The sequence below is a fragment of the Salmo salar genome, chromosome 13 (genome assembly GCF_965601325.2).
Source record: "Salmo salar chromosome 13, fSalSal1, whole genome shotgun sequence".
Taxonomy (NCBI): Eukaryota; Metazoa; Chordata; class Actinopteri; order Salmoniformes; family Salmonidae; genus Salmo; species Salmo salar.
The window spans coordinates 93,189,743-93,332,709 of record NC_138303.1 but is presented as its reverse complement, the minus strand read 5'-3'; the positions used below and the strand labels follow the sequence as shown (position 1 = coordinate 93,332,709).

General features: G+C 44.0%; 8 protein-coding genes, 1 long non-coding RNA gene and 2 pseudogenes across 15 annotated transcripts in view; 8 read left to right on the top strand and 3 right to left on the bottom strand.

The window, feature by feature from the left end:
* Window positions 1–4,256, top strand: part of LOC106568214 (BTB/POZ domain-containing adapter for CUL3-mediated RhoA degradation protein 3-like) — a 12,093-nt pseudogene extending 7,837 nt beyond the window's left edge. The window contains exons 4-7 of the transcript XR_014380185.1: window positions 123–209; window positions 326–378; window positions 1,132–1,327; window positions 1,458–4,256. The product of XR_014380185.1 is annotated as a BTB/POZ domain-containing adapter for CUL3-mediated RhoA degradation protein 3-like (transcript). The remainder of the gene's footprint in view (window positions 1–122; window positions 210–325; window positions 379–1,131; window positions 1,328–1,457) is intronic.
* Window positions 4,257–8,447: 4,191 nt separating this feature from the next.
* On the bottom strand, window positions 8,448–9,923 carry LOC106568220 (uncharacterized). The gene is made up of 3 exons (XR_001320246.3): window positions 9,734–9,923; window positions 9,334–9,448; window positions 8,448–9,192 (listed from the first exon to the last, which is right to left on the bottom strand). It is a non-coding gene; the product is annotated as an uncharacterized LOC106568220 (long non-coding RNA).
* An 18,981-nt stretch (window positions 9,924–28,904) lies between these two features.
* On the top strand, window positions 28,905–35,468 carry LOC106568207 (forkhead box protein N4). Its single transcript, XM_014138351.3, has 8 exons — window positions 28,905–29,286; window positions 31,836–32,121; window positions 32,218–32,331; window positions 32,487–32,638; window positions 32,790–32,886; window positions 33,005–33,218; window positions 33,905–34,252; window positions 34,427–35,468. Exons 1-8 carry the CDS (start codon window positions 29,270–29,272, stop codon window positions 34,651–34,653), a joined length of 1,455 nt encoding a protein of 484 aa, XP_013993826.3. The 5' UTR covers window positions 28,905–29,269; the 3' UTR covers window positions 34,654–35,468.
* A 65-nt stretch (window positions 35,469–35,533) lies between these two features.
* LOC145860013 (synaptic vesicle 2-related protein-like) lies at window positions 35,534–39,380 on the top strand (annotated as a pseudogene). Its single transcript, XR_014379949.1, has 9 exons — window positions 35,534–35,565; window positions 36,961–37,031; window positions 37,122–37,236; window positions 37,405–37,525; window positions 37,676–37,749; window positions 37,907–37,983; window positions 38,164–38,266; window positions 38,455–38,949; window positions 39,091–39,380. The product of XR_014379949.1 is annotated as a synaptic vesicle 2-related protein-like (transcript).
* Window positions 39,381–39,532: 152 nt separating this feature from the next.
* Window positions 39,533–65,909, top strand: LOC106568203 (protein phosphatase Slingshot homolog 1). The gene is made up of 15 exons (XM_082960460.1): window positions 39,533–40,169; window positions 41,748–41,785; window positions 49,694–49,794; window positions 51,866–51,930; window positions 52,023–52,144; window positions 52,239–52,307; window positions 53,225–53,290; window positions 53,752–53,946; window positions 54,149–54,242; window positions 54,355–54,483; window positions 54,683–54,729; window positions 56,526–56,672; window positions 56,915–57,115; window positions 59,228–59,858; window positions 60,159–65,909. Exons 1-15 carry the CDS (start codon window positions 40,098–40,100, stop codon window positions 61,251–61,253), a joined length of 3,072 nt encoding a protein of 1,023 aa, XP_082816586.1. The 5' UTR covers window positions 39,533–40,097; the 3' UTR covers window positions 61,254–65,909.
* Window positions 65,910–71,316: 5,407 nt separating this feature from the next.
* On the top strand, window positions 71,317–106,231 carry LOC106568201 (coronin-1C-A). 2 transcript variants are annotated; one of them, XM_014138329.3, is made up of 11 exons: window positions 71,317–74,080; window positions 80,014–80,213; window positions 97,262–97,384; window positions 98,180–98,309; window positions 98,510–98,691; window positions 102,987–103,106; window positions 103,858–103,962; window positions 104,121–104,266; window positions 104,420–104,477; window positions 104,653–104,898; window positions 105,177–106,231. In XM_014138329.3, the coding sequence occupies exons 1-11, from the start codon at window positions 71,422–71,424 to the stop codon at window positions 105,294–105,296; spliced, it is 4,089 nt and encodes a 1,362-aa protein (XP_013993804.2). In that variant the 5' UTR covers window positions 71,317–71,421; the 3' UTR covers window positions 105,297–106,231. The 2 variants fall into 2 exon arrangements, with proteins under 2 accessions (XP_013993804.2, XP_013993806.1); XM_014138331.3 differs by lacking the exon at window positions 71,317–74,080 and adding an exon at window positions 75,591–75,762.
* Window positions 106,232–108,682: 2,451 nt separating this feature from the next.
* LOC106568211 (uncharacterized) lies at window positions 108,683–112,375 on the top strand. The gene is made up of 2 exons (XM_014138357.3): window positions 108,683–108,837; window positions 109,636–112,375. Exon 2 carries the CDS (start codon window positions 109,646–109,648, stop codon window positions 110,888–110,890), a length of 1,245 nt encoding a protein of 414 aa, XP_013993832.2. The 5' UTR covers window positions 108,683–108,837; window positions 109,636–109,645; the 3' UTR covers window positions 110,891–112,375.
* A 1,680-nt stretch (window positions 112,376–114,055) lies between these two features.
* Window positions 114,056–120,875, top strand: LOC106568215 (transmembrane protein 119). Its single transcript, XM_014138361.3, has 2 exons — window positions 114,056–114,397; window positions 117,687–120,875. The coding sequence occupies exon 2, from the start codon at window positions 117,699–117,701 to the stop codon at window positions 118,608–118,610; it is 912 nt and encodes a 303-aa protein (XP_013993836.1). The 5' UTR covers window positions 114,056–114,397; window positions 117,687–117,698; the 3' UTR covers window positions 118,611–120,875.
* Window positions 120,876–121,098: 223 nt separating this feature from the next.
* LOC106568219 (iron-sulfur cluster assembly scaffold protein IscU) lies at window positions 121,099–124,059 on the bottom strand. The gene is made up of 5 exons (XM_014138368.3): window positions 123,908–124,059; window positions 122,547–122,660; window positions 122,183–122,293; window positions 121,915–121,993; window positions 121,099–121,792 (listed from the first exon to the last, which is right to left on the bottom strand). Exons 1-5 carry the CDS (start codon window positions 124,004–124,006, stop codon window positions 121,701–121,703), a joined length of 495 nt encoding a protein of 164 aa, XP_013993843.1. The 5' UTR covers window positions 124,007–124,059; the 3' UTR covers window positions 121,099–121,700.
* A 4,864-nt stretch (window positions 124,060–128,923) lies between these two features.
* LOC106568218 (E3 ubiquitin-protein ligase RNF185) lies at window positions 128,924–132,511 on the top strand. Of its 4 annotated transcripts, none has more exons than XM_014138364.3 (7): window positions 128,924–129,078; window positions 129,951–130,160; window positions 130,319–130,337; window positions 130,468–130,580; window positions 130,699–130,750; window positions 131,187–131,304; window positions 131,420–132,511. In XM_014138364.3, the coding sequence occupies exons 2-7, from the start codon at window positions 130,006–130,008 to the stop codon at window positions 131,515–131,517; spliced, it is 555 nt and encodes a 184-aa protein (XP_013993839.2). In that variant the 5' UTR covers window positions 128,924–129,078; window positions 129,951–130,005; the 3' UTR covers window positions 131,518–132,511. The 4 variants fall into 4 exon arrangements, with proteins under 4 accessions (XP_013993839.2, XP_013993841.2, XP_013993838.2 ...); XM_014138366.3 differs by having other exon boundaries at window positions 128,926–129,078; window positions 129,968–130,160; XM_014138363.3 differs by lacking the exon at window positions 128,924–129,078 and adding an exon at window positions 129,491–129,664.
* Window positions 132,299–135,062, bottom strand: LOC106568213 (uncharacterized). The gene is made up of 2 exons (XM_014138359.3): window positions 134,786–135,062; window positions 132,299–133,741 (listed from the first exon to the last, which is right to left on the bottom strand). The coding sequence occupies exons 1-2, from the start codon at window positions 134,913–134,915 to the stop codon at window positions 132,918–132,920; spliced, it is 954 nt and encodes a 317-aa protein (XP_013993834.1). The 5' UTR covers window positions 134,916–135,062; the 3' UTR covers window positions 132,299–132,917.
* Between the last annotated feature and the right edge of the window lie 7,905 nt (window positions 135,063–142,967).

Below are 142,967 nucleotides of genomic sequence, written 5' to 3'. Positions count from 1 at the left end.
CATACTGTAAACAATTACCTGTAATTCATCTCTATCTTGGTGTCTCTCCTTCTTTGTGTGCTTGTGTGGCCCATCATGCCGTCATTGAATTATTTGTGTCCTGTTTTCCTCCATGCGTTCAGAACAAAGATATGTATGAGCCCTTCTGTAAAGTGCCCTTGGTCACTTCATCAAAGGAAGAATAGAGACTCATATCTACCTCCAACAAGGTACAAAAAAAACATTTCACAATTTACATGTATGATTAGACAGACATGTCACAATATTGTATTCTGTTTGTTTCTCAACACTGACTTCCTCTGTGCCTTTTAATGTTGTATTACAGCCCACAGTCAAGCTGTTATACAACAGGAGCAACAACAAGTACTCTTACACCAGGTAAGCTAAACATTGCATATGATTGTGGGAAAATACTTATAATGAGCACATCACTGTGTTTCTTAAATGTATGTGTGAAGGGGATTGTATCAATTATCATTTATTTAACTTGTATAGCACTTTTCATTACAGAAAATAATATCAAAGTGCATAAAAAGTGAAACAAACAAATTTAAATTGATGAAGATTAAATGTCTATTTGGTTTTGGCTGAAAGGCTGGGAGTTGAGGCACTTTGGATTGGAAAGGCAGTGTAGCTTCAGCGGAGGGGGCATCGGTGTTTCTCACTGGCTGTACCAAAGACAGTCTGACAAACGGGCCCGGAGCTCTTCATCAGTGCACCACATTTGCTTCTCCGACGGTCAGATCCTCCATAGGACCCGGTCCTCCATTGAGGAACATGTAGCACCCACCTGGGTAATGCCACAGCTGCTGAAAAGAGCACGAAAAGCCACCACATCTTGGCAGTGGTTAAGAACAGTCCCTGAGTCTCTTCTGCCATCTCTAGACACAGCATGCGGTACTTGTTGTAATTCTTCCCGACAGATGAAACAATTAAGCCGGGGCCGCATTATATGAATCCAAACAGCTAATGTTAGCTAGCTATGATCCAAGATAAACTTTTCATCCCAATTCTGAAAATCAGAGTCAAGACCACGAGATGTAAGTGATCAACCCCCAGAGCAGTTGTGTATAGCGATTTAAACCGATTGACAACCATACATTAACATCTGGTGTCATTACCTTTTCACAGCAACTCTGATGACAACATGCTGAAAAACATCGAGCTGTTTGACAAGCTCTCTCTGCGCTTCAACGGCCGTGTGCTCTTCATCAAGGACGTGATCGGGGATGAGATCTGCTGCTGGTCATTCTATGGGCAGGGCCGTAAGATCGCTGAGGTGTGCTGTACCTCCATAGTCTACGCCACAGAGAAGAAGCAAACCAAGGTAATTGGTTTCCCACAGCAAGAGCACAGAAAATGTATGATATGAATGTTGCTTGCTTGCTCTGGCTCCTGTCAGTGAGTAGCCTTGTATTTGTACCTAGAGTGGTCTAAGCAGTATAGTCTTTCCTCAGGTGGAGTTCCCAGAGGCTCGTATCTATGAGGAGACACTCAACATCCTGCTGTATGAGTCTCAGGACGGGCGTGGTCCAGACAACGCTCTACTGGAGGCTACAGGGGGCGCTGCAGGCCGATCCCACCACCTGGATGAGGACGAGGAACGGGAACTCATCGAGAGGGTGCGACGCATTCACATCAAACGCCCTGATGACCGCACCCACCACCACCAGTAACTATACCAGCCAACCAACATTATCACCACCAGTAACTATACCAGCCAACCAACATTATCACCACCAGTAACTATACCAGCCAACCAACATTATCACCACCAGTAACTATACCAGCCAACCAACATTGTCACCACCAGTAACTATACCAGCCAACCAACATTATCACCACCAGTAACTATACCAGCCAACCAACATTATCACCACCAGTAACTATACCAGCCAACCAACATTATCACCACCAGTAACTATACCAGCCAACCAACATTATCACCACCAGTAACTATATCAGCCAACCAACATTATCACCACCAGTAACTATATCAGCCAACCAACATTATCACCACCAGTAACTATACCAGCCAACCAACATTATCACCACCAGTAACTATACCAGCCAACCAACATTATCACCACCAGTAACTATACCAGCCAACCAACATTATCACCACCAGTTACTATATCAGCCAACCAACATTATCACCACCAGTTACTATACCAGCCAACCAACATTATCACCACCAGTAACTATACCAGCCAACCAACATTATCACCACCAGTAACTATACCAGCCAACCAACATTATCACCACCAGTAACTATACCAGCCAACCAACATTATCACCACCAGTAACTATACCAGCCAACCAACATTATCACCACCAGTAACTATACCAGCCAACCAACATTATCACCACCAGTAACTATACCAGCCAACCAACATTATCACCACCAGTAACTATACCAGCCAACCAACATTATCACCACCAGTAACTATACCAGCCAACCAACATTATCACCACCAGTAACTATATCAGCCAACCAACATTATCACCACCAGTTACTATATCAGCCAACCAACATTATCACCACCAGTAACTATACCAGCCAACCAACATTATCACCACCAGTAACTATACCAGCCAACCAACATTATCACCACCAGTAACTATACCAGCCAACCAACATTGTCAGTATCCGCAGTGACTATTACCCATCACTGACAGAGAACAAGTGCGATCACACAATACCCACAGGTAATCTCACATCCTTGACATTGACCGCAAGTGACCTCTGTGCTTCTGCATCACAGCCACTAATGAATTTTGCCAGTTTCTAATCATGATTATAAACTGGGTGGTTCGAGCCCTGAATGCTGATTGGCTGACAGCCGTGGTATATCAGACCGTATACCACGGGTATGACAAAACATTTATTTTTACTACTCTAATTACGTTGGCAACCAGTTTTATAATAGCAATAAGGCACCTCAGGGGTTTGTGGTATATGGCCATATACCACACCCCCTCATGCCTTATTGCTTAAGTAGAGCATGGTTTGTGTGTTGTCCCAAATGGCCGTATCAGTGTTTTCTAAACCCTCCATAAGAGCTGTTCTTTTTATCAGTGGTCAAAGAAGACTTATTTGACCCCCTGTATTTCCATATGTTTTGTATGTCTCATCTTTGTATGAATGTTGACATGTTACGTGTCCAGTAGGAGATCTGGTGCCTTAAGTCTGTGGTCTTGTGCCTTAAATCTGTGGGTGTAAGTGCAGCTTACAATCTGATTTACTTTATCGTGTCACTACAACATTGCATGGAAGTTCATGTATTGTCACAGAGTAGCTAGTTCAGGTCAATTGTATTTCAGTGATTATAGTAATACACTGTAACAATACCTTTTCCGACCACTTCCATTTTTAGAGATGTTTTATGAGAGAAAAAAGAAACCTGCACGCTGCTCTTGCTAGTGTGACTGGTCTTTATTAAGCTTTATGTATTGTCCTCAAGGCCCTTTGTCAGAGCTTTTGTGAGTGTTTTTTCATTTGCACCTTTATGTAGACATTGCTCCACCCACAGCCGATCGATGCATCGAATGGGGTTCGAGTCAAGGACAGATATATTCATTAGCTTGAATTGGTGATATATGCAAACTGTATCTAGAGCGAAAGAAACTCACCTATTTAGACGAGGTGCTGGCTAGAACATTGTCCATCCAAACGTTGGATATTAGGTTATTAAAATATTGCATCTGAGCTCCTAGTGTGCGGCTCTCCTTTAATTTTGCTTCTATTTTCTGTTTGTACTCATTTCATCCAGCAGAGGGTGTTGTGTACAAAGACACTGAACGTGTGCTAAGTTGTTGAAGTTACCCCTAGACGCTGATCTTGGTTCAGTTTTGTATTTCCCCCACTAATGGATAAGGGTTGGGAAGCTGACCCTAGATATTTGCCTAGGGGAACTTTTTCCCAGAGCAATATGTTACAATCCACCCCTGAATTGTAAGTGGTATGAATACATCCACCTTTTATATTGTAGTCATGGATTAATGATTTTTTTGGCATCCTAGAGAACCTTTGAGATGCTGGATGTGTAATTAAATGGATGTTATTGCTTCCTGTTACAAGAATTCCTTGAGGGCGACGTTACAAGACAACTTGTTTGGAAGACCGATGGCAAGAAATGAAACCAAGCACATCCAGACAGCAAATAATGTCACAATTTTACACAGTAATTTCCCTGGTAAAAGTGTCTTTTGCACTGTATTTAACACATTTCCTACAATAAAGATTTTTATGAATACATTAGTTGGTTTTAATGTAAATATGGTACAGCATCTTTGTAAGAAAGTATACAAATGATGACACAGCCTATTGCTTCAAAATAAATGTTTGACTATTTTAACCATATTGCTGATATCTAGTGAAAATATCCCCAGAAAATGAACCATATTTTACAAATGAGCCCTAATATAGTAATCACAACTGAGATCATGTATGTGATGTGTAGCTTAATAACAGGTGAAGTTTTTGTCAGAGTGGAACATCTGTAATTTCTTTGGGATTTTCTCCACAGTATGAACCATTTGTCAAGATATCAGTTAATATGAAGGGATTGTGAAATGCTCTTGAGTTTTGGTAATATGTCCAACCCTTCTAGAGAGGATGCAGGTTCTCATTTATGATATAAGTCCCAAGATGCCTCAAACCTTGTAGAATCAGATTATTGGCCCAGTCCATTACTTTGATAAGTGCAAGGGATCCAGTTCAATTTTGAATCATTGGACAGAACTTTGAGTTGATTCCTGAGTAAAAATAAGAAGTGTTCATGTCGTAGCCTACTGTTTATCAATAGTTTACAAAACGTATTTGTTCATTTGAGAATTGAATGGCCACTCAGTCTTTCAGTTTCATACTCGCCACCATCAGATGGCCATTGTTTGCTCTGTAAATCATTGGTCTCCTGGCCACTCTCCAAGTCAACAATCCCCTCTCTGCCAGGCTGGATATCAAACTTAACACTGCAAACGACCACAACATTAAATAACACTACATACAATTTTGGCAACAAGTAGCATTTTCTTTAGACTACAGTAGTATTGAGTTGAACACTGGTCTTACCTGCCCTGGACTACTTTAATACAGTGCTGCTTGTTGGCCAGCAGACAACTTGGTCAGGGCCTCAAACAGGTAGTCACACTGCAGCACCAGGTCCCCCTGAGCAAATAGACAATGCAACAATAGAAATGCAAATGTTCTACTATTCTATTCTGAAAATAATATGTGCAAAAGCTTAATAAAAAAAAAATACATTTGTGCACATCAATGATGAGCGTTTTGCGCAGCCAACCTTTTGCTTGATATCCTCACATTGGATATGGAGGATCAGGAAGTTGTCACTCAGGTTGCTGACTGACACACCTGGAAGAACACACAACCCAGATACTTAGAACAGTGGTTGAATGAACACAGTGCATTACACTGTGAGAACAGAACTTGATACATGCACACACGCCTAGGCAGCTTTATTCCTCTCAGTGGTGCTAACCTTTGGGGTTGTTGAACTCCACTCGCTGTTTGATCTTGGCCTCCTCCACCAGGTAGGCTGCAGTTCCAGTGTAGATGAGCTGTCTGAAGCGAGGCCTGAAGCCATTCCTGTCGTACTTCACCACAGGAACACTACTGGGTATGGCGCTTACTTTAATTAGACCTTAAGGTACATTTTTTTTTACTTTAACATAGCTCACTTAACTCCATTTGTTTACCTTGATGCGCTCTTGCCGAATCATCTGATAGGCTTTTATGTGGATGTCTTCCTCACCTGACCAGATAAGTCAACTGGTCAAAAATGCTGGTCATTATCACTGTGGCTCTCTGTAAGAGGCACACAATTGGGCACATAATTCATCAGCACAAGGTCTCAGCCTCACTTATCCTGATGTCCACAAATGGTCTGCACACATTGTGAGGGTAGTTCTCTTTTCTTCCTTTGAATAGGGAACTGGTCAATCCCTTGATTTGTAACTGGAAATGGGGTAAGCAAACACAACTGAAATGTATAGTGTGATCATTGAGGTGAGCCCTATGGTCAAGTAGGGTACAAATCTGCATTAAATGGCTTGTAGAGTAGGCCTACCTGTGATTCCTTGTACGTACTTCCGTAAAATGTGCTGGCTGTAGAGTTTCCTCGACATCTGTGAGGCCTACAAGTATAAATGTATGTAATGGGTGTACAGTATACTCATTACAGAGGAGGCTGGTGGGAGAAACTAGGAGGACGGGCTCATTGTAATGGGTGTACAGTATACTCATTACAGAGGAGGCTGGTGGGAGAAACTATAGGAGGACGGGCTCATTGTAATGGGTGTACAGTATACTCATTACAGAGGAGGCTGGTGGGAGAAACTAGGAGGACGGGCTCATTGTAATGGGTGTACAGTATACTCATTACAGAGGAGGCTGGTGGGAGAAACTATAGGAGGACGGGCTCATTGTAATGGGTGTACAGTATACTCATTACAGAGGAGGCTGTTGGGAGAAACTATAGGAGGACGGGCTCATTGTAATGGGTGTACAGTATACTCATTACAGAGGAGGCTGGTGGGAGAAACTAGGAGGACGGGCTCATTGTAATGGGTGTACAGTATACTCATTACAGAGGAGGCTGGTGGGAGAAACTATAGGAGGACGGGCTCATTGTAATGGGTGTACAGTATACTCATTACAGAGGAGGCTGGTGGGAGAAACTAGGAGGACGGGCTCATTGTAATGGGTGTACAGTATACTCATTACAGAGGAGGCTGGTGGGAGAAACTATAGGAGGACGGGCTCATTGTAATGGGTGTACAGTATACTCATTACAGAGGAGGCTGTTGGGAGAAACTATAGGAGGACGGGCTCATTGTAATGGGTGTACAGTATACTCATTACAGAGGAGGCTGGTGGGAGAAACTAGGAGGACGGGCTCATTGTAATGGGTGAACAGTATGCTCATTACAGAGGAGGCTGGTGGGAGAAACTAGGAGGACGGGCTCATTGTAATGGGTGTACAGTATGCTCATTACAGAGGAGGCTGGTGGGAGAAACTATAGGAGGACGGGCTCATTGTAATGGGTGTACAGTATACTCATTACAGAGGAGGCTGGTGGGAGAAACTAGGAGGACGGGCTCATTGTAATGGGTGTACAGTATACTCATTACAGAGGAGGCTGGTGGGAGAAACTAGGAGGACGGGCTCATTGTAATGGGTGTACAGTATACTCATTACAGAGGAGGCTGGTGGGAGAAACTAGGAGGACGGGCTCATTGTAATGGGTGTACAGTATACTCATTACAGAGGAGGCTGGTGGGAGAAACTAGGAGGACGGGCTCATTGTAATGGGTGTACAGTATACTCATTACAGAGGAGGCTGGTGGGAGAAACTAGGAGGACGGGCTCATTGTAATGGGTGTACAGTATACTCATTACAGAGGAGGCTGGTGGGAGAAACTAGGAGGACGGGCTCATTGTAATGGGTGTACAGTATACTCATTACAGAGGAGGCTGGTGGGAGAAACTAGGAGGACGGGCTCATTGTAATGGGTGTACAGTATACTCATTACCGTGGAGGAGGCTGGTGGGAGAAACTATAGGAGGACGGGCTCATTGTAATGGGTGTACAGTATACTCATTACAGAGGAGGCTGGTGGGAGAAACTAGGAGGACGGGCTCATTGTAATGGGTGTACAGTATACTCATTACAGAGGAGGCTGGTGGGAGAAACTATAGGAGGACGGGCTCATTGTAATGGGTGTACAGTATACTCATTACAGAGGAGGCTGGTGGGAGAAACTAGGAGGACGGGCTCATTGTAATGGGTGTACAGTATGCTCATTACAGAGGAGGCTGGTGGGAGAAACTAGGAGGACGGGCTCATTGTAATGGGTGTACAGTATGCTCATTACAGAGGAGGCTGGTGGGAGAAACTAGGAGGACGGGCTCATTGTAATGGGTGTACAGTATACTCATTACAGAGGAGGCTGGTGGGAGAAACTAGGAGGACGGGCTCATTGTAATGGGTGTACAGTATACTCATTACAGAGGAGGCTGGTGGGAGAAACTAGGAGGACGGGCTTATTGTAATGGGTGTACAGTATACTCATTACAGAGGAGGCTGGTGGGAGAAACTAGGAGGACGGGCTCATTGTAATGGGTGTACAGTATACTCATTACAGAGGAGGCTGGTGGGAGAAACTAGGAGGACGGGCTCATTGTAATGGGTGTACAGTATACTCATTACAGAGGAGGCTGGTGGGAGAAACTAGGAGGACGGGCTCATTGTAATGGGTGTACAGTATACTCATTACAGAGGAGGCTGGTGGGAGAAACTAGGAGGACGGGCTCATTGTAATGGCTGGAATGAAATAAATGGAACGGATGTGTTTGATATCATTCCATTTATTACATTACAATGAGCCTATCCTCCTATAGCTCCTCCCACCATCCTCCTCTGACTCATACCATGACACACAGGTGTGTAAAATAAGTTTAGAGAATGTATTAAAGCGCAGTCAATTCCCTATTGAGACTCACTTCCTGCATAATGGGGGGAGGGGTTAGCCAAGTGTTCTTGTCCAGAACTGTTTTGGGTAGATTCTCCTTGAGCCGTGTGAGGTAGATTTGCCTGACTAACGCCAAGTACTCTGTGTTGTCAACACAGGCTGGCTGATTTCTGGTCATGAAGCCCTTGATGAACCTACAAAATATGATCACAAAGTACAACCGATTTTGAGGAGTATTTGTGGTAGATGTTGACCTTTTGTCTTTGGAGATATCTTCTGATCTTTGTCTCTTACTTAATGACCTTGACAGCCCAGGCTCTCTTCTCCCTCACTCCTGGCCTTCATGCCTCTCCAGCATGTCTCAATCTTAATGGAAGGTTTATTTGAACAGTGAGAGACAGAATAACAACAAAAAAATCCAGAACAACGCATGTCAAAAATGTTATAAAATGATTTGCATTTTAATGAGGGAAATAAGTATTTGACCCCTCTGCAAAACATGACTTAGTACTTGGTGGCAAAACCCTTGTTGGCAATCACAGAGGTCAGACGTTTCTTGTAGTTGGCCACCAGGTTTGCACACATCTCAGGAGGGATTTTGTCCCACTCCTCTTTGCAGATCTTCTCCAAGTCATTAAGGTTTCAAGGCTGACATTTGGCAACTCGAACCTCCACAGACATTGTCTGCCAGGGCGTAGCTGAAAGGGAGGGCAATGAAGTAGAGGTTCAATAACACTGCTGATGAATATACTGTAGATAGATAGGCAGCACTGTATAGCATATCTTGTGGCGCACACATACAAGCAAACACATGTTATACATGTACACATGCAACTTACATATGGGGTGGAAGCACAAAAAAGTACACTCCCATGTAAATGTCCATCTGCTTCTTGGTGTAGATTCCCAGATCTTTGTAGGGATTGACTGACACTAGGACGTACCAGCGTAGGTCTGTGGGAAATGTATTAGAATGAACATTATGAGAGATGGATGCCTGTCTGCATGGGTGCAACAACAATGTAGTGTGCTTGTTATCTACATGACCTTACAGAAAGTAAGGTAGCTCACCCTGTAGGTACAGCACATTAGCTGCTGTTTCAGCAGAGCAAAGTGCCAGTTCAATTAGGGGAGAAACACTATTTTCCCTGGCGCGTTGTGGTCTTGAGGTAGGGTGGCTTTTTGGCCGAGAGGAAGGCAATGGGATATCTCCGGACTGCGTGTAGAGGATAGACTCACGTAAATTAGGTTATTGTGGAAGCGTTTCCTCAAGTTGTCCAGGAAGGCACTCTCACTGGTGTAGGCATTCAGAAAAACGAAATCCTGGATGCCCACGCGATCCCGGGCCGTAAGGGAGCCCTCCACGTCCCGAAGGATCCGGTTACAGTGCTCCTCCAGGCTCTGACCAATCAGAGACAGGGTCCAGAACAGTTGCGTTGATATCTTATATGCAAATGCCTCCAAAGCACAACATAACAATACTGTCACAAATCTCATCAGGACATGACAGCTGTAAACTTAGTAACGACAACTAGATTACAAATCATTTATCTGCTGTATTCTTTTCAGACAAAACAATACACTGTTTTTCATATTAGTGACATGTTTTCACAGCAATAACTCAAGGAACCTTTCACTGCCAAAGGACTCATGTCCTGTCCCTCTGTGTTCTGTTTTCCTTGGAGTTATCTGCATCTGTCAGGTCTGACGCTGTGCCACGCAATGCTCATTGACACACACACACACAGATACAGGCAATCTTGTCCTAAGACAGTTCATTTCCTCTCAACGTGTCCTCATCTCTTAGCCTCGCAAAGACGTCTGATCCCGCAAGCTTACATTAAACGCTACGCGGATGTCCGCACAGCGTTTAATTTAATATTGCGGGATCAGGCGGCTTCGCGAAGCTACTCATCTCTGGCATGTGTGGGGACCTTGACCACATCCCCAGCACATGACAGATGGGAGTTCAGTTCAGGCATTCCTATCTAATCTGCTTTCATGTTCCTCAAGGAGCAATCAGTCTCTTGTCACTGTTTACAGAGGATACACACGTCCCCCTCCCCACACAAATATATTGCAAACTCCACCCATTTACCCCAAAAGCAGGGTCAAAACACAGACCAACTCCAAAGCTGTTGCACTGAAATCAACTCTTAGAAATGCTAATAATGTTATCCCTACGACGGCATTAATAATGTGTAATTTACAATACTTTTGTGCTTCCATAATTTATATTCTGAACAAAAGCCAAACTTTACTGTTATGAAAATCCAATTGTTGCTGAAGTTTCGTACCCCAAACAAATGAGCTCTTGGACCACAATACGCATCGTCACATTATCAGTCAGATCTGTTCTCCCTAATTACAGTGCTATTCATATATTTTTTTTACAAAGATGTTCAAAGTAATGCATATCAAAGTCCCTACCGTGAGTGGAAATCCTTGGTCTCAGACTGCTGTGAGCTCCAATCCCCTTTTATACTGAACATCTGGGTTTATTTAAGGGAAAGGACCGTATGGAAGGAAACATTGACATATTGCCCCCTCCATTTCCACCAATAGGAAGCCAACAATAATACAAAAAGTGAGCGAGAAAGGAAGCAGAAATGGTCTGTGTGTGTAGGTGTGGAGTCATGTATTTATTAATAACTAAGTCTTACTTATGACATCAGCTTACTTATGACATAAAGGTGAGAAACTGCTACATGTAACGTTACAGTAAAGACAATGATTACACTGTTCTATGGCTACTCTCCCTCCAAATACCTTTACACCAAATGACCCCCTTCTTGTCCTGCTCAGCAAAGCACTGTATGGCAATCCCCCTCTTAGGGGAAACAGGGCTATTTTCAGCCCCTCTTACAGGAAAGAAACACTACCAGTCCCAGTTACCAGGTGGAAGATGGCCCAAGTGCACCAACACACAAGGCAAATCATCACTTTAGTTATTTACATTGTGCCTTCCTGATGCCATTTCCCTAGGGAAAGAATGAAGGACATGCTTCCCGCTGGGCACACACGGGTTGAATCAACGTTGTTGCAACGTCATTTGTCAACCTATTGTGATGTGGAATCTACCTGGAAAAAACATTTGGATTTGAAAAAAGTAATCAACCAGTTTTCATCTCATTTCAACCAGCATTGTAAACATTGAAATTAGGGTTAAACTTAAATACAATGACTTAATCTGACTAACAGGTTCTTATATCAATCTAATTTCAACATAATACTTTTTATTTTATTTATATAACCTTTATTTAACTAGGCAATCATCAGAACTATGTAGAAGGCCAGCATCCCGGAGTCGCCTCTTCACTGTTGACATTGAGTCTGGTGTTTTGTGTGTAAAATTTAATGAAGCTGTCAGTTAAGGACTTGTGAAGCGTCTGTTTCTCAAACTAGACACTCTAATGTACTTGTCCTCTACTTAACCTGATAAAATATGTACTCTCTCAGAGCTAAACTCAGCAAAAAAAGAAACGTCCTCTCACTGTCAACTGTGTTTATTTTCAGCAAACTTAACATGTGTAAATATTTGTATGAACATAACAAGATTCAACAACTGAGACATAAACTGAACAAGTTACACAGACATTTGTCTCACAGGAATTGAATAATGTGTCCCTGAACAAAGGGGGGTCAAAATCAAAAGTAACAGTCAGTATCTGGTGTGGCCACCAGCTGCATTAAGTACTGCAGTGCATCTCCTCCTCATGGACTACACCAGATTTGCCAGTTCTTGCTGTGAGATGTTACCCCACTCTTCCACCAAGGCACCTGCAAGTTCCCGGACATTTCTGGGGGAAATGGGCCTAGCCCTCACCCTCTGATCCAACAGGTCCCAGACATACTCAATGAGATTGAGATCCGGGCTCTTCGCTGACCATGGCAGAACACTGACATTCCTGTCTTGCAGGAAATCACACACAGAACGAGCAGTATGACTGGTGGCATTGTCATGCTGGAGGGTCATGTCAGGATGAGCCTGCAGGAAGGGTACCACATGAGGGAGGAGGATGTCTTCCCTGTAACGCACAGCATTGAGATTGCCTGCAATGACAGCAAGCTCAGTCCGATGATGCTGTGACACACCGCCCCAGAACATGACGGACCCTCCACCTCCAAATCGATCCCACTCCAGAGTACAGGCCTCAGTGTAACCCTCATTCCTTCGACGATAAACGCAAATCTGACCATCACCCCTGGTGAGATAAAACCGCGACTCGTCAGCGAAGAGCACTTTTTGCCAGTCCTGTCTGGTCCAGCGGCGGTGGGTTTGTGCCCATAGGCGACGTTGTTGCCGGGGATGTCTGGTGAGGACCTGCCTTACAACAGGCCTACAAGCCCTTAGTCCAGCCTCTCTCAGCCTGTTGCGGACAGTCTGAGCACTGAGGGAGGGATTGTGCGTTCCTGGTGTAACTCGGGCAGTTGTTGTTGCCATCCTGTACTTGTCCCGCAGGAGTGATGTTCGGATGTACCGATCCTGTGCAGGTGCTGTTACACGTGGTCTGCCACTGCGAGGACGATCGGATGTCCGTCCTGTCTCCTTGTAGCGCTGTCTTAGGCGTCTCACAGTACAGACATTGCAATTAATTGCCCTAGCCACTTCTGCAGTCCTCATGCCTCCTTGCAACATGCCTAAGGCACGTTCACGCAGATGAGCAGGGACCCTGGGCATCTTTCTTTTGGTGTTTTTCAGAGTCAGTAGAAAGGCCTCTTCAGTGTCCTAAGTTTTCAGAACTGTGACGTTAAGACACTAACAGTTTACAGACGGTAGGCAATTAACGACCGTTCCACAGGTACATGTTCATCAATTGTTTATGGTTCATTGAATAAGCATTGGAAACAGTGTTTAAACCCTTTACAGTGAAGATCTATGAAGTTATTTGGATTTTTACAAATTATCTTTCAAAGACAGGGTCCTGAACGTTTCTTTTTTTGCTGAGTTTATATGTGTATCTTCTAAGCTACAGTGAATAGTTTACTATAGGAGCTGTGTGGTAAACGTAGGGGCATGATTTGAAAGCTCATGGTCCCAAGGCTCACACCCAGACCTCCACCATGCTACCAGAAGACATAGAAGTCTAAAGCTGCCTAAAACACGAGCCCTCCAGGATGTATTTCTGAGAACACAGGGGGGCAGAGAAGTGCAAAAAACCTTTTCAATCAACCACTCTAAGAAAAAAAGAAAAAAATCCTCTTCCAACCCCCATTCTCCCACCCTCTACCTGGCACAGCAACCCGTCACATCTTACATGGTTGCCAGCTCTGCAACACTGAAAACCTCTTCTATTCAGTTCTATAGTACTTTTCCCCCTGAACTGCAAGAAAGGCTTTTTCAATTTTCTGTAATGTTAAGAAAACATCCATTAAAAGATGCCCCTCCAATCCATCTTGTATGTGAAAAGCATTTTTGGTCATGTGAATAAGAAGGTGGAAACCTTTTTAAAGAGCAGTACACAATCCAGTCCACACATTCAGCCAGTATGTCTATTCAGTAATTATTCATTAGAAAACATTCAACGTCACAGTCAATTTCACACTCAACAGTCAAAACACAAAAGAGTTTTGGCCTATTTACTGCAAGCAGGGTAATGCTGAGGGGAACGACAGAGCAAGAGAAAGCACAACAGGGGGTGTGGGTGACAGTTGGGTGATGGGGCGGTGTATTCTTCTAATATGTGAACCCCAAAAGCAAGTATTTATATGTCAAGGAACAGACTATAAGGAGAAGTAATGGTCTCAGACTTGCTGAGCTATGACACCTATAGTTATCATGAGGAACAAAACAATAGAACATATTTTTTTGTCTTCTGATTTCATTACTACTGAATTGTTATTCCGATCCTCAAGGAATGTGGGTAACTGGGTTAGGGATGTGGAAGAGGTGGGGGGTTGATTTCTCCCACCTTTGAGCTACTATTTATGTTGCACTCTCCTCCCCTCCAGAATCCCTCCCTCCGATCTCCTCCCAGCCCAGCATCATGTTAAACCAATGAGACAGGTGAACAACATCACTGAAGGCGCCCCATTTGAGATGTCAGAATCAATCTGACAAAACAGAAGGAGGTCGATGGGGATCAAACCTCCCTTTCTCCCTTCCTTAGCATAAACAAGGGAACTGGGCCCTTCTTATCCACATTGAAAGTGAAAATGTCTTGAAATTCCATTATCTCGCTCTGTGCGCGAGTACACGCATACATGCTTGTGTGAGATAAAGTTTCTCTTTGCACTTGTGTTTGACACACTCTTCATTGCTGAAAACGGAAGGACCATTAAATTATACACATTAATGGTACCGGCAAACAGAAGAGAGTGCCATCTTTTCAAAAAGTCTGAAACAGGTGATAACTCACACAAAGAATGGAGAGAGAGATGTAGAGAGAGAGGGATGTGGAGAGGGAGGGAGAGAGACAGGGATGTGGAGAGAGAGATGTAGAGAGACAGGGATGTGGAGAGGGATGTAGAGGGACAGGGATGTGGAGAGGGATGTAGAGGGACAGGGATGTGGAGAGGGAGGGAGAGGGAGGGAGAGAGAGAGATGTAGAGAGACAGGGATGTGGAGAGGGAGGGAGAGGGATGTAGAGAGAGGGATGTAGAGAGAGAGATGTAGAGAGACAGGGATGTGGAGAGAGAGATGTAGAGAGACAGGGATGTGGAGAGGGAGGGAGAGGGATGTAGAGGGACAGGGATGTGGAGAGGGAGGGAGAGGGATGTAGAGAGAGAGATGTAGAGAGACAGGGATGTGGAGAGGGAGGGAGAGGGATGTAGAGAGACAGGGATGTGGAGAGGGAGGGAGAGAGATGTAGAGAGACAGGGATGTGGAGAGGGAGGGAGAGGGATGTAGAGAGAGGGATGTAGAGGGACAGGGATGTGGAGAGGGAGGGAGAGGGATGTAGAGAGAGGGATGTAGAGAGACAGGGATGTGGAGAGGGAGGGAGAGGGATGTAGAGAGAGGGATGTAGAGAGACAGGGATGTGGAGAGGGAGGGAGAGGGATGTAGAGAGAGAGATGTAGAGAGACAGGGATGTGGAGAGGGAGGGAGAGGGATGTAGAGAGAGGGATGTAGAGAGACAGGGATGTGGAGAGGGAGGGAGAGGGATGTAGAGAGAGGGATGTAGAGGGAGAGATGTAGAGAGACAGGGATGTGGAGAGGGAGGGAGAGGGATGTAGAGAGACAGGGATGTAGAGGGACAGGGATGTGGAGAGGGAGATAGAGAGATGTAGAGAGACAGGGATGTGGAGAGGGAGGGAGAGGGATGTAGAGAGAGGGATGTAGAGAGACAGGGATGTGGAGAGGGAGGGAGAGGGATGTAGAGAGAGGGATGTAGAGAGAGAGATGTAGAGAGACAGGGATGTGGAGAGGGAGGGAGAGGGATGTAGAGAGAGGGATGTAGAGAGACAGGGATGTGGAGAGGGAGGGAGAGGGATGTAGAGAGAGGGATGTAGAGGGACAGGGATGTGGAGAGGGAGGGAGAGGGATGTAGAGAGAGGGATGTAGAGAGAGGGATGTAGAGGGACATGGATGTGGAGAGGGAGATAGAGAGAGAGATGTAGAGAGACAGGGATGTGGAGAGGGAGGGAGAGGGATGTAGAGAGAGGGATGTAGAGGGACAGGGATGTGGAGAGGGAGGGAGAGGGATGTAGAGAGAGGGATGTAGAGGGACAGGGATGTGGAGAGGGAGATAGAGAGAGGGATGTAGAGAGACAGGGATGTGGAGAGGGAGGGAGAGGGATGTAGAGAGAGGGATGTAGAGGGACAGGGATGTGGAGAGGGAGGGAGAGGGATGTAGAGAGAGAGATGTAGAGAGACAGGGATGTGGAGAGGGAGGGAGAGGGATGTAGAGAGAGGGATGTAGAGGGACAGGGATGTGGAGAGGGAGATAGAGAGAGAGATGTAGAGAGACAGGGGTGTGGAGAGGGAGGGAGAGGGATGTAGAGAGAGGGATGTAGAGGGACAGGGATGTGGAGAGGGAGATAGAGAGAGAGATGTAGAGAGACAGGGATGTGGAGAGGGAGGGAGAGGGATGTAGAGAGAGGGATGTAGAGGGACAGGGATGTGGAGAGGGAGATAGAGAGAGGGATGTAGAGAGACAGGGATGTGGAGAGGGAGGGAGAGGGATGTAGAGAGAGGGATGTAGAGGGACAGGGATGTGGAGAGGGAGATAGAGAGAGGGATGTAGAGGGACAGGGATGTGGAGAGGGAGAGGGATGTGGAGAGGGAGATAGAGAGAGGGATGTGGAGAAGTATATAGAGAGAGAGGGATTTGGAGTGAGAGGGTGGAGAGAGGGATGGAGAGAAGGATGTGGAGATAGAGAGATAGAGAGAGCGATTTGGAGAGAGGGATGTGGAGAGAAATAGATGTGGATAGAGAAGGATGACACTAGCAAAGGTGGAAAATGAACAACAACACACCTACATTTAATGGCAGGCTAAAGTGGAACAGGAAAGCCTATCTGACCGAGCGGCCATCACCCTAGAGGCCAGCCCATTGTCCCAGGCTCTCCACTTTGGGACAGGATCCTGTTACTCTGTCACAAAGTGGCCGTTAGGCTCCTGAAAGAGAGCACTCCTCATGGGCCACAGACTGACACCACACATCACCCAGGGCAACACACACATGTTTAGGGGGCTCCAGGTGTCCGGAGAAACCTGAGAGTCACGGTTCTGTATCTCATCCTACAATGGTTCCTTTTTATAGCTTCAATTGTAGAGATCAAATACAGCATACTATAATGTGGTAGAAAACAGTACTATAAACTGTATGTATTTTACCACTGTATTAGATATTTTTCCAAAGTCTGGAAAAGGTTGAAGCTTAAGGTGGTGGTCTTCATAAGTGGCGAGCAAGGCACTTAACGCTAATTGCTCCTGTAAGTCGCTCTGAGGGTCTGCTAAATGACAACAAAAAAATTCAATAACATTGGGGAACAGTCATTTTTGCCTTTGCAACTTTATCAATATGCCGTTCTATCAAACAGAGGGAAAGCACACAGACACACTAAAAAACACACAGCAGTATTACCTCACTCATCTCCAAAGCCATGTGAGTCATGGTTGAATCTGTCTTGTAATGGATCAAACAACTTAGAACTATCGTCCCCGATTTCACAGTAAAGGGGGACTCTCATCCTGGAGCTGTTCTAGCAACCAAGCAACACTCTCATTCTAGAGCTACTTTTAGCCTCTGGCGACTCAGACGCAAGTATGTCCCTTTGACCCTATCACCTCACTGTCACACTGCTTTCCTCTGTCCCTCTGACTTCCATGCTCTCTGACAGAACTGGGGAGTTTCTCCATGTGGACTTGTACTTCCTGCTGGAGTGTGGCTCCGGTCCTGTCCATGCTGAGACCATACATGCTGAGACCATACATGCTGAGACCATGCATGCTGAGACCATGCACGCTGAGACCACGCTGAGACCATGCACGCTGAGACCATGCACGCTGAGACCATGCACGCTGAGACCACGCACGCTGAGACCACGCACGCTGAGACCACGCTGAGACCATGCACGCTGAGACCATGCACGCTGAGACCACGCTGAGACCATGCTGAGACTATGCACGCTGAGACCACGCTGAGACCATGCACGCTGAGACTATGCACGCTGAGACCACGCTGAGACCATGCACGCTGAGACCACGCTGAGACCATGCACGCTGAGACCATGCACGCTGAGACCATGCTGAGACCACGCTGAGACCATGCACGCTGAGACCATGCTGAGACCACGCTGAGACCATGCACGCTGAGACCATGCACGCTGAGACCATGCACGCTGAGACCATGCACGCTGAGACCATGCATGCTGAGACCACACTGAGACCATGCACGCTGAGACCATGCATGCTGAGACCACGCTGAGACCATGCACGCTGAGACCATGCACGCTGAGACCATGCACGCTGAGACCATGCACGCTGAGACCATGCACGCTGAGACCATGCACGCTGAGACCATGCACGCTGAGACCATGCATGCTGAGACCACGCTGAGACCATGCACGCTGAGACCACGCACGCTGAGACCACGCACGCTGAGACCACGCACGCTGAGACCACGCACGCTGAGACCACGCACGCTGAGACCATGCACGCTGAGACCACGCTGAGACCATGCACGCTGAGACCATGCACGCTGAGACCATGCACGCTGAGACCACGCACGCTGAGACCACGCTGAGACCATGCACGCTGAGACCATGCACGCTGAGACCATGCACGCTGAGACCATGCACGCTGAGACCATGCACGCTGAGACCATGCACGCTGAGACCATGCACGCTGAGACCACGCTGAGACCATGCACGCTGAGACCATGCACGCTGAGACCATGCACGCTGAGACCATGCACGCTGAGACCACGCTGAGCTAGTTGGCTCTGGAAGCTCTAAGATAGTTCATCATTCATGAAGCCTAGGCAGGAAGGTCTTATTCAGTGCTGCACATGAGTGTCCCTTGACACACACTGTGTGTTTGTGTGTGTGTGCATGTGTGTGTGCGTCAGTGTGTGTATGCATGCGTGTAAAACACAAGGATTCAGAAACTATCTGCTCCAAGCCCCCCTCCTCGTGCTCGTCCTCCTCCTCACATAAAATGACAGTGCAGGTTTTGTGTTACTGATCTTTGATTAGGCAGATACATTTCTGACTAATTATAAACCACTCATAAATACCAAGGTGAAGCTACAGTAACAGGCCTGTTGGGATGAAACTATTGTCCTCTCAGTGCATCTTAAAACTGCTGTCAGGGGGACATATAGACCACACTGAGACCACGCTGAGCTGGCTGGCTTTCCCTGTCATCTTAAAAAATATATATCAAGTTTGTTCTCATTTTCATTCAAACAGATCATACGTGATTTAACTAACCATAAATAAGTTATTGATCGACATTGTTATCCAGAACGATTATTTAAGATGAAGAAAAAACTAAGTATAGATGATCACCTTCCCTGTCTTGTGGATTAGTACTAAGTAATGTGGTGGGTTGTGACAGGATTGACGGAAGCGTAACATTGCCCTCTCATTCCGACTGTTTAAAATGTAAAGTTGAGCATCCTGTAAACATTAACAAAGGCATCTTGCATTACAGCCACACTGATTAAACAGAGAGGAGACATTCAAAACAAAAAACATACATTTTAGACACTACTGAAAATCAAAACAGAAGGGATAACTTGACTCCCACCATATCAACTTAAGTTATATACTTTCCAAACAATGTTACATAGAGGCTTACATTCCCAGAGACTACTGTAACTTTTAAGGTAATTTATGGGAAACACTTAACCATTTTGAGCAGTTCATTTTCTGTCTGGTTGCAGCCCCCTACCAAATACCCACCCATATAGTCACAATCACACCACACGTCCTGTGCTCCCTGCCCCTCCAGCCTGTGGTTAGGCTTGTCTAGCCTTAACAAGCTTTGTGCTACCTACCCACAGCTCTCTGATTTAACATGAGTCCCTGTAAAATCCAATTACATCAGAGTTAGGGGGTTGATTTTCCAATTACAGATTTCATGCTGAGTTTGAGGGCTACGATTTGATAACCCCACACACATCAGCCCTCTTTCCCCTCTCTTACACAAACTCTAATTTTCTCCTCTTCCTGACACTTTATGTCTCTGTAATGGGGGAACAAGCCGTATACCCTAGTCATCAAAGTCCACTCCAGTCAAGCGGTAAGGTCATCATCCTCAACCAACCTCTGTCCTACCTTACACTCATTCTATCGTTCAATGAAATGGGATATCAGATCCCGTACACAGCAATGGTTTTTCATTGTTCTACCTTATCATCAATAGGGGGCAGCAGTAGCCTTGAAGTTAGAGAAGCTGGCCTTTAACCAAAGGGTTGCCGGTTCAAATCCCAGGGCGTTGTGCCCTCGTACAAGGCACTTAACCACTAATTTATGCCACATAATACACACACCTCTTCCTGCAGCAGGGCACCAATGTACCAAAGACCCCCCGCACACCATAAAAACACAGGTAGATACACATACACTACACACACACACACACACACACACACACACACACAAAACCAGCTACACCAGCATATCAGATAACCCCTTAACCTCTCAGAAAATCATGGGTTAACATACTGACCAATTACAGCACAACTCTGTTGAAAAATAGTTCAACATGCATTGAAAGTCAAATGACAAATATCGTTGTACCTTTGAGTACATCTACAGTTGAAGTCGGAAGCTTACATACATTTAGGTTGGAGTCATTAAAACTCGTTTTTCAACCACTCCACACATTTCTTGTTAACAAACTATAGTTTTGACAAGTCGGCTAGGACATCTACTTTGTTCATGACACAAGTAATTTTTCCAACAATTGTTTACAGACAGATTATTTCACTTAAAATTCACTGTATCACAATTCTAGTGGGTCAGAAGTTTACATACACTAAATTGACTCTGCCTTCAAACAGCTTGGAAAATTCCAGAAAATGATGTCATGGCTTTAGAAGCTTCTGATAGGCTAATTGACATCATTTGAGTCAATTGGAGGTGTACCTGTGGATGTATTTCAAGGACTATCTTCAAACTCAGTGCCTCTTTGCTTGACATCATGGTTAAATCAAAAGAAATCAGCCAAGACCTCAGAAAGAAAATTGTAGACCTCCACAAGTCTGGTTCATCCTTGGGAGCAATTTCCAAATGCCTGAAGGTACCACGTTCATCTGTACAAACAATAGTACGCAAGTATAAACACCGTGGGACCACGCAGCCGCCATACCTGTCAGGTTGGTGGGTGTAGCTGGTGTATAAAGTCAGGCTCAGGAGAGCAGAGATGCAGAGATGAGTGAAACAACGTACTTTACTCGACAGCACAAAGTAAACAATTTACAAAGTGCAAAAGGAACGGTTGCCAGAAAGCATGGGTGATAAACACCAGCCGGAACATACCGACCTGAACAAATAACAATCACACACAAAGACATGGGGGAAAGAGGGTTAAATACATGATCAGTAATTGGGAAATGAAAACCAGGTGTGTGGGAAAACGAGACAAAACAAATGGAAAATGACAAATGGATCGGCGATGGCAGGAAGACCACCCGAACAAGGAGAGGCATCAACTTCAGCCGAAGTCGTGACAGTACCCCCCCCCCCCACCCTTGACGAGCCGCGCGTCGACACCGGCCTTGGGGACGACCCGGAGGGTGAGGCGCAGGGCGATCCGGATGGAGGCGGTGAAACTCTCGCAGCATTGAAGGATCCAACACGTTCTCCACCGGAACCCAGCATCTCTCCCCCGGACCATACCCCTCCCAGTCCATGAGGTACTGAAGGCCCCTCGCCCGATGTCTCGAATCCAGTATGGAACGAACGGAGTACCTCCCGCACCTCAGACTCCTGGAGCGGGCCAGCCACCACCGGCCTGAGACACATGGAACGAGGGGTTAATGCGGTAATCGGGGGGAAACTGTAACCTGTAACAAACCTTGTTCACTCTCCTCAGGACTTTAAATGGCCCCACAAACCGCGGACCGAGCTTCTGACAGGGCAGGCGGAGGGGCAGGTTTCGGGTCGAGAGCCAGACCTGCACCGGGGCCTCACTGCGGTGACGGTCTGCGCTAATTGTCTGGCACAGCACGGCGCGCTGAAGGTGAACATGGGCAGCGTGTTTCCTCCGCGCGCTGGAACCAGTCGTCCACCGCAGGAGCCTCGGTCTGACTCTGATGCCAAGGAGCCAGAACCGGCTGATATCCCAATACACACTGGAAAGGGGAGAGGTTAGTGGAGAAGTGGTGGAGCGAGTTCTGGGCCATCTCTGCCCAGGGCACGAAAGCTGCCCAATCCCCCAGCCGGTCCTGGCAGTAGGACCTCAGAAACCTACCCACATCCTGGTTAACTCTCTCCACCTGCCCGTTACTCTCGGGGTGAAAACCTGAGGTAAGGCTAACTGAGACCCCCAGACGTTCCATGAACGCCCTCCAAACCCTTGACATGAGCTGGGGACCTCGATCAGATACTATGTCCACAGGCACCCCGTAGTCGTAGTACTGGAAGACGTGTGTAAACAGGGCCTCCGCAGTCTGTAGGGCCGTAGGGAGACCAGGCAAAGGGAGGAGATGACAGGACCATGGGCATTGTGGAACGGGTAAGGATTGTAATTTACTTCTGGGCAGGTGCCTAGGAACCTTGCACTGGGCGCACACCGAGCAGGAGGAAACATAAACCCTCACATCCTTAGCAAAAGTAAAGCCACCAGTACTTCCCACTAAGACAGCGCACCGTCCGACCGATACCAGGATGACCAGAGGAGGGTGACGTATGGGCCCAATAGATCAGCCGGTCGCAGACAGCAGACGGAACGCACAGACGCCCAGCTGAACATTGGAGGGGAGTGGGCTCTGTACGTAACGCCCGCTCGATGTCCGCGTCCAGCTCCCACACTACCGGTGCCACCAGGCAAGAGGCCGGGAGTATGGGAGTGTAATCCATGGGCCGCTCCTCTGTGTCATACATCCGGGACAGTGCGGCTGCCTTCGCGTTCTGGGAACCTGGTCTGTAGGATAGGGTGAAAACAAAACGGGTAAAAAACATGGCCCACCTTGCCTGGCGAGGATTTAGTCTCCTCGCCACCCGGATGTACTCCAGATTGCGGTGGTCAGTCCAGATGAAAAAAGGGTGTTTAGCCCCCTCAAGCCAATGTCTCCACGCCTTCAAGGCCTTGACGACAGCCAACAACTCCCGGTCCCCCAATTCATAGTTTCGCTCCGCCGGGCTGAGCTTCTTCGAAAAGAAGGCACAGGGGCGGAGCTTTGGTGGCGTACCCGAGCGCTGAGAGAGCACGGCTCCTATCCCAGCCTCGGACGCGTCCACCTCCACTATGAACGCCAAAGAGGGATCCGGATGAGCCAGCACGGGAGCCGAGGTAAACAGAGCCCTCAGCTGACCAAAAGCCCAGCTCGGTGCGTGTAGCGGAGTATATCAGAATGTCGTTGATATACACCACTACACCCTGCTCGTGCAGGTCCCGGAAAGTCTCGTCTACAAAGGCCTGGAAGACTGATGGAGCATTCATCAACCCGTACGGCATGACGAGGTACTCATAGTGCCCTGAGGTGATCCTAAATGCCGTCTTCCACTCGTCCCCCTCCCAGATACGCACCAGGTTGTAAGCGCTCCTGAGATCCAATTTTGTGAAGAAGCGCGCCCCATGCATTGACTCGATCGCACTGGCTATGAGAGGTAGCGGGTAACTGTACCTCACAGTGATTTGGTTGATGCCTCGATAGTCAATACACGGGTGCAGATCTCCATCCTTCTTCTTCACAAAACAGAAACTCAAGGAGGCAGGTGAAGTGGAGGGCCGAATGTACCCCTGCCCCAGAGATTCGGAGACATATGTTTCCATAGCCGCCGTCTCCTCTTGCGACAGGGGATACACGTGACTCCTGGGAAGTGCGGCGTCTACCAGGAGATTTATCGCACAATCCCCCCGTCGATGGGGTGGTAATTGAGTCGCCTTCTTTTTACAGAAGGCGAGAGCCAAATCAGCATATTCAGAGGGGATGCACACGGTGGAGACCTGGTCTGGACTTTCCACCGTAGTAGCACCGACGGAAACCCCTAAACACCTCCCCGAGCACTTTCGTGACGACCCCGTGAGAGCCCTCTGTTGCCACGAAATAGTGGGGTCATGACAGGCCAACCAGGGTAGGTCCAGCACCACGGGAAACGCAGGAGAATCAATAAGGAAGAGAGACCCTAATGCGTCACCATGCCCAGTAGAGTGGTGGCCTCCCTAATTAGCCCTGACCCTAATGCTCGACTATCTAGGGCATGCACAGGGAAGGGCATATCCACAGGAACAATGGGGAACCCTAAACTATGGGCAAATGATCTGTCAATAAAATTCCCAGCTGCGCCTGAATCTACGAGTGCCTTATGCTGGGAATGCGGGGGAAAATCTGGTAAATTAATAAACAAATATATGTGAGCAACAGGGGGCTCTGGGTGAGCCTGGTGCCGACTCACCTGGGGTGACACGAGAGTGCCCTGCCTGCTTCCTCGACTCCCAGAGGAACCTCACCAGCACCGACTGGCAGTGTGCCCTCTGCGGCCACAGGTGGTGCATGGACCGGCCCCTCCTCCGGTCGCCGTAATAGCAGCACCTCCCAGCTCCATGGGCGTAGGAGCAGTGGTGCTGGGGGATGGAATCGACAGACCCCGATCTGGACGTCCGCGGGTAGCCAGCAGGTTATCCAACCGGATGGACAGGTCCACCAGCTGGTCAAAGGTGAGAGTGGTGTCCATGCAGGCCAACTCCCAACGAACGTCCTCACGTAAACTACAACGGTAGTGATCGATCAGGGCCCTGTCGTTCCATCCCGCACCGGCGGCCAGGGTCCAAAAGTCCAAGGCGAACTCCTGTGCGCTCCTCATCCCCTGCCTAAGGTGGACGAGACATTCGAAAACTGCCCAGAAGCGGCGGGTGAAATCCTCAAATTGGTCCAACACCGCGTCTCCTTCCTCCCATACGGTGTTGGCCCAATCCAGGGCTTTCCCTGAGAGACAGGAAACGAGGGCGGACAGGAACTCACGGCCCGAATGAGCCGGGTGGACGGTTGCCAGGTAGAGCTCCAGCTGGAGTAGGAACCCCTGACATCCCACAGTCTTCCCATCATACTCCCTCTGAAGAGCGAGCTGAATCCCACTGGGACCGGGTGAAGGAGGGGGGAGTAGTGGTGCCCTTGGTGGTGCTGGTGGAGGCGCTGGAGGAACTCCTCTTCTCTCCCAACAATCCATATTCTGCAGGACGCGATCCATGGCGGTGCCGAGATGTTGTAGTATGGCTGCATGCTGCTGGACACGCTCCTCGACCCCTAATAGGGGGGTGTCTGCTCCTGCTGACTCCATATGGTTTGGTGTGTGATTCTGTCAGGTTGGTGTAGCTGGTGTATAAAGCTGGGGTGTAGCTGGTGTATAAAGTCAGGCGCAGGAGAGCAGAGATGGAGAGCAGAGATGAGTGAAACAACGTACTTTACTCGACAGCACAAAGTAAACAATTTACAAAGTGCAAAAAGAACGGTTGCCAGAAAGCAAATGGTTACCACTCAGGAAGGAGACGCGTTCTGTCTCCTAGAGATTAACGTACTTTGGTGCGAAAATTGCAAATCAATCCCAGAACAACAGCAAAGGACCTTGTGAAGATGCTGGAGGAAACAGGTACAAAAGTATCTATATCCACAGTAAAACGAGTCCTATATCGACATAACCTGAAAGGCCGCTCAGCAAGGAAGAAGCCATAGCTCCAAAACCGCCATAAAAAAGCCAGACTACGGTTTGCAACTACACATGGGGACAAAGATCATACTTTTTGGAGAAATGTCCTCTGGTCTGATGAAACAAAAATAGAACTGTTTGGCCATAATGACCATCATTATTTTTGGAGGAAAAAGGGGGAGACTTGCAAGCCGAAGAACACCATCCCAACCGTGAAGCATGGGGGTGGCAGCATCATGTTGTGGGGGTGCTTTGCTGCAGGAGGGACTGGTGCACTTCAAAAAATAGATGGCATCATGAGGAGGGGAATTATGTGGATATATTGAAGCAACATCTCAAGACATCAGTCAGGAAGTTAAAGCTTGGTCGCAAATGGGTCTTCCAAATGGACAATGACCCCAAGCATACTTCCAAAGTCGTGGCAAAATGGCTTAAGAACAACAAAGTCAAGGTATTGGAGTGGCCATCACAAAGTCCTGACCGCAATCCTATAGAAAATCTGTGGGCAGAACTGAAAAAGCGTGTGCGACCAAGGAGGCCTACAAACCTGACTCAGTTACACCAGCTCTGTCAGGAGGAATGGGCTAAAATTCACCCAACTTTTTCTGGAACTTGTGGAAGGCTACCCGAAACGTTTGACCCAAGTTAAACAATTTAAAGGCAATGCTACCAAATACTAATTGAGTGTATGTAAACTTCTGACCCACTGGGAATGTGATGAAAGAAATAAAAGCTGAAATAAGTAATTCTTTCTACTATTATTCTGACATTTCACATTCTTAAAATAAAGTGGTGATCCTAACTGATCTAAAACAGGGAATTTTTACTAGGATTAAATGTCAGGAATTGTGAAAAAGTTTAAATGTATTTGGCTAAGGTGTATGTACATTTCCGACTTCAACTGTACATGGTTTTATATAATGTGAGCGTTCTTCTGGTCAGGTTGTTCTGACCAGTCCAGGTTGATAGAAGCTGAATCAGATCTGGATAGGACAGAGAAGGAGAAGGGCAGCTCAGCTGTGTGTTAAGGGATGCTTGCTGAGAAGTGGGATCCTGATACAAGGGTGAGAGCAGCTCCATAAATGTTACATTAGGACACACATCCTTACCAATAGCGCCTGGATTTATGGACATCCCATAATGCAACAGCCCTTGCAAACTGGCTGTCATGGTGTCCTAATTTTCTTCTTCTGTTTTTTTCCCCCTGTAATGTTCTGCAGAGAGGACTAGACAGAATGCCTAGCAGACAGACAAATCCCCAATTTGATCAAATATTATTGCAATATACATAGGATCATACTCTGGGTAGTAAAAAGGCATACACTGTCATTCTAACACTTCTCTCTGGCTGGAACTATTGAAAGTAAGCTTAAGGTTACCATATAGGCTACATCAGACTGATAATGATCCACACAATATACAGTTGCCTAATCATGTTCTGCTGGCTGCTGTTGATAACATGTCATCTCTGTTCCAAAAGTAGGCCTATGTCAGGTGGAGGGGAGGGGCTAGTTGCACAACTCAGAATGTGTTGGAATTATTAACTTATGGGAAATGGTTGTTCTGATGTACTTGTAGGAGTTGTTTGGAAGGGGAGGAATGCGCATTCCATTAATTGACAATGCACAAAGTATTCAAATACAGGGATTCGAGAGGAGGGCCTAGGCCAGGGTTCCCCAACTGAATTTGGCTAGCGGGTGGTTTTATTTGGCCCCCCAAGTTTTCTCAGCAAAAAAATTAAACACCAGGAAATCAGCTCCAAGTGAAATCTGTTCCCAAGTATTCCCAATCACATCCATAACAGAGAGACACGTGATCGTATACGAACGGAAGCAGTGTTTGAAATTATTATGTTTTAGTCCAACATGATATCTGTTTGGGCTTCTTGCGGTCAATTTGCAGTCTACAAACTGTTTAATGCCCTTCCCTTAAAATTACCATCATTCCCGCAGTCTACAAACGGTTTAATCCCTTTCCCTTAAAATGACCATCATTCCCACATGTCTATGTTGTTGTCTGCTTTCACTGGTGTTTATTCCACTGCTATCGTTGAGCCTGAGAACTGACGTTACTGCCTCTCCTCTCCGCGCCTCCTCACCACCTTCCCGCTGCAGCTCATCAAACCGCGCGGGCAAGCGCGCCGGATCAAAATTGGAACCACACAGTGGTGCTGATGAACAGCTCCTTGCCAGAGTGCAGTGGACACACTGGACAGGCAGTCGGTGACAGAAGAGAGAGTTTAAAAACGGTTTGGAAGGTTAATGAATGGACTCAAACTCAGCGTTGATTCGTTCAGAACAGGTTAGCAAGGGGTTGTTTACATAGTTGTTTTTACATTTCATATAACGTGTCGGATGTCTAGCTAGCTAAGTTAGCTGTCAAAGTAAATACATTTCTCATACTAGCATTTGGAGCTCGGTTGAAACGAGCTACTGTAGCTAGCTGGTTAGACAGTCAGGTATGGGTCTGGTAACTAACGTTAGTTGAAACGGCTACGTAGCTACTTGTGTAAATGTAAAGCTAGCATTGTCACTGTGGTTAGCTACCTAGCTGTTGGCTGGCAGTGTGCCAGGTTTGTCAACTAAGGTTAGCTAACCGACTATTTATTTTGTAGGAGATGATACCATCGCGCCAGATGATACCACCGCGCCAGCATGACAGCGATTTTCATAAATTCAGAAAGTAACGTTAACGTTAATCATTCATCACACCTCATCACAGGATGTCATGTAAAGCTAGATAATGATACTTCACCAGGCTGTCACGGGTCTGAATTAACTCTGAAAAGCTTGGCAGGCAAACCTTCAAGTTATGGTTTGCAAGGAGTCTCTCTCTCTGAGTCTCTCTCTCTCTCTCTCTCTCTCTCTCTCTCTCTCTCTCTCTCTCTCTATCTGTATATATATATATATATAACGTTATATCTTTAACTTTCACACTCTCTCTCACTCCCCTGCTTCTCTCTCTCTCAGTGTGTGTGTGTGTCCGAAAATATGCACACAAAAAAAACATTACAATTAATCATTTTAGGTCTGAATAGATATGTCAGAGCCCATCAGCTCTGTTTTCTGTCCCACTGTTGGGGCAAGGGGGGGGGGGGGATCTATCCCTGGGTGTCTGGTGCTGGGGACTTGGGAGGGGTGGCCTCAAAATAGATAACAAGGGGACACTGCTTGTAGAAACCCTTGGGGGAGGACTTGCTTGACTGCCTGTCTAATTTGTACTGGTAAGCAAAGGTGGTGGACACATCGTTCACACGTCGAACACTTCTTCCTACAGCGGAGAGAGTAAAGAGAGTAAAGAACAACTTTTCTCCTCGTCAATCAGAGCTTAGCTACCTCAGTGACATAATTGCTCAGTGCACTGAACCTGCTTGTCTATAGCCTTCTCATTGTGTTTATTTGGAGTTCCCCTAGCGACATTGTTGACAGTGAAGAAGGGATTTTTACTTCAGAAGGAATCATTATTTTGTGCTAATCTGAATTGAGGGGTATTCTTTGTGGCACTGTTACATGGATGTTTTCCTCAAAAAGGTTTGTGTTTTTTCTGATTTTATGTGAAGTTACTTTTGAAGCAACCAAGTTTGGAGATTTCTTTCAGCCAAATTGTAATTTAATAAACTACAGTCATTTTTTTCATGCTGGATATTCTGTTCCCACAGTAATGTAACTTTATTGTAATGTTCTCACTGTAGGCTAATTTCTTATGTTTCTTAACTAGTTTCTTAACTTATAGCCTATGGCTCATTGATTGAAAACCAGATCAGCTCTTCAGTCTTTAGCCTACTTACAATGGAGTTAAGTCAAGACATTGACCAAAACCTGACTGTCAAATGAACCACAATCAAACTTGTAATTGTATTGCCTACTACAGTTTATAGACTGGGTTTTTACATTATAGAACTAATAGTTAACCATTCCCTTTCTTGTTTGTGGGCATGACATTGACCACACAGGGTCTCCAAGCAACACTTTGTTTTTATCATCTGACGAAACATAAGAATGGGCCAGTTCATTTTTGCATTGCCAAGTTCACCAGGTGGGTGGAGATTTCATTTAAGGACCAATGGAATGGTCTAAAATGTGTAAACTCCACCCACCCGGGGCACCAAGCCATGCAAAATGAACTCACCCAATCTGCCTACTGATAACAATGTGTGGGTGGAGCTCAAATGTTAAGTTTGTAACTGTGAAAAAGAAAATTCCCAGTAAAATACTAACTATTGTGAACAAAGCTAACCAAATGTAAGGCCAGACTGATGTCATTTTATACAACAAAAAAATGCTTTAGAAGGAGCATGCATGTTATTTTACTGTCTGTTTAGAAGAGTCAACAGCATTAAGCCTGCTTTCCAGGCTCTCCTGCACTAGAGTGGTTGGCTGTAGTGCAGAGGGTCTGGTGTTGACAGAGAGGCAGATGGTTCTCGTTTAACTCCCTTGTCAATTAGCTGTTACTCAATCAGATTAATGCAGGCTCTGGTCATCTTGGGGGTGGAGTGTAGGGAACAGCCCTCTAGAAACAATAGAGCCACGTGCCACAGGGCTGGGGACTGTCGTTTGAATAACTAATCATTATTCAGTGGCCAGACCAACTGTTGCAGACAATGTGCACAGTGTACCCGACCCTACTCCACACTTTGAATATTGTGGGGGTGCCCCTGTGTATTTGTGATTCAGCCCAGTCCACCTGGTCATGCTGCTGCTCGTTACTGCCTCTCCTCTCCGCGCCTCCTCGACCCCCTTCCCACTGCAGCTCATCAAACCGCACGGGCAAGCACGCCGGTCATGCTGCTGCTGCAGCTATGGAACCCTGACCTGTTCACCAGCCCTGCTGTTTTTGACTCTCTCTCTCTACCACACCTGCTGTCTCTAACTCTGAATGATCGGCTATGAAAATCCAACTGACATTTACTCCTGAGGTGCTGACCTGTTGCACCCTCTACAACCACTGTGATTATTATTATCTGACCCTGCTGGTCATCTATGATCGTTTGAACATCTTGGCACTGTTATAATCTCCACTCGGCACAGCCAGAAGAGGACTGGCCACCCCTCAGAGCCTGGTTCCTCTCTAGGTTTCTTCTTAGGTTCCTGCCTTTCTAGGGAGTTTTTCCTAGCCACTGTGTTTCAACATCTGTATTGCTTGCTGTTTGGGGTTTTGGGCTGGGTTTCTGTATAGCTCTTTGTGACATCAGCTGATGTAAGAAGGGCTTTATAAATACATTTAATTGATTAAATGGAGCAGTGGGCACCGGATGTAACATGACATTATATTTGAGTGTCTGGAACTGGAAAGGAGAATCGTCATTGAAATAAAAGGGTAATTTGTGGAAATAAAGTTTGTAAAACTCTGTCCGAAAAGAAACTCAAATCAGATTAAACATGCTATTCATGGGTTGCACCTTTGTCACTTGGTCGTATCGTTGCCGTTGTTATCAACATTCTACCGATGCCGCAGCATATTGATGTCCAACTGAAGGTTAATGCTCAGTCTTTCTGAACGGGGGGCTAGTGAATGTTTCGTCTAAATTACACTATAGTGGACTGGCAATGCAATGACATTGCTAAAGTAGACACATAATTAGTAGAAAACAACTTTGCCATCATTATGTTGTCATGAAGTTTACTTTAGAGAGATGGTAATGTTGCTGGCCATGAGCTAGCAAGGTTTGACAGAAATAGCTAGCAATGCTAACATTAGCTAGCTCAAATGTCGGTGCTCTCCCCTCAATCTTAGAAAGCAAATTAAAGTTATACTGCATCTAAAGTCAATCTGGCGACGTAGCAAAGATGACAAAGCTTGTCCTACTAACAAATCTTGACTCCTTTTCTAATGTCACCGTGCTTCCAAGACATGGTAATGCACTTTACACAAAGTCTTCATCAACACCTATTGTCACTGCATTGAGTAGAATGCTCAGCTGGGCATCAGTCCTAAAATGAACATTCAAAACAATATTGTGACGAAACATGGAATCCATGAATGAAGTTTCAGTCTGTGACTTTTCTATAAACTGAGGGCTGCAGGGGTAACTCAGCTCCCTTACAGTAGATGTTAAGCAGCTCCTTTGTCTGTCGATCAGGCTGCTGACCACTGAGCTGTCCCAGCAGAGTGAGGAGCTGCCAGGAGACCTGCAGTCTCTATCCTGGCTCACCACTGTGGACATACACAGGCTGCAGCATATGGCCACAGGCAGACTGGCCTTCAACAACACAGAACCCCAGAGCAGCCCACTGGAGCTTTACCCAGGTTCAGACCAGCACAGAAACATGAATACAGCACTAGGACATGACACCATTGTCCCTCCCCAAAGCAACATGCAGAACAGTTATATTGGAATGAACTACCTCAACAATCAAAATGGAAATGTAAGTACTCCAAAACCTTTAGTTTTTGTTTTGTATTTGTCTTTGTTATTTTTAATCATCCATGTTCTTCCTGTCATATGTGTCTTTATCTTTCAGAAGACAGGAGGGTACCCAGGAAGTGGTATACCTGGCTCAGAATACCAGTCCTCCCTAGCCGACTACTACCACTCCCCCCAGCAGGCCTACAGCCCAGCTCAGGCTGTCCAACAGGTAACATCCACAGAAATGTTAAGAAATGTTTCTGAACTCTTATGAACATAAGAGTTTATGACAGAGTGATGTATATAGTATTTCTCTGTATCTCTCTATAACTCGTAATTAATGCAGGGAGGGCCTAATAAGTTTATTTTTTTCATTTTTCCCAGCATTCCCCCAGCAGCCTGTATAACACCCCCTCCTACCATAGCCAAAACCTGTATGAGCAGCAAGCAGCAGGCATGAGCATCAGCAATCCCCACAGCAACCAGGATCTCCTACAACAACCTAATTCCTTCCCCAAACCTATCTACTCCTACAGGTAGGACACACTAACACATTAACTTGGTCAGTTTACACTGACATTTAATCGGTACAGTTTTAACACAGTTCGTAAAGGGACTATCAAAAAAGAAGACACAATTGGAACTGAGCAAAAATGAAAATGGATGATATTTGACTGTTTTCACCAGCTGCCTGATTGCTATGGCTCTGAAGAACAGCCGGACAGGCAGCCTCCCTGTCAGTGAGATCTACGGCTTCATGAAGGAGCACTTCCCTTACTTCAAGGTGAGGAGCAGGGAGATGCCTCTTTACACACATGAGATTATCTGGGCTCATGGAGTTTGGGAACATCGGCAACAATGTATATTATCAGTATGTGTTTAACTGATGGTCTACCTTACAGACGGCGCCTGACGGCTGGAAGAACTCTGTGAGACACAACCTGTCTCTGAACAAGTGCTTTCAAAAGGAAGAGAACAAGCAGGGAGGCTCCTCCTCCACTCGTAAGGGCTGTCTGTGGGCCCTCAACCCAGCCAAGATCAACAAGATGGAGGAAGAGATGCAGAAGTGGAAACGCAAGGACCTGACTGCCATCCGCCGCAGTATGGCCAACCCAGGTGAGGATGGTAGAGCAGACGAGAAAAGACTAGCCATATTGTGGCAATTAGCCATTCTAATGAACAAACAGCACATATTGCTTATGTACACTGAGTGTACAAAACATTAATGACACCTTCCTAATATTGAGTTGCACCCCCTTTTGCCCTAAGAGCAGCCTCAATTCGATGGGGCATGGACTCTACATGGTGTCAAAAGAAACCCACAGGGATGCTGGCCCATGTTGACTCCAGTGCTTCCCACAGTTCTGTCAAGTTGGCTGGATGTCCTTTGGGTGGTGGACCATTCTTGATACACACGGGAAACTGCTGAGCGTGTAAAACCCAGCTGCGTTGCAGTTTTTGACACACACACATGTGCGCCTGGCACCTACTACCATGCCCCATTCAAAGGCACTCAAATCTTTTGTTTAGCCCATTCACCCTCTGAATGGCACACATACACAATATCTCAATTGTCTCAAGGCTTAAAAATCCTTCTTTAACCCGTCTCCTCGCCTTCATCTACACTGATTGAAGTGGATTTAACAAGTGACAACAATAAGGGATCATATCTTTCACCTGGATTCAGCTGGTCAGTCTATGTCATGTAAAGTGTAAAATGTCAATGTAAAGAGCAGGTGTTCCTAATGTTTTGTACACTCAGTGTAAACTCATTGTTTACTGCTAATGTTCATGTCTCTCAGATGAGCTGGACAGGCTGATCACAGACCGACCGGACGGCTGTCGGAGGAACCCTTGTGATCCCAGGATGACGTGTCTCCCCTCTAGCCCCTGTGGTTCCCCTCTGTCTGGGCTTCTGCAGGCATCCCTCCCCTTCTACCTCCAGGCCCAGAATCCCACTCTGCTAGTAGACCCCAGTTCCCCTGTTCCCGCCCGGACCCCTCCCCTCCACGCTGTCCCAGACTACTCCCACACCCCCTTCATCCAGCAGCAGCCCTGCAGACAAGCCAACAGCCACAGTCTGTACAGCCTCCACCCTGACGTCACAGCAGATGTGGACGCTCTGGACCCTAGTATCATGGAGTTTGCCGGTGGGTTATTATGAATATCGGAGGGATGTTACTGTATGTTTCAAATGAAAATGGCATATTTGTTGAACACCTTTATCAAATCAGATAGTCTTGAACATAACTGTTTTAATCCAAGGATGATTTGGTTAATGATCTGTTTTAATGGGTTATAATGTGTTTGTTTCTGTTTCTCAGGGAGCCTATGGGAGGGGGTGAGAGAGGAGGGCTTCAGCCTTGAGAGTATGTTTAACCACTCTCCTCTGTGCCTGTCTGACTGTGAGCTGCCTGGCCCCACCACTGGACAGCCCCTGGTGGACCTACAGGTTTCAGGGCTGTACACCACCCTGGACCCGGCACCTGCTGTCCCCTTCCAGTACATCACCACCACAGAGCCCGGGGGCCAAGCCGTCGCCCTGCTCTGACTTTGACTGTGAAACACTGATATACACCAAGACTGACCACTACTGTTGAACCTGCATGTCCCCACACCTACTGTATGAGAATCCTGAACATTCCCCCACCTGACAGGATGTCTTGCCTCTTTCATGTCAATCAGATACATTTTTTAAAACTGATTCCTGTTTCTCCACCAAAGCACTTAAGAAGCACCCAAATCAGCTAGCATAGACGTGTTTGATTGGGCCTGTCAGATTTTTAGAGTGGTGAGGATACAGTGTTTTTGTGTGTGTGATGGTTTAGAGGTAAAATGCAATGCTACTTTATATTTACAAGAGCTGGAGTCAATGTTGTGAAGGTTGTCTTCTGTGAAGATATGTAAAAGGTTGTCGGGGAAACTCATCTGTCATCTATTTCTTGTGGAGTTAAAGTCTTTACTAGCTTGTGCAAACAATCATTTTTTTGTTACCAGATTTGACTCTGGTATTGTAGCTCGATAGTTTATTTGTAGTACTAAAGTCCTGCTAGGAAGGCGTTATCTCACCGTTTCCTGTTTTGTTCATTTGTATTTATTTACTTTTCTCCGTGTAAACTGTCTAACATGACTCTTAAAGCCATGCCTTACAACAATAATTGTATATTGTAATATAGAGGGCTTTAACATGTTAATGTATTTTAGAAATACTAAACATTTTTAACTTAAGATTATTTATGTAAAGGTATTACAGACATGTTAAAAGCCTTAGCAGATTCACCTGTTTTAAACTGACAATAGACTCCTGTGCCTACAAGGTGTTTCTCTAACTGTAAACATTTTCAGAATAAATATTTTCAGATTCCAGATTTATTGCAGCTTTTTCAGTGTTGTACTTATTCACACAATGCACACCGTGCTGATGAACTAGAATGAAACGTGTGACGCAAGAGCACCGTCTACTGTCAGTCTAGGATATTACAACAAAGTGTTTATTTTCCAGTGGTGACTGGTGGCACTTTAAATCAGAGGATGGGATCATAGTAATAGTCCGGAATGGATCGGAATAATTGGGACAGTATCAAACACACCAAGCACATTTCCATGTTTGATACCATTCAATATCATTGACTCCATTCCAGCCATTATTATGAGCCGTCCTCCCCTCACCAGCCTCCTCTGTACTGTACATATTCTAAGTACCAGTTGTAAAAGGTGTTGTATAATCTGTATGTAAACATAATGCATAATAATGACAATGGTACAATTAGGCAGTATGAGGCCAATGGTTTTAAGTTAATTGTCTTTTACATTCTTGTTCCTCCATCTCCCAAAAAGTTGTTTACAATAGATGTAACTACTCCCTCACCTTCCCGGCAGGCTTTATTCCTATTGGATGACTGTAATTTGAGATACAAGATGCCCCAGCAGATTTAACCAACTCAACAACACGTTTTATGATCACAGGAGGTTGTTGGCACCTCAGTGCTAGAAGTGTCGCTACAGACCCCCTGGTTCGAATCCAGGCTGTTTCACAACCGGCCGTGATTGGGAGTCCCATAGGGCGGCGCACAATTGGCCCGGCGTCGTCCAAGTTTGGCCGGTGTAGGTCGTCACTGTAAATAAGAATTTGTTCTTAACTGACTTGTCTAGTTAAATAAAGGTTCAATAAAAAAAATGAAAAGCAGCCTCCGTTGGTTATGATAATGATGATTTGTTTCCGTTTCTACCATTGTGGTTAGATGGGGTAGGCTTACAACAGCTCTATCTAGTGGTCGCGCCGGGGACAACAGTTGTTGACAAACTGTAGCGTTGTAGCTAAACCTAACCCTAACCCTTTTCCTAACATTAACCTAATTCTCCTAACCTGCTACATGAATTCACCTGCGTTAGTTCTGCTGCCTTGAACCCAGAGCTTTCCTGGGTTGAACCCCAAGCTTTCCTATGTGGTTATGTGCAGTGGAGCTGATCAGGCTGAATTAACAGAACACAATGTTATTGTAGCACATCCACATTCTCTCTTGGGACAGTTAGATCTGTGATGATAGCAGAGCAACAATAACGCTCCAACCAGGAACAAAACAAGTGTATTTATAGTCCCGTGTCAGTTATAGAACTGGTTCCAGACTCAATTATTCTGAACCAGAAAATATACGGCCTTTTGTTATTGAAATGCTGACTGTTAAAGTAGGACATTTTGTTTGAATGTAACTGATTCTTTTTCACTAATACCAGGCCGCCCATTGCCAGTATAACAGCTAATGTTCTATGCAGTGCTTATTTGTATTCCCTACAGTTGTGCTCTGCATCAGGGTTAAAAGTCATATTTATATATTCATTAATGGACTTTTTCTTTCAGAGTGACGTTGTACTCTGAGTTCCTCCTGATGAAGTCAAGGACCACCTGCATTATGCTGATTGAGGTACTTTCTGCCCACTGGCCTTTATCATATTTGTACGATTGCGATTGTTTTATCTCATAATAAGACAATCAACAATTTCCTTGATTCAGATATTCCGGGGCCTTGGCGCTGTTCGAGGTCCTTCTGGCCATCTGGATCATGCCTACCATTGGCTGGCCTGGCTGCTTGGCCTGTCTACAGCACCCCTGCTGAGCTTTGTTACCTTCTGTTTTGTAAGTATTGCTACACTGAGACCTGCTGTATCTGTGGTTCTGAAACAAAATGGTTGAAATGCATCACTGAGGTGCATGTTACTGAACACATAGGTAGTGGATGAAGGGTGTTTCAGTATATGCATGTGTAAATGTCTGTGTTCATGTGTGTGTCTGTGTGTGATACTGTGGCTGCCCAAGAGTGCCTGCTTCCATGTGCTTTCGGGAAATTGCTATGAACTCGTTAAGACGCATCGCTGCTGACAACAGGAAAACCATGCCCCATGGTGAACTTATTGCCAATAAACAGGTGAGACTGTATAATTGGTGTGGTGTGTGTGTGTGTGTGTGCATTCATGTTGGAAGTGTTAATCTGAGATCATCTTGCTTAGTTTATAACTGCATTTGTGTATTCACAACACTTGCTTGGGTGTGTGCATTTTCCATATTTGTGAGGCAGGAGGATCGTGGTAGGATCCAAGATCTCTTAACTCCTCATTATCGCAGAAGCACTATTCTCCTGTGGTTTATATGGTAAGTCCATTTTGCTCTCATTATTCTGGTATCTCATTAGCTCACCATCTCGATTCAACCAGTACATCCTCTCCTCACAGTTCTGAAATTGAAAACCATTGAAACTTAGAGTTGGGCCCTTCGTATGACCTCTGTGTTTGTATGGTTTCTGCCTCAGGTTTGCCAATGCCTTCTCCTACCATGGCCTGGTCCTCCTGACCACTGAGCTATTCCAGGCAGGAGATGCATGTAGTGGTGAGTGATAGATGGTCTGCATGCTACTCTTTAAAATGTTGAAACTTCCTTTTGATAGTCATAAGCAGAAACTTCTGCACCGCCCTAACAATCAAACATATAAAACAGTCCTGCAAAAGCCTGCTCTTCTAGTTGTTCTTCTAGAGCCTTTGACTTCATGTAAATGTTTTGTACATCCAGTCATCACACAAGCTGCCAAGATTGAGCCAAAGTGCAACCTGGAATGCAACTACTTGACGTTCGACGACGACAAAAACCTACTGTGAACCACCTCATAAAAGTAATTAAATGGAATGGAAGCTTGTGTTTTGCTGATATGTTGTGTGTGTCTCAATTAGTAGAGCATGGTGCTTGCAACGCCAGGGTTGTTTGATTCCCACGGGGGACCAATTCGAAAAAGTACCTAAATGTACAAAAGGAGTGGGACATTCTGTATCTGTATGGCCATATCTGTTCATTTTTTATTCTGTCTGCAGGAGTTTTTGTGACGTTGTTTGTGATCAATCGGATTGGCAGGAAGAAAAGCATGGCGATGTGCATTCTGCCCCTGTACTCTTGTATTGGGAGGTAAGTGCTCTCTTCACCTTGGCCAGGTCTGAGATTTGAGAACTGTGGTAATCAAGGGCCTTAACTCTTAACTGACTCAGTTAACCCCTGATTGGCTGTAGAGACTACTCCCTTCTTCATTCCTGTTCTGCTGGCATTTCTCATACTCTCTCTCGCTACAGGGTTGCTCTCACAGTCTTCATCGCCAGAGCCTTCATCACTGGGGGATTCCAAGTTGCTTTTATCTGCACACCTGAATTAAGCATATTTACATTTTTCCATCAGTAGATACTTGACATCTAAAATCTCAGCTACTGCTGTTGAGGACATGAGGACATTTTGAATAAACTATTCTTTCTTTAGGTATATCCCACAGCCACCACAGGTATGGGGATCAGGACCTGCAGTAGGATGGCCAAGGTGGGTGCCCTCCTAACTCCCTTTACGGCACATTTAATAACGACCCGGTTTTAGATGTACTTAATTCAAATCTAAGACATCCTGCCCCCTCACCGAGGGCTCCCCAACAATGATAACCTCCAGCTGTTTTGGTCCATACAGGTGCCACTCACGAAGTCTGTGTATCTGACACTGTCCGTGTACCGCATCTGTTGCCTGCTGGACACAGGAGCGTCCGTGCTGTTGCCCATTGAGACAACAGGCCTGGGCCTGCAGGAGACTAGTCAAATCACAGCCGGTCAGGAGAAGACCACGAGCCAGACGTCAACACATGCCAGCTATGGATCAACCTAGAACAGCTGATGAGGACTATAGGGTGGGCTAAGGTGTTGAGAGAAATGGATGGAACTTGATTATTCCCACCTCAGTCTTTTCATATCATGTCCCACGGATTCCACACAAAAGGACATTAAAGATATTTTTCTATTATTATTTAGATAATAATAATTTAAGAGAATGTAGATGGCAATAATGAATTCCTCCACATAATTTTCATTATAGCAATACAATGGTTGCATATCTGTGAAGGTGCAATATGAGTTCTAAGATTTGTGTACTAATGTGCCTTGCTTAAATCTGTTTGCAAATAATATTCACATGAAAACATTTCATGATAAATAGCCTTTGGTTTCCGTTGAGTGTAGTAGTCTCTAGTCTGGCCAGAGTCACCTTGACGACATTGGCCCAATGATAGCACCTTGACCACATTGGCCCAATGATAGCGCGCACGCAAACCAAAGCAGCCAATCATAGCATCCGGCAAAGTGTCAGAACAGAAGCGCTTGTCATTTATGCTCTGCATGCAACCTGGCTGCGATGTGTTTTGTTTGTCTGCACGATAAATGGTATATGACACAGATGGACAAAATTGCATACTTGCCTTTACAACTATTTACAAATGACTGTTCTAAAACGAACTGTGAAGGATGGGCGAGGCAGCAGCCGGTGATGGGTTTATCAGGATGGTGAAATCAGAGGCAGATTTAATGCGATCCTGAGCGTTTTCTCCTGTGCTGCACAGGGTCAATCTAGGCGCATCTTGGCCCAGAGCAACGCGCCTTCCTTCCCCCCATTCAAAGGTCTCCTCTCCTCCGTAGCAGTAGCCAGCCATGGCCCTGGTAACCCTACAGCGCTCTCCCACCCCGAGCGCAGCATCCACCGCCAGCACCAACGCGGGGGAGGTAAGTGGAACTGCGGGAGTTGTTCGCTACGTAGGCAGCGCCGTGGAGGAAACGCCGGGGATGCGCCCGATGCTCACGTCCCTCATCCACTAGGCCCAGCATTGCAGAGGACGCTTTCAGTTGTCAATATAATGTTTTGCAATTTAGTGACATATTTTATGTAACACGGCAAGACTGTTTTGTATGGACATCATTTAATAGACTTTATGGAATCCATCCGTTTAGAATGGTGAAGTAGTCCAGCCCCGCGCTATTAGCTTCTAAACAAAATCTGAGCCGGTGATTAGTTACCAGAACAATGCATTAATTGCATGTGGCAGCATTTTATTTCTGCCTTCAGTCTTTGTGGTTTAAAGACAAATATGCGTTTATACAGCAAGGCAATATAATGAAAGCATTATCTCATGATTTTGCTTAGATTTTTAAGTCATGACATTTGTTTAAATTCCTTGCTTCAGCTTGCACATGGAACAGACTATAGAGTGAGATTCATCAGTATTGTGCAGCTACTTGCCTAGTTATGTACGCCATTACATCACTACTGAGTCAGGGATGTTGCTGTTGGTACCCGCTCGTTTCAATCACTGTCAAAATACTACTGTGGCAGGTGTGAGCTTATATTTCAAAACATATGAGATCATAGATAGTGACATGGTATGGCCAGTAGAGAGCGCTGATACACTGTATTCAATATGAAATGCAAGTGTATTAACACGTTTTAAAACCTAACGTAAAGCATTTCCTTCATGTCCCATAAGTTCAGTTTAAACACTGGTACATCACTCATCACTCATCACTCTGATTTTACTAATAAAGCACATGATGAATTTCAAAAGCGAATTAATCCATCATGGCTTGAATTGCATAGAGGCAGGCGCGCGCACACACACACACACACACACACACAGCTGTGTGCTGCAGAAATGATGTCATACTAATTACATCATTAAAGATACTGCTGCAGAAATGATTTCATACCGAGTTGGTTACCTACGGTATATAAGTCTGTATACCTCTCTTTTATATCTGAAAGTATCTAAATTACAATTGTTACTGGTGACTGAGTTAGTTTGAGCTGTGGTATTAAATAGCCTCTTTGACATCAGATCCACAGATCAAGCGCAGTCTAGGCCTATGTGCTCTTTTCGACACTGTAACCTGTCATGAAACGCAGAGAGAGAGCTTTATGCAGATCTACTAATGCAACAAACAACCTCAACCACTCTGTCCTCAGGGAGTTACAGCATTGCTACTGGTACAGAAGGCCCAATGTCTAGCCTATATTTAGTTACTTGTCCACGTAGATCAAGAGCATCACTTAGTGATGATCTATATACCCATAACTCTAAAGGAAAGGAATCTCTCTGTCTCCACCAGTCAATGGGAATCTTCTGAGTCATTGTACTGTGACATTGTGATTAGGTATGGTAGCTAGGGGAGCATGGAAGGACATAGCAGGGCATACGGGTCATGTGCTGCTGTTGCGCAATGCATCCTACTGTACTGTCTGCACAGCCTTGATGGAAGGGTTTCTAGTGGACCTACAGTGTATGTAACATTTCTGTTTTTCTCTTGCAGGAATTAGGGCGTGATGATGACCGGAGAGCAAATCAGAGGTAAGCCTCTCCCTAAAAAAACAAACATATATTTGAATCTAGAAAAAGTAGTTTGTTTGTTTTCAAAGAACTCTTGCATTATGGTGACGTGATCTATATGGAAAACATTGTTGCCCTCCCTAGGTGCATGGCTAAATTACTACAGGCCTCTATGTCCAGCTACATATTGGGGGTCGAAGGTCAGCTATTATACACTACATGGCCAAAAGTATGTGGATACCCCTTCAAATTTGTGGATTTGGCTATTTCAGCCACACCCGTTGCTGACAGGTGTATAAAATCGAGCACGCAACCATGCAATCTCCATAGACAAATATTAGCAGTACAATGGCCTTACTGAAGAGCTCAGTTACTTTCAATGTGGCACCGTCATAGAACACCAGCTTTCCAACAAGTCAGATTGTCAAATTTCTACCCTGTTAGAGCTGCCCCTGTCAACTGTAAGTGCTGTTATTGTGACGTGGAAAAGTCTAGGAGCAACTACAGCTCAGCCGTGAAATGGTAGGCCACACAAGCTCACAGAACGGGAATGCTGAAGTGCTTAGCACGTAAAAATAGTCTGTCCTCGATTGGAACACTCACTACCGAGTTCCAAACTACCGTTTGGAAGAAACATCAGCGCAAGAACTGTTCGTTGGAGAGCTTAATGAAATGGGTTTCCATAGCCGAGCTGCCGCACACAAGCCTAAGATCGCCAATTCGCAATGCCAAGCGTCTGCTGGAGTGGTGTAAAACTCGCCGCCATTGGACTCTGGAGCAGTGGAAATGTGTTCTCTGTAGTGATGAATCACGCTTCACCATCAGGCAGTCCGACGGACAAATCTAGGTTTGGCTGATGCCAAGAGAACGCTACCTGCCCCAATGCATAGTGCCAACTGTAAAGTTTGGTGGATGAATAATGGTCTGGGGCTGTTTTTCATGGTTCGGGGTAGGCCCCTTAGTTCCAGTGAAGGGAAATGTTAACGCTGCAGCATACAATTACATTCTATACAATTCTGTGCTTCCAACTTTGTAGCAACAGTTTGGGGAAGGCCCTTTCCTGTTTCAGCATGACAATGCCCCCTTGCCCAAAGCGAGGTCCATACAGAAATGGTTTGTCGAGATTGGTGTGGAAGAACTTGACTGCCCTGCACAGAGCCCTGACCTCAACCCCATCAAACACCTTTGGGATGAATTGGAACGCCAACTACGAGCCAGGCCTAATCACCCAACATCAGTGCCCGACATGACTAATGCTCTTATGTCTGAATGGAAGCAAGACCTCACAGCAATGTTCCAACATCTAGTGGAATGTCTTCCCAGAAGAGTTGAAGCTGTTATATCAGCAAATGGGGGACCAACTCCATATTAATGCCCATGATTTTGGAATGAGATGTTTGACGAGCATGTGTCCATGTATTTCTCTGAGAAGCCGTGCATGCACATGCATTAGGTGATACAGTAATGTATAATAACAATCTGTTGTGCTCCATCTGGGGGAGGGATTGGTATACATTTCTTTGACCAGGAAATCTGAGTTTCCCAAGGTCTATGGATATTGACCCCTGACCCTGGTCCTGGTGTCAGTGGGAATTCCAGGACTGGGTTACAGTAGGAAGCACCCAGGAATGTCCTGAAGGAATAACATGGACACTGGTGCCGAATTACACACATTGTAGATAAATATGAATAATGTAATACTAGTATTCAATTAATAGGCGCACACCTTAATGAGCGCTTGCAAAAGAGATGGAACATCTCACACCATTGCAGTCCATTACAGTTCACAAAGAATGTCTCTCTCTGGGGACCCTTAAACACTGAGATGTAGGCCTAGTTGTATCAAGGGTAATAACAGTGATAATGGTCCAACCCTCAGAGTTACCATTCCCATTAACCACCATTATACATTCCATCAAATCAGAAACACTATCCAGCTGTATTGCAGAGCTGGGAGTGAATAGCATAGGTGGAATCCTCTACTCAGCTACAGAAGGATGTGATGTCATGGTGGTGTTGTGCTGGGGCTAGTTTTGTTCTGGAGTTTCTTGGTAAGAGTTGATAAGACCTTTTTGGCCTTGTAGTAGTAGGCCTAGTGTTGGCTGGACACTCAGTTCTCTAGTCCAGTGGTTCCCAAACTTTTTATAGTCCCGGTCCCCTTCAAACATTCAACCTCCAGCTGCGTACCCCCTCTAGCACCAGGGTCAGTGCACTCTCAAATGTTTTTTGCCATTATTGTAAGCCTGCCACACACACTATACAATCCATTAATTAAACATAAGAATGAGTGTGAGTTTTTGTCACAACCCAGCTCATGGGAAGTAACAGCTCTTATAGGACCAGGGCACAAATAATAATAATAATAATAATAATAATAATAATACATAATTTTGCTCTTTATTTAACCATCTTACATATAAAGCTATATTTGTTCATCGCAAATTGTGAATAACTCACCACAGTTTAATGAGAAGGGTGTGCTTGAAAGGAGGCACATAACTCTGTAATGTTGTATTGGAAAGAGTCTCAGTCTTAAATCATTCATGCTAGTGAGGGCCAAGAATCCACTCTCACATAGGTGCATGGTTGCAAAGGGCATCAGTATCTTAACAGCGCGATTTGCCAAGGCAGGATACTTTGAGCGCAGCCCAATCCAGAAATCTGCCAGTGGCTTCTGATTAAATTCAATTTTCACAGAACCGCTTGTTGCAATTTCGATGAGGTTCTCGTTCAGATATCGGTAAGTGGACTAGAGGCAGGGCATGAAAGGATAACGAATCCAGTTGTTTGTCATCGGTTTCGGGAAAGTAATTGCGCACCCAACTCACTCAGGTGCTTCGCTATATCACATTTGATATTGTCCGTAAGCTTGAGTTAATTTGCACACAAAAAATCATACAATGATGTAAAGACCTGTGTTGTCCTTGTTAATGCAGACAGAGAAGAGCTCCAACTTCTTAATCATAGCCTCAATTTTGTCCCGCACATTGAATATAGTTGAGGAGAGTCCCTGTAATCCTAAATTCAGACCATTGAGCGAGAAAATACATCACCCAGATAGGCCAGTCGTGTGAGAACTCGTCATCATGCACGCGGTCAGACACGTGAAAATGATGGTCAGTAAAAACTTTAAGCTCGTCTCTCAATTCAAAAAATCGTGTCAATACTTTGCCCCTTGATAACCAGCGCACTTCTGTATGTTGTAAAAGCGTTACATGGTCGCTGCCCCATCATTGAATAATGCAGAAAATACATGAGCGTTCAGGGGCCTTGCTTTAACAAAGATAACGTCTTTCAAGCTGTCAGGCATTCCCTTGGTAGCAAGAGCCTCTCGGTGGATTCTGCAGTGTACCCAAGTGGCGTCGGGAGCAACTGCTTGCACGGGCGTTACCACTCCACTATGTGTCCCTGTCATGGCTTTTGCACCATCAGTACAGATACCAACATCAGCAGCAGCTACGTTTGGCTACATACGAAGCGTTAGTGGAATTCCCGCGAGAGAGTAACAGTTAATGTGATTGGATGTTAATTATTTGACTAGGCTACCTGTATCTGACATTGTGTTGTTATTTCTCTGAACACCAGATGGTTTCATTTTATTTTTGGCAGTGAAACGAGGCTACTCAGGTGAGGGGGAAAAAAACCTCACCCAAATGTATAGCCCTGTTGGAAAATATAAATGGACTGTTAGAATATATAAAAAAAAAAAAATGTGAATCACATTTTTATTTGGCGTACCCCTGACAAGCATTGCGCTTACCCCAGTTTGGGAGTACCTGCTCTAGTCCAACCTGGCTGGGCCAGGGGTGTTCAGCCTTACACAACCGTTTCCCCCATCTGCTAGACATGACACACACAGGGTGGGTTGAGATTATAACATTGATAAGGTAGATTACTTTCTTGGTGGTACAAGGCAGATAGAGGAATGTTTGAAAGGTGGTATAGGGAGCAATTTTGATTATGTAAAATCTTGCTTCAGAGTTGCTTCTGCCAGCAGAAAATGTAGGATGAGGGAAGGTAAAAACACACAGAAAAATAAAAAGAATGATTGATATTAGTGGTTTTGTGTCATTAAATGTTTTGTTGTTAAAAGGCTAAAGCAAAGACATTTAACTTGATAGTGATAGATGGTCACCAGAGAAATGCTACAGGGCGGAGCAGTCACACCATTGATTATTGGAAGTGGCCCAGTCCACATTAGCTCTGCTCATCTTGTCCTCTCTCAGACCCTAGGACCCAGTGATGTCAGCAAGTCTACCTCTCTGAGGGCCATACTGTATCAGTCAGGCAGAAACCTGATGCACATTTACCCCCCAGCAGCCCTTGGGTGTCACAGTACCCTGGCTGCCTCAGCCAGAAAGCCCAAGCACCAGACAGGGTTATGCAACAGCCAAGGAGAGAGGTGTGTGCAGACTTCAAAAGGGAAGATGTCCTTGGTGTGTGTCTAACTAGCAGCTTGTGTAAATTGCTTCACACTGGCATTGGATATGTGTTCTGTGATGGAGTTATAGTTCATACAAAGTTGAATATGCCTCTCAATGAGTAGTATGTTTCCTTTGGCAGAGATCCTCTGGGATCTTACATGTCAAATAGCATCCACTCACTCTACAGATGTGTGCTTTGTAGACTGAAGCTGAGGCAAGCTAGATTCCCTGCCACCCAACCCAGCTAACGTGAAACATGCTTGAAAGGTGCTTTTGTGTCGGGAGTTGCGGAGGGAGTTCTGATTGCTCAAGCGCGTGCTGTGAGGAGGAGATGAGCTGCTGCTGATGGTCGGGAGTTGAGGCAGGAGGCAGAGCTGAACAGACGCAGCAGAAGTCTGAAGACTGATCCTCACAGCCCAGACGGACAGGAGGGAGAGACGGACGCACCAGACCAAGACAGGATACGTCATCGGACTATTGAACCCAATCTGTACCTTTTTACAGGGGGGAAAAAAACACAGGGCTATATCAGTTATTATACTTTGGAAACCAAATTCGTTTTTTTGAGGCACAAAATGCTTGTGAATGTATTTTTTGCACATGTATGTTCTAAGAAGCTGTAAGGGTGGAGGAGATTTTGTGAGGAAGCCAGTAGACACCAGAGAGCTACTGAGGGAGAGATCCAGAATCAGGATGCATCTTGTGGTGGAGCCTTCACAGGATGCCATGCTTACCATGTTGCCTCACTTTGTGAAGAACGCAGTCCTGAGTCGGAGAGAGATCTGGCGAATGTAAGTCCTCCACTCGCACTCAGGATTGCCTCTCCTTGAGTATCTCTCACTGGCATTTCTACCGTGATAAGAGGTAGCACATTGGCGACAATGGTTTGAATGGTTGTAACTTGTAAGTGTGCACCCTGCATTTTCTGTATTAGTCATTGGTATTAAAGTGTAACATTTTATTTGGATAGCTCTGTGGGTTTTTTCCAGGGTTGGCAACTTATTTTTTCTTATACATAAATACATATTGTACTTTAATTTGACATTTGGTCGTACTGTTAGAATTGCTTACTTGTTTTAATGGCTGTCTATTTCTTCTTGAGTGTTCTTTTTAGAAGTTTACTGTTCACAGCTGTCTTAAGGTGCGTTTCCACAGGCAGCCTAATTGGCCTTTTAACCAATCAGATCAGCTGTTTTGGCAATAATTGAAAAAATGAACAGAATTGGACTGTCTGTGTAAACTCAGCCTTAGAAAGATGGGGACATGCTCTGATTGTTTTCAGTAATGGTGTAATGGACGGATCAACAGTAGCTGGAGCCTTTTCCATAAAGCTTTCTCTTTAGGTCTATACATCCATCTGTGATTACTGCTATTCAGTTCATCCCATTTACAGTACATCAGACATCTGAAGATGAGCTGTTATGGTACCCTACCCAACTCTGACCTCTTGACCGAGGCCACCCTCATCTTTTTCAGGACATTCTGAAAAGGAACAATGCTACGTAACAGCGGGGCAGAAACAAAAGGTCTTGTGATGGACCCACTGTCATACCATGCTTTGTTTGTGGTGGCAGAGCGAGAGGGTAGCCTGTCTGTTAACAAAGCCCAGCTCTGTTCCTCCTGGTCAATGTTGTGGCCAGCAAACACCCAACTCTTTTCTTCCTGGACATTCTTCCTGGACATTCTTCCAAGTCTAAGGAAAAACTATCTTTTATCCGGGGGTAGTCAGTGCCTCGAGCACAGGGGTTAGGGAAGTCAAGAGAGCCCATCCCTGGCCAGAGAAGGGAGGGATGGATGGTGCTGGCTGAAGAAAGGCAGAGGAAATATTTCAGTGGTGGGCTCAATGATCTGCCCCAACGATAGGTCAGGGGACCTAACCACGTTCTGTCAGTTCATTATCTGCCCCAACGATAGGTCAGGGGACCTAACCACGTTCTGTCAGTTCATTATCTGCCCCAACGATAGGTCAGGGGACCTAACCACGTTCTGTCAGTTCATTATCTGCCCCAACGATAGGTCAGGGGACCTAACCACGTTCTGTCAGTTCATTATCTGCCCCAACGATAGGTCAGGGGACCTAACCACGTTCTGTCAGTTCATTATCTGCCCCAACGATAGGTCAGGGGACCTAACCACGTTCTGTCAGTTCATTATCTGCCCCAACGTTAGGTCAGGGGACCTAACCACGTTCTGTCAGTTCATTATCTGCCCCAACGTTAGGTCAGGGGACCTAACCACGTTCTGTCAGTTCATTATCTGCCCCAACGATAGGTCAGGGGACCTAACCACGTTCTGTCAGTTCATTATCTGCCCCAACGATAGGTCAGGGGACCTAACCACGTTCTGTCAGTTCATTATCTGCCCCAACGATAGGTCAGGGGACCTAACCACGTTCTGTCAGTTCATTATCTGCCCCAACGATAGGTCAGGGGACCTAACCACGTTCTGTCAGTTCATTATCTGCCCCAACGATAGGTCAGGGGACCTAACCACGTTCTGTCAGTTCATTATCTGCCCCAACGATAGGTCAGGGGACCTAACCACGTTCTGTCAGTTCATTATCTGCCCCAACGTTAGGTCAGGGGACCTAACCACGTTCTGTCAGTTCATTATCTGCCCCAACGTTAGGTCAGGGGACCTAACCACGTTCTGTCAGTTCATTATCTGCCCCAACGATAGGTCAGGGGACCTAACCACGTTCTGTCAGTTCATTATCTGCCCCAACGATAGGTCAGGGGACCTAACCACGTTCTGTCAGTTCATTATCTGGGAAATATTTCATAAAGGAAAGGTCTGCTCACATTTACTTCCTGATGAATTTGGGAACATCCTTTCCTGCTAGTCACTAAACTTTGGAAAAGCAATTAACAGCCATCCCACCCTGCCTCTTCTTCCCACTGTAGCTCTGCTCTCTGATTATGCAATTCTACATCTCCAGGTAATTTGTCTCCATTCCTGGAGAAAAACAGCCTCACTCATTGACAAGTGAGAAGAATACTGTGGGTTGGACAGTTCATTGAATCACATCAGCCTTAGGAGAGTCTGCAGCAGGGCATCCACATTCCACATGATAATTTTCAATGAATGTTTTGCCTCCCTGAAGTGAACGCGCTGGTGATTGCATAGTCTGTCAAATACATCATGGAAAGGAAAGTAGGCTATGGCTGGGTAGTTTTGTGATCTACTTAAATGGAGCACAACAAAACAGGGAAGAGACACCAAGCAGGTGTAGAAGGAGTGACTATTTCAAATGTCCTCTCTGTTCTAGAGTAGAACGCCATGCTACTTACTCTAGGTACTGTGGAGTGCAGTGTGCCACAGACGGTGCTTAAGCTGTTGAAGCAGTACAATGATTTGTCCAACACGCTATTCAGATATGCTGATGATCTGTTGCCTACTTCCAGTACAGTCTGTACTCTTTCTTTCACTTCTCTAATGAATGCTTCCCCTGTGTGTTACAACATCAAACCACTAGAAACCCTATTTCCCTGTCTGTCTGTTTCAGCCTCAGTGAGAGCTTCTTCATGGTCAAAGGAGCTGCCCTCTTCCTGCAACAGGGCACCAATGCACAGGGACCCAAGACCCCTACACACCACAAACATGCAGGTAAACACACTGGCACACCACAAACACGCAGGTAAATACACACTCTTGACACACACTGGGCCCATTGTTCATTGGCCCTGTTCATCCATGACTGCGTGGCCATGCACGCCTCCAACTCAATCATCAAGTTTGCAGACGACACTAAAGTGGTAGGCTTGATTACCAACAACGATGAGACTGCCTACAGGGAGGAGGTGAGGGCCCTCGGAGTGTGGTGTCAGGAAAATAGCCTCACACTCAATGTCAACAAAACAAAGGAGATGATCGTGGACTTCAGGAAACAGCAGAGGGAGCAGCCCCCTATCCACATCGACAGGACAGTAGTGGAGAAGATGGAACGTTTTAAGTTCCTCGGCGTACACATCACGGACAAACTGAAATGGTCCACCCACACAGACAGCGTGGTGAAGAAGGCGCAGCAGCGCCTCTTCAACCTCAGGAGGCTGAAGAAATTCGGCTTATCACCAAAAACACTCAGACTTTTACAGATGCACAATCGAGAGCATCCTGTCGGGCTGTATCACCGCCTGGTACGGCAACTGCTCCGCCCACAACCATAAGGCTCTCCAGAGGGTAGTGAGGTCTGCACAACTCATCACCGGGAGCAAACTACCTGCCCTCCAGGACACCTACACCACCCGATGTCACAGGAAGGCCAAAAAGATCATCAAGGACAACAACCACCCGAGCCACTGGTGTTCACCCCGGTATCATCCAGAAGGCGAGGTCAGTACAGGTGCATCAAAGCGGGGACCGAGAGACAAAAACAGCTTCTATCTCAAGGCCATCAGACTGTTAAACAGCCATCACTAACATTGAGTGGCTGCTGCCAACATACTGACTCAACTACAGCCACTTTAATAATGGGAAAATTGATGTAATCAATTTATCACTAGCCACTTTATTTTATATAATGTTTACTTACCCTACATTACTCATCTCATATGTATATACTGCACTCTATACCATCTACTGCATCTTGCCTATGCCGTTCGGCCACCGCTCGTTCATTATATTTTTATTCATTCCTTTACACTTGTGTGTATAAGGTAGTTGTGACATTTTTAGGTTAGATATTACTGCATGGTCGGAACTAGAAGCACAAGCATTTCGCTATACTCGCATTAACATCTGCTAACCATGGGTATGTGACAAATAAAATTTGATTAGATTTGTTCAGTGAACCGTGACAATGCCACTGCTAAAGTTCTATTTAAAGACGAGGTAATATTGTCTGAGGTTGGCTTGGCCTTTGTGGTTGAGCCTATGTTCAACCCATATTCACTGAAGCATTACCTGGCCATTGACTGCCCTCGAGGCAGGTACTTGTCTGCTTTTAGCTTTGATATGTTTGTCAAAGTAGGTCCAGGTGTGACCTTATAGAGTCTGCCTAGTAACCAGGCGAAGGGAGAAGACAAACCATACAAGGGGCTTTGTAGATCCTGCTTGTTTGATTATTATTATTTTTCCCCCATCAAGATGTTACATAAACTCACCAAGCTAGACTAACCAGCCTGCAGCACATATGATGTTACCTCAGTGGTGTGTGTGTGTGTATATGTACGGGTAGGCCTGTGTGTGTGTGTGTGTACCTGTGTGTGATGCAGCATGTCTTATAACAGGGTTGTTGAGATAGATCGGGGAGTGCCATCCCCTCATTTGGAGTCCTAACACACCCCTCTCCTACCCTATGATACGCAGGTTAATCACAAGATCAATGTGAGGAGCTCCAGATTTCTTGATTACATCACCAGACGTTCAAGTCGATGCTTAGCTCTGATGAACCTGGCATGCATTTATCTGTGTGTATGACAGACTGTTTCTGTATGTTTGTATGGGTTTAGCCGAGGATTGTACTTGAGATTAGATGTTATGGTACACCATTCCCATTTATTTACCCGTCTTGTCATGAGATGTTCAGGCTTTGCTCTGCAATGTGTAATTGGATCATAATCAGAGGTACCAGTCTAAATAGGGGCCTGGATAGCAGAGCTGGACACAGTTATACAATATGTCTGATTATGAGGCTTGCTTGATCTGGATTATGGTATGCGGTTCTCTTCTCTCCCAGGTGACTTACCTCGACACCTGCAGGTCATGATTAACACCCTCCGCTCTGAGGACCGCATTAAACTGGTGAGTCAAATCCCCATCTCAGATGTACTTACCATCCATTTTTATTGACAAACAAATGCCACACAGTGTAACCTGTTCTTACTGTACCCCAGGCTGTACGGTTAGAGAGTGGTTGGTCTGACCGCGTGCGGTACATGGTTGTGGTCTACACCAGTGGTCGACAGGACACAGAGGAGAATATCCTGCTAGGGATGGACTTCACCGATAAGGACAGGTACCTGTCTTTCCTCCTTAGCCAGCAGTATTACACTACAATATGGTTTGTTGTTATCATAGAGTAATAATCTATTCCGTTGCATAATTCCCAGTAAAAGCTGCTCTATCGGGATGGTGCTACCGCTATGGAGCGATACGAAGATCCATTTAGATGGAGATGGGTAAGTGCTACTCTTCTACATACTGAGGATACAAAACGTTAAGAACACCTGCTTTTTCCATGACAGACTGACGAGGTGAAAGCTATGATCCCTTATTGATGTCACCTGTTAAATCCACTTCAATCAGTGTAGATGAAGGGGAGGAGACAGATTAAAGAGGGATTTTTAAGCCTTGAGACATGGATTGTGTATCTGTGCCATTCAGATGGTGAATAGGCTAAACAAAAGATTTGAGTGCCTTTTGAACGGGGTATGGTAGTAGGTACCAGGCATACCGGTTTGAGTGTCAAGAATTACAATGCAGCTGGTTTTTCATGCTCAGCAGTTTCCCGTGTGTATGAAGAATGGTCCACCACCCAAAGGACATTCAGCCAACTTGACACAACTGTGAGAAGCATTGAGTCAACGTGGGGCAGCATCCCTGTGGAATGCTTTCGACACCTTGTAGAGTCCATGCCCCAACAAATTGAGGCTGTTCTGAGGACAAAATTAGTGGGCTGCAACTCAGCATTAGGAAGGAGTTCCTAATGTTTGGTATACTCAGTCTATACCCTCACATAAATATACATTAAACTTTCCACAAAGGTACGGTATGTGTCACAGTGCATCCCACATACATTAAGTTGCATATACAGTCGACCATGAAGTACCTCTGATCATTTAGCCCGTTCAAACGGCCCAGCCCTGTGACGCAGAAGGAGTTGCTCTGCCCTCCAGTGGCCAGTCCAGTCAACTACAGGCATTTTCAATTCTCCATGTGGCAGATGAGTTCTTGCTGAGCTGTTAGTCATCCCTCTCTGTGCTGGAGGAATGTTCCATTGGGATGTGTCCTGAATAGTCCCCTAAACCCTTGTAGCTCAGCCCCTGTTCGTGCTCCCAGACCCCTCTCTCTAATCCTTCATCTGCTCTCTCCTCAGGGGATTTAGTGTGACCACAGGAGGACGATCACATGTCTTCAAGCCTGTTTCTGTGCAGGCCATGTGGTAAGTGTCTAGTGATTTTTGGATTTGATACTGTATTTGGGTACTTCAAAATAGAATTGTCTGGTGACCTTATATTCCCTGAAACCATACAGTGACTGTACTCTACCATGTTGGTTCCATTTTAAAATCAACAATCAATGAGTAGAAAAACATAAACTAGTAGATGAATTATTTAGGCTGGTAACACTTTGATACCGAACCCGCTGCCAGTTGTCCATGCACCATCTACTGGTCAATAGATGCCACTATCATTACAATGTGCATGCACTTTTCTTTTCATTCTCAGCAGACTCATCATTTTCTCTGGGTTTGACAGGCCTTTAAATATATTCTGAATTTCCTGTGTCATTGAAAATCGATGATTACTGACTCTATAATCAGATAAGTGAAATATCTTCTGAATAGTTGCTGTTGAGAACCTGTATTAAGACTGGGAGCTTCTTCTACCTGTGTGGCTTCAGGTCTGCCCTGCAGATCCTCCATAAGGCAAGCGATGTGTCTCGCAGGCACAACTACTTCCCCGGGGGCATGGCCCTCACCTGGATGGGCTTCTATGAGAGCTGTATCACCTCCGAGCAGAGCTGCATCAACGAGTGGAACACTATGACCGACCTGGAGACCATGCGGCCCGACTCACCTGCCATGTTCGTCGACCGGTAAGACCTGAATCATCCGGTTTCGTAAGATTCAGTTAAGTCGTTTTTTTTCTTATGATTCATTTCTAGTTGCAGTACCTTCTGAGATTGGTAATGTATGTCCATCAGGGTAAACCGGGCCTTTCTCGTTTTCATCAAAAGTGAAAAATGTGTTGGTTTCATTCATAATTGAATTGATATATTGACATATGTTGTTATTCAGGCCAACGGAGAGAGAGAGAACGGAGTGTGCAATCAAAGCCAAACTGCGCAGCATCATGATGTTCCGGGACCTGGAGAATGTCACTTCCAAGGAGGTATCTCACCAGGCTTTGTGGGGCACACAGATCGGTTTGTTGTGGCAATTAACTCTGCATGGTAGAAGAACCATAGTGCAGCCTAATACCGGTTCTGTCCTGCCCCTCTCAGATCCGTGTGGAGCTAGAGCAGCATATGAGCTGTAACCTGAATGAGTACAAAGAGTTCCTCGACAATGAGATGCTGCTGATCCTGGGTCAGATGGACAAAGCCACACTCATCTTTGACCACCTCTACCTGGTGAGAACCTTTCCCTAACTTTACATCCTAATTGTCTCTTTGTATCCCTAACACTAACTAGTAACTACAGTCCTCCTCGCTAACCTCTGAACTACTGTCACAACTCTGTTACTATAACCCTGGTGTAGTTAGTTTGACCTTTGTAACCTGACAGAGTAAGTTGTCTTGATATTCATTCCTCTGTGTTTGTCTTCTCTAGGGCTCTGAGTGGAATGCCTCCAATCTAGAGGAACTACGGGACTGTGGGTGAGTGGACGTCTCACAAACACTAAAGCTATTTCACTAGAACTTCTCCCTAACCACCCCTGCTCCCTAACTACCCCTGCTCCCTAACTACCCCTGCTCCCTAACGCACCCCTGCTCCCTAACCACCCCTGCTCCCTAACCACCCCTGCTCCCTAACCAGCCCTGCTCCCTAACCAGCCCTTCTCCCCTTCACCCTAACCACCCCTTCACCCTAACCACCCCTTCACCCTAACCAGCCCTGCTCCCTAACCACCCCTGCTCCCTAACCAGCCCTAACCACCCTAACCACCCCTTCACCCTAACCACCCCTGCTCCCTAACCACCCCTGCTCCCTAACCACCCCTGCTCCCTAACCACCCCTGCTCCCTAACCAGCCCTGCTCCCCTTCACCCTAACCAGCCCTGCTCCCTAACCAGCCCTGCTCCCTAACCAGCCCTGCTCCCTAACCAGCCCTGCTCCCTAACCAGCCCTGCTCCCTAACCATCAGCCCTGGCTCACAAACATAGTGTTGTATTGTTCTGTATTCCCATACGAAGGAGAATAGATGTATGTCAGGTCATTGATACATCTCTCCTTCATAAGACCTACCAATACAGAAAGGTTGGTTGTTGGAACACGGATAGCACCACTGAACGAGATACTGCCCCACTGGAACACCACCACTCTTGTCAAGAGGGCGCAACAGCACCTCTACTTCAAACGGCAGCTGAAGAAATTCAGCATGCCACACCAGGTCCTCTCCAAATACTTCCACTGCACCATTGAGAGCATCCTGACCAAGGTGCATCATGGCCTGGTACGGGAATTGCTCCGTCCACTATCACAAGGCCCTCCAGCGGGAGGTGAAGACGGTCCAGTACATCACTGGGACTGTGCTCCCACCCATCCAGGACATCTACTTGAAACTGTGCCTGAGGAAGGCCCAGAGCATCGTCAAGGACCCCACACACCCCAGCCATGTGCTGTTGACTCCCTTACTATCGGACAGACGGTATTGGAGCATGAGTTCTGATACCATCAGACTGCTGAACACTTGATCTGGACTTAGCACCTACACTGATTCTCTGGACCTTAGCACACATGCACTCACATACCCACACACACCGATATACACTGAGTGTACAAAGCATTTCCATGACATAGACTGACCAGCTGAATCCAGGTGAAAGCTATGATCCTTTACTGATGTCACCTATTAAATCCACTTCAATCAGTGTAGATGAAGGGGAGGAGACGGGTTAAAGAAGGATTTTTAGGCCTTGAGACATGGATTGTGTGTGTTTGCCATTCAGAGGGTGAGTGGGCATAACAAAAGATGTACGGTAAGTGCCTTTGAACAGTGTATGATAGTAGGTGCCAGGCAGGCACATCGGTTTGTGTCAAGAACAATAAAAATAAAGAAAAATCCTGGAATGATTAGGTGTGACCAAACTTTTGACTGGTACTATATATGGTCCACCACCCAAAAGATATCCAGCCAACTTGACACAACTGTGGGAAGAATTGGAGTCAACATGGGCCAGCATCCCTGTGGAACGCTTTTGACACCTTGTAGAATCCATGCCCTGACGAATTGAGGATGTTCTGAGGGCAAAATGGGGGGTGCAAATTAATATTAGGAAGGTGTCATTAATGTTTTAGACACTCGGTGTACACATCAACATTTATTTATTACTGTTGCATTATCGAGAAGGAATCTGCCAGTAAGCACTTTTCGTTGGCCTGTGTATACCATGTGTATCCTGTACATATGACAAATTAAAACTTGAAACATGTTTATTTTTTTCTTGATGCAGTGTGGGCTACATCCTCAATGTGACCAGGGAAATAGACAACTTCTTCCAGGGCACGTTCTCCTACCACAATATCCGGGTGTTTGATGAGGAGGCCACAGACCTGCTGGCCCACTGGAACGAGACCTACAACTTCATCGTCAGAGCCAAGTGAGTGCCTACTTGTCAAACAAACTAAACCCTATTTCTCGAACAGCTAACTAAAACACATGTCTTGCAGCACGTGAAGTATTTACTGCAGAACAACAAAGGAAGTGTAGACTTAAATAGTGGGTAGTTGCTCTGTGTCTGGGTTATTTTATACACTAAAACTATGTGGAAAGCCTAGTCACTCTGGATTATACTTCTTCAAAATGAATAGGGTTTTAATGTAAAGCATTATTGCCCCACAGGAAGAACCAGTCTAAGTGTCTGGTCCACTGTAAGATGGGTGTGAGCCGGTCAGCCTCCACAGTCATAGCGTATGCCATGAAGGAGTATGGCTGGACTCTGGAGAAGGCCTACAACTTTGTGAAGCAGAAGAGGAGCATTGCTCGGCCCAACGCTGGCTTTATGAAGCAGCTGGCCGAGTACGAGGGCATCCTGGACGCTAGGTGAGTCAGGGTATACTGGGGTACTGTACTGGTATATGCAGGTTTGCTCCGGTATGTAACCAACTGTGCTACAGTTGGAGAATCTGCCACTCATTCTTACTCCACTGCAGTCATGAGGTATTGGTTAGTGCTATCCTTGGGACATCCCTAGGGTTGCACATTTTGGGGAATATTTGGAGGTGGAAACTTTCAATGGGAATTAACGGGAATATATGGGAATTAACGGAAATATATGCAAATTAATACCATTTAATTGTAATGTTTTTTGCATTGGATATATTTACCATATCATATTTGTTGTGCCATGATGTCCTTGAGGAGCAGATTCAATGCATGAGCAGCACAGCCAATGGGTGTGATGTGAGGGTAGGACTCCTCCACTTTAGACCAAGCAGCCTTCATGTTCGCAGCATTGTCTGTCACCAGTGCAAATACCTTCTGTGGTCCAAGGTCATTAATGACGGCCTTCAACTCATCTGCAATGTAGAGACGGTGTGTCTGTTGTCCCTTGTGTCTGTGCTCTTGTAGAATACTGGTTGAGGGGTGGAGATTATGTAGCTAATTATTCCTTTCCCACGAACATTCAACCACCCATCAGAGCTGATTGCAGTACAGTCTGCTTTCTCTATGATTTGCTACCTCTGCATCTAGCAAATGAGTAGATAAAGCATGTCTGGTTGGAGGGGTTATGCTCGGCGAAGAACGTTCAGAAATCTCTTCCAATACACATTGCCTGTGAGCATCAGAGGTGAACCAGTTGCATACACAGCTCGAGCAAGACATTCATCAGCATTTCTCTGACTACGTTCCTCCATTGAGTCAAAACAACTTCTGGAGGAAGGAAGGACCATGAGCTGTTGTTATTGATAAGGTGTCTGATTCATAAGTTTCACCTCAAATAGAAGTAGAGTGACCTTTGTCAGAGGTTGCTTGTTGTGAGCGCTGAGGGAACTTTATGCACTTGGCCAGATGATTCTGCATCTTTGTTGCATTCTTATTTGTAAATGTACACAGCTTCTTCGACTACATTAGCTGCAGTGAAATGTCTCCACACATCAGATAGTGCTCATGGCATTTTCCTGTAAAGATTTTTATTATTTAAATAAATAAATACAATTCTATGTACAGATAAATAGTTAAGCAGTTAGATTAAACTCCTTTGTAAAATAAATGTTTTAAAATGAAACGTATGAAAACAGGTGAATTAACACTCAGTTAGCAGGCTCAAGCAAGCTTAGACCCTCATGGTAGCAAAAACTAGCAAGCAGAAATTGTTAACAAGTTAGACATGATTTAAACACACTTTGCTGTAGGCGACTATTTAGAGCTAACAAAAAATCATGTATGTCATATCAAATATATTCACCCTACCCTGTATTGTAATCAGAACTTACCAGAAAGCATGCAGTCCTTGGCTCAGACAGTGTAGTAGTGTGGGCTCAATAGCATTTCATTAGTGTGCAAGATCTTGAGAATCAGCTGTACATGTGATGGAAGAATGCACTGTGCATGCAGAGGGTTGCAATTCCATTTAATTGGGGATAGTTTCACCAAAATATGCCACAAGACCTAGAATTTCCTTGTGCATCCCACAAAAGGTTCACTGTTATAAGCTAACTTTTTGATGAATTTAAGCTTCCCCATAGAAAATTTCCGGAAATGTATAGGAAAGTTTCCAACCCTTTGCAACCCTAGACGTCCCTACCGCTTACCTTAACCACTATTCTAACCATAACCACTATCCTAACCATAATCCTGACCTAACCTTAATTTCAACTTCAATGGGTTAACATCAGAGTTGGGACGTCCCAAGGATCACAGGGAGCAAGGACCCTAAGATATTTAACCTCATTATGCTCAACCTAACTCGCTGCCTAGAGGTCAGCTCAAATGTGACAGTTAATTCACCACAGTAGCTGTCTAGAGGGGCTCAGCTAAGGTAAGCAGTCTAAGGTTATTAGCTTATATTTCGGTTGGTAGATAGACTGCAGGTCATTGTGACTGAATGATCCTTTAGTTTTATTAGTGGCTAAGCATCTCGTTTTGTCTGTATAAAGTACATGTACTCTGTACATAGTGATGGGGTTAGAATAACCATAATGTGTTCCCCAGTAAACAGCGCCACAACAAGCTGTGGAGGCCCGAGGGAGGGGAGGACATCCCAGATGAGGCGTCTGGCCAGTGTTGTGGTGGAGAGGATACCCCCGTGGAGGATGAGGCCTGGGGGGGAGAGGGCTGCAGCGCCTCCCCCTGCCGGGGCCTGGAGGTGGACGCCCTGGACCCTCTCAACTACAATTACTACTTCAGACGGCTGTCGGACACGGCCCTGGACAGCGAGCCCTCCACCCCAGTGCGCGGCCCTCCCCTGCTGGGCATGGAAAGGGTGTTCATCGAGATCGAGGATGTGGAGAGGGACGCCCTTCTGGAGGATGAGGGCTTCCCAATGGCCCAACTGGCTTTGCCTGGGGAGGCCACTGCCGCCCAGACCTGTGGGGGCCGCCTGGAGCCCCTGGAGGACATGAGGCTACGCCTGGAGTTCAGCACGGTGGAGGAGGAGGACGAGGAGGAGGCTCAGAAGGAGGAGGCGGAGATGGCCGCCCTGGCCCGGACACCTGCAGGAGGAGAGGGAGTGACGGAGGACGAGGAGAGGAAGGATCAGGCCAACGTAAACCGCTTCAACAATGAGAACGCCAACAACAGTAACCGCCTGGCTGCCAAGCGCAGCTGCCCCGCTGCCTTCGACGTGAGTGGGACAGTAATTAATACCTGTATCTATAAGAATTATGCTGGTTTGCTTACTTTTAACTTGAACTGGCTTGGGGTTAGGGTTGAGATACTAAGCCTATTATTGTAATGCTGTAAGTGTAATATTTCTGTCATTATTTGATCCCATTTCATTTAAGGGATCATCATCTTGTAGGTGTCATAATCAGTTTTATTAGCTTCGAGACCTTAAATCAGGTCACGTCCTTGGTCCGTTACCCTGTCACTCTCTCTGTACCTGATCATGCATTCCCTCCCTCTCTCTGTTTCTTCTGTTTAGGACAGTGCTAGCACAGGAAACCCTTACAAAGTGAAGCCCTCCTACCAGTCCTGTAAAGACTGCCTGCGTCTGCCACCAGGGCGGCGCTGTGAGCGCCCGGCAGGAGGCCGCAACCACCGCCTTAACCCCACACGCCACTGCGGGGTGGTCCCCACTATCTCCATAGACCCCCCTGGCACCCACTTCACCAACACTCCCACCCCCCACTCCCCCTGTGCCCTCCCTGCCACCATTGCCCGCCTGGAGGCCTACCGCCAGCGGCTGGTGTCGCCCATGAGCTGCGAGGAGCTGCCTCGAGACAGACACTGCTCCCTGGAAACGGAGGACATGGACGAGCTGCAGGAGGAAGAGGAGGAAGAACAGGAACCAAAGCCAGGGAGGGAGGCGGGGACTGGAGCCATCACAGAGCTCACGTTTATGAAGCTCAGCTTGGAGGGGGAGAGGCCAGCGGGTCAGCCTCCTGGTGTGGAGTTGCAGCCTGCTGGGGTGGAGGTGGACCCTCCTAGTGGTGGAGTGGAGCCACAGCAGGAGCAGGAGGCCCTGGCCCAGCTACAGAGGACAGGGCTGGAGCTGGGGCTGGTGAGGCAGGGCGCGGAACAGCTGGAGAGGATCTCAGGACTGGCCATGGAAGGTCCACTCTCAGGGGCTGGGCTGTCTGAGCAGATGGACCTGAGCTTGGCGGTGGAGGAGATGGAGGTGGAGGGGGATGTAAGGGTGCATTCTGAATCCCACATCCCTTCTACCAGCTGTGTGGTCACAGCCGCAGACCCCCAGATGAACACCACCCCAGTGTCGTACCCCCAGTGGTCCACCCAGACTTCGACCCCTGTGTCCTCCCCCCATGGCTCCACCCTCACCCGGAGCTTCAGCAGCGTCAGCCTCCACAGCAACTGCGGGGGACGCCCAGGCCTGGTCAGGCCACGCACCCAGGAGATGGAGACCCGCATGAGGCTGGCCGGCCTGACCGTCCCCTCCCTGTTCAAACGCTCCAGCTCCCTGGCCAAACTGGGAGGCCTCACCTTCTCCACCGAGGACCTCTCAGACATGGCTGATGATCAGGCCCAGCTGTTCTCCACTGTGCCCCCAGCCCTCTGAGCCCCCATCCACCCCCTGGAGCTGACTGTGTTTCCAGTGTCTCTCCTCCAGACAGGTTCCATGTGTCTAAACCACCTGACCGTGTAAGAGCAGTTTGAAGGAGCAGGGAGAAATCTGCCAGGTGTCCTGGAGACATGCCTGAGACATATTAGCAACATGTTGGCTGGAAGAAAGAAAAATAATTAAAGATTTCCTATTATAGACTGAGTGTACAAAACATTAAGAACACCTTCCTAATATTGAGTTGGACCCCCCTTCCCCTTTTGCCCTCAGAACAGCCTCAATTCGATGGGGCATGACTCTACAAGGTGTCAAAAACATTCCACAGGGATGCTGGCCCATGTTGATTCCAATGCTTCTCACAGTTGTGTTAAGTTGGCTGGATGTCCTTTCGGTGGTGGACCATTTTTGATGCACACAGGAAACTGTTGGGCGTGAAAAACCCAGCTACTACCATACCCTGCCAAACTAAAAAGCCAAACTTTTTTTTATTTTTAGGGGAATCTTTTGTCTTGCCCATTCACCCTCTGAATGGCACACATACACAATCCATGTCTCAATTGTCTCAAGGCTTAAAAATCCTTCTTTAACCTGTCTCCTCTCCTTCATCTACACTGAGTGAAGTGGATTTAACAGGTGACATCAATAAGGGATCATAGCTTTCAGCTGGTCAGTCTGTCATGGAAAGAGCAGGTGTTCCTAATGTTTCGTACAGTCAGTGTACATGTACTGTCTGTTTATCAATCCAAATAAGAGATGCTATTGGAGAAGAGCCACTCGAAAGAACTCAATGAATGTGTGCAACTAAGCCTCTGTTTTGATTCATTCAGCGTCTCATGTGCCCCTGAGCATCTCATGCCCCTGAGCATCTCGTGCCCCTGAGCATCTCGTGCCCCTGAGCAGACTGACTGTTGAAGATTGAATCCTCATTTTCTGTATATTCCTCCCTTGTTACAAGCTGTTTTTGTGTCACCGAACAACAACTTCATCATATGAGCAGCTTCCTGCTTCTTCAAGCAAAGCAGGGTACCTCAGTCAGAACATAAGCATCTCAAGACTATTTTGGTCCAATACTGTTTTTGTTGCCTTGCCTCTCTCCTCAATGACTGGCTCAGCCAGCCCTCCTCCATTGAGGTACTTAATGTAATAATGTCTTGAAGTGGTCAAAAGTCCATTCATAACGGTCTAGTGTTACGCAAGCTGTCCTCATTGTCACAACTAGAGCTTCCTCATGGGGAGCAGAGCAGTAGACTGACTGGACTTATCACACATGCTATGGATGATGGGAAGAAACAGAAAAAATATTGAAATTCTCTTCTGGATTCATTTCTGTTTCTTTGAGGTAGTTTAGAGGGAGCATATACACTTTGGTTTGGTTTAGTTTAGCCACAGCTGAACTTTCACCACTTCTGTGCAATGTTAATAGGTACAGTACTTCAATGATCTGATTAAGAACTCATCATGTTTGATAGGATTTGTGGGCAACTGAAAGAGTTCAAATGGTTTTGGGACTGGATTTTACAACACTCCATTAATCTACTGTAGCACTGATAATCCTCTGCTGCCCCCCTCGTAGACCAGCTGTAGTCAAAGCCATAATGTGTCTGACACCATGCCTTTATCCATCGTCCCTGCATCACTCCCAAAAGGCAATCAAATACAGTAGGTTGATTTTTCTGGCTGTTTAGTTTTGGCATCAACATGCTAGTACATACTCTCCTCCCCTTCTTGTTCACACCTTTGTGGTACTGTAGATGTAGAGGCTTTGTTAACCGGCTTTATTCAACTGTCTATTGCCCACAGTAACAGAGTAACATTAGACTACCTTTCTTTGTACTGCTAAAAAAGACTAATCTGTTGATCTGCATAAGCTACACAAGACAACACCTTTGACACTCTGAAGGCCCAGGCACAAACCTGGTACTATGAAGTGGCCACTGAGTCGTTGCTATACATTGAAGCAGAACAACTGTTTGAATTGCTTGTTTTTGCTCTCCCATTTAGTGCCAGACCTGGGAGTGTCCCAGCAGTGTCTATGATGGCTACAGCAAAGCCTAATGTGATTTAGCTGGAGCTGTTTGTGGCAGAAAGAAAGAAGCAGCTTTTCTCAGCCTTTTCCATTCGTATGGCAACGCTATTAGCCAAACTAGGAAGTTGGGACAAAAACAAGCTGAGGCGTCGGAACAGACTATTATCTATAGTTGCTTAGAAAGGGGTTACAATTCTGGTTTCTGTGGCAGTCTGTAGAGAGAATTTCACTAGCCACTAGGAATTGTTTTGTTTACAGCAGACATGAGCAACTTCCAAAGCTGTTATAGAGCCACAGTATGACTGGGGCCACTGCCATCATCCCACATGTTGTATCACCAATGTAACATTCATTTATCTTCCTTATTTATGATTTAGAGTATTTATTTGTACATGTTTTAATTATATAATCTATTATGCAGTTGGCTGAGTTCTTTGTGGCCAGCCTAAGCTTAATTGGCCACACGGGTGTTATTATGCTTTGAAGTTGTGTGTTGTCTGTTTTAACTGCTGCATTTGGCATGTTGAGTGTGAAAGGATAATGTGTGATGGCAGTGTGTGTGCAGGCGCATGCAAATATCTCAATTTTATTACCACCATGGTTGTATTATGAGTGTGATGGGAAAGGTGTCTGTGAAATGAGTGCAAAATAACTTACTCCTTGAACTATACGTCATTGTCACTGATGCAATGGCCTATACTATACATCATGTAGACTGGATTGCTCTTGAGTTGGGATAACAAAGAAAATGAAAATCGCTCTTAATCAGCTGAATATCGCGGCATGTGTTACATTAGTAACTTTTGTTAGTGTTTGTTACGCCGAGGTACTGGTCAAAGCAATTTGCAATTAATTTAGGTTCAAGTCACAATAATGGCTTGGGTTCTGTGGTCAGTGAACACTGGCTGTGTTTAGACAGGCAGCCCAGTTCAGAATTCTATCTTTTTTTCTCACTTATTGGTCTTTTGACCAATCACGTCAGATATATTTTTGAGAGCTAATTCTTTTGACCAATTAGTAAAAAAGAGATCAGAATTGGGTTACTTGTTTGAACGCAGCCCTTGTGGCTTTTGAGTTATTGCACTGGATGAATTTCCCTGTGTTCACTGGTGGGTTTTCAATGATCAAAAAGATTCCCTTAGAGGTAATACAATTATTTGAATGGGATAGGGATTTGTCCCAAACTGACCCCTGTCCCTTCACTTTTAATCCAGTTCAGCCTAGTCTACCACTTGTGGTTAGTGTGGTCACCATTTAGGCGTGATCATTTGGTGCGCTTTATTCAAGCCTACTGTTATACTACCTTCATGTGGCTGTTATAAGCTTGATGTCATTTATGACATAATGGGTTATAAAAGTTTACAGAATATCCTATAATATTATAAAGAGTGGAATTTGATCTTGAAAGTTCAACTTTTTATTTCATGTTACTGTGATGGGGTTATGATGATTATTATAGAAGTTATGTTTGGTTAGCCAGTTGTGCTCAGCTTTAGGCCATGCTCATAGCAGTGAACAGTAGTCTATGTGGTGGATTTAAGTGCTGTCAAAATGAGCGTCTTCACCAAATGCTCCATCACCACTGATGCTATGCTTAAAGCTACTGCACTAGGTTTGATTGTTTGCATCATTTGTTTTTGAGTGTTTTATATTTCTACATAAGTGCCTTAACCCTGGCCTTAGCTCTGGCTGGCCTAGCTACATTGCAGGCTTAACCCTGGCCTTAGCTCTGGCTGGCCTAGCTACATTGCAGGCTTAACCCTGGCCTTAGCCCTGGCTGGCCTAGCTACATTGCAGGCTTAACCCGGCCTTAGCTCTGGCTGGCCTAGAGCTCTGGCTCTGGCCTAGAGCTCTTAGCTCTGGCTGGCCTTAGCTCTGGCTGGCCTAGCTACATTGCAGGCTTAACCCTGGCCTTAGCTCTGGCTGGCCTAGCTACATTGCAGGCTTAACCCTGGCCTTAGCTCTGGCTGGCCTCGCTGCATCGCAGGCTTTGCATAGTCATTGTGAATGGAAAGGCCACTTGCCCTCTGCCCCCAAAATAATAATCCTGTTGCCCCTTGTAAGTGACTTCTTGGCTTACACAAACCCACAACGTACACATGTTCACACACAAGCTCTCACTCCCACACGTGCATATGCTTGACAAGCTCATCAGTTGCTAGGGTGATCTATTATTGAAACCAAAGTCTGAGGGGTTTATTTGGACAAATAGGCACAGAACCAAGTCTTATCTACATTGCCAGGCATCTTAGGGTTCACCTGCCCTTACTGACAATCCTTTAACTGGTCAATGCTTTGAGAGAAATGGAGAAAGCTGGATATGGAGACATAGGAAGAGGGGGATACTTACAGCAGTTCATGTCAAGAGTACAAATTGCCATCTTTCCTTGATGTTCACCCCTTACAATAAGATGTTTTTGCATATAAGGCATGAATGAGTGAAAACGCCTAAAACATACATAATCAACTTGAGTGAATTTTTTTGTTGTACATAATTTAATTTTTTTAAGCTGTGTCTTATTGTTTGCACTGGCTGTGTTGTGTGATGCCCTTCTTTTTCTTCTTTTTCTACATTTTGTTAAGGATGTCCAGTCAATGTGTATCATGAAAATAAATAATTTCCTCTCTTTTCTGGCCTGTATTGGATCATACTGAACGGAGAGGAGACAATCCATCATGTAACACTTGTATTGCAAATACATGCACACAGACCATTGGTGTATTTATTGACTTAGTCAAATTAGGTCATTGTGATATCACAGGATGGGCAGGGAGGAGAATGGGAGACTGGTGACAGTGGAAGAAGGATCCCTCCAACAAAAATACTCTGTAGTCCTTCAGGGCAATATTCTAGACAGACAGGCCCGCAGGCCTGCCGCTTTCACAACTCAGACAGGTGAGTGCCTCCCTACCTCCGCTCTGCACCTCAGATGACAGGAAGCAAATGCTGTAACATAAGACGTAGACTGTGCATAGGTTAAGTAGTATGTGTGTTCAGTGTTGACCTTTTTATTAGACAAAATAGTGTATTTGGTGGAATGTATCAGGTGATGTGTTGATAATACTGGACCTGGGTTTGGGTTAAACAGATGAGAAGAACAATGTTAGTCTCAATTCTCTGGGGAAGCGACCAGAGCAGCATATTATTGGATGATATTCTGAGTGACGGACACATTTTAGCATCCACGTGTCAGTCAATTTGGTGCATGTGCCTCAGTTATTTATGTCATGATGTAACTCCTGCGTGAAGGTATCGACACACTCAACCATCCACTCTGTCCATGGCTGTGATGATTCAGAGCTATATTCAACTCCATGTTTGCACCTCGATGGGCTGTTCTGAAGTTGGCCACAAAGGTATGTGTTCTCTTATTCGCTATTTTGAATGGTGCATCATAATAGGCACTTATTTCCATAAGGGCCTGGGACATATATTTTTTTCAGAACAGCTTATGTTGGGACTTTCAGGAGTTGCTAATAGTATGTTCTCTCGGAGTCACACGTCTCATAAATGCTTGGTGTCCTCACATGATAGTAGAGAAACAAAGAGAAGGAGGGGGATATTTGAGTGAGGCTGTTGTCACAGATGCCTCCCACAGTTGCCAGCTGCTGCCATGAGAAGATCCTCTACCCTGCACACATCCATCTCAATAACCCCTTAGATACAAGCCGGAAGGAACTCTGCAATGCGCATATCACTGTAATGTTATCTAGTTGCGATAACATCATACCAACATTGTGAGAATAGAATAAATGAATTGAACCACTCATTCCCTTTATGTGTAGTGATACAGTACAGTATGTTATTCACAGTGGGTGGTCATGATTACTTAAATTAACTGCCCAGTGAAAATATCACTTTTAAAAGTTCTCATTCTGTTAACTCATATCCAAATAATGTTGTTGATGTGTCCTATACCAAAGCATAATTTAGTATAGGACAAGTAAAAACACTTAAAAAACCTAACCTCAAACAGGCTGTCTAAAAGAAAATGTTTTGCTATTTCCTCATAGAATATATAATCTCTCTGAGGAGGATGAGCTGGCCAATCAGTGGACTACTTGCATGAACATTTTTAATGACCGGTATACTCCCACACTATTCTGTTGTTTGGGTACGCCCACACCCTTCCACAACACAGAAAAGCTGCTTTTTGAAGGTGCACTAGGCAGGAAGCACTCCACCATTTCCTGGTTGCAAAGATTTTAATCGTTTTCCTAATTTCAGTTTGTGACAAAACAAGCAAGTAAAGTGTAGAGAATCATTGTACCATCTAAACTGCTGTAAAATATATTTTCCATAATCAAAAATATATTTTCAGCTGTTTGAAGCTGGTTTACAAAACCAAAAGCAAAAGACGCAAAAACGAAACTTAAGAACGAGAAGCATAGAAATGGCGCACATAGAACAGATCTACCACTTTTTAGACTTGTTTTAAATGAGAATGACAGATCATATGTGAATTTGGTTGGGTCGCACAAAAAGTTAAATATTGCAGCTTTAACATTATTAATTACTATTTTACTCATTGTAAGTAATTATAAGTTCTTATTTCATAGAAATCTGGAAACACTGGGCAGTTACTTAGATAGGTGAAGGTTAAAAGTTGTCAGACCTGTTTAGATCACTTACTTCACTTAACAGCTGAGCCTAAATCAAACGCAAAAACTGATTTCATAGCAAATTCTACCATTATTAAAACATTGATCACTGCAGGCCTGGGTTTAATGCAGTATAACTGATATTGCCTGGGGGGCTTACTGGAATAGTGTTTAATATATAGGTGGCTCTCAGCACCACTTAAGCCTGAAATACCTGAAGATACCTGAAGGATTAGTGATGCAGGGTCAAGAGGTTCAGTCACCTGTCTGTCCTCAATCACTTCACCCTGTGGAATCAAACAGAGCCTGGAACATGGACATGGAATTAAAGGCTACAGGGTGTCTACGTTTTTGGTTTCCTTCCATTATAAACCATTAGAAACGTCCCTTTTTCAGGACCCTGTCTTTGAAAGATAATTTGTAAAAATCCAAATAACTTCACAGATCTTCATTGTAAAGGGTTAAACACTGTTTCCCATGCTTGTTCAATGAATGATAAACAATGAACATGCACCTGTGGAACGGTCGTTAAGACACTAACAGCTTACAGACGTTAGGAAATTAAGGTCACAGTTATGAAAACTTAGGACACTAAAGAGGCGTTTCTACTGACTCTGAAAAACACCAAAAGAAAGATGCCCAGGGTCCCTGCTCATCTGTGTGAATGTGCCTTAGGCATGTTGCAAGGAGGCATGAGGATTGCAGATGTGGCCAGGGCAATAAATTGCAATGTCCGTACTGTGAGATGCCTAAGACAGCACTACAGGGAGATAGGACGGACAGCTGGACAACGTGGCAGACCACATGTAACAACACCTGCACAGGATTGGTACATCCGAGCACCACACCTGCGGGACAGGTATAGGATGGCAAAAACAACTTCCCGAGTTACACCAGGAACGCACAATCTCTCCCTCAGTGCTCAGACTGTCCGCAACAGGCTGAGAGAGGCTGGACTGAGGGCTTGTAGGCCTGTTGTAAGGTAGGTCCTCACCAGACATCACCAGCAACAACTTTGTCTATGGGCATAAATCCACCGTCGCTGGACCAGACAGGACTGGCAAAAAGTGCTCTTCTCTGACGAGTCGCGGTTTTGTCTCAACAGGGGTGATGGTCGGATTCGTGTTTATCATCAAAGGAATGAGCGTTACACTGAGGCCTGTACTCTGGAGCAGGATCGATTTGGAGGTGGAGGGTCCGTCATGGTCTGGGGCAGTGTGTCACAGCATCATCGGACTGAGCTTGTTGTCATTGCAGGCAATTTCAACGCTGTGCGTTACAGGGAAGACATCCTCCTCCCTCATGTGGTACCCTTCCTGCAGGCTCATCCTGACATGACCCTCCAGCATGACAATGCCACCAGTCATACTGCTCGTTCTGTGCTTGATTTCCTGCAAGACAGGAATGTCAGTGTTCTGCCATGGCCAGCGAAGAGCCCGGATCTCAATCCCATTGAGCACGTCTGGGACCTGTTGGATCAGATGGTGAGGGCTAGGGCCATTCCCCCAAGAAATTTCTGGGAACTTGCATGTGCCTTGGTAGAAGAGTGGGGTAACATCTCATCGGGGCGGCAGGTAGCCTAGTGGTTAGAGTGTTGGATTAGTAACCGAAAGGTTGCAAGACCAAATCCCCGAGCTGACGAGGTAAAATCTGTCGTTCTGCATGGCAGTTAACCCACTGTTCCTAGTCCAAGATTGAAAATAAGAATTTGTTCTTAACTGACTTGCCTAGTTAAATAAATGTTTTAAAAAAAAGAACTGGCAAATCTGGTGCAGTCCATGAGGAGGAGATGCACTGCAGTACTTAATGCAGCTGGTGGCCACACCAGATACTGACTGTTACTTTTGATTTTGACCCCCCTTTGTTCAGGGACGCATTATTCCATTTCTGTAAGTCACGTCTGTGGAACTTGTTCAGTTTATGTCTCAGTTATTGAATCTTATGTTCATACAAATATTTGCACATGTTAAGTTTGCTGAAAATAAACACAGTTGACAGTGAGAGAATGTTTATTTTTTTGCTGAGTTTATGTTTAGTCACTGTCCATGTTGTAGTCTACTAAATCAACACCCTATGAACATAAAAAATGTATTGCTACATATGCTGTTAAGGGCAGGGAGTCACATTTCTGTGTCATAGCGCCAGGCTGCCAGTTAGTGGGCTGTCACGTTTAATAGGCCTATGCACATTTCAAGTTTTGCCATGGTATAAATGACAAGTGTTTACTTCAGACAATAAACCGACCTTAGTGTGATGGTCAGTTGAGGACATAATAATTTGTATTTTTGTTTGCAACCTAGAACTACTAAGAAACAGCATGCCATTTTAATGCCTGTTGAGCTTTGTTCCTCTGAAATAATCTACCCTCGACCATCCATCACGTCAGTCGTAAAACTGTCCTGATCAGTTCCCAGACTGACAATCCTGTTCCAAAGTCAAAACCCTTGTGACTGATCTGTTTTCCAGCTGGCCTTTCCTTAGTCCTCATTGTCATAACAATCATAAACAATTGATTGGTTTAATTCTGTCTAATGTCTTACTGTAATATTCTAAGAGTGCGCTTAGATCATGCTCTTACTGAAGATATGATATCTCAGTATCCCTTACTGATTCATTTTCAATGGGAAATGGACATCAGTTTTGTTCTGTTCATGTTCCAAACAGCCCTCAGTGTGTGACCTTGGCACCAGGCTGGTGACTGATCTATTATCCCAGTTGCCCTGGCCTGTGACTCACCGGCGGCAGTGAGAGCCACTTTAATTATAGTGCCACAACATTCCAGCAGGACAGAATGAGGAGGGATAGAAATAGTTCACTGGAGGGGGGGGGGGGGTAATTTATTTTATTCCTATCTTCTATTTATATACAGAAATATGGAAAGTGAGAGAGAGGTACGGGGTGAGTGAGTCAGACAGGGAGAGGCTTGGCACAAGGCCTTATGTCAAATTAAGAGATACGCAAGCAGCATGCTACTGTTCACTCTGAGTCGTTCCTTGACAACAGCTGTGTCTTGACGTGTATCTCTCTCCTCCTATAGAGAAAAAAAAAGAACAACAACGAATGGGTCAGAAACTGAACAAAGGGTTGGAAAAGGAAGGAGTCTCAACAAATGCCTACAATGGAGGAGAGCAGTCGAAGCAGGGGGGAGAAGAGGGCCTTGAGGCACAGTTGGAGCCCAGTGAACAGGGCAGCGGTTGTCGTAGCGCTGGGACTGGGAGCTATGGGATAGCAGAGCAACTGATTGTCAGCAGCAGCCTGGCCACTGAGCAGGGGGACGATGAGCTCACTGCGACCCCTGCCCTAACAGACACCCTCATTAAGGAGCCAATGAGCCCCGCTCTTGGCGAAGAACAGAGCCCTTTGACCGTGGGGGGCGGGAACGAGGGAGGGGACAGAGAAGACAGGGCTGTCACACATAGTACAGATATGCCAGAATGTATCCTGAGCTCTGAGAGGAGCACACAGTGCTCAGAGCCCAAAACACAGAAGAAATCTGCGGATAATAAGAAAAGGGTGAATACTGGGACAGGAGCTACAATGGAAGGACAAGTGATGAGTAAATGCCCTGCTGGTGGTGGGCACAGAGACTCAGATACAGAGGATATGACAGATAGGTCTAACACAGAGGACTTGATCTCAGAACCTACCAAGGAGGACTTCGTACTTCTGGAGAAGGATGAATCGTGGTTATCGTGTGATGTGAGCAGCGCGATTGCTGATAGCAGGGACAAAGAGAAGGAAAAGAAACAGCCTTCTGTAAAAAGAATAGTGGAGGAGGTAACGACTTCTGCCGCTGGTGTGGATAAACCTCAAGACCTTCCAATGTTGCCCACTGACCCACAGAGGAACGTTTATTCTGCTGTGGATGATCTGAGGCTCAGTGAGGACAGACTTCTTAGCGGAAAGAAACAGCAGGAATCACAGACAGCCTCATCTTTGGGCACCGAAACAAGCAAAACACAAGTAACATGGGATGAGGATACAAGCAGCACTGTAAACACTTATTGTGTTCTTTCCTGTAAAGGCAGCAGTGGTTGCGAGGCACAAACCTCACGTTCACCAGCAGACTGTTTGGAAAGAGCAGATCCACATTTGGCTGAACCGGCAGGCATCGGGTGTCCCCCAAAGAAGGCTGAACGAACTAAAGCTGTCAAAGCTATTTCGGAGAATGAGTCTGGAATTACTGCAGTTTGTGATCTCAAAATGGGCATTCAAGGCAAAGAACCAGACCTCTTGAGTATTGAATCAACTCATGCCAATTCCAAGTCAACTGATATAAATAATACATTCTATGATGATAAAAACTGCACTCATGAGGATTTGGTCCTATTGAATATAGAGGAAGAACTTGATGAGAAAACAGAAGCATTAATTGCACTCAACACAAAAATGAAGCCGGACAAATGCTGGGAAAAGACAGATCCAGTTAAGAGTGGTTCACAAACTGAGAAAGAGCAGAAGGCCACAGCCCCAGATGAGCATCCACAGGTGAAAGACACACAGAGAAGGGAAGTAAAAAGAGACTGTGTCAAAGACAACAGGATTGGGCCATGTGAGTCAAACCAGTGTGAACCTGAACTACACATATCATCTTCAACAGGTGTCCAAGGAAATCTAAAACCACCACATCCTCCTCAGCCTCCACCAAGGCCAAACGCCAAAGGTACAGACAAAAGAGGGAAATCTATTCATTCACAAATAGGTGTAAAAAAGTTTGATAATGTAGAGAGCAATGATAGAAGTGTCTCCTTACAACAGCAAACTACAACTTATACTGGAAAAGCAAAACCAGTATCCTCTTCCCCTGACACATGCACCTCCATCACCAACCATCAACATTTAGCTGATGACTCATTAGAACAATGCAATGTGATTCCCTCCCCTCCTCTCTCTGTGCCAAAGCTAGAGGGTAGTGATGGGCAGAGGCAGGTTGTTCCCATGCAGAGGGAGAGAGAGCCTGTCTGTTACACTCATGTCACCACCCCACCACCCATCACTCACCTTCTGCCTGAGAAGGAGATGGCGAGCACAGTGCCAAAACAACATAACAACAGTATGGATTTCACCCAGCCAGAGGACAGAACAACAGGGGCCTCTATAGATCCTTCTGTTCCAGTAGAGAGGCCTAAACCGAAGGGGCCTCCTCCACCTGTCCCAAAAAAGCCCCAAAATCCCTTTAAGATTCCAGCTACAAAAACATACTCTATGGATGAACAGAAAAGAGGTGATGATTATCACCACAAAGAGGAAAAGAAGAAGAGGAGACAACCACATCAAGTCAGCAAAGGAAATGCTTGCGACACAGCTTCTCGGGGTATGTGTGTGTTATGGGATGACACAGGTTCTTCTTACACTGTACCATCCAACATGTACACGTCAGATCATTTTGATTCAATGGATGATTTTTCACAACAACAAAGGGCACCAACTAGAGAGGAAAAGTATAGAAATATCATAGATTTTGATGCTTGGGCAAGAATGGTGAAACTTGCTGCGGAAGAGGAGAAACCAAAACAACTTGACATGTTGGACAGACAAACTTTTTTGGAAAAGCAGGCTAAACTCAAAGGCCCACCACCTCCTGTACCCACAAAGCCCCATAAGCCATGTGTTCCATTAGAAACAGTTCCAAACTCAGAGGACATAGCTTGGCCTTCAGATGATGAGGAGATACGAGAACGAGAGCTGGCCTTGTGTGAGAGAATGGAAGATGAAGATGATGACCCTAAACCCCAACCTGACACGGTTAGCACAGATGTCCGTTGGAAGAACCTTGGTGACCACAGAATCCATAGTGGTCTTGGTGAGCCTACCGATCGTGAGTCTGTGGCTGAGCTTGAAACTGAGACATACAGGCCTGTGGCTGAGCTCATAAAGGAGACCAACCAGATGTACCAGAGAATCAGGCACGCAGACCGGACAGAACCCCTCACGGTCAAGTCCATGATCAGGCACGCAGAGCGGACAGAACCCCTCATGTCCAAGTCCATGATCAGGCATGCAGACCAGACAGAACGCCTCACGGTCAAGTCCATGATCAGGCACGCAGAGCGGACAGAACCCCTCATGTCCAAGTCCATTGACAGGGCCGTGGACCTGGGCCAGAGCCTGAAAGTATCACAGATGAAGAAGGCCTTCGATGTCACTAAGAAGCCTGCTGAAAAACCACCAGAGACAAAGCCTGAACCCAAAAAAGGTAATAAAGTGCTTTGGATCAAATACTCTCTCTGGCTGTCTCTTTATCTATGTCTCCCTCCCTCCCTCCTTTCTCTTCTTTCTTTCTTTCTTTCTTTCTTTCTTTCTTTCTTTCTTTCTTTCTTTCTTTCTTTCTTTCTTTCTTTCTTTCTTTCTTTCTTTCTTTCTTTCTTTCTTTCTTTCTTTCTTTCTTTCCTCCCTCCATCCCTCCCTTACTTCCTTCCTCCCTCCCATCTGTGTGTGTGTGTCTCTTTCTCTCACACACACAAATGCACACACACAGCCATGTGAGGAACTTGAGTTGTAAAAAAGCTATTGCTGTCAGATTGCAGTCTGGTTTTGAGCACCGCTTGCAAGTCAATGAGTCATACTTGTCCTTTGTAACTATAGTGCGTACTGTACGCATGAGAATGTGTTAGTCAGGCCTTTGGGTTCAGTCGTACTGTAGATAGAACAGTCCTGTGTCCCGTGTGGATCAGTTCGTAGAGCATGACGCTTGCAACACTAGGGTTGTGGGTTCGATTCCCATTTGGGACCAGAATGAAAAAAAGTACACAGAATGTATGTACTCACTACTGTAAGTTACTCCGCATAAGCGCGTCTGCTAAATGACTAAAATGTAAATGTAATAGAGTACCACAGTATGAGTCATAAAACCTAGAGGTCAAACAGGGAAATGGTTCCAATTGTTTTTCCACCATAAATTTTTCCCATAGGGGATTTTAGAAACACTTAAAATAGGTCTGTGTTTCGTGTTGGCTTACCTTGGTGTGACATCTGATAACTGAGTATTGTTTTCCTTGAAAATAATGGCACATTATTGTACTCTTTTCTCTAGGACAAGATTACTTTTATCAATATATTCACCTGTATTTACCCCCCAAAAATGAAATGCTACAATTCTGTGAACTGTCTTGTGCATGTTTTAAATTGACACATTACCTGCTGGCAAAGATATCAGCTACAGGTGACGTGCAGGAGCTTGCAGGGATTTAAAGTTTTGCATGATGTCTACTTTGATGCTAATTAGCATTTTCGAATCTTAGAGTAAATAGAGACGAATATATTGATACGTCATCTTGTCAGAGAGAGATTTACATGGTTAGCAAAACATCACACCAGGGTAAGCCTACACGAAACACAGCCCTTATTTTAAGTGTTTCTAAAATCCCCTATGGGTATTATAACACCTCCACTGTGGGATTCTATTTAACAAATGTACATTGACCAGGCGCAAACATCTGGGAAATGTGGTAAACTGGGAGAAATATATATTTTTTTATAATGTGGAGCTGCCTGCCTTGCCATTCTCAGAATCACCACTTACAGGCGCACTAAACATTATTATTATAAGCCTACTTATGACAGTGTTAGTGATGCTTTCATAGACTCACTTAATAATTTTCACTGGAGAAAAAATAAAAAATAAAATAAATAAAAGGGTATCATTATCATATAAATAAGACAATTGTTATCCTAAAATTCCTCGTATGTAAGAGGCGGGGATGGAACAGGGCGTTGCTTCCGGTTCATAGAATTGCAGTCTGGAGGGAAAGAAGAATACTCGAACGGCTAAACGAGTGTAACAAGGGAAAATCCTAACGGACGAGGGCTAAACTACCATATTCATGTGTTCATATTGATTACCTCGCGTTCACGGAAAATTTCGCATAGATTTAGGAGGTAAGGAAAATAGACCGGTCTGTATTTGGAGTAAACATCTTGCTGCTAGCTAACCAACCCGGCTGTGCACCGTTAATGAATGGTAACAGCCAGAGCCATGGATAAAATATGCACTTTTGTTATAATAGCTCGCTGGCGGTGTCAATCATGCTCCAAATTCTAGCCGATAGTAGTAAACAGTAAATTCATGAGCGTCTTTATCGATACATTTATTAGACATCGCTTTAGCAAGTCTTGTTAACCTATCATTTATCCTCCTGGGTGATGATCTGCCTTTGAAAATTATTACTAATGAATTGCACATAGGGAAGTAGGTAGCATTTTTGCTAGCCACACAATGTATGGCTATTGTCCACCTTTAGCGTATGGAATCAAGAGTAGCCTGCCTAGTTATGCTCTATGATCAAATTTGTTGGTTTATTATTACACTGTACTTCAATTTCTGCTTTGACCAATCACCTGTATTAATCAGAAGCATACAGATTACAGTAACCTACAGGACCCAGTCATCTAGTTAATTCAATAATAGCTAGCTAACGTTGCTTAGATCGCTAGCTACATGCTCTGGTAGCTGCTGTTAACAACGCGGGTGTATTTAAATACACTTGCGTTCATTTCAATTGTATTGTATTGGGTTGCACAAAAACAGTCCGCGTGAAGCCAGAAGTTAAATACAATTCAATTTCAACTTACATTGACAGTGGGCAGGAGGATTGGTCATTATGATGGGGGAATTTGATACAAAATATTTAAAGGATCATATTATTAAACAGACTTTCCAAAGCTGGTCTGTTGTAGAACCACCTCTTCTCCTGATTACCTCATGTCAAAATAAAAGTCCTGCACATGCGCCATAATATGTGGACAAAAAAGGAGTAACTTGTTTTGACATGAGGTAAGCCGATAGGAAGCGGGTCTACAAAATACCCACGTTTGGAAGTCTGTTTAATAATAGGATCCTTTAGATATTTTGTCTCAAATTCCCCCCCTCATAATGACCAACTTTCCTGCCCACCGGTACAGTAAGTTGAAATAGAATTTTATTTAACCTCTGGCTTCCCGCACACTAGCGTTGCACAAAAATAGTGCATGTAAATACAGTAGTCTGTGGCAGTCAATTGTGTGTCCAATGATATCCAGTCTAGTAGGTCATACACTGATAATAGATGCCGCTGTGGTGTTGTCGCAGTTCAATCTGAGACTGGAGTTATCAGTCTGTCTACTGCACCTCTTTTCTTGCCAGGAAAGAGTAAGCATATGGCCTACTGACCACAATTGTCATCATTTTGAACACAAATGCATACATTTTGTTACATAATAGTGGCATATGGCCTACCTCACAATACCTAGGGCTTACTATAGCAGATGTTTTGCATTGCTCGTATAAATTGATCATGATCTGTTTCTATGGGTTTAGTTGCAGTTAGGATGTAGATAGATGATAGATAGATGTCTATCAGGGGTGAGAAAATACATGATCCACCTCTGTTTAGCAGCAGAATATATTTGACACTAGAACTGGCTGGCAGACATAACTGTGACATATAGTAAAACATATGTATTAGCCTTCCATTTTTATTTATTATTTAACTAGGCAAGTCAGTTAAGAACACATTCTTATTCACAATGACGGCCTAGGAACAGTGGGTTAACTGCCTTGTTCAGGGGCAGAACGATAGATTTTTACCTCGTCAGCTTAGGGATTCGATGTAGAAACCTTTCGGTTACTGGCCCAATGCTCTAACCACTAGGCTACCTGCCGCCCCCAGTTAGATGTACAGCTTCAAACTGTAACTTGATGAGATAAATGGAATGGTGATTCCCAGTCTCGGATTGAAGTACTGTGAGATACACTTTTCAGTAATTAAAAGGATGATGAAGACCAAAGGGTCATATGGCTGCTGGTATGTATGTTGGAGTGGTGCTACCCCAGAGTTAGTCCTTTATGTGCCATCCTGCTCTCTGGAAAGTTGGCATGTGACGCGTGGAGCACATCTTGTTGGACGGTTCATGTATGTGAGAGGAGAGCCTTTCCAAAATGAATAATCAGGCCTGAAACTAATAATGGAACATCGTGTTCTGTTTGTTAAACCCTGCATGTCCTTCTCTGGCTGCATGATGCAGTTGTAGTGATGCAGTCTGTGGTCAAATAGTCCTGTACCCAAGGCTTTGACCCAGGAGGATATTTGATCCAGGAGAGATGGGTCTTGCTGTGCTAATGGCAGTTCCTGCTCCGAGAGGGATCGATGTGTGACTAGAAGGGTCTTCAGGACAAATGGATGCTAGCCTATGTTTAGGCTAATATGATTTATATGAAATATAAATAAATAGTGTATTATTTGCTAGGGAGATGTTTCAGTCACTGGCCCCATTTCTTCAGAAGGATGCAAACCCATGAACTGAGTATACTTTATGAGTTGGGAGATGGACTTGGTTGAGCTCAGTCAGAAGAATGTAACACCGTAGCTCTAGAGCGAGGACAGCCCATTGATACATGTACCAGCTCCTTGTATAATAGCTCGGAGGCCCCAACAATAAACCATCAGATTCTACCCAGTGCTTACATCGGGTCAATAGGATGGGCTATTCACTACATTCTGGTTATCCTTACAAGATTGCGAGGCCATCAGTGAACATTCTGAATAGATGTTGAAGGTAGCAGCATGTGGGTTAATACTAGTGCTGGGAATTGCCAGGGATCTCACGCTATGATGTGCCGATACGATATGTATTATGATTCTCACAATTATATATGTATTGCAATTTGATGTTCCAAACATATTGCTCACTATATTTCTGCTGCAGAGAGACTAGAGAGAGCATGAGAAAGAGTTTTGATATGTAATTGAAATAAAAGTGCTGAAAACATGTTGCCCCCCCCCCAATCACTAGTTAATAATACTAGTAGAATGACTGATGGCGGACATTTGTGCTGTCCTTTTCCTTATAGTCTCAGCTATTATCACAGTCTGCCATGCGCATGGGCTAAAGGAAGGATAGAACTTCTGCATCCACTTCCTGTTAAGGAAACAAAGCTATGTCTGCAGGAAACCATCACCCATCAAAAAACAACATTCCATATGAAGGATGGTGGGAGGATCAACAATTATTCAATCCAAATGCCAACAATAGTTCATGTTTTTACATGGGTGGCACACTGGCAAAATGCCTACTGCACACTCCTCAGGAGGATCCACCAGGTCAAGGTTTTTGATTTTACGGTGCTGTATTGTGGCTATGTACTGCTTTCTGTTAGGGGCTATGGGAGACCAACACAGAAGCCTTTGATGCTAAACTGTAATTGATTAAGCTCTTCCTGCAGTAGCGTCAGCTCTTCTGATTGGAGCCTGCTCCCTGTGAGGCGTGATGGGAATCTATCATCTGTTTTGTTTGGAAACCGAGCAATACGCTAGCTAAACTGAGCTCTCTTGTCGAACGTTTTGGCCAGCTTACACCAACATTTAGCCTGCCAAAGTTGAACATTTGGGCAATGTGAATAAAGTTGGCTAAGTAGACAAATAAGAAAGTTTGTCAAAATAGCTATTAGGCTAATGCGGCAGGTAGCCTAGTGGTTAGAGCGTTGGACTAGTAACCGAAAGGTTGCAAGATCGAATCCCTGAGCTGACAAGGTAAAAACCTGTTCTGCCCCTGAACAAGGCAGTTAACCCACTGTTCCTAGGCTGTTAAATAATTAATTAGTTAAATAATGGTTTAAAAAAATCTAATTTTCCTTGGTTCATAGTTCATACACACAAACTCAGCCAGCACCTTGTTTGATCAGATGCACAGAAAAGTAGTCATCTACAAGTCTGCCTCTTCTGACTGGGAGACAGCTCTGCCATCGAAGCTTGGGACAGCTTAGCTTAGCCCTGCGCTACCATTTGAGGCAGAGATTGACTCATTAATGTCTCATAATGTACCAATGGCAATGTCCCATTAAGCTTTTAATATGTGTTCTGGCTGGAGTGGCTTCACATTAACTGAGCATCAGTTTGGCTAGTGAACAATGACCACACCAGTTTGTTTTTAGTATAATTTTCACTCATAAGAGGAGGTCTAAAGATACATTTGTAATGAACAAATCCATGTGAACTAGTGCTGCTGAAGTGTTTAAAGTAGCTACTGAGAGGTCTGTCATAAACTGTATCACTATCTGTCGCCTTTAGTACACTGTTAACTTTATGTCCTTAGTAACCCTGTTCTAGCATCTGTCTGACATCTCTCCCTGTCTGTCTCTCCTTCTGATGGCAGATATGTTCAGGCGAGTGGTACGAGCGAGTAAGTTCCGTCATGTCTTTGGCCAGGCGCTGAAGAACGACCAGTGCTATGATGACATCCGCGTCTCCCGTGTCACATGGGACAGCTCCTTCTGTGCCGTCAACCCAAAATTCGTCGCCATCATCATTGAGGCCAGTGGGGGCGGAGCCTTCCTTGTCCTCCCTCTGCTAAAGGTGAGTGTGTCACTATCAGCCAGCCAGCTAGGCAGCGTCATGGCTTCTTCTGTCTCATCAGGCTTGGAACACTTCTTCTCACTGTTGGCCTAGATCTCAGTATTAGTTACATTCAATCGCTCCATTCTGTTTCAGTGTGATTTGATTATTTGTTATTTCCTACGTTTTTGGTTACTGACAGAGCCTATATGCAATCATGGAAATGAGACAACAAAATTCAATTACTATGCTATTTTACTATGCTGTATATGTGCCAATCAATTCATTATCTGTTTAGCAGAATGTGAGGGTGCACTTTCGTATCAGTGCAAATGGGCTTGGCCACCTTTTGAAAGACCAACCATTTCAGGACTATAGTGCTGTAACTGAATGGGTTTTAGATAACAACATTTCTAAGTGGTTTAATGTTAGTGACAGAAAAGTGAATATGCCGGGGATTGATCAGGCTGACTAGAGAGCGGGTGTATAGGGGAGATGTGTGGACAGCCTCTTTCTCCTCTATTCAGTACCGAAGAGCTTGCTGCTGCTGTCAGCAGGTTTGACCAGCATTTCAGGCTGCCCAGGGCTCTACACTGACCTTTGTGCGCCAATTTTGAAAAATGTAGGCGCACGCAAATAAATTTAGGAGCACAATGAAAAATATTTGAGAGATTAAAGCTAGAATCTTTACTTTTTCAAGGCGTGCTCGTGCTCCTAAAATATAAACACAATATGTAAAGTGTTGGTCATGAGCTGAAATAAAATATCCCAGAAATGTTCCAAATGCACAAAAAGCTTATTTTATCTCAAATTATGTGCACAAATTTGTTTACATCCCTGTTAGTGAGCATTTCTCCTTTGCCATGATAATCCATATACCTAACAGGTGTGGCATATCAAGAAGCTGATTAAACAGCATGATTGTTACACAGGTGCACCTTGTGCTGGGGAAAATAAAAGTGCTGGGGAAAATGAGAGTGAGAGAGTGACTTAAATTCACACTGGAGAAATACTCTAGATATAACAGACTGACCCTAGCCCTCTGACACATAAACTACTGCAGCATAAATACAGGAGGGGTCAGGAGACACTGTGCCCCCATCCGATGATACCCCCGGACAGGGCCAAACGGGCAGGATATAACCCCACCCACTTTGCCAAATCACAGCCCCCACACCACTAGAGGGATTTCTTCAACCACCAACTTACCATCCTGAGACAAGGCCGAGTATAGCCCACAAAGATCTCCGCCACGGCACAACCCAAGGGGGGGTGCCGACCACATCAGTCACTCAACCCATTCAAGTGACGCATCCCTCCTAGGGACGGCATGGAAGAGCACCAGTAAGCCAGTGACTCGACCCCTGTGATAGGGTTAGAGGCAGAGAATCCCAGTGGAGAGGGGAACCGGCTAGTCAGAGACAGCAAGGGCGGTTCGTTGCTCCTGTGCCTTTCCATTCACCTTCACACTCCTGGGCCAGACTACACTAGGACCTACTGAAGAGATAAGTCTTCAATAAAGACTTAAAGGTTGAGACAGAGTCCGCGTCTCTCACATGGGTAGGCAGACCATTCCATAAAAATTGAGCTCTATAGAAGAAAGCCCTGCCTCCAGCTGTTTGCCTAGAAATTCTAGGGACAATTAGGAGGCCTGCGTCTTGTGACCATAGCGTACGTGTAGGTATGTACGGCAGGACCAAATCAGAAAGATAGGTAGGAGCAAGCCCATGTAGTGCTTTGTAGGTTAGCAGTAAAACCTTGAAATCAGCCCTTGCCTTAACAGGAAGCCAGTATAGGGAGGCTAGAACTGGAGTAATATGATCACATTTTTTGGTTCTAGTCAGGATTCTAGCAGCCGTATTTAGCACTAACTGAAGTTTATTTAATGCTTTATCCGGGTAGCCGGAAAGTAGAGCATTGCAGTAGTCTAACCTAGAAGTAACAAAAGCATGGATACATTCTTCTGCATCAATTTTGGACAGAAAATGTCTGATCTTTGCCATGTTACGCAGATGGAAAAAAGCTGTCCTTGAAACAATCTTGATATGTTCGTCAAAAGAGAGATCAGGGTCCAGAGTAACGCCGAGGTCCTTCAGTTTTATTTGAGACGACTGTACAACCATCAAGATGAATTGTCAGATTCAACAGAAGATCTCTTTGTTTCTTAGGACCTAGAACAAGCATCTCTGTTTTGTCTGAATTTAAAAGTAGAAAGTTTGCAGCCATCCACTTCCTTATGTCTGAAACACAGGCTTCCAGCGAGGACAATTTTGGGGCTTCACCATGTTTCATTGAAATGTACAGCTGTATGTCATCCGCATAGCAGTGAAAGTTAACATTATGTTTTCGAATGACATCCCCAAGAGGTAAAATATATAGTGAAAACAATAGTGGTCCTAAAACGGAACCTTGAGGAACACTGAAATGTACAGTTGATTTGTCAGAGGACAAACCATTCACAGAGACAAACTGATATCTTTCCGACAGATAAGATCTAAACCAGGCCAGAACTTGTCCGTGTAGGCCAATTTGGGTTTCCAATCTGTGGTGATCGATGGTATCAAAAGCAGCACTAAGGTCTAGGAGCACGAGGACAGCTGCAGAGCCTCGGTCTGACGCCATTAAAAGGTAATTTACCACCTTCACAAGTGCAGTCTCAGTGCTATGATGGGGTCTAAAACCAGACTGAAGCATTTTGTATACATTGTCTGTCTTCAGGAAGGCAGTGAGTTGCTGCGCAACAGCTTTTTCAAAAAATGTTGAGAGGAATGGGAGATCCGATATAGGCCGATACTTTTTTTATATTTTCTGGGTCAAGGTTTGGCTTTTTCAAGAGAGGCTTTATTACTGCCACTTTTAGTGAGTTTGGTACACATCCGGTGGATAAAGAGCCGTTTATTATGTTCAACATAGGAGGGCCAAGCACAGGAAGCAGCTCTTTCAGTAGTTTAGTTGGAATAGGGTCCAGTATGCAGCTTGAAGGTTTAGAGGCCATGATTATTTTCATCATTGTGTCAAGAGATATAGTACTAAAACACTTTAGTGTCTCCCTAGGTCCTGACAGAGTTGTGCAGACTCAGGACAACTGAGCTTTGGAGGAATACGCAGATTTAAAGAGGAGTCCATAATTTGCAGAAATCAGTTAGTTGTAATTTTGGATAGAGCAGACATTTCCATATATATTTTGTTAGCTGCATGTGTGACAACTCCCCCAGTCCTAATTATGATATCATTTACAAAGATTATATATTTTTCCAAAGATAATGTTTTTTTTATCAATTAGTGTATTTGTTTTGGCTTTTCTGGTGGATTAAACTGCAGCCAGCTTGTATTAAAAGTAGTCCTATTTTGGAGATTATTTCATTTTGAAAGAAGTGAGGTTGTAATCTGAATAAATGGGAAAAGGCCCTTTTTGATCATAGGGTGAGCCATTTTTACTAATTTGCTGGAGAACCAGTTCGGATTTAAGTATAACTTTTGTATGACTGAAGCCTTTAATGAGAGGTTCAATGCTTTAATATTGAATCATTTTAGCCCTCCGAATTCATATTAATTTATAAATGAATGGTCTTTTTTAGGAATGTTAGCCTGCAGAGTTTGAAGTAACCATGTACACTGAGTGTACAAAACATTAGGAACACTTGCTCTTTCCATGACATAGTCCGACTAGGTGAATCCAGGTGACAGCTATGATCCCTTATTGATGTCACTTGTTAAATCCACTTCAATCAGTGTAGATGAAGGGGAGGAGACAAGTTAAAGAAGGATCTCTAATCGGTCGACCTATTATGATTTTTCGATGCCGATTATTGGAGGCCCAAAAAACCCGCTGCCGAGTATTCGGACGATTTAAAAATATATATATATATAATACATTTATTAAATACATATATATATATATATATATATATATATATATTTTTTTTTTTTTTTTTGTTGTTGTAATAATGACAATTACAACAATACTGAATGAACACTTATTTTAACTCAATAAAATCAATTTAGCCTCAAATAAATAATGAAACATGTTCAATTTGGTTTAAATAATGCAAAAACAAAGTGTTGGAGAAGAAAGTAAAAGTGCAATATGTGCCATGTAAAAAAACTAACGTTTAAGTTCCTTGCTCAGAACATGCGAACATAAGAAAGCTGGTGGTTCCTTTTAACATGAGTCTTCAATATTCCCAGGTAAAATGTTTTAGGTTGTAGTTATTATAGGAATTATAGGACTATTTCTCTCTATACGATTTGCATTTCATATACCTTTGACTATTGGATGTTCTTATAGGCACTTTAGTATTGCCAGTGTAACAGTATAGCTTCCGTCCCTCTCCTCGCTCCTACCTGGGCTCGAACCAGGAACACATCGACAACAGCCACCCTCGAAGCAGCGTTACCCATGTTGAGGAAGGGAAAAAACTACTCCAAGTCTCAGAGCGAGTGACGTTTGAAACGCTATTAGCGCGCACCTGGCTAACTAGCTAGCCATTTCAAATTGATACACCAGCCTAATCTCAGGAGTAGATAGGCTTGAAGTCATAAACAGCGCAATGCATTGCGAAGGGCTGCTGGCAAAACGCACGAAAGTGCTATTTTGAATGAATGCTTACGAGCCTGCTGCTGCCTACCATCGCTCAGTCAGACTGCTCTATCAAATCATAGACTTAATTATAACATAATAACACACAGAAACACAAGCCTTAGGTCATTAATATGGTCGAATCCGGAAACTATCATCTCGAAAACAAAACGTTACATTGCACAACCTTCAGCGTTATGTCATAATTACGTAAAATTCTGACAAATTACCCAAAGTGTTGCATATACCTTGACTGCGTGCAATGAACGCAAAATGACACAATTTCACCTGGTTAATATTGCCTGCTAACCTGGATTTCTTTTAGCTAAATATGCAGGTTTAAAAATTATATACTTCTGTGTACTGATTTTAAGAAAGGCATTGATGTTTATGGTTAGGTACAGTCGTGCAACGATTGTGCTTTTTTCGCAAATGGCTTTTGTTAATTATATCATCCCACGTTTGGCGAAGTCGGCTGTCTTTGTTAGGAAGAAATAGTCTTCACAGTTCGCAACGAGCCAGGCGGCCCAAACTGCTGCATATACCCTGACTCTGTTTGCAAGAGAAGTGACACGTTTTCCCTAGTTAAAAGAAATTCATGTTAGCAGGCAATATTAACTAAATATGCAGGTTTAAAAATATATAGTTGTGTATTGATTTTAATAAAGGCATTGATGTTTATGGTTGGAGCAACGTGTACCTAAGCGATTATATGCAACGCAGGACAGGCTAGATAAACTAGTAATATCATCAACCATGTGTAGTTAACTAGTGATAATGATTGATTGTTTTTTATAAGATAAGTTTAATGCTAGCTAGCAACTTACCTTAGCTTCTTACTGCATTCGCGTAACAGGCAGGCTCCTCGTGGAGTGCAATGTAAAGCAGGTGGTTAGAGCGTTGGACTAGTTAACCGTAAGGTTGCAAGATTGAATCCCTGAGCTGACAAGGTAAAAATCTGTAGTTCTGTCCCTGAACAAGGCAGTTAACCCACCGTTCCTAGGCCGTCATTGAAAATAAGAATGTGTTCTTAACTGACTTGCCTAGTTAAATAAAGGTCTAAATTAAATTTAAAAAAAATGTAAATCGGCGTCCAAAAATACCGATTTCCGATTGTTATGAAAACTTCAAATCGGCCCTAATTTATTGGCCATTCCGATTAATCGGTCAACCTCTAATCTCTAAGCCTTGATACAATTGAGACATGGATTGTGTATCTGTGTCATTCAGAGTGTGAATGGGCAAGACAAAAAATTGAAGTGCCTTTTTGAACGGGTTATGGTAGTAGGTGCCAGGCAGGTGCACCGGTTTGTGTCAAGAACTGCATCGCTGCTGGATTTTTCACGCTAAACAGTTTGCTTTGTGTGTCAATGGTCCACCACCCAAAGGACATCCAGCCAACTTGACACAACTGTGGGAAGCATTGGAGTCAACGTGGGCCAGCATCCCTGTGGAATGCGTTCGACACCTTGTAGAGTCCATGCCCTGACGAATTGAGGCTGTTCTGTACTCAATATTAGAAAGGTGTTCCTAATGTTTTGTACACTCAATGTAGAATCCTGCCTTGGGGTTTTGATGATCGTAAAGAATATGAATGAATGGTGCTGGAAGAAAGTAATAGTTAAGAAATGCCAGGCATGTACATGAACAACAACAAATGATCTACAGTGCCTTGGAAAGTATTCAGACCCCTTGACTTTTTCAACATTTTTGTTACGTTACAGCCTTATTATAAAATGGATTAAAGAAATTTAAAAAATCCTCAGCGATCTGCACACAATACCCCAAATTGACAAAGCAAAAACAGTTTTTTTTGCAAAAAAAATGAAAAAAGCCTTATTTATATAAGTATTCAGACCCTTTGCTATGAGACTCGAAATTGAGCTCAGGTGTATCCTGTTTCCATTGATCATCATTGATGTTTCTACAACTTGATTGAAGTCCACCTGTGGTAAATTCAATTGATTGGACATGAGGTTGAAGAAATTGTCCGTAGAGCTCTGAGACAGGATTGTGTAGAGGCACAGATCTGGGTAAGGGTACCAAAAAATGTCTGCAGCATTGAAGGTCACCAAGAACACAGTGACCTCCATCATTCTTAAATGGAAGAAGTTTGGAACCACCAAGACTCTTCCTAGAGCAGGCCGCCCGGCCAAACCGAGCAATCAGGGAGAAGGACCTTGGTCAGGGAGGTGACCAAGAACCTGATGGTCACTCTGTCAGAGCTCTAGAGTTCCTCTGTGGAGATGGGAGAAACTTCCAGAAGGACAACAATCTCTGCAGCACTCCACCTATCAGGCCTTTATGGTAGAGTGGCCAGACGGAAGCCACTCCTCAGTAAAAGGCACATGACAGCCCGCTTGGAGTTTGCCAAAAGGCACCTACAAACCATGGCCTGCTCAGACCATGAAAACAAGATTCTCTGGTCTGATGAAACCAAGATTGAACTCTTTGGCCTGAATGCCAAGCGTCAGGTCTAGAGGAATCCTGGCACCATCTCTACGGTCAAGGATGGTGGTGGCAGCATCATGCTGTGGGGGTGTTTTTCAGCGGCAGGGACTGGGAGACTAGTCAGTATTGAGGGAAAGATGAACTGAGCAAAGTACCGAGAGATCCTTGATGAAAACCTGCTCAGGACATCACACTGGAGCGACGGTTACAACCCTAAGCACACAGCAAAGACACATTTTCCAAGATGACGTAGCAGTGGGATGTCTGTTTTGATTGTCTTGTCCCGTGTATATATCGTTTTTCTTCGTATATGTTTTTAATATTTTTAATCTCAATTTCCATCTATGGACTGAACATGCACTCCTGCAACCCGCCTCACCCAACATGGTATGGATCTGCTATTTGTTATTCTTTAGAAACGGAGCCCCCTTCAGAAGCTAGCCAGCTAACTAGCTAGTAGTCAGTTAGCCACTGCTAGCGGTCATCACCATTAACTCAGACATCTGCCAGCCTCAGCCCGGTCAAATTCCTGCCAGTCTGCACAGCGCGATATCAACCCAGAGCATATCGGACTGCTTTTCTCTACCGCATCTCCGGATTCCTATTGCAAGCTCTGAACCTTTACTCCAGATAATCGCAGCTAGCTAGCTGCTATCCGAGTGGCTACTCCTGGCTAAAGTCTCTGTCCCGAAGCAAGCACCAGTTAGCCTGGAGCTAGGCCCATCTCCCGGCTAGCCGAAGAGATCCATCAGACAATTCCAGGACTTCAATACCTCTTTTGCCAATTGGCCTGGCCTGGACCCTTTGCTGCCGACATGGAGCCCCGCCGATCCATCACGACTGGTCTGCCGACGTAACCATCCGAGGGGGTTTCAACAGGCTCTCCCATTGCGACGTCCACCTGAGGCCCATCTGCTAGCCCCGGCCTGCTAGCTGTCTGAATCACCATGCCTCCAGCTCGCCTAGCTACTCACTGGACCCTATGATGACTCGGCTACACATGCCTCTCCCTAATGTAAATATGCCTTGTCTATTGCTGATTCGGTGACTGCACCTGGCTTAAATGGTGTCTCTAGAGACAAAACCTCTGGTTTTTGGTTTCATGCATGTTAACTTTAGAAGCCGCCTCCCTAAGTTTTTGTTTTATTCACTGCTTTAGCACACTCCACCAACCCGAATGTCTTAGCCATGTCTGAATCCTGGCTTAGGAAGGCCACCCAAAATCCAGAAATTTCCATCCCTAACTATAACATTTTCCGATAAGATAGAACTGCCAAAGGGGGTGGAGTTGCAATCTACTACAGAGAGAGCCTGCAGAGTTCTGTCATGCTATCCAGGTCTGTGCCCAAACAATTTGAGCTTCTACTTTTAAAAATCCACCTTTCCAGAAATAAGTCACTCACCGTTGCCACTTGTTATAGACCCCCTTCAGCCCTCACCTGTGCCCTGGACACCATATGTGAATTGATCGCCCCACATCTATCGTCAGAGTTCGTACTGTTAGGTGACATAAACTTGGGACACCCCGGCCGTCCTACAATCTAAGCTAGATGCAATGGATCGGATACAGCAGGCGACCCAAAACAACGGCGCCGCAGAAGGGGCAGACGGAGCGGTCTTCTGGTCAGGCTCCGTAGACGGGCACATCGCCCACCACCCCAGAGTATACTACTCGTCAATGTCCAGTCTCTTGACAACGAGGTAGACGAAATCCGAGCAAGGGTTGCCTTCCAGAGAGACAGAAATTGTAACATTCTCTGTTTCACGGAAACATGGCTCACTCGGGATACGTTAGTCGGTACAGCCACCTGGTTTCTTCATGCATCTCGCCGACAGAAACAAACAACTCTCTGGTAAGAAGAAGGGCTGGGGGGTGTATGCCATATGATTAACGAGTAGTGGTGTGATCATAACAACATACAGGAACTCAAGTCCTTTTGTTCATCTGACCTAGAATTCCTTACAATCAAATGCCGACTGCATTATCTACCAAGAGAATTCTCATCAATTATAATCACAGTCATGTATATCCCCCCCAGACACCCCGACGGCCCTGAAAGAAATTCATTGGGCTCTATGTAAACTGGAAACCACATATCCTGAGGCTGCATTTATTGTAGCTGGGGATTTTAACAAGGCTAATCTGAAAACAAGGCTCCCTAAATTTTTCTAGCATATCAAATGCGCGACCCGGGCTGGCAAAATTCTGGATCATTGTTACTCTAAATTCCGCGACGCATACAAAGCCCTCCCTCCCCCTCCTTTCGGCAAATCTGACCACAACTCCATTTTGTTGCTCCCAGCCTATAGACAGAAACTAAAACAGGAAACGCCCGTGCTCAGGTCTGTTCAACACTGGTCAGACCAATCTGGTTCCACGCTTCAAGATTGCTTCGATCACGTGGACTGGGATATGTTCCCGATAGCGTCGAACAACAACATTGATGTATATGCTGATTCGGTGAGCGAGTTTATTAGCAAGTGCATCGGTGACGTTGTACCCACGGCGACTATTAAAACCTTCCCCAACTAGAAACCGTGGATTGATGGCAGCATTCGTGCGAAACTGAAAGCGCGAACCACTGCTTTTAATTAGGGCAAGGCGACCGGAAACATGACCGAATACAAACAGTGTAGCTATTCCCTCCGCAAGGAAATCAAACAAGCTATACATCAATATAGAGACCAAGTGGAGTCGCAATTCAACGGCTCAGACACGAGAGGTATGTGGCAGGGTCTACAGTCAATCACGGACTACAAAAAGAAAACCAGCCCCGTCACGGACCCCGATGTCTTGCTCCCAGACAAACTAAACAACTTCTTTGCTCGCTTTGAGGACAATACAGTGCCACTTACACGGCCCGCTACCAAAACCTGCGGGCTCTCCTTCACCCCAGCCGATGTGAGTAAAACATTTAAACGTGTTAACCCTCGCAAGGCTGCCGGCCCAGACGGCATCCCTAGCCGCGTCCTCAGAGCATGCGCAGACCAGCTGGCTGGTGTGTTTACGGACATATTCAATCAATCCCTATCCCAGTCTGCTGTTCCCACATGCTTCAAGAGGGCCACCATTGTTCCTGTTCCCAAGAAAGCTAAGGTAACTGAGCTAAGCGACTATCGCCCCGTAGCACTCACTTCCGTCATCATGAAGTGCTTTGAGAGACTAGTCAAGGATCATATCACTTCCACCCTACCTGACACCCTAGACCCACTCCAATTTGCTTACCGCCCCAACAGGTCCACAGACGGCGCAATCACACTGCACACTGCCCTAACCCACCTGGACAAGAGGAATACCTATGTAAGAATGCTGTTCATCGACTACAGCTCAGCAGTCAACAACCTAGTACCCTCCAAACTCATCATTAAGCTTGAGACCCTGGGTCTCGACCCTGCCCTGTGCAACTGGGTCCTGGACTTTCTGACGGGATGCCCCCAGGTGGTGAGGGTAGGAAACAACATCTCCACCCCGCTGATCCTCAACACTGGGGCCCCACAAGGGTGCGTTATCAGCCCTCTCCTGTACTCCGTTCACCCATGACTGCGTGGCCATGCACGCCTCCAACTCAATCATCAAGTTTGCAGACGTCACTACAGTGGTAGGCTTGATTACCAACGACGAGACGGCCTACAGGGAGGAGGTTACGGCCCTCGGAGTGTGGTGTCAGGAAAATATCCTCACACTCAACATCAACAAAACAAAGGAGATGATCGTGGACTTCAGGAAACAGCAGAGGGAGCACCCACCTATCCACATCGACTGGACAGTAGTGGAGAAGGTGGAAAGTTTTGAGTTCCTCGGCAGACACATCACGGACAAACTGAAATGGTCCACCCACACAGACAGCGTGGTGAAGAAGGCACAACAGTGCCTCTTCAACCTCAGGAGGCTGAAGAAATTTGCCTGTCACCAAAAACACTCACAAACTTTTACAGATGCACAATCGAGAGCATCCTGTCGGGCTGTATCACCGCCTGGTACGGCAACTGCTCCGCCCACAACCATAAGGCTCTCCAGAGGGTAGTGAGGTCTGCACAACTCATCACCGGGAGCAAACTACCTGCCCTCCAGGACACCTACACCACCCGATGTCACAGGAAGGCCAAAAAGATCATCAAGGACAACAACCACCCGAGCCACTGCCTGCTCACCCCGCTATCATCCAGAAGGCGAGGTCAGTACAGGTGCATCAAAGCGGGGACCGAGAGACTGAAAAACAGCTTCTATCTCAAGGCCATCAGACTGTTAAACAGCCATCACTAACATTGAGTGGCTGCTGCCAACATACTGACTCAAATCTCTAGCCACTTTAATAATAAAAAATTGGATCTAATAAATGTATCACTAGTCACTTTAAACAATGTTTACATACCCTTCATTACTCATCTCATATGTGTATATACTGTACTCTATACCATCTACTGCATGTTGCCAATGCCGTTCGGCCATCGCGCATCCATATATTTATATATACATATTCTTATTCATTCCTTTACACTTGTGTGTGTATAAGGTAGTTGTTGTGAAATTGTTAGATTACTTGTTAGACATTACTGCATGGTCGGAACTAGAAGCACAAGCAATTCGCTACACTCGCATTAACATCTACTAACCATTTTGTATGTGACCAATAAAATTTGATTTGAGATGCCCTCAATCTCACACAAATTATCAAGGAACCTACCAGGTACAACCCTAAATCTGTAACCATGGGCATCCTCTTAGATATCATCCTGACCAACTTGCCCTCTAAATACACCTCTGCTGTTTTTCAACCAGGATCTCAGCGATCGCTGCCTTATTGCCTGCGTGCGTAATGGGTCTGCGGTCAAACGACCACCCCTCATCACTGTCAAACGCTCCCTAAAACACTTCAGCAAGCAGGCCTTTCTAATCGACCTGGCCCGGGTATCCCGGAAGGATATTGACCTCATCCTGTCAGTAGAGGATGCCTGGTTGTTCTTCAAAAGTGCTTTCCTCTCCATCTTAAATAAGCATGCCCCGTTCAAAAAATGTAGAATTAAGAACAGATATAGTCCTTGGTTCACCCCAGACTTGACTGCCCTTGACCAGCACAAAAACATCTGGTGGCGTTCTGCATTAGCATCGAATAGCCCCCGTGATATGCAACTTTTCAGGGAAGTCAGGAACCAATATACTCAGTCAGTTAGGAAAGCTAACTTTTTCAAACAGAAATTTGCATCCTGTAGCACTAATTCCAAAAAGTACAGTCCATGGAGAAGAAGAGCACCTCCTCCCAGCTGCCCACTGCACTGAGGATAGGAAACACTGTCACCACCGATAAATCCACGATAATCGATCATTTCAATAAGCATTTCTCCACGGCTGGCCATGCTTTCCATCTGGCTACCCCGACCAACATCTCAGCACCCCCTGCAGCAACTTGTCCCCCCCGCTTCTCTTTCGCCCAAATCCATCTGATGTTCTGAAAGAGCTGCAAAATCTGGATCCCTACAAATCAGCTGGGCTAGACAATCTGGACCCTCTCTTTCTAAAATTATCCTGCGAAATTGTTGCAACCCCTATTACTAGCCTGTTCAACCTCTCTTTCGTATCGTCTGAGATCCCCAAAGATTGGAAAGCTGCTGTGGTCATCCCCCTCTTCAAAGGGGGAGACACTCTAGACCCAAACTGTTATAGACCTAATTCCATCCTGCCTTGCCTTTCTAAAATCTTCAAAAGCCAAGTTAACAAACAGATCACCGACCATTTTGAATCCCACCGTACCTTCTCCACTATGCAATCTGGTTTCCGAGCTGGTCATGGGTGCTCCTCAGCCACGCTCAAGGTCCTAAACGATATCATAACCTCTATCGATAAAAAACAGTACTGTGCAGCCATCTTCATCAACCTGGCCAAGGCTTTCGACTCTGTCAATCACCGCATTCTTATCGGAAGACTCAATAGGCTTGGCTTCTCAAATGACTGCCTCGCCTGGTTCACCAAGTACTTCTCAGATCGAGTTCAGTGTGTCAAATCCGAGGGCCTGTTGTCCGGACCTCTGGCAGTCTTTATGGGGGTGCCACAGGGTTCAATTCTCGGGCCGACTCAGTTCTCTGTATATATCAATGATGTCGCTCTTGCTGCTGGTGATCCTCTGATCCACCTCTACGCAGACGACACCATTCTGTATACATCTGGTCCTTCTTTGGACACTGCTAACAAACCTCCAAACGAGCTTAAACGCTGTATAACACTTCTTCCGTGGCCTCCAACTGCTTTTAAATGCTAGTAAAACTAAGTGCATGCTCTTCAACCGATTTCTGCCCGCACCCTCCCGCCCGACTAGCATCACTACTCTGGACGGTTCTGACCTAGAATATGTGGACAACTACAAATACCTAGGTGTCTGGTTAGACTGTAAAGTCTCCTTCCAGACTCACATTAAGCATCTCCAATCCAAAATTACATCTAGAATCAGCTTCCTATTTCACAACAAAGCCTCCTTCACTCATGCTGTCAAACATACCCTCGTAAAACTGACTATCCTACCGATCCTTGACTTCGGCGATGTCATTTACAAAATAGCCTCCAACACTCTACTCAGACTATATCCAGTTTGCTATCACAGTACCATCCGTTTTGTCACCAAAGCCCCATATACTACCCACCACTGCGACCTGTATGCTCTCGTTGGCTGGCCCTCACTTCATATCCGTCGCCAAACCCCCTGGCTCCAGGTCATCTATAAGTCTTTGCTAGGTAAAGCTCCGCCTTATCTCAGATCACTGGTCACCATAGCAACACCCACCCGTAGCACGCGCTCCAGCAGGTATATTTCACTGGTCATCCCCAAAGCCAACACTTTCTTTGGCCGCCTTTCCTTCCAGTTCTCTGCTGCCAGTGACTGTAACGAATTGCAAAAATCTCTGAAGCTGGAGTCTTCTATCTCCCTCTCCAACTTTAAGCATCAGCTGTCAGAGCACTGTACCTGTACACAGCCAATCTGTAAATGGCACACCCAACTACATCATCCCCATATTATTACTTACCCTCTTGCTCTTTTGCACCCCAGTATCTCTACTTGCACATCATCATCTGCACATCTATCACTCCAGTATTAATGCTAAATTGTAATTATTTCACTTCTATGGCCTATTTGCCTACTTCCCTACTCTTCTACATTTGCACACACTGTACATATATTTTCTTCTTTTTTTTCTATTGTTATTGACAGTACGTTTGTCTATCCCATGTGTAACTCTGTGTTGTTGTTTGTCGCACTGCTTTGCTTTATCTTGGCCAGGTCACAGTTGTAAATGAGAACTTGTTCACAACTGGCCTACCTGGTTAAATAAAGGTGAAATAAAAAAAGCAAAGCAGGAGTGGCTTCGGGACAAGTCTCTGAATGTCCTTGAGTGGCCCAACCAGACCCCGGACTTGAACCTGATCGAACATCTCTGGAGAGACCTGAAAATAGCTGTGCAGCAACGCTCCCCATTCAACCTAACAGAGCTTGAGAGGATCTGCAGAGAAGAATGGGAGATACTCCCCAAATACAGGTGTGCCAAGCTTGTAGCGTCATACCCAAGATGACTCCAGGCTGTAATCGCTGCCATAGGTGCTTCAACAAAGTACTGAGTAAAGGGTCTGAAATACTTATGTAAATGTAATATTTCTATATTTTTTGTATTAAATTAGTAACCATTTCTAAATACCTGTTTTGCTTTGTCATTATAGGGTATTGTGTGTAGATTGATGATGGGGGGGGGGGGACTATTTAATACATTTTAGATTAAGGCTGTAACCTAACAAAATGTGTAAAAAGTTAAGGGGTCTGAATACTTTCCGAAGGCACTGTATATTGTCTCAGAGAGTACTGTGTTTCCCCAGTATTCATTTGCTAAATAGTTGCCGCCACACCCAACATTTTTTAAATGCGTTTTTTGGGATGGAAAAACACTTTCATGACTAAAACCAGACAAAGTTTGTAGAAAATATAATTTACCTATATATTGTTTTTATCAACTTTGAAAACAAGAAATCACCAAATGATAATTTTAAATGATGAAACCAATGAAAGTGAAGAATGAATTTAGATATACTTTTGGCATGGCTGGATTACCGGCCGGTTACTCAGGGCACACGCCCAGGGGCCCCGTTTGGGGTTCCCATTGATTTTGTCATAATGTTTTAGCCTAAGAACACAGAATTGGCCATGGCCTCCGTGACCCCCCCCCCCCCCCACACCCTTTCCACAACCTTTGCCACCACTGCTAAAAACGTTATCTAGGGAAATGCTGGAGTAGAGCATGTGTGTATACAGTTGAAGTCGGAAGTTTACATACAATTTAGCCAAATACATTTAAACTCAGTTTTTCAATCCCTGACATTTAATCCTAGTAATAATTCCCTGTCTTAGGTCAGTTAGGATCACCACTTTTATTTTAAGAATGTGAAATGTCAGAATAATAGAGAATAATTTATTTCAGCTTTTACATTCCCAGTGGGTCAGAAGTTTACATACACTCAATTAGTATTTGGTAGCATTGCCTTTAAATTGTTTAACTTGGGTCAAACATTTCAGGTAGCCTTCCACAAACTTCCCACAATAACTTGGGTGAATTTTGGCCCATTCCTCCTGACAGAGCTGGTGTAACTGAGTCAGGTTTGTAGGCCTCCTTGCTCACACACGCTTTTTCAGATCTGCCCACAACATTTCTATAGGATTGAGGTCAGGGCTTTGTGATGGCCACTCCAATACCTTGACTTTGTTGTCCTTAAGCCATTTTGCCACAACTTTGGAAGTATGCTTGGGGTCATTGTCCATTTGGAAGACCCATTTGCGACCAAGCTTTAACTTCCTGACTGATGTCTTGAGATGTTGCTTCAATATATCCACATAATTTTCCTACCTCATGATGCCATCTATTTTGTGAAGTGCACCAATCCCTCCTGCAGCAAAGCACCCCCACAACATGATGCTGCCACCCTTGTGCTTCACGATTGGGATGGTGTTCTTCGGCTTTCCTCCAATCATAATGATGGTCATTATGGCCAAACGGTTCTATTTTTGTTTCATCAGACCAGAGGACATTTCTCCAAAAAGTACGATCTTTGTCCCAATGTGCAGTTGCAAACCGTAGTCTGGCTTTTTTATGTCGGTTTTGGAGCAGTAGCTTCTTCCTTGCTGAGCGGCCTTTCAAGTTATGTTGATATAGGACTCGTTTTACTGTGGATATAGATACTTTTGTACCTGTTTCCTCCAGCATCTTCACAAGGTCCTTTGCTGTTGTTCTGGGATTGATTTGCACTTTTCACACCAAAGTATGTTCATCTCTAGGAGACAGAACGCGTCTCCATCCTGAGCGGTATGACGGCTGCGTGGTCCCATGGTGTTTATACTTGCATACTATTGTTTGTACAGACGAATGTGGTACCTTAAGGCGTTTTGGAAATTGCTCCCAAGGATGAACCAGACATGTGGAGGTCAACAATTTTCTGAGGTCTTGGCTGATTTTCTTTTGATTTTCCCATGATGTCAAGCAAAGAGGCACTGAGTTTGAAGGTAGGCCTTGAAATACATCCACAGGTACACCTCCAATTGACTCAAATTATGACAAATAGCCTATCAGAAGCTTCTAAAGTCATGACATCATTTTCTGGAATTTTCCAAGCTGTTTAAAGACACAGTGAACTTTATGTAAACTTCTGACCCACTGGAATTGTGATACAGTGCATTTTAAGTGAAATAATCTGTCTGTAAACAATTGTTGGAAATATTACTCGTCATGCACAATGTAGATGTCCTAACCGACTTGCCAAAACTGTACTTTGTTAACAAGACATTTTTGGAGTGGTTGAAAAACGAGTTTTAATGACTACAACCTAAGTGTATGTAAACTTCCGACTTCAACTGTATGTAGATGCCCTTTCACCTAATGTTGTATTTTTATTCCTTCACAAGCCAACCCTTGGTCTTTGCCAGTAGGACTAGGGGGCTCACAGTTCACCGTTTCTCCCGTCTTTGTTACTGATCTCCAACAGTCATACTGAACCTCCTCTTTCTCTCTCCAGACAGGTCGCATAGACAAGGCCTACCCAACAGTATGTGGTCATACGGGACCTGTCCTGGACATCGACTGGTGCCCTCACAATGACCATGTCATCGCCAGCGGCTCAGAGGACTGCACAGTCATGGTACGTACAGCCAGTTTTCACTGCTTACATCTTTAAAATGGTGACCCTATGTTCAAGATGCTGTCTTGGCCCAGGTATGAATACCTACCTACCTCACATGTTCGGACTCTGTGGGTGCACCTTACATAATAAAGGAAAGCTCTTTACCCCTATAGATTTTTTGCAGTGAACTCTGTGACATCTCTTAAGAAGACTATGATCAATAGCCCTGTCTGGGTCTGTCAGTGTACTGCACATGCTAGTGCTGCAACCTTAGCCTCCCTGGTGTGCTCTATACACAAAGCATGTGTCATAGCGTTATCGGATCCACAGCCATAAGTGGATGGTGGAGCAGTGAGGTCATCCTATCAGAATGTCTTGTGTCCTTATTTGGTCTTAGACAAATAAATAATCTCTGCAGCAAGACACGGACAAGTCCACAGAAGGGTCCATACAATATTTGATCTAAATGTATTTTATATGATAGACCTTAAAGATGGAATACTAAAATATTTTAGAAAGGTCTGCTCTCTGAAACATATGTTATGCAGGTGAAACATGAAATGTTATGCAGAACTTATTCCTTTCCCATCCTTGTTTCTGCCCCCATCAGCTCTCTGCTGCCACCCTTAGACTAAACACTGTTAGTACATCCTGCTAACATTACTGACATCTAGCAAAGGCTGATTCTCTCAAGGGGTTGAGGAGAATTCACCTCTTGTTTGTTCATGTCCGTAGTTTTATAAATTAGAAAATGGCTATAAATAAGTAGAAGGCAATGGCATCATGACTAACTTAATCTCTCGCTGTCTCCAGGTGTGGCAGATCCCAGAGAATGGGCTGGTCACCCCGCTGGCTGAGCCTGTGGTGGTGTTGGAGGGACACTCGAAGAGGGTGGGCATCGTCACCTGGCACCCCACGGCCCGCAACGTCCTCATGAGTGCAGGTAGATACAGGTTTAATACTCTGCTTTCACACTGAGTATAGTGTCTGCAGGAGTATGGCACTTTCAGCGGGGAGTTAATTTGTCACAACAGCTCTCAGAATATAAGGCATTTTATATCTTTTCCACTCTACTGTGGAACTGTACTCTGCTACGAGGCTGTGGCATGTGGATTTTGACTTTTTTTTTGTCTGTCCCACCAGGCTGTGACAACCTGATCATCATCTGGAACGTAGGGACGGGCGAGGCCATGATCCAGCTGGAGGACATGCACCCTGACGTCATCTTCAGCGCCTGCTGGAGCCGCAATGGAGCCCTCATCTGCACCGCCTGCAAGGACAAGAATATCCGTGTCATTGACCCCCGCAAGGAGAAGATTGTGGCTGTGAGTGGGCTGGGGACTCTGGGGGAGATACAGTGCCTTGCGAAAGTATTCACCCCCTTGGCGTTTTTCCTATTTTGTTGCATTACAACCTGTAATTTAAATTGATTTTTATTTGGATTTCATGCAATGGACATACAGAAAATAGTCCAAATTGGTGAAGTGAGATAAAAAAAAAAAAATGTTTTAAGTAAATAAAACAATAGTAAAAAGACATTTGAAAATAAGAGTAGCAAGGCTATATACAGACATCGGTTAGTCAGACTTATTGAGGTAGTATGTACATGTTGGTATGGTTAAAGTGACTATGCATATATGATGAACAGAGAGTAGCAGTAGCGTAAAAAGAGGGGTTGGCGGGTGGTGGGACACAATGCAGATAGCCCGGTTAGCCAATGTGTGGGAGCACTGGTTGGTCGGGCCAATTGAGGTAGTATGTGCACACAATGCAAATAGTCCGGGTAACCATTTGGTTACCTGTTCAGGAGTCTTATGGCTTGGGGGTAAAAACTGTTGAGAAGCCTTTTTGTCCTAGACTTGGCATGCCGGTACCGCTTGCCATGCGGTAGTAGAGAGAACAGTCTATGACTGGGGTGGCTGGGGTCTTTGACAATTTTTAGGGCCTTCCTCTGACACCGCCTGGTGTAGAGGTCCTGGATGGCATGCAGCTTAGCCCCAGTGATGTACTGGGCTGTACGCACTACCCTCTGAAGTGCCTTGCGGTCAGAGGCCGAGCAATTGCCGTACCAGGCAGTGATGCAACCAGTCAGGATGCTCTCGATGTTGCAGCTGTAGAACCTTTTGAGGATCTCAGGACCCATGCCAAGTCTTTTTAGTTTCCTGAGGGGGAATAGGCTTTGTCGTGCCCTCTTCATGACTGTCTTGGTGTGTTTGTTGTTGATGTGGACACCAAGAAATTTTAAGCTCTCAACCTGCTCCACTAAATCAAATCAAATTTATTTTTATATAGCCCTTCGTACATCAGCTGATATTCTCAAAGTGCTGTACAGAAACCCAGCCTAAAACCCCAAACAGCAAGCAAAGCATGTGAAAGAAGCACGGTGGCTAGGAAAAACTCCCTAGGAAAAACTCCCTAGAAAGGCCAAAAACCTAGGAAGAAACCTAGAGAGGAACCAGGCTATGAGGGGTGGCCAGTCCTCTTCTGGCTGTGCAGGGTGGATATTATAACAGAACATGGTCAAAATGTTAAAATGTTAAAATGTTCATAAATGACCAGCATGGTCAAATAATAATAATCATAGTAGTTGTCGAGGGTGCTACAGCCCCGTCATGAGAATGGGGACGTGCTCGGTGCTCCTTTTCCTGTAGTCCACAATCATCTCCTTAGTCTTGGTTACGTTGAGGGATAGGTTGTTATTCTGGCACCACCCGGCCAGGTCTCAGCCTATAGGGAGGTGGTCAGTCTCGTCGTTGTCAGTGATCAGGCCTACCACTGTTGTCATCTGCAAACTTAATGATGGTTTTGGAGTCGTGCCTGGCCATACAGTCGTGGGTGAACAGGGAGTACAGGACGGGACTGAGCACGCACCCCTGGGGAGCTCCAGTGTTGAGGATCAGCGTGGCAGATGTGTTGCTACCTACCCTCACCACCTGGGGGTGGCCCGTCAGGAAGTCCAGGATCCAGTTGCAGAGGGAAGTGTTTAGTCCCAGGTTCCTTAGCTTAGTGATGCGCTTTGAGGGTACTATGCTGTTGAACGCTGAGCTGTAGTCAATGAATAGCATTCTCACATAGGTGTTCCTTTTGTCCAGGTGGGAAAGGGCAGTGTGGAGTGCAATAGAGATTGCATCATCTGTGGATCTGTTTGGGCGGTATGCAAATTGGAGTGGGTCTAAGGTTTCTAGGATAATGGTGTTGATGTGAGCCATGACCAGCTGTTCAGAGCACTTCATGGCTACGGACGTGAGTGCTACGGGTCTGTAGTCATTTAGGCAGGTTGCCTTTGTGTTCTTGGGCACAGGGACTATGGTGGTCTGCTTGATATTGGTATTACAGACTCAATCAGGGACATGTTGAAAATGTCAGTGAAGACACCTGCCAGTTGGTCAGCACATGCCCGGAGCACACGTCCTGGTAATCCGTCTGGCCCCTCAGCCTTGTGTATGTTGACCTGTTTAAAGGTCTTACTCACGTCGGCTACGGAGAGCGGGATCACACAGTCGTCCGGAACAGCATGCATGCCTCAGTGTTGCTTGCCTCAAAGCGAGCATAGAAGTGATTTAGCTCGTCTGTTAGGCTCGTGTCACTGGGCAGCTCGCGGCTGTGCTTCCCTTTGTAGTCTGTAATAGTTTGCAAGCCCTGCCACATCCGACAAGCGTCGGAGCCGGTGTAGTATGATTCAATCTTAGCCCTGTATTGACGCTTTGCCTGTTTGATGGTTCGTCGCAGGGCATAGCGGGATTTCTTGTAAGCTTCCGGATTAGAGTCCCGCTCCTTGAAAGCGGCAACTCTACCCTTTAGCTCAGTGCGAATGTTGCCTGTAATCCATGGCTTCTGGTTGGGGAATGTACGTACAGTCACTGTGGGGACGACGTCCTCAATGCACTTACTGATAAAGCCAGTGACTGATGTGGTGTATTCCTCAATGTCATCGGAAGAATCCCGGAACATGTTCCAGTCTGTGATAGCAAAACAGTCCTGTAGTTTAGCATCTGCTTCATCTGACCATTTTTTTATAGACCGAGTCACTGGTGCTTCCTGCTTTAATTTTTGCTTGTAAGCAGGAATCAGGAGGATAGAGTTGTGGTCGGATTTACCAAATGGAGGGAGAGCTTTGTACGCATCTTTGTGTGTGGAGTATAGGTGATCTAGAATTTCTTTCCCCAATTTTTTCCCCCCAATTACCTTCAGAAGTCACATAATTAGTTAGATTGCACACAGGTGAACTTTATTTAAGTGTCACATGATCTGTCACATGATCTCAGTATATATACACCTGTTCTGAAAGGCCCCAGAGCCTGCAACAACACTAAGCAAGGGGTACCACCAAGCAAACGGCACTATGAAGACCAAGGAGCTCTCCAAACAGGTCAGGGACAAAGTTGTGGAGAAGTACAGATCAGGGTTGGGTTATAAAAAAATATCAGGAACTTTGAACATCCCACAGAGCACCATTAAATCCATTATTAAAAAATGTAAAGGATATGGCACCACAACAAACCTGCCAAGAGAGGGCCGCCCACCAAAACTCATGGACCAGGCAAGGAGGGCATTGATTAGAGAGGCAACAAAGAGACCGAAGATAACCCTGAAGAAGCTGCAAATCTCCGCAGCGGAGATTGGAGTATCTGTCCATAGGACCACTTTAAGCTGTACACTCCACAGAGCTGGGCTTTATGGAAGAGTGGCTAAAAAAGCCATTGCTTAAAGAAAAAAATAAGCAAACACGTTTGGTGTTCGCCAAAAGGCATATGGGAGACTCCCAAAACATATGGAAGAAGGTACTCTGGTCAGATGAGACTAAAATTGAGCTTTTTGGCCATCAAGGAAAATGCTATGTCTGGTGCAAACCCAACACCTCTCATCACCCCGAGAACTTCATCCCCACAGTGAAGCATGGTGGTGGCAGCATCGTGCTGTGGGGATGTTTTTCATCGGCAGGGACTGGGAAACTGGTCAGAATTGAAGGAATGATGGGTAGCGCTAAATGGAGGGAAACCTGTTTGTCTTTCAGACATTTGAGTGGGACGGAGGTTCACCTTCCAGCAGTACAATGACCCTAAGCATACTGCTAAAGCAACACTTGAGTGTTTTTTTTTTTTTTTTAAGGAGAAACATTTAAATGTCTTGGAATGGCCTAGTCAATCCAATTGAGAATCTGTGGTCTGACTTAAAGATTGCTGTACACCAGCGGAACCCATCCAACTTGAAGGAGCTGGAGCAGTTTACCTTGAAGAATGGGCAAAAATCACAGTGGCTAGATGTGCCAATACCCCTAGAGACTTGCAGCTGTAATTGCTGCGAAGGATGGTTTTACAAAGTATTGACCTTTTTTTTTCTTCTCTCATTTCTTGTCTGTTTCACAATAAAAAATTGTTTGCATCTTCAAAGTGGAAGGCATGTTGTGTAAATCAAGTGACACAAATCCCCCCCAAAATCTATTTTAATTCCACTTTGTAAGGCAACAAAATAGGAAAAATGCTAAGGGGGTGAATACTTTCGCAAGCCACTGTATGTTGGCTTGTCTCTCACACACACAGACACTCCTACCAACACACACACACACACGTCATTGGTGCTGAAACATGCGATCCTCTCTGATAGATGTGTTGTGTTTCAGGAGAAGGACAAGGCCCACGATGGAGCACGGCCCATGAGAGCCATCTTCCTGGCTGACGGAAACATCTTCACCACCGGCTTCAGCCGCATGAGCGAGCGGCAGCTAGCCCTCTGGAACCCCGTATGTCACCTCCCATCCAGACCCACACGGACACACACACATGGAAATCTGTCGATGTGCCCTTGAGCAAGGCACTTAACCCTAATTGCTCCAGGGTCGCCGTTAAAAATGGCAGACCCTGGCTGTGACCCCACTCTCCGAGGGTGTCTCCGGGAGAGTTGGGATATGCAAAAAAAATGGGAGAGTTGGAATATGCAAAAAAACACATTCTCAATTCACACGTGTAAAATAGGACAAATATAAGCACCCACCAAATGATTATTTATTATACACATACAGACAGACATTCATGCACTCATAGATGCACAAATCCTTATCTAAATCAAATCAAAGTTTATTTGTCACGTGCGCCAAATACAACAGGTGAAATGAAATGCTTACTTACAGGCTCTAACCAATAGTGCAAAAAAGGTGTTAGGTGAACAATAGGTAAGTAAAGAAATAAAACAACAGTAAAAAGACAGGCTATATACAGTGGCGAGGCTATAAAAGTAGTGAGGCTACATACAGACACCGGTTAGTCATGGTGGTTGATGTATGTAGATATGGTTAAAGTGACTATGCATATATGATGAACAGAGTGTAGCCGTAGCGTAAAAGAGGGGTTGGCGGGTGGTGGGTGCCGGGACACAATGCAGATAGCCCGGTTAGCCAATGTGCGGGAGCACTGGTTGGTCGGCCCAATTGAGGTAGTATATACATGAATGTATAGTTAAAGTAACCACATGAAATGTATGTTTTGTGTTGACAGAAAAGCATGGAGGAGCCAATATCAGTCCACGAGCTGGACACCAGTAATGGAGTGTTGCTGCCCTTCTATGACGCAGACACCAGCGTAGTGTACCTGTGTGGGAAGGTGAGGATGATATACTTGTTAGATATGTATTGTATTTCCTAAGTCCCTGTCTTATCCCCCAAACCCAATATTGTCTCCATCTGGATAGAGGATTAGTGTGACTTCGGTCTTTCTGGGAGGATTTCACAGGTTTTAACAGTAACCTCTCCTATGTTCAGGGTGACAGTAGCATCCGGTACTTTGAGATAACGGACGAGGCTCCATTCGTGCACTACCTCAACACCTTCTCCAGCAAGGAGCCCCAGCGAGGTATGGGCTACATGCCCAAACGAGGACTGGATGTCAACAAGTGCGAGATTGCCAGGTAACAACCATGCACTCAAAGTGTGATGGCTTTGAGACCTTCTCCTTTTGTCCATTAGAGGGAGGACATGTTGCAGTATTTGAGAGAACAGTCCTAATGCCTTTGATTCTGTGGCTGTACATCCTCATCATGTTTTGTCTATTTTACTTGCAGGTTTTATAAACTACATGAGAGAAAATGTGAGCCAATCATTATGACAGTCCCCCGAAAGGTTTGTCTTTCTTTTACTCTTTGAATATTTTTTTACGTTGAAGACATTGATGCTGTAGAAAAGAGTGCAATTGTTGTTCAAATCGGGCAATATTAAGAATAGATTATCACCACTGACTAGAGTACAATCCTAACTGATACCATTGTCTTTCCCTCTCTCCATCCCACACATTCAGTCGGACCTGTTCCAGGATGACCTGTACCCGGACACAGCAGGACCAGATTGTGCCATCGAGGCAGAGGACTGGTTTGATGGGAAGAATGGCGAGCCCATCCTGATCTCCCTGAAAAACGGCTATGTCCCCGGCAAGAACCGCGACCTCAAGGTGGTCAAGAAGTCTAATGTCTTGGAGGGCAAGCCAGCCAAGAAAGCAGCAAACACCTCGCCTGCTGAGAGCAAGGCCTCTCCACATCCGTCTATAGTGAGTAGGACTGGACACTTTCAGTAACAACTGTCAAGCTATATTAAGACAATATAGTGAATAAAACTGTACTTTTAACACAGGCAATAGACAAGATGTGTTAAGATAAACTAAGAAAATCAGCTGCAGGGACACAGTGAATAGATTTGATTCTCAACGATTGATATCAGAACAGTACTGAATCATTTTCTGTTAAGTCATTTTAGCCACCAAATGGTTTGTGAAACAATATATCTTGTCATTATTTAACTGGTTGCCCTTTCTATGCTTTATTGCAGCAAAATGAAGGGAAACTGGAGGAGCTACTGCGAGAGGTCAAGTCGCTCAGGGACCTCGTCACCCTTCAGGACCGTCGAATTGCCAAACTGGAGGACCAGATGTCCAAGGTCGCCATCTGAGACTCAGCCCCCGCTCAGGACCATTCATTGATTGGGAGATAATCAAGTGAACAGGGCCAGTCACTGCCAAAATTTGAGAATTCGGCTTCATCATTCCGCTTGGAATCTTCCCAGCGACGATCCCAAGCACACATTCCAAGATGAACTTTGTTTTTTATCATGTCTACCCCTCACACTTTCTTCTAAAATACTTAGAGAAAAAACTGTTGCAATTCATAGTCCACCTTTTTACTGGGGATGAAACGCATTTAAATAACTGCCATTTTTTGGTTGATGGAAAAGTCTTACCATTTTGTTATTGTTTTAAATTGTGGTCAAGAACATTCTGATGGGAAGTTTGTACTTAGTGCAATACTCTCAACAATAGTATGTAGCCACCAGTATTGCCATATTCCCTTGATTTTTGTGCTGCCAAAAAAAATGTGTGGGTGTGGGTTTTCATTTATTATGTCTTTTCTCCTGTTTTGCATTCCAGTTACAGACTATAGGGTAATAGAATGATTTCGGCAAAGAGAAGGATTATCTTTGAACCAACTATAGCTGTTACTGTTGCAAAAGAAAGAGAAAGAAATCAGAATTTTTCCGCCACGCCAGCTGCTCGTATTAAGCATCAGGTCACTAAATGTGAAGGAAGTCTGACGATACTGTTAGATCTTCTGGGTGTAGATTTTAACTGTGGGGGTGTCGGGAGGCAGTGGCGTAAACTGCAGATCTCGCTGGTATAAATGTAGTGGTGCCTCTGTCACGCTGCGGAGGGTATTAGGGCTCAATCTGAGGTCACCCTCTCCGGTGCATGTTGTGGCATTGGAAAGGGACCTCTCTCAGCATTTATTTCACTCAACCATCTAGTTCATGTAGTAAGGTGCATGCAATAAAGATTTTACACATGGAAATGTCTTCTCCACAATAAATCCCTTATTCTTTGTTTGCGCTAACTTCTCTTTCTACCTTTTTCACCTCTGCCTGTCTTCCTGGCTTGAATGAAATGATTCACACACTGAAACCGGCAGAGCAATGCACAGTCTGATAGACAGATCTCAAGTGGGATTTTAGAAACCATTATGTGAATATACAGCATATCATAATATCTTTTGATAATTCCACATAATCTGAAATTATCATAAATGAGAATCAGGACAATTCAAGATCCAGTAATTAGTCTTATGTACAATCATGAAAGATCCTTTGTTCCATCAGCAGAGTGCCAGTGGCACAGTCTAGAGGGGGGAGGGGGGGGTGGAACATTTAAACCATGGAGTAGGGGTTTTCATTGCTTTGGCGGGCCCATAAAGTCATTTTCTGCTCCGGGCTTCCTGTCCAGATAGGCTGCAGCTACTGTGCTTCTGGTTGGGGGCTGTTCTCATCACACAGCGTGGAGGGAAGAGGGGTCAGAGGGGCTGTGTCTGGCATCCGGACACACTGGCAACCAGTGGGTGGATGAGGGGATGAACGTGAACTATGCGGATTTTGTAGATTAGATGGAGTTAGATGAAAGGCTAGAAGTAGAGGGATAACAGTTCAAGGAAGATTAAGTGGATTTGGTGGGAACTTGTTTTTTGGGGATATGTTACCTACTGATATAGCATCTACATGAGTTAATGGATAAGGATTACTGAAAGGCTTACTAGCACACATTTCACTCCTGTATTTCCTCTCTCTTGACCACCCACCACCTAAAATCCTTTGCTGGGAAAACGGACAGTTTGAAGGTCACTGTGGGATAAATGTCCTCTTTTGTAGCTGGCTTTGTGTGGCTACTCAACTTTATGTTGTGTGTTAAAATTCTGGAGTATCAAATTCCTATGCTGTCTTTGCAAAATAACATTTTGAACAGTTTAGATTCTGTGGGGGAAATATAATTTGTTTTTAATGGATCAAATGTCATGTTTATTATCAGTCTGACAATTTAGCGAATATAGTGCTCAAACTCCATGCAGACAAGAATATTTTGCTTTACGTGTCATGCATTGTGTGATGTAGTGTGATGAAGTAAGCCTATACCAAGAAAAGTATTTCAGCCTGCAACTAAACTAGTGGTTGTGATTAATCCATTATCCCTGAGACAACTACCTCTGTGAAGGGGGTTAGAGTCCAGAGCAACATCTGAGTACTCAAAGGAGCTGGTTCACAAATGACTCACAAGACGAGAACAGGATGTGGTGGTTTCCATGGAGACAGGTTTCAATACTTGCTGCCACATTTCCACAGGAGGTCTGTTGTTTGCACTGAGCAGCAATGAGCCTGGTTACAGGAGGTCTGTAGTTTGCACTGCACAGTAATGAGCCTGGTTACAGGAGGTCTGTAGTTTGCACTGCACAGTAATGAGCCTGGTTACAGGAGGTCTGTAGTGTACACTGCACAGTAATGAGCCTGGTTGCAGGAGGTCTGTAGTTTGCACTGCACAGTAATGAGCCTGGTTACAGGAGGTCTGTAGTGTACACTGCACAGTAATGAGCCTGGTTGCAGGAGGTCTGTAGTTTGCACTGCACAGTAATGAGCCTGGTTGCAGGAGGTCTGTAGTTTGCACTGCACAGCAATGATGCTGGTTACAGGAGGTCTGTAGTGTACACTGCACAGCAATGAGCCTGGTTACAGGAGGTCTGTAGTTTGCACTGCACAGCAATGATGCTGGTTACAGGAGGTATGTAGTTTACAGTGTAACTCTCCCAAGCACCACATGTTCTTCATGATCAGACTCCAGACATCTAGCGTCTACCATAGAGGGAAAAATCTGAGACACAACCATTCCACTTAAATATGACTCAGCGCCTCAGACACTTCTGTTAATAATTCCATGTCTAACCCACTTCAACTATCATATGAGAGAGAGGACCTTAAGAAACTTTGATATTTTCCAAAGTATGATATGGACTGTGAATTGGGTGGATTTTGGGATGTAATTCATGATCTACTATTGTGTGGATAAATGTCTGCTGAATGTAGCTCTCTGAGTTCCACATTCTTAGAGCACAAACTACATTTCATCTTGATGTTCTGGTGCCATTTCGGAAATGTAATGTATTGATTGGGGACTTTTTTCTGGAGGAATGTAACAGGGTTTCTGGGTGATTTGTGATGTTTTAATTGTGCTTCCCATGACAGTATTTTTGTATTTTAATCTGTATATGTTTGGGTATAATGTGTATATTTACTTTGTTACAGGGCACATTTGTAAAAGAGACCTAGGTCTCAATATGTTTTCCCTTAAAATAAAAAAATAAAAATGAATTAATACAAAATAAAGACTGTCCATAAATGCACTGCAAATTGAATCAGATTATCCCCTGAACCATTTCAAATGAGGGAAAGGTAACAAACCTCAAGGCATCTCTGGACTTGTCAGTTTCACACTTGAGTCGAAGTGAAAAATGTAACTTCTGCAGAACAGTGTGCATTTCCTGTTTCTTCATATCAGGTAGAGAGCTCTGTTGTGCCTCTACCATCAGCTCGTCAAGGCATGTCAGCATGTGCTTAACTCCAGCATCACCAATTTGAGCCTCCTATCCTTCCACGTCTTCTACTACACTTCCCCATCAGTGAGGTAAGACTTAAGAATTACTGACAGTAAGTGCCTGGGACAATAGAGAGGTTTTCAATACTGGATGTTGAGTGTAAAATCTGCCTTTTTCATTGGTTCCAGAGTTTGAAGATTTTTGCTTTTCTTGAGGTGCTTCAGATTTGTTTTATTCTTTAAAATTATTATTTGTATTTTATTGATGCTACCAGAATTGTTTGCAAATAATAATACATACTTTAAGTCTCATTATTAAGCCTATGATGCCTTTGAGTTCCTGTTTCATCCGTTACGTGGCTGTGGTGCTAGTTATGAGTAACATACTGTTTCACCATGACATGCTGACGATGTCACCACCCACAGTGGCATGTCGCTTTGTCACAAACAACAGTTTCCTTAGGCCAGTTAGAACATCCATTAGTTGCATTCCACATCAGCATTGATAGTCTGCTTCCTGACGCAGTGGCGGTTCTTGACCATTTCAACTGGGGGGGCCAAGCTGGGGCCAGTTGTACTGTTAGAGGGGCCAGTTACATTAGACGTTATTGTTGTCATATCGTTTTCTTCACTGCATTGCAGGCATTAGCAGGCAAAAGACCATGTTCATAATCATCATCGTTGCCACTGTCTAACAACGTATGTAAAAAAAAGAACGATAGCAAAAATGAGTTATGTAAAAATTATTTCATACTCCACATTTAGGGGGGCCAGAACCGCTAGTGTCCTGACGCCCCTGCCATATCGCAACAGATCTTCGGATATAATTTGATATCCAATAGCATACTACATACAAGCAGTAATGTGTGTTCTGATTTCTCATTTCAGAGTTGGCACCATGATGTCATGGTATAACAAGGTGTATCCTGTTCTGTTGTGGAGCCTGTTTCTGTTGTATTCTGAGGGATCTCAGAACTTCACACTCACAGAAGACAGAGGCAGTAAGATGAGAATCAATACAGCAGTAACACAAAAGAGTGGTTCTTCTATGGTGGAAACCCATACGGTGATGAACAACAGCAGTACCCGTGAGTTAGGTGGTGCCATTACTGTGGGTGCTAACACCTCAGAGGCAACCATGATGACCAGCTTGGGTCCAACCCTTTCTCCCTTAGCAATGACCACCTCATCAGGTACAACCCCATCTCCCCTCACCACCAACCAACCCACCAGCCAGACGTCCTCTTCCCATGGGCCATCTAGCACATCTGACCTCTTGTCCACCACCACTCCCAACTCTACCATCTGGTCCTCCATCACAGAACTTAACACAACATCTGATGTGTCCACCACCACTGGGCCCTCCTCCATCTCTGGACCTTTCTCCACCAATGTCTCATCCTCCACCCCAGGGCCTAGCTCTACCATTGTCTCATCCTCCACCCCGGGGCCTAGCTCTACCATTGTCTCATCCTCCACCCCAGGGCCTAGCTTTACCATTGTCTCATCCTCTACCCCAGGGCCTAGCTCTACCATTGTCTCATCCGCCACCTCAGGGTCTAGCTTTACCATTGTCTCATCCTCTACCCCAGGGCCTAGCTCTACCAATTTCTCATCCTCCACCAATGAGACTTTCTCAACCACTTTTCCACCCATCTCAACCACTGACAATTCTACCAACTCCTCTTCTGGGGTCCTGATTCCCAAGATGAAAACAGAGAAAGTCCCCATCTTGATCACCAAGACAACGACCACCATGACAACTTTACCTTCTGAAAAAGATCCATCAGGGGGAGGGGGTCTGCCCTGCTCTCCTACCCGACGGGATGGTCTGGTGAGCCAGTGTCTGATTGCCATTGCCTCCCTGGCTGCAATGGCCACCTTCTTCATGGTCAGCTGCATCATCCTCTGCACCAAGTATTCCTCCAGGAAGCATCGCTACAGAGTGGGCACAAACAATCAGGGCACAGAGATGGTGTGTATCTCTGCCCTGCTCCATGATGACAATGGTCCCCATTGGAGACCCCACATCCCCAAGAGCAACGGAGCCCTGCTGCCTGGAACAGAGTTGGATAGTGACGAGGAGGGGGGAGATGATGTAACCCTCCACAGCTTCCTCCCAGACAATGAGCAACGAGTCTAGAGTGTAGATATGCAGACTGTGTCAGGCTGTGTCACACTCTGTGAAGTGCGATATGGTCCAATTACACAGGGTACACAACTCCAAGCCTGAAGGTTAATGGTCATCCCAGCCATCTTAAAGTTCATCAAGGGAAAGGATTAAAAACAGAGACTGTGGGGGCGTATAAAACCTTTGTAGTTTTCCTACTTACTCTGGGTTAAATGACCACTTTTTTTCATTTGATGAGACTTTGAATTGCACATCTGACTGGTCGACTGCTGTCAATATACAAACGGTTGCTCTTAGAATATATTTCAGCATCCTCTTTGAAGTTGTTGGTTGGGCCTCGCTGCACATCCATCTACTGCAACCAGTAGAGGAAGAGACAGAAACCACAAATGGAGAACCAATGATACGTTACTTTATTGTGACATGTTTACAGCAAACAGTGACAAAGTTTGGAGAAGTCAGGTGATGAATCATCCTCAAACGTAATGCAACCCAATGCAGCCTCTGAGTAGTTCTGAGTGAGATTGAGTTTTTGCACCATTGCACTGACATGATTTTGTTGATAGTGAAGTTCCCCTAATAGGATGAGAACAGTGATGTAAAAAAAGGTTTGCTACACAGACAGTTTATTAGAGAGATTTAGGATTCTACAATAGATTTATAGATCTGGAAGTAAAGTTCATGTTATTTTTTAAGAGAATAATTCCCGCACATACACACTTATAGATCTCTAAGAAAACCTGGACTGCTTATGATGACCCACTGTTTGTTTGGTCTCTGGGTGGATGGGGCTATTTAGAGTTGTATGTGGTCAAAATCTTATAGCCTTCAATGTTCTGAGTGGAAATACATGATACAAAAAAAAAACATATTGTGCAAATCACATTATTTTATTTTATATATGCTTCAGAAAATATGTATCCTTGTGAGCAATTTCATTTATTTGTTTTCTGCAAAAAAGCTTGTTCTTCTGGAAGTCTTGTTAGGTCTTGATAACAAAACCATCTGCCTTGATGTACAGTGAGCCAAAACATAAACTGTATGAAGTATATCAAATATGGTCAGGGTCAAGCGAATGTGAGATGTAATGAAATGTCCTTTACAGGGTGTTAAATAAGTCTGTAACCTTCTGTATTGAGTGTCTGTGTAGAAAGTCCCAGACATTCGGCAGATGTTTCTTGTGTCCTTGTCTTGCCATAATATGTCATAATAGAAAGATACAGTATCATCGCTAAACCCAGACCCCCCTTCAAACCTTTCAAGCCCTCAGATGTTTGACTTGTTTTTTACTTTTTGGGGTCTTCCCTCCGTGTGAAAGAGGGACAGGTTTCCTAGAGACACCACATGTCTGTTTATCTCTGAGTCCAGTCAAACACAGTGAAGAGGCTCCACAACTTAACTGAAAAATTGATCACAAAGGACTGGAACAAATGAATAGATCATAACGAAACTGTAAAGAAATGACAAAGTGATATTAAACAATGGGCAGCTGGCTAATGACTGTGTCTGTGGTGATTCAAGACCGGTGGCATTTCAGTTTTTCAAATATGGACCCTCTAGATTTGTCACTATAAAACTATGCCCTATGGTTTGTACTCTATTAACATGAATATCTCTCTGTGCGGGCACACACACACACACACACACATTTACATTTACATTTAAGTCATTTAGCAGACGCTCTTATCCAGAGCGACTTACAAATTGGTGCATTCACCTTATAATATCCAGTGGAACAACCACTTTACAATAGTGCATCTAAATCTTTTAAGGGGGGGTTAGAAGGATTACTTTATCCTATCCCAGGTATTCCTTAAAGAGGTGGGGTTTCAGGTGTCTCCGGAAGGTGGTGATTGACTCACACACACACACACACACACACACACACACACACACACACACACACACACACACACACACACACACACACACACACACACACACACACACACACACACACACACACACACACACACACACACACACACACACACACACACACACACTTTCTCACTCCCGCTTGCTAGTTCTTTCTCTCTCAATTGTGGCTACACATTGAGCATGTTAAACTATTGTAATGGGCATTTTTATGTTTGTGCTTTTCTTTTTTTCTTTTTACCCCTTTTTCAACCTCAATTTCATGGTATCCGATTGGTAGTTACAGTCCTGTCCCATCGCTGCAACTCCTATACGGACTCACAAGAGGTGAAGGTCGAGAAGGGCAAGAGGTGAAGGGCGGGCTGCGACAGAGCCTGGACTCGAACCAGGATCTCTAGTGGCACAGCTAGCACTGCACTGCCACTCGGGAGGCCATGTTTGTGCTTTTCTAATTACCAATTTCTGTGTTCATGTACTGCAATTTGGCAGTATGCCCAGACCCTTGTTTTGAGAACGATTCCATCATACTATACTCAATAGAACACCCTGCTCATTGTTTTTGGCAAGGCACTTGGCACGTGCCCCAAACCCCTACCCTCTTACTGGGCTGTTATGGGTGGTATGTCCACACAGAAAAAATGGACCCCTTCCTGTGAGAGACAATCACACTGTGGAACTGCATGTCTGTTAAAGTGGCTGGTCTGCTGTAAGTCATCAGGGTGTCAGAGGTACAGTGTGGGGTCCAAAAAAACTTTAGCCATAACTACAACCACTTGGGATCATCACTATACTCTTGGAAAAAAGGGTTCCAAAAGGGTTCTTTGGCTGTCAGCATAGGAGAACCCTTTTTGGTTCCAGGTAGAACCATTTTGGGTTCCATGTAAAACCCTCTGTGAAAAGTATAACCAAAAGGGTTCTACCTGTAATCAACAATGGTTTTTCAAAGGGTTATCTTATGGGAACAGCCGAAGAATCCTTTTAGGTTCTAGATATAGATAGCCCCTATCTAGAACCTAAAAGTATAGCTTTGGTGTGTAGAATGTGTATAATATGGGAGAGTGAATAAGGTACAGTATGTGACAGAGTAAGGTATGTGACAGAGTAAGTGCAAGTGAATTCAATAAATTCCGAAAGGCCTTGATAGAGTTATTGTTAAGGAGGCCCAAAATGTTTCAGGAGGTTAAGTGCATGTAAGAAGACAGAGGGGGCAAGCCAAGTGACAAACAATTTATCCAATAAAATGTCTGTGGTTAGTCGAGTCTCTGTCTATTCCCCAGTTAAAACCCAGAGCGGTGATTGTCTCCTCACTCTGAGCTCAGCCAGCGTGCTGCAGCGTTGACTCTGGCCTTGAGCATCCCGAACAAGGACCGGAGAGCTGAGTTGAGCCGAGCCCCTAGGCCCTGCCCCCACATCACATTAGACTACTGCCTAACAAGAACAATCTGTGTGGAGCCAAGGAGCCCAGTCCTTTTCTGGGAAGCAAGGCAGCCAGAGAGGGAGGAGGGGAGGAAAGGAGAGGAGAGGAGAGGGGGAAGGAGGGATTTGTCCCGATGGCAAAGAACTTTATGTTTTATTTTTTCTGTGTCGATCAGTGAAACCTCCAGTCTGAAATCTGAAACTGTAGAATTACTGTTGGAGGAGGTGAGTCACGCACGTTTTCCCATCCACAGTTTTAGAGGAGCCTTTTCTGTGTGTGACCACTTCTGTGGATGGTGAGTACAGACACTTTTATTTATTCACTTTATTTTATTCTTCTTTCATTTACTGTACATTTTACCCCATAGGGTTTATTTCCAAAAGAGAAATAACGTTCTTATCAAATATGAGTTAACTTTAGTGGACAGATATTACCTCACATGATTGCAGTGCAGTTTAGCTACCGTGACAGCATCATGACTTATGTCTCCAGGCTAGCAGCTCGCCAGCAGGGAATCAGGATTGTTCAATAGAGTTCTCCAATAGGTTCTCTGAATCCGAATGGGTTTCCCATATTTGCATGAGATTGTGCAGATAAATGTATTTTTGAAAGAAGGTATAATTTGAAGTCGGAACAAGTCTTGCATTATTCAATAATTTTTAAATGTTTGTACGTCATTGATATTTGACACAATGGCTGTGCTAAATGTATGACTGTTCAAAAATATCTGGTCATCTCCATCAAATGGTATCTTGAACACTTCAATAGGGACTAATTCCTCTGTAACCATTATGTGTGCGAGCATCCGTGAATGTGTGTATGTGTGTGAAAGTATACACTAAGGGAAAGTTGTACAACTGAATGCATTCCTCTGAATCATAGAGGTGCGGGGGGCTGCCTTAATCGACATCCACGCCCGGGAACAGTGGGTTAACTGCCTTGCTCATTTTTACCTTGTCAGCAACCTTTTGGTTACTGGCCCAACACCCACCAAGTGAATGGGTGATACATTATAAAGGAACCCCCCCCCCCCTTTCCTGAAGAGTGCAATGGTTCATGTGACCCAGCTTGCACACAGGTGGAGTGGAAAAATAGGGTGAAGGAGTGGGTCGGCTGGGATGATTTACAAGGACCAGGCCAGCAGTCTACTCCTGGGCCACATTCAGCAGGGCACAACTGTGGAAGTTCAGATATAAATATATTGTGTAGAGCAGACCTGCCTCTCTGACATGTTGAGTAAGGATTCATGACAGCTCTATTAATGACATTTCTATCTGCAATGTTCAGTTGGTTTAAAGTTAGGCTATTCTCTGTCATTGCGAAATTAAGAGGAGGTCCTTCCTTTTATTGCTACCATACACTGTGCAGGGCTGTTTAGTTTATTGATTTAAGGCAAATTTAATTTCAGGGAAATAAGAGGGTCATGATGTGTTTCCGGGAGCCAGCATGAAAAGGAGCTGCTCACCTATTTGACCGCTCCAACGCAGTTACACCTCCGACATCGACTTAACAAAAACAGGGGCGAAAATCTGATATCAACTTTGGAGGGGACAATTACATGAAATTTTCTCAAGAGTAATTCCTGAGGGGGACACCAAAAGTAGTGCTGTAACACATAGCCTACATTGTAATATGGTAAATGTATATTGAGGAACCAAAGAAATAAGGTGTTTGCCGTACTCCTAACTACCGGTACCCAAAACTACACAACTAATCACAACAGCAATACCATTGCCTTTAACAAATCTTAGTTCAGTCACCAGTTTAAGTTGAGAGTGGGGATATCCATGGCATTTTCCAATTATGTTCCTATTTTACAAGTCAAGAGAACCTTTCATAATGTTGCCAAACAAAGACTCAACAAACTTACCTGAGACTCCCTGTCTCTGCCAGTCTGTCCCTGCATATCTGTCCCCAACTCTGCTGTCTGTGTGCCATCTGTTGCCTGCTCTGCCTAATGACATCGTTGTGAAACATTTCCATTAGAATTTCATTTCTTTCTTATGAACATTTTATCAACTAGTCTTTGAGATATTAGGCTACTAGGGTTCTTACTATGCGTTTTGGTGTATTGAAAAATACTCTGATGTCCGTCTTTTATTTTTCTGCCATTTTTCTACCTGGCTGGCTGGCTGGCTACACACACAGTGTGTAGGTTATTTACAGTAGGAGATGGGCTTCTATCATCTTCAATCATTCTATTTGGGCTTCGATCTAAAAGGTAGCTAGCAAATGTGAAACGGATTAAAATGACAAGAGTTGACAGCTGTATGAGTTCACCATTTACACAACATATGCTGCAACCTTTTGTAATTTTAATAGTTTGTTTCATATTGGCTGGCTTCCAACAATAGCTGAATTTGCAAAGCTAGCGAGCACCAATTCAGTTTGAGTGGTGTTTGCTATAATCTTTGCTACCCGGGTTAAATAAAGGTGAAATAAAATAAATAAATAAAAGTTCACTTGCGACAATTTAGCTTTTGCAACGAGACCATTAAATATATTTAAGACAATGGTAGAAGAGAGTGTAGTTCTGTTCAGTTTGGATTTCAGTTTATCGCTAACCTTATCACAGGGACTTTGAAGCACTAACTTACATCATCTGCATGCTGATTCCATCTTTGACGACGCCACATAAATGGAATAGGTACTAGCTAGCTTAATAGTTAATATTTGCGCGCTAGCTCTGCATATTCAGCTAGTGTGTGTGCGCGATTGACTGGATTAACCTCACGTCAGTTACGTGCATTGAGTGCCTTTCAGACAGTAGATACGACCTCTCTGTTACCTAGCAAGTTAAGGAACTGGCAGTGGATCAAACCATTGTGAGGCAAAGGGTGGGGGGGTTGCAATCTTTTGAAACTTAAAAACACGCTATTAAGTGTCTATAATCAGCACAATTGCTTTCATTGCGTATTATTAATATTATTTAAATTACATAGTTATGTTTCAGTGATATATTGGGGGGGACAAATCATATTTTTCCCAGGATGGGGGGGTCGTGTCCCCCCCGGGATTTCCGCCCCTGAACAAAAACAATGATCTGCTGTGCAGTTTGCGGTTACTGTGGGTTAAGGCAAATCTGATTGAATTCAGGCCTTTGTGTGCATATGTCTGTGTGTGTGCAAGTCATGTGTGCATTGTGTGTGTGCCTGTGTGTGTGACATGCTATGATTGGAATTCAGACCTTAAATTCTGCCTGCCTTTCATCAGCTCTCAGCTGCTATCTGGGTCTTAAAATGCCATTTAGGGCTCTACAGCTATAGACATTCTATCAAGAATAGAAATTACTCAGAAGGCATTTTCATTCATTGATGATGAGTGAAGCCTTTACAATGTATTGTACAACACTCACAAAAATCTCTAGATGTTAGCTGTCAATGTTAGACACAAGAACAGCTATATGAATCCAAACACCTCTGTCGATCGAAATCTGAGCAATTTAATAACAGTGGAAATGCAAATTGACAACAGCCACACTGACACTGTATGTTCTTGTTTTGTTTTCTGCAGGTCCTACAGGAGATGACCTTCCTTATGGCACTTCATCTGATTGGTCTGTTGGTGACGCTGTGGTCCAGCAGCCCCAGTCTGGCCACACCCCTCCCTTTCAACATTTCATTGGAGGGCAGTGCAGAGGGGGAGGAGCTAGACAGCCTCATTGACACCCCTTCCCCACCTGCCACCAGTGGCCCCGCCTCAGAGTCCTCAACCACCTCACATGGCTCCACCCACGTAGAGCACTTCCTGCTCAGCCAGATGGTTCACTTCCTGCAGGATAATCTGTTCCTCATCCTAGTTTTATTCACACTCTTCATCACTATCTTCCTCATTCTCTGCTGTGCTTGCATCCTGAGCCGCAAACGAAAGATCAATGCCTACTACCCCTCGTCCTTCCCCTCTAAGATGTACGTGGACCAGGGGGACAAGACCGGAGGTACCAAGCTTTTCAACGAGTTGCCAGAGAAACCCTCCAACCGGCAGCAGGCTGAGCCATTGGACTCCAGCAAGAAGCTCCATCATGACATCATGAAGGCAGCCAAGAACCTCCACACTCTCTCCAAGCCTCCCATGGGAGAGCGAGAGGGAAAAGACCCCACACAGATATCTGCAGCAGCAGAGAAAAGTCATGAGGTGAATGTTCAGGCTGTGGGAGAAATAATAGAGAAAGACAATCAGCCATCAAATCCACCAGAGCTGAGTGAGGAGGAGGTATGCCAGCTCTCAGTCAATGAAGCCCAACAGAGCAGCTGCTCTGAGCAGTCAGAAATCCTTCCGGAACAGACAGGCCTAAAAAAAGATGATGAGTCATTCACAGGAGCTGAGTCTCCATCTGGCCAAGGGCACTCACAGGCCCAGCAGGAAGAGGACAGGCAAGAGGACTCCATTGTCACACTGTCTATTCCGTTGATCACTGGAGAGAAAACAGCATTTTAGCTATGCTCTCGACACTATGTTTGATCTCAATGGTTTGGACCAATTTTGCATGAGTGACAATCTTTAAGGCAAAGCTGTCAGCTGTGTTTACCGCTCTTTGGATTTACCAAATTATGTCTGTTCAGTTGTGTGTAATCATATACTTGATTTACTTGTTTCCCAGTAGCCATCTTTCAATGTATCTCTCTCTAAAGGGTTAACACTATGTAACCTGCCATCTTTCAATGTCTCCCTAAAAGTATAACACTATGTAACCTGCCATCTTTCAATGTCTCTCTGTAAAGGGTTAACACTATGTAACCTGACCATACACCCCTATATATGCTGTCTTGTTTGAGGTTTCTGTGTTGTTTTTATTTGAATTTGTACAATGGCCAAAGTAATGGTGCTGCATGTTGTTTTTCTCTCTCTTCCATTCTTTGGCAGGTTAGTGAGGTGTTAATCCTAGGTTAGAGATCAGTTTTCAGGGCAATTTGAGGTTGCTTTTTCTTGAAGAACAAATACGGATAAGTACAGGGTAAGTTAGCCTCTTGTAGAATCCCAGAGTTAAATACTTACACACTCCTCTCTAACATGTAGGCTCAGCATTCCCGAACAGTCCCATTACAAGTCAGAATGTTGAACACACTTTATTTAAATGTACTTTACCTGTTGTTCGCCGATTCTGTCCTTATGTCAGAAATAATCTGATACAAAATAACCACAGAGAAGCATTATCAACCGGACTTCAGTATGCTGGTCTGTATATTATTTCCACGTTTAATTTTCAATACTGACGCATATCGCAAGTGACCAGCACTTGTACAATATGGCTGAGCTTAACCGAACCACAGACCAAAAGGCACACTTCCAGCTGATTGCAAGGAAACTGCTTCGGTTGACAACGTTCGGTTACATTTGGCTATTGTTTACATATTGTGCATCATGTGAAATGCATCAGGTGATTGAAAATACTTGCCAGAATTACAAACATATAGAGCCATATACACCTACTGGCGCCCCAAAAAGTCTTGTTAATAATACTTTCCTGTGGACGTTTTATCTCCACTAGGTCCAACAACCCAGAGGACGGGTAAAGTACGTTTAAATATCAAGTTTTATCAACATTCTAGCTTGTAGAGACTATTGCGTATTTTTTACAGCGACTTCTTTGAGTAACCATGGTAACAGTCTAACGTTTAGACAAAGGTTAAGTTCACCATGAGCACATCATGGTGCAGCCTCTGCCACAACTTGGAACTCAGACAGTATGTCTCCAACATTATGGGAGGTATTTTTACATTATAAAACCTGTGGTTGTGTAGTTAGTCAAATGTTTATCCTGTCTCTTGAAACATTTCCACTAAAGGGCCAATCTGGAGTTAAAAAAATACCAAAGCGGTCACCCCTGGTTTTGGTAAAGAGCTGAGAGAAATAGAACCACTCTCAAATTCATAGACGGAGCTGTGGATACAAGGACTGAACACCCATGAGCTCAAATTGATAGTTGTAACCATGTTTTGAAGCTATACAGTGTGTTTACATTGACTTTGTTTACAAACATTGGGAGTAAAACAAGTGTATATTTTGGGTTTTGATGGGGTGCAACAGTTGAACTAAGCTCATGAAGCATTTATAATATCTATTCATCAAGAATCAATGGCTATATATATGCATCATTCATTTAAAGCTGTAATATGTAACTTTTCGGGCAAATTCACATAGAAATTCTCATTGAAAGCAAGTCTAAAAAGCAGATCTGTTCTATGCTTCCCGTTCTTAAGTTAGTTTTAGAGTCTTTGACTTTCGGTTTTGTACAACAGCTTCAAACACAATATTTTTCCTTAAGTAAAACATTTCACAGCAGTTTAGATGTAACAATGATTCTCTACACTATACTTGCTTCTGTCACAAACTGAAATTATGAAAACTATTACAATTTGAGCAACCAGGAAATGGCAGAGCAACTTCTGCATAGTGCAGTCCAAAAGTAGAAGTAGCAACTCAGAAATGACCCATTAAGGGACAACCATTGCTCTACTGCAGACCCAGGTCCTGAGAAAGAACTTGGTAAAGCACCAAACACAGCAGTCTACTCTACTCGTACTGTGCCATTACAATACAGGCTGGTTAGTCCTGTGTGTGTGTGTGTGTGTGTGTGGTGTGGTTGAAAACATGACCGGACACACACCAAAAATGGTTGTAGAGGTGCTGCTTTCTTTATTTTCAGTGTTCTTTGGTTGAATATGGTAGAAATTGTGAAGACAGTAAAGAGACTCTAAAATGTGTTGTGTTTGGTATTTGATAAAAGCAGAACCATTATCTGCATTTATGGGTGAAGTCAGAATGTATTTACATGGCTCAGGATAAAGTATGCCAATGCTGCCATCTAGTGGAGAATACAAGCATTGCTCTAATTTCTGGTAGTCTGCACACCGCTGAGAAATACTAGACAATACCTTAAAGCGGATTATAGAGACCTTGCATGACAAAAAATTAAGACATAACATACTACGTACACGCCTTACTTTATTAATTTGCATTACAACCAGGAAGTCTGAAATGTGACAAAAGAATCCAAATAGATACCTTAACAGTTTGCTGTCATTTTACATCTCCCGCACTGCATTTCCTCATTGCCTTCAAAACATTCGTGCTACATGGGTGTTGATGGGATACCTTTAGAAGTCTTATTCAATACTTCACCACAGCATCCATAATCATTTCCCAATGGAAAATACCCCCAAACCATGACAAAATCTTGGCAAAATAAAGCGAATAAAGACAAAGCAAACTTGTCTCGGCTCACTTTGCATTTCTCACTCCTGAAAATAAGGCTTACTTTGTATCAATCACCCGATCAGTGCCCTTAAATTGTGCGTTAACGTGACAGGCTACAGAGTAAAGACTGGGAAACCACAGAATGCCACAGGAGCCTGGTGTGTATACTGTGTTGTCTATGTACGTTGTATGGGTGGACAACCTGGACTCATTTAGGATACCCCATATATAGAAGGATGGAGGAGTGGGGAGCCAGGACTACATTTGAGTGTCCCCTTGGCAGTAGGGTGCAGGACAAGGGTGTCCAGGACTACATGGGAGAGCCCTCCCTTAGTTGCTGGCTTTGACAGCCTCAATCTTGCCATCCTGCTGTTTGAGACGGTAGTCATTCAGGGCAGCTTTGATGGCATCCTCTGCCAGCACTGGAGAAAGGGGCAAGAATTTCACATGGTTGTAAAATAGATGAAAAAGGCACGTATGGTTTAGAAATTCAGCTTGGTAGACAGGGCATAGTATTATATATCAGACTGAAATAAGAGCTTACTGGAGCAGTGAAGTTTGACAGGTGGAAGACTGAGCTCTTTGGCAATGTCAGTGTTCTTTATTGTCAGTGCTTCGTTAATCTGAAAGCCAAAAAGAAGGCAACATTTCACCAACCAAGAAATAAACTTGATCCAACCATTATATGTAATGAAAAGAAAAAACAAACAGTGTGGTGGAAATGACTGTTGAATTGAGAAATTGAAAACAGAGCAACAGAACAGTAACACAGGAAGCAGAGGAAGTGTCATGGATGCAGAATGTTCACTCACGGATTTGCCCTTCACCCACTCTGTTACCAGGGAGCTGGAGGCAATGGCTGAGCCGCAGCCAAACGTCTTGAACCTGGCATCCACAATCTTCCCCTGATCGTCCACCTCAATCTGTAGATAGGAGATTAGTCACTTTATGCAACTGTCTTTTGTCCACATAATTGAATAAACAATGCTGTAACATTACTAAATACATACACTTTGTAACTAAAGAAATAGAGCATGCTGCTTCTTGCTAAGTCCTATCTGTGTTATCTGCTTCTTTGGAACACAACCAAGACATAGTGACCTCATTCAAAATCCAAGGCCATCTGAGGTTGCCATGGTGAGACAGGAAGTAATGAGGCCAGGGGACCAACGTTACCTGAAGCTTCATCACATCTCCACAAGCTGGGGCTCCCACCAAGCCTGTCCCCACATTCTTGGAGGTCTTGTCCAGGGATCCAACATTCCTTGGGTTCTCATAGTGGTCCACTACCTAAACATGGCAACAAGGAGACAAAAACATTTTATTACTTAACTCAAGTTTATAAAGGACCCCATCTAGATAATATTCCCTGCTGCATAGCAACAAACATTCACATAATATCATCCTTAAATTAATTCCAACTGCCTCCCAAATAAAGCAGGCTCAAGGCTGAGAGGGCTCTTGCACTCCCGTTATGCAATGGGGAGTTTCAACATTATGTAAGGGAAATTAAAATAAACAGATTAGAACAGGACTCCAGTGTCCACAACAGTAGTACTTCTTGCTGCAACCTCCCTCCCCCCAGAAGTAATCGCTATGATGCGAGTCATTCTCTGCATTTTTGAACAATGCTGTGTGTCTGAATAGCCTAAATATTTGGTGAGTTTGTTAGCGGCCAGTTGGAACTGATAACGGTTGTTTGTTGACTAGCCTAAATCTCAGCCTTAAAGCAGCCTTAAAATTACCAAACTCATGTAAGCCGTCTTTGGCCAGAAGGAACAAGACATTCATACATGTTCAGAGTGAGTGATGAAATGTTAGCCTAAATCCAAATGGACAATTCCACCAAATAGACGGCATAATTAATAGGTTATTGTGTTCTCTAACACATGTATATAATACAGGTTCAACAGAAACCGAGAGTTACTGTGGAAAGGTGATCTTATTTCACACGTTCTGTAGAAAAATCCAGAATCAATGAAACTGCGTATTGCCATGGAAGGTAGTACACTGGTGCTACCGCTATGCTGCTTCAGAGTGACACCTGTAGCCTAACTGACGTTAGTGTTACCAAACAGCTCATTTAAGGAATTAGCTAAAACAGTTTAGGAAGAAACAGATTAACCTTCAGGTATAACTAGCTACATCAGTAAGACCTGCATCAATCGAGACAGAGCTGGGGATTAAAATTGGATTGGCAGAAAAATAGCATTTTTAGAAAGAACATGATCTAACATGTTAGTTAGCTAGATGTACGTTATAGAACTAGTCAAGGCATGTGACGCATGTTGTTAGCTAGCTAGCTACTTCGACCTCTATTTTAAAATATATTTCAACTAGATACTCTAAGAGAAACAAATGCATAACTAGATAATCAATGCCAAATGTACTTATAGCAACTAGCTAACGTTAGCCTAGGTTAGTTGTCAAAACAAGCCTGCAAATGCATTCACATTTAACGAGTTTACGACCTAAACAGGGACACATGGTTTAATTTATCAGCCATCAAACATAGCTAGCTATACAGGTTATTTTACCTTCTTGTGGTAGGCGGCTTGGACCGTATATTCCGGAGAAGTGATCCTTCTCATCACAACAAGCGGGGTGATACACTTCTTTGCTACTAGACCCGCCATGTTCGCTGTTTGTCTGAAATGACGCAGTCTGGAAGAGGGCGAGCGAATACCTTCATCATGCGCATGACCGTGTGGGAGGAGGAGGAGCTTTTGGACTGATCCCAGTGAATGACAGAAAAATGCATGGATTTTTATGTAATATTCAAATGTATCACATTTCTAGTGTAGCAATATTCAGCAAATATATCTAAGGTTAGGCATGAGCCCTAAAGGCAAACATAGAGTAGTAGCTAATTAACCATAAGGAATGATATTGTGTAGAAAAACAAAAAGCGTTGTATGTGTTATGTGTATATGAGTTATGTGACAGTGGAGAGTTCATGTTCGTGGTTGGAGACCGCTACCTTTCATGTCAGCAAATCTAAAAATACACACAAAACAAACTAACCTTGCAGGTGTATTTCATTTCCTGAGTTTAACACAGGAGAGCGATATTGGTCAAGTTTTAATTATAGCTCCCCAGCTGTCTGAAAATAGAGCGATATAATATTAGTAGAGTTGCCATGGTGCTGAACACTCAAAGCGTGTGATGTGGAAGCCCACATCTAGGATCCCTTTCCCCATTCCTTGATGCAGTTGTGACAAATAAATAAATAAAGGAAAAGTGAGCCATTGGTCAAGAGGCAAGGGTGTTTAAACTGAGGGAACACTTTCAGTAGGCTGTTATAGATGCTGTCACTTCACACTAACACAGAAGGTGAGTCTTTTACTTTTCATGTTTTTTTTGTAAAAGTGCTTAAGGTAAACTCTCACGTTTGACAAACACAAATATTGAGAGGCTATTTGAGCACAGGTCTTGCTGTAATGTTATGCTTTCAATGTGTTGTCTGATCATTTGTATGTACAGTGCATTCGGAAAGTATTCAGACCCCTTGACTTTTTCCACATTTTGTAACGTTGCAGCCTTAATCTAAAAGGTATTAAATTGTGTTTTTTCTCTCATCAATCTACACACTATACCCCATTTGGGGAGTTTCTCCCATTCTTCTCTGCCGATCCTCTCAAACTCTGTCAGGTTGGATGGGGAGCATCGCTGCACAGCTATTTTCAGGTCTCTCCAGAGATGTTTGATTGAGTTCAAGTCCGAGCTCTGGCTGGGCCACTCAAGGACATTCAGAGACTTGTCCCGAAGTCACTCCTGCGTTGTCTTGGCTGTGTGCTTAGGGTCATTTTCCTGTTTGATGGTCAACCTTTGCCACAGTCTGAGGTCCTGAGCGCTCTGGAGCAGGTTTTCATCAATGATCTCTCTGTACTTTGCTCTGTTCATCTTTCCCTCAATCCTGAATAGTCTCCCAGTCCTTGCCGCTAAAAAACATCCCCACAGCATGATGCTGCCAACACCATGCTTCACTGTAGGGATAGTGCCATGTTTCTTCCAGACATGACGCTTGGCATTCAGGCCAGAGAGTTCAATCTTGGTTTCATCAGACCAGAGAATCTTATTTCTCATGGTATGAGAGTCCTTTAGGTGCCTTTTGGCAAACTCCAAGCGGGCTGTGATGTGCCTTTTACTGAGGAGTGGCTTCCGTCTGGCCACACTACCATAAAGGCCTGATTGGTGGAGTGCTGCAGAGATCGTTGTCCTTCTAGAAGGTTCTCCCATCTCTACAGAGGAGATGGGAGGAACTCTGGAGCTTTGTCAGAGTGACCATCAGAGTGACCACCTCCCTGACCAAGGCCCTTCTTCCCTGATTGCTCAGTTTGACCGGGGCGGCCAGCTCTAGGAAGAGTCTTGGTGGTTCCAAACTTCTTCCATTTAAGAATGATGGAGGTCACTGTGTTCTTGGGGACCTTCAATGCTGCAGAATTTTTTTGGTACCCTTCCCCAGATCTCTGCCTCGACACAATCCTGTCTCGGAGCTCTATGGACAATTCCTTTGACCTCATGGCTTGGTATTTGCTCTGAGATGCACTGTCAACTGTGGGACCTTATATAGACCGGTGTGTGCCTTTCCAAATCATGTCCAATCAATTGTGGGCTCCAATCAAGTTGTAGAAACATCTCAAGGATGATCAATGGAAACGGATGCACCTGAGCTCAATTTCGAGTCTCATAGCAAAGGGTCTGAATACTTATGTAAATAAGTTATTTATATTTTATATTTTAAATATATTTGCAAAAATTTAATGATGGGGTATTGTGTGTCGATTGATGAGGAAATTGTTTTATTTAATCAATTTTAGAATAAGGCTGTAACATAACAAAATGTGGAAAAAAGGAAGGAGTCTGAACACTTCCTGAATGCACTGTATTAGATGACAATCCTGTTATTCTATTTTGGGATTTCAAAAAAGCATTTGATACTGTTAGTCATGAGTTTATTTTTGATATATTGCACTATTTAAAATGTGTGTTTTTTTTTTATCAATGCAATTAAAACTCTTTATAATGGTGGTAATAGTTATGTTAAACTTTCCCGTGGATCCTCACCTATATTTGATATTCCTTAAGGGATTCGTCTGTGCTGTCCAGCATCACCATTTTTATTCCTATTAGTATCACAAATGATTTGTTCAATGGTAACCAAAAGTCATTTTGAAGGAATTATTGTGTGTGATAATGAGGTGAAGATTTCCCAGTTAGCTGACAATACAACCCTGTTTTTATAAATTAAAATCAGGTTCCAGTAGCCCTACAAACAGTAGAGCTTTTCTCTGAAGTGTCAGGTTTGGTATTGAATATTGCAAAATGTACATTTTTGCACTTAAAGATGCAGTGAGTCCTAGAATATGTGAGATTTCTGTCAAAGATGTTGTAACCTACTTAGGTGTCAAAATGGCCCAAAATAATAATGAAATGAAATACATTTATGTAAATCCCTTAATGGAATCTCTAAAAAATAAATGTTATTCATGGTTGGCAAGAGATTTATGTCTTCAGGGTAGAGTCTGTCAAAGGTTTATCTTGAGAATCTTATCTTTTTACATCTTTAGAGATTCACAGTCTACATGTACCACTCTCCACAAATTATTATTCAATTTCATTTGGAAAAAGAAGCCACACAAGATCAGGTTTACCAACAAGATTTGTGATGGTGGTCTTAATGTTTTAGATTTTACGCTGTTTAACCAGACTGCAAAAGTGAATTGGATTAAGAGGTATCTCAAAAAACCTTACAGTCTTTGGAATATAATACCACTTTTTTTTTCTACAGAAAATTGGGGGGCTTCATTTTTTACTCCAATGCCCTTATGCTGTGCGTAAACTTCCTGTAAAATTTGCAACATTTCATAAACAAGCTCTAATATGCTGGTCCTTGTTATGCAAGCACAACTTCTCTCCACACAAATGTTTTATTTGGAAAAACGGCGATATTAGATATAGAAATAAAACCATATTTTTCCATAATTTCCATAATAACATCTTTGTGGTTAATCAACTTATAAATGATAATGTAGTCCTTATACTTACAATGAATTATTAGCCAAATATAACTTTGTTATGTTGTGTAAGGAATATGACATTTTAATGAAAGCTAATCCCAATGGAATCCTTACTTTACTGAAGGATCGATCAAGCGTTTCATTACATGCACTAAATTACAGTGATAGTGTAGAAATGCATCAATACATTACATCAGAAATTTAACAACAATTTAGTCTGAGAAATGATTAACAGGAAGTTCGCCACTGCTGCTATTTTTCAATGGGAATCTTGATGTGAAATGGCAATGTGAGTGGACTAATCCACATAAATATTTGATAACTGATAAAGGAAGAGAAGTCTCTTACAATATCCTTCACAGATGTTATCCTTGTAATAGTCTTATTTCGAAATATTGAATTCATGTTGAAGAGGAATGTGGCTTTTGTGAATTGGAAAATGAGACTATATAGCATTTATTTTGTGTTTGTTTGCATAGTGAAATATTTTGGACAGATATGAAAATAATATTAGAGATAAGATCGGTAAACTCGCTTCATACTCGTCGCCAAACCCACTGGTTCCAGGTCATCTACAAGTCTCTGCTAGGTAAAGCCCCGCCTTATCTCAGCTCACTGGTCACCATAGCAGCACCCACCCGTAGCACACGCTCCAGCAGGTATATCTCACTGGTCACCCCCAAAGCCAATTCTTCCTTTGGCCGCCTCCCCTTCCAGTTCTCTGCTGCCAATTACTGGAACGAACTGCAAAAATCTCTGAAGCTGGAGACTCTTACCTCCCTCACTAGTTTTAAGCACCAGCTCTTCTGCACACCCTACCATTCCAGTGTTTAATTGCTATATTATAATTCTTTCGCCACCATGGCCTATTTATTGCCTTTACCTCTCTTATACTACCTCATTTGCACATGCTGTATATAGATTTTTGTACTGTATTATTGATTGTATGTTTGCTTATTCCATGTGTAACTCTGTGTTGTTGTATGTGTCGAACTGCTTTGCTTTATCTTGGCCAGGTCGCAGTTGCAAATGAGAACTTGTTCTCAACTAGCCTACCTAGTTAAATAAAGGTGAAATAAAATAATAATAATAAACCTATGAGCATTACCAAATGTGATATTTTAAAACATTTCCTAATTGATTTACAATGTTATATAACACAACTAAAATATATAAATACCAAAGTATTAAAGAAGTGTCTACAGTATGTCAAAATGTAAGTTATCTATAGCATAATATACTTTTTTGTGTCTCTCTGGATTTATTTATTATTTGTATTGTTTTTGTTATGTGTGATATCTGTACATTGTTTTGTACAATGTTTGTGTAATGCATAAATACAATTCATACAAAACTCCCCCAAAAACAACGGGCTTGGATGCAGTCTCCAGTTCTTAATATACCTCGGTTGTTCGAGAGGAATTTAAACCGCAATGTATCATGGGTAAAATGTGACTGACTGACTGATCTACCAATGATAATTAGTCATTATTTACGTTGCAAGGTGATTTGTACATTAGTCCGTTGGCAGCCTCCCTGCAGTCATTTTGATGCTCTCGAACACAGCCACCTTTGGTGCTTTTGGGTCGCCTTGTTAACGGCCAAAAGCACAGCTTAGGACGAGATTTACCATTGAACTACCTGCTTTATGTATCTTTTTGGGGATCTGACAAAATGCACATGGAAATGTGAGTTATAAATCTGTCATTCTCATTAAAAGCAAGTCTGAATGATAGATCTGTGTTTCCCGTTTTTACGTTTTGTTCTTGCATATTTTACTTTCGGTTTTGTTCACCAGCTTCAAACAGCTGATAATATAATATTTGGGGTTATGGAAAAGATCATTAACAGCGGTTTAGATGGTACAAGTATTTTCTACACTATACTTGCTTGTTTTGTCACATAAACTGAAATTAAACGAACTATTCGAATTTTAGCAACTAGGAAATGCCGAGCGATTTCTGCAATGGTCAGCTTTAATCATATTTATCACATCATGTAATCGCTTTTGCCACATTCCAATGGAGGTGGGAAATAAACTACAATGTAGGAAATTAATATTATTTGTAAATCAGTCAGTCACAATTTACCCATGATACATTGTGGTTTTGAGCCTCTCGAACACGTCCATTGGTAACCAATCGGCGTAGCAGCAGATACCCAAGTAATCTATCTGAAACTTGAATTTAACTTGGAAACTTGAACGAATAGGTGGCTTTCTATCTAGATATCTGTACCCACGACACCGAAGATTTGTTTGAAAAACGCAAGGAGGTAGTCAATTATGTGATTTGGTGTTACGCCGATGATTTAGCGAGCTATGTAGCTACATTTATTCTATTCTATTTCTAGCTAACGCGCAACGTTAGCATAAACGTTTTGTTTATCTAGTTAATGTTAGCCACACTGGATCTAGCTGCCACGTTAGTTAATGTGGTAACTTTTCTAACGCCACTGGAGCATTGTTAAGCAACATTTATTGTAAATCATAACGCAAGTTTGACTTTGGTTTATCTCGATTCTCATCTGTTTGGATTAATTTACACATACTAATCTACAGGCAAGTGGGGCGGCTAGATACATCACCCCACTCTACCTCCTGATCTGTGGAAACAATGGCAAGTGCTGCCGCTGTCTCGACCGCCACTGAGAACCCCAGCAGCTCGACTGCTGCTGGGGATGGTGGCAATCAGGACAGCACCTTCGAATGCAACATCTGCCTGGACACCTCCAAGGATGCGGTGATCAGTCTGTGTGGGCATCTCTTTTGGTAAGCACCCTCTTGTCTTGAGACTGTCCCTCAATCAATCACAAATATAGAACATTCTTCCTTATCTGGTACCCAGGAGAGGGTTTGTGCACATAATTCAATATAGTAATTTAATATCTCTTCTATCTCCCATCCTTTACATTCCCTGTATCATCTAGTTGGCCCTGTTTACATCAGGTAAGTCAATTGATATGTCATTTATTTTACACAACCACTGTCATCAGCTGCCACCTGACCCTTTACCAATGGATGTTTTACTGCTACTCTGAATGTATCATGCAATCTTAACCCCCCCATGTTTATGCAGTGGTTAGAGACCAGACCTAACAGACAAGTGTGTCCAGTGTGCAAGGCAGGCATCAGTCGAGACAAAGTCATCCCACTATATGGCAGGGGAAGCACAGGCCAGCAGGACCCACGGTGGGTTGATGTACTCAACATGAAAGCAGGGAGCTCAGTTTGCATACAATCCTCAGTTATTTACTCTGAATTCCACATCCCAAACTACTGTTGTCAACAACTTGTCTCTCATTGTTAGGGAGCGAACGCCTCCTCGACCACAAGGACAGAGGCCAGAGCCTGAAAATCGTGTAAGTACTGTGTAATACAACCACTATCACCAAGCCATTACTCTCACTTTTTAGACTGTCCACAATTATTTAGCAAGGATGTTAGCAAAGCTCAATACAGATGGTTCTACTGTGTACCACCTGTGTTTGCAATGTTGGCTGCTGTATTGCACTACCCATTCATGATGAAACTATGACACGGGACGCTGTAGTGAACCTGCCCATAGCTGAATTCATTAGCAGAATTAACTGTCTCACTGGGACCTATTAAGCGCTGCCTGAAGAGCTCTATTTGACCCCTTGAGAATGACGAAACTTATAGCACTAGCGATTGCGTCACATCATCTCTCCCTCGAAACACCTGTTAAAGTCAAGTTTTTTGTACATATGGAATAGTCATGTTATAACCCTGGGTTGGTGCAATGTTATTGTAAGGTTCTCTTTCTTCCCATCACAGGGATTTCAGGGGTTCGGCTTTGGAGATGGAGGATTCCAGATGTCTTTTGGCATTGGTGCCTTTCCATTTGGCATTTTCTCTACAGCTTTTAACATCAATGATGGAAGACCACACCCAGGTACTTTAGCTGTGCAGGTTGAGCATTGTAACAATGTTTCATCAAAAATGTATTGTGAATGGCCCCCTCTACCTTGAAAAGCATTTATTCACTCTCCACTGGTTACCCCACACAGCTGCCCCTGGGACCCCCCAGCACATGGATGAACAGTTCTTGTCCCAACTCTTTCTTTTTGTGGCTTTGGTGATTGTGTTTTGGCTACTAATCGCATAAATGTCTGGGCAGCCAGGACTAAGGCTCAAGTTGGATAGTTCTTAATACTCTGTTTCCAGATACTTGTTTGATTTTGTACTTTTCCACATTCTAAGTATTGTCCTCTTGACTTGGCTAGCCATTGGTTTATTTTCAGTAATTGAGATTAAACTGTTTGATTACATCTGTACTATGAATCCTACAGAAGTCTTAAAATAGCCCTACCTCTTCATTTCCATCAATGTTGTGTTTTTTAATAGACATTAAGTTCCTTGGCTGGCAATATAGAACCAGATATTAAAAGAAGAAATGGCAAATCAGTAAATGTAAGGTACCAGATATACCCTCTGTGTTTATATGGATATAGATTAGGAGCGGTATGTTCTGTTTCTGAACATATCAATTCAGGAAGAGATGTGTCATTGGTGATAGACTTTTAAATTGTTGACACAATTGCCTTTTGAGTGCCATTACCAGTATGCAGCCATATTAACAATACAGTAGTACATTGTGTGGTGTCAGCAAGGGAATAGTCCAAAAGAGCAGTATTGATATGGGTTTAAGTTATTGAATGACATTAACTGGTATGTCCTCAGTTGCCATAGGAGCTATTTTGTTAAGACTATTTCTCATGTTTCATTAAATAAGGTTACAAAATGGAAGGATAAAAGATTACAATTTAAAGGCGCTATTTTTGGTTGAATGATACTGTCATTGTCTACTAGTAAGACTATTATTTAGTACAAAGGGAAATGTAGAATTCTAATGCATATGCTTATATAATAAAGAATTTGGCGGGATGTGCAAAAGGTATAACAGATTGTATTCTTCAACCTGACAACGATCAAGATGAATGTCATGAGTAACAGAAGCTGTTATTTGATAGTGTTCTCCCTCACTAATTGATTGTTTACTTCACAACTTTCTCACTGTAATAAACGTTTTCAAATATATAAAAAATATGAATACATTGATTAAAATAGCATAAGCATCTGTAATAAAGACTGTTTGCATCCCTATCCTACTGAGAGAACTTTAAACAAACACCTTCATATTGGTAGTCAATGTTTTTCTAATCAGGCTGCAACCCCTTACTGCCATTCAAAGAAACATTCAACTTTAGAAACAGAATAACAGCCCATTGTATTTCCAATTGGGTTAACTTGCATTCATAACAGCGAATGTTTTAAGATCTATTCAAATAATTGATTTGGTTGTTAATCAACCATTGTGAAAAATGAAAGTATACCTCTCAATATGATACCACCAAAATGTGGTTATTGTAAAAACAGATGATGAATAACTTGGCTCTTCATGTTTTAGGAGAGAGAAATATATTTGACAAAAAATACTTTAGGTCCAAAGAAACAATATAACTTCCACTGAGAACAACCCCTGTAGACCCTACAAAAATGAATGAGTTATGTCTCTGGCTCTTCTTGTGACTCTGGCCCTTGGTCTTCTTGAGGCACGGGCTCTGGCAGTTCATTGGACACTGTCACCAGTGGGTCTTTGACAGTCAATGGCAGATCTACACTAAACTCTGCCTCATACATTATCTGTTGGATCTTAATTTTGGTCTCGCATCTTTTTTGTGGAGCTAGCCTCTTCAAGGCAGGAACGAAGCTGAGAAGAAACATCTCATCCTCGTCACAGTGTCGGTTAGGGATCATGGAATCTGAACTGTGATCTTTCTCTTTGGCCAGCAGCCTCCTGTTCTTTGTGGAGAGCTTGGCAGGAGTGCTTGAGGAACATGGTGAAGCAGGGGACTCTTGTCGTGTCTGAGGCCTTTTCCTGGTTGTGTATGTTGATAGCTGGGGAGCTGAGGATGGCTGGGGCGCTTGGGATATCTGGGCACCTGGTGGTAGCTTGGCCAGGAAAGCCAGCTGGGCCATCTGGGTGCCTTGTTGAGCTGGGGACAGCTGGGTCACAAAGGCTAGCTGTGACATGGTCCCAACCTGGGTTGTATGGGTTTTCATGTTGTTTACCAGGGCTGTGTTGAGTGTTTTGACAGGTTTGATCTCACTCTGTGTGCTTTTATTGATTGTATCAGGGCTCTCCTGGTTGTCATGGTCTGCATTGCCGTTTCTAGGTTTAATGAATGGTTGAAGAAAGTTCAGAAGTTGTCTGTATTTCCATCGACTGGTGGTGCGCTCCCCTGTCTCCTCCTTACTCCTTTTCTCCTGTCGTACTTCCTTGAAGTATCGGTCTCTTAGATTCTTCCATTTCCTTTTGCACTCTTCAGCTAAAGGGATAAATCAATGATAACGATTATGCAATATGGATTAATCATACTCGAGACTTAATTAGATGCATTTCATATTGAACAAGCTAAACATGGAGAATATTTGACTAAATGGAAACAAATAGTTATAAGTAGCTAGTATGATTAACAATGTATTTTTGGCCAATGAGTCAGAATAAAATGGGAGCATTCAAATTTTAGAGGTGATTGAACACCTCTCCATCCCAATGAGGGGGTTCGATTAATCTCACTGGGGCGCCAGGGCTACCTCCCGGGCTTGAGATACGTGCCTCGCTCTGTCCGACCGCAAAGTCGGCCAAAAAAAAAAATGGACGTTAGTAATTAGTAGGATTGTGTTTTCCCTTGCAAAAGTTATTGCTTTGGATAAAAACGCTTTATCTGCCTAAGCAACTTAAACGAGTTAAACATTTTATGGAAAATATGTTTCTGGACCATGTACCATATACTGCCCGGTTGAAAACATGACCAAGCCGACCCCGCTTTCGCACGTTGATGTGACCGGCCGTTGTCCGGTCCAACCCCGGCCAGCGTATAATAATAAATAACTCCCTCATTGATGGAACCTAATCGGGTTCCTACTTATAAACTGTCAATTTGAGGCTCTACCATTGAGTTGGTCGGCAAAAAAATGTGCAGTGCTCTCCATTTAATGGAATTTTTTGTTAATTTCATTGATGCGGTGCCAAGCTACTCGTGGCTCATTGCGCGGGTGGGGAACGGAACATTTTTTTCCCCTCGTGCCGCGGTGTCTGCAGTCTGCGCTGCGCTCCCGAATTCGTCTGCCTCCCCATTGACGTAAATATGATTCACGCGGTTCTTGCGGCGAGGTGTTATTAAAACTCAACGTATACAGATGCTATTCACGTGATAAAAAAAATAAAAAATACAACAAACGCCATAATTTCTAAACTTGCCCCATTTCGACAAACAAGTCAGATTGCTTACAACTAGCTAGCTCGCTAAGATTAGCTCAAACATTTGCATCAACGCAACTTGATGATTTGTAGAAATACCATAGCTTACCTGGAAGAGCTGTCAATGCGCTGATTCTCCGCCAAGCAAGGGATCTTGTCTCACCATTGCGGTAATCTGGCAAAGTTGTATTATACAGCTCAGGAAAATTAAAAACGGACAATATCAACTTTTCGTCCATCTTGACTTGAGAATGCGGTCTGTCGCGCGCGGAAGCGACGGTCCCCCGCCTTTCCGCGTGGTTACGTCAAAGCGGTATGTACAGAATATCGCGAGCCGATCCGCTACCGCATGCGTGTCCGTGCGCTGCCCGTCCTACTTATTCTGTCATATCCCTACTCATCACAAGAGGGCAGTACAATCCCGTGTTCTGAATAGTTTAAGACCGAGGACACCCAATCAAAGCACTTACAAACCATCTCTGGAACACCTGTTCTGAAGGAGTGCTCATCAGGAACAACCAAACTCTCATAAATATACATAATATAATATATACCAGACATTAGGCTATAGCTAAGCAAATGTGGATTATAAATTAAGTGCAAACAAACTGGAAAAAATCTGTGCAAATGCTGTGTCTCATTTCAAGTAGTACTGTTATTTCAATTTTCTAAATATCTGATTGTGTGACATGACAACTGGCATATCAGCCAAGACATTAGCGGAGCTACTGGAAAATTCTATAAAATATAATGCGATGGGATGTTTAATTGATTAAGAAAGTATAATTTTGTCAAAATCACAGTTAGAAAAAGTAACAGTTTACCTAATACTGTAGGCCTTTACTAGCATTTATTCAACATATAGTAATAGCCTATACCACTAAAGAACCATAATTACACTCTGTGTAGATACATCTTCCATTGCTCCTACAACTCTTCATTGTGTGTAGTCAGTCCACTGCTGTCCTGAGACCTTTTCTGTACCATTCCCATTATTTGAGCCTCCACACATGGCATTTTGAAAAACAGCATTTGAAAATGAAAGAGAAAGGGCATCATTCCACAACACATCTATTCGTCCTGCTCCTCTCACACCTCTGGGGTACCTGCCTAGTCCATTAGGGGGTCCACACCCACCCTCCCTGTCCCCCTCACCTTCCTTCTGCACCCTGTCCACCTCTTCAGCAGGTGTCTGTTGGACACAGACTGCCACCGTATTCTCATCCATTATTTCACATGCCTGGTTGGAGAAACCAGAGAGGTAGTCAACTTTCGCTCACTTGCCTCTTGTTCCTGCTGCCTCTTGAGCTTCTGGTCCTTGGGTATAAAGACACAAGTCAGGCCGCTGTTTAATATCCATTCACATAATTGTTGAATAGATAATCTCAAATTGCTTAATTTGGATCCAAACTGATATTCACTGCCAATCCCTCTCTGAACTAATTGAATGATAACAACTGAATCCTTGTATACAAAATTAGTAGCCCCCTGTTATAAAATGCTGAACTACTAAACTTTGATGACCTAAGATCATAAACATGCAAACGGCTAATCAGATTGGCTGGCTAAATATAGATTTACATGAACCGTGCAGTGATATCTTATAGCATAAAAATGTGCACTGGGACCGCCTCTACCTGCTTAGAGTCGCAGTCATTTGTATCTCTGATTCCTTCCTTGTTCCTCTCCATTGCTATGCATGTAGAATGTCTGAGGAATTAATTTCCCGCCTTCAGCTGACCTCTTATAGAAGTAACCGGCTATTATGTCTGATCCCAGCAGTACGATGATTGCCATTCGGATGTTTGCTAAGACAACCTGGAATTTTGAGATACACACACTAAATATCACGGTGAAAGACATTATCACTAAGACATATCTTACTAAGACTATGATCTATTCTAATATTTGATGTTGAAAGTGTATTTCTGTGCATTTTGACCAAGGAGAGTGATTGAGTGCTGCATCAGATGACCTGGCCTCCCCAATCACCTGACCTCAACCCAACTGAGATGGTTTGGGATGAGTTGGACCGCAGAGTGAAGGAAAAGCAGCCAGCAGGCAACAAGTGCTCAGAATATGTGGGAACTCCTTCAAGACTGTTGGAAAAGCATTCCAGGTGAAGCTAGTTGAGAGAATGCCAAGAGTGTGCAAAGCTGTCATCAAGGCAAAGGGTGACTACTTTGAAGAATATAAAATATATTTTGATTTGTTTAACACTTTTTGGTTACTACATGATTCCATACAGTTGAAGTCGGAAGTTTACCTACACTTAGGTTGGAGTAATTAAAACTCATTTTTCAACCACTCCACAAATTTATTTTTTAACAAACTATAGTTTTGGCAAGTCGGTTAGGACATCTACTTTGTGCATGACAAGTAATTGTTCCAACAAGTATTTACATACAGATTATTTCACTTATAATTCACTGTATCACAATTCCAGTGGGTCAGAAGTTCACATAAACTAAGTTGACTGTGCCTTTAAACAGCTTGGAAAATTCCAGAAAATGATGTCATGGCTTTAGAAGCTTCTGATAGGCTAATTGACATCATTTGAGTCAATTGGAGCTGTACCTGTGGATGTATTTCAAGGCCTACCTTCAAACTCAGTGCCTCTGAGCCAAGACCTCAGGAAAAAAATTGTAGAGCTCCACAAGCCTGGTTCATCCTTGTGAGACATTTCCAAACACCTGAAGGTACCACGTTCATCTGTACAAACAATAGTACGCAAGTATAAACACTATGGGACCACACAGCCATCATACCGCTCAGGAAGGAGACGCATTCTGTCTCCTGGAGATGAATGTACTTTGGTGGAAAAGTGCAAATCAATCCCAGAACAACAGCAAAGGACCTTGTGAAGATGCTGGAGGAAACAGGTACAAAAGTATCTATATCCACAGTAAAACGAGTCCTATATCGACATAACTTGAAAGGCTGCTCAGCAAGGAAGAAGCCACTGCTCCAAAATCACCATAAAAAAGCCAGACTACGGTTTGCAACTGCACATGGGGACAAAGATCGTACTTTTTGGAGAAATGTCCTCTGGTCTGATGAAACAAAAATAGAACTGTTTGGCCATAATGACCATCGTTATGCTTGGAGGAAAAAGGGGGAGGCTTGCAAGCCGAAGCACACCATCTGAACCATGAAACACGGGGGTGGCAGCATCATGTTGTGGGGGTGTTTTACTGCAAGAGGGACTGGTGCACTTCACAAAATAGATGGCATCATGAGGAAGGGAAATGATGTGGATATATTGAAGCAACATCTCAAGACATCAGTCAGGAAGTTAAAGCTTGGTCGCAAATGGGTCTTCCAAATGGACAATGACCCCAAGCATACTTCCAAAGTTGTGGCAAAATGGCTTAAGGACAACAAAGTCAAGGTATTGGAGTGGCCATCACAAAGACCTGACCTCGTACCTATAGAAAATCTGTGGGCAGAACTGAAAAAGCGTGTGCGAGCAAGGAGGCCTACAAACCTGACTCAGTTACACCAGCTCTGTCAGGAGGAATGGGCCAAAATTCACCCAACTTATTGTGAGAAGCTTGTGGAAGGCTACCTGAAACGTTTGACCCAAGTTAAACAATTTGAAGGCAATGCTACCAAATACTAATTGAGTGTATGTAAACTTCTGACCCACTGGGAATGTGATAAAATAAATAAAAGCTGAAATAAACAATTCTCTCTACTATTATTCTGACATTTCACATTCTAAAATAAAGCGGTGATCCAACTGACCTAAAATGGAATTTTTACTAGGATTAAATGTCAGGAATTGTGAAAAACTGAGTTTAAATGTATTTGGCTAAGGTGTATGTAAACTTCCGACTTCAACTGTATGTGTTATTTCATAGTTTTTATGTCTTCACTATTATTCTACAATGTAGAAAATAGTAAAAATAAAGAAAAAAATAGGTGTGTCGAAACTTTTGACTGGTACAATAGTTAATTTGTCCCAGTACATTTGCTACCCTAAAATGGGGGGACTATGTACACAAAGTGTTGTAATTTGTAACAGTTCATCCGATATGGATGAAAATACCCTCAAATTAAAGCTGACAGTCTGCACTTTAACCTCATAGTCATTGTTTGATTTAGAGCCAAAAGAAGAAAAAATGCTTCACCGTCCCAATAATTACAGAGGGAACTGTACAACAGACATGACAGTTATTAGCTTACGGGCATACAATTGAGAAAATGTAAGATTACAGTGTTACATTTACTGAAATAAATGTAATAATCCATATCACATTTAATGCCCGCCTACAGTATGTTTACAAAATATGAATTAGGTAATTTAAGTATCTTTAAAGCCATAAATAAATGTATAGCCATATATAATATAAACCAGGTGAAAACAATTCAAATCGGAATGTGCTCTTCAACGACAGACGATAAACACAACCATAATGGATTCAGAATAAATTATATTGTCAAGGCAGCAGCTAATGGGGATCCATAATAAATACAAATACAAATATGACGCTTGGGATTCAGGCCAAAGAGTTCAATCTTGGTTTCATCACACCAGAGAATCTTGTTTCTCATGGTCTGAGAGTCCTTTAGGTGCCTTTTGGCAAACTCCAAGCGGGCTGTCATGTGCCTTTTACTGAGTGGCTTCCGTCTGGCCACTCTACCATAAAGGCCTGACTGGTCGAGTGCTGCAGAGATGGTTGTCCTTCTGGAAGTTTCTCCCATCTCCACAGAGGAACTCTGGTGCTCTGTCAGAGTGACCATCAGGTTCTTGGTCACCTCCCTGACCAAGGTCCTTCTCCCCCGATTGCTCTGTTTGGCCAGGCGGCCAGCTCTAGGAAGAGTCTTGGTGGTTCCAAACTTTTTCCATTTAAGAGTGGAGCCAACTGTGTTCTTGGGGAACTTCAATGCTGCAGAAATTGTTTGGTACCTTCCCCAGATCTGTGCCTTGACACAATCCTGTCTCAGAGCTCTACGGACAATTCCTTCGACTTCATGGCTTGGTTTTTGCTCTGACATGCATTGTCAACTGTGGCACCTTACATAGAGAGGCGTGTGTCTTTCCAAATCATGTCTAATCAATTGCTTTTACCACAGGTGGACGCCAATCAAGTTGTAGAAACATTTCAAGGATGATCAATGGAAACAGGATGCACTTGAACTCAATTTCGAGTCTCATAGCAAAGGGCCTGAATACACATGTAAATAACCTGTTTTTTATTTCTAATAAATTTACAAAAAATTCTAAAAAACTGTTTTCACTTTCTCATTATGGGTTATTGTGTGTAGATTGATGAGGAAAAACACTAATTGAATCCATTTTAGAATAAAGCTGTAACGTAACAAAATGTGGGGAAAAAAATCAAGGGATCTGAATACTTTCCGAAGATAGATATATATATATATATATATATATATATACATACACACAGACACACAGTAGCAGTCAAAAGTTTGGACACACCGACTCATTCAAGGATTTTTCTTTATTTGTACTATTTTCTACATTGTAGAATAATAGTGAAGACATTAAAACTATGAAATAACAAATATGGAATCATGTAGTAACCAAAAAAGTGTTAAACAAATCAAAATATATTTTATATTCTTCAAAGTAGCTACCATTTGCCTTGATGACAGCTTTGCACACTCTTGGCATTCTCTCAACTAGCTTCATGAGGAATGCTTTTCCAACGGTCTTGAAGGACTTTCCACATATGCTGAGCACTTGTTGGCTGCTTTTCTTTCACTCTGCGGTCCAATTCATCCCAAACCATCTCAATTGGGTTGAGGTCAGGTGATTGTGGAGGCCATGTCATCTGACGCAGCACTCCATCAGTCTCCTTGGTCAAATAACTCTTACACAGCCTGGAGCTGTGTTTTTGGGTCATTGTCCTGTTGAAAAACAAATGATAGTTCCACTAAGCGCAATCCAGATGGGATGGATTATTGCTGCAGAATGCTGTTGTAGCCATGCTGGTTAAGTGTGCCTTGAATTCTAAATAAATCGCAGACAGTGTCACCAGCAAAGCACCCCCACACCATCACACCTCCTCCTCCATGCTTCACGGTGGGAACCGATTATTCGTTCACCTACTATGCATCTCACAAAGAAACGGCGGTTGGAACAGAAAATCTCAAATTTGGACTCATCAGACCAATGCTCGTGTTTCTTGGTCCAAGCAAGTCTCTTCTTCTTATTGGTGTCCTTTAGTAGTGGTTTCTTTGCAGCAATTCAACCATTTTTATTTATTTCATAAATTTTTTATTTAACCTTTATTTATTATCCTCTTACATCTAGGCGTTCCGCTAGCGGAACCCCTAGCCAAAAGCCAATGGGATCGCATGGCGCGAAATACAAAAACCTCAAAAATCCAATAATTTACATTTTTCAAACATACGACTATTTTACACCATTTGAAAGATAAACCTGAATCCAACCACGTTGTCCGATTTCAAAAAGGCTTTACACCGAAAGCAAAACATTAGATTATGTTAGGAGAGTACAGAGACCAAAATAATCACCCAGCCATTTTCCAAGCAAGCATATATGTCAATAAAACCCAAAACACAGCGAAATGAAGCACTAACCTTTGATGATCTTCATCAGATGACACTCCTAGGACATTATGTTATGCAATACATGTATGTTTTGTTCAATCAAGTTCATATTTATATCCAAAAACAGCTTTTTACATTGGCGCGTGATGTTCAGAAAATGTATTCCCACCAAAAACTTCCGGTGAATTTACAAAAATACTCATCATAAACGTTGACAAAATACATAACAATTATTTTAAGAATTATAGATACAGAACTCCTTTACGCAATCGCTGTGTCAGATTTTAAAATAGCTTTTCGGTGAAAGCACATTTTTCAATATTCTGAGTACATAGCTCGCCATCACGGTGAGCTATTCACACACCCGCCAAGTTTGGGGCAACCTAAACTCAGAATTAGTATTAGAAATATTGTATTACCTTTGCTGATCTTCGTCAGAATGCACTCCCAGGACTGCTACTTCCACAAGAAATGTTGTTTTTGTTCGAAATAATCCATAGTTATGTCCAAATACCTCCGTTTTGTTCGTGCGTTCAGGTCACTATCCAAAGGGTAACGCGCAAGCGCAATTCGAGACACAAAAAGTCAAAATGTTCCATTACCATACTTAGAAGCATGTCAAACGCTGTTTAAAATCAATTTTTATGGTATTTTTAACGTAAAATTGCGATTAATATTCCAACCGGACAATAGTGTATTCATTCAAGGAGGAAAAGAAAAAAACAGTGTGTTCGCGTATCCAATCTCTTTGTCCTCAGGCAGACCACTCAGTAACTGAGCTCCTATACTCTGCCCAGAGACAGGAGAAGGCTCAATCCACTTTCTGAAGGCTTTAGACAGCCAATGGAAGCCTTAGAAAGTGCAACGTAACAGCACAGATACTGTAGTTTCGAAAGGGACTAGAAAGAAGAACTACATTTCTCAGATCCTATACTTCCTGGTAGAATTTTTCTCAGGTTTTTGCCTGCCATATGAGTTCTGTTATACTCACAGACACCATTCAAACAGTTTTAGAAACTTCAGAGTGTTTTCTATCCAAATCTACTAATAATATGCATATTCTTCTGGGCAAGAGTAGTAACCAGTTTAAATCGGGTACATTTTTTCATCCGGCCATGAAAATACTGCCCCCTATCCATATCAGGATAACCTCTTAAGGATCTACAGGATCGGTGTTCCACCCTCGGGACGGTTGAGCTAACGTGCGCTAATGTGATTAGCATGACGTTGTAAGTAACAAGAACATTTCCCAGGACATAGACATATCTTATATGGGCAGAAAGCTTAAATTCTTGTTAATCTAACTGCACTGTCCAATTTACAGTAGCTATTACAGTGAAAACATACCATGCTATTGTTTGAGGAGAGTGCGCAGTTATGTACTTGAAAATGTATATATTGACCAATTAGGCACATTTAGGCAGACTTGATAGAACGTTTTGAACAGAAATACAATGGTTCATTGGATAACTCTAAAACTTTGAAAGTACACTGTTGCCATCTAGTGGCCAAAATCTAAATTGTGCCTAGAGTCCAAAGTCAGATAATGGCTATTCTCTTGCATTTCATAGATGATGGAACAAACAAAACATGTTTTTTTCTTTGTATTATCTTTTACCAGATCTAATGTGTTATTCTCCTACATTAATTTCACATTTCCACAAACTTCAAAGTGTTTCCTTTCAAATGGTATCAAGAATATGCATATCCTTGCTTCAGGTCCTGAGCAACAGGCAGTTAGATTTGGG

Excerpts from the sequence above, each read along its gene's own strand:
- LOC106568219 (XM_014138368.3), bottom strand. The coding sequence starts at position 124,006 with ATGGCGGGTCTAGTAGCAAAGAAGTGTATCACCCCGCTTGTTGTGATG. Across the intron at positions 122,294-122,546 it reads GAGATGTGATGAAGCTTCAG|ATTGAGGTGGACGATCAGGG; the intron begins GTAACGTTGGTC and ends TCCTATCTACAG. Across the intron at positions 121,793-121,914 it reads TGTCAAACTTCACTGCTCCA|TGCTGGCAGAGGATGCCATC; the intron begins GTAAGCTCTTAT and ends CCCTTTCTCCAG.
- LOC106568213 (XM_014138359.3), bottom strand. The coding sequence starts at position 134,915 with ATGGACGAAAAGTTGATATTGTCCGTTTTTAATTTTCCTGAGCTGTAT. Across the intron at positions 133,742-134,785 it reads CGCATTGACAGCTCTTCCAG|CTGAAGAGTGCAAAAGGAAA; the intron begins GTAAGCTATGGT and ends TTATCCCTTTAG.
- LOC106568215 (XM_014138361.3), top strand. The coding sequence starts at position 117,699 with ATGACCTTCCTTATGGCACTTCATCTGATTGGTCTGTTGGTGACGCTG.
- LOC106568211 (XM_014138357.3), top strand. The coding sequence starts at position 109,646 with ATGATGTCATGGTATAACAAGGTGTATCCTGTTCTGTTGTGGAGCCTG.
- LOC106568207 (XM_014138351.3), top strand. Across the intron at positions 32,639-32,789 it reads AAACCTATCTACTCCTACAG|CTGCCTGATTGCTATGGCTC; the intron begins GTAGGACACACT and ends TGTTTTCACCAG. Across the intron at positions 32,887-33,004 it reads AGCACTTCCCTTACTTCAAG|ACGGCGCCTGACGGCTGGAA; the intron begins GTGAGGAGCAGG and ends TCTACCTTACAG.
- LOC106568203 (XM_082960460.1), top strand. The coding sequence starts at position 40,098 with ATGGCCCTGGTAACCCTACAGCGCTCTCCCACCCCGAGCGCAGCATCC. Across the intron at positions 49,795-51,865 it reads TACACACCACAAACATGCAG|GTGACTTACCTCGACACCTG; the intron begins GTAAACACACTG and ends CTTCTCTCCCAG. Across the intron at positions 54,243-54,354 it reads AGAATGTCACTTCCAAGGAG|ATCCGTGTGGAGCTAGAGCA; the intron begins GTATCTCACCAG and ends TGCCCCTCTCAG.
- LOC106568218 (XM_014138364.3), top strand. The coding sequence starts at position 130,006 with ATGGCAAGTGCTGCCGCTGTCTCGACCGCCACTGAGAACCCCAGCAGC. Across the intron at positions 130,581-130,698 it reads ACAGGCCAGCAGGACCCACG|GGAGCGAACGCCTCCTCGAC; the intron begins GTGGGTTGATGT and ends TCTCATTGTTAG. Across the intron at positions 130,751-131,186 it reads GGCCAGAGCCTGAAAATCGT|GGATTTCAGGGGTTCGGCTT; the intron begins GTAAGTACTGTG and ends TTCCCATCACAG.
- LOC106568201 (XM_014138329.3), top strand. The coding sequence starts at position 71,422 with ATGGAAGGACAAGTGATGAGTAAATGCCCTGCTGGTGGTGGGCACAGA. Across the intron at positions 104,478-104,652 it reads TTATGACAGTCCCCCGAAAG|TCGGACCTGTTCCAGGATGA; the intron begins GTTTGTCTTTCT and ends CCACACATTCAG. Across the intron at positions 104,899-105,176 it reads CCTCTCCACATCCGTCTATA|CAAAATGAAGGGAAACTGGA; the intron begins GTGAGTAGGACT and ends GCTTTATTGCAG.